Source organism: Astatotilapia calliptera, chromosome 14 (genome assembly GCF_964374335.1).
Source record: "Astatotilapia calliptera chromosome 14, fAstCal68.1, whole genome shotgun sequence".
In the NCBI taxonomy this organism is placed as follows: Eukaryota; Metazoa; Chordata; class Actinopteri; order Cichliformes; family Cichlidae; genus Astatotilapia; species Astatotilapia calliptera.
This window is the reverse complement of record NC_137435.1, coordinates 14,412,057-14,556,235: the sequence shown is the minus strand read 5'-3', so window position 1 is coordinate 14,556,235 and position 144,179 is coordinate 14,412,057. Positions and strand designations below refer to the sequence as shown.

The following is a 144,179-nucleotide window of genomic DNA, read 5'->3' as shown; positions in this document are numbered from 1 at the left end:
CTACTGAAATCCCCATAACTGACCACTTCCTCCTTTCATTTAACCTCACTCTCTGCTGCTCTTCTACCAAGCCAACCCGTCTCATCTCGTTCCGCAACATCAAGAACATTGATATGGACATTCTCACTACCAGTTTGGACAATGTTCAGATTCCGGACTTCTATTCTACTCCTGATGATTTGTTGTTATATTATAATAATTGTCTACGCACTGTCCTTGATTCTCTGGCTCCTGTAAAAACCCACTCTGTTTCCTTCACTCGCTCTGCTCCCTGGTTTACCTCTGACCTTCGAGCTCTGAAGGCCAAAGCTCGGCAGCTAGAGCGTCAATATAAGAAATCTGCTTTAACTGTTGATTCAGAAATCTATAAATACCATGTACTTCAGTATAAAGACTCCATTAACAAGGCCAAACAAAGCTTCTACTCTGGTATTATCAGTTCTTATGAGGGTAATGCTAGGACTCTGTTTTCAGTTTTCAACAAACTAATTCAACCCCCCAACGCTTTACCACCGCACTTCTATTCCTCTGAAACATGCAACTCCTTGATGCTGTTCTGGACTACGAAAATCGATAACATCCACCAGCAACTCAGATCAAATGTTGTGTCTACGCCCTCTCCAGAACCTTTTCTCCTTTTTGAGCCGTTTTCCACTTTTCATCTTCCTGATTTATCTGATATTTCCGAGTTAATATGTAAATCAAAACCTGCCACATGTCATCTTGACCCCATGCCCACGGGGCTTGTGAAATCCTGCCTCTCTTCTTTACTCCCACTCATCTGTGCTATCATTCACTCTTCTCTCACCACCGGTATCGTTCCCTCCTTATTGAAGACTGCTCTAGTCACTCCTATACTGAAAAAACCTTCTTTAGATCCTAACAACTTTAACAACCTCCGTCCGATTTCCAATCTACCCTTCATTTCTAAGATACTCGAAAAAGTGGTTGCAGCTCAACTACATTTACACCTGGTTAATAATAACATCTATGAGAGATTTCAATCTGGTTTTCGCTCATGTCACAGTACCGAAACTGCTCTACTTAAAGTCACTAACGATCTCTTAATCGGAGCTGACTCTGGTCTTCTCACCATTCTCGTCCTTTTAGATCTGAGCTCAGCCTTTGACACCATTTCTCACTCTGTCCTTCTAAGCAGACTTTCCTCTCTCGGCATCTCTGACACACCCCTCGCCTGGTTTCAATCATATCTCCTCGACCGTTCCCAGTTTATTCAACTAAGATCATTCCGCTCTCGTCTATTCCCTGTCACCTCTGGTGTACCCCAAGGCTCAGTTTTAGGCCCTCTTCTCTTTATAATATACATCCTCCCTCTAGGTACCATCTTCCGCAAATTTGATCTTCAGTTTCACTGTTTTGCTGATGACACCCAGTTATATCTCTCTTGCAAACCTGATTCCTCCCTCCCACCTTCTTCCCTTACAGAATGTCTATCCGAGTTAAAATCCTGGTTTACCTCTAATTTTCTAAAGCTCAATGAGGATAAAACTGAGATCCTCCTTATTGGCACCAAATCCAACCTTTTGAAGGCAAACCATTTCTCACTCACCATTGATAACTCCACGTTCTCCCTTCTCCTCAGGTTAAGAGCCTTGGTGTCATCCTAGACAGTACACTTTCTTATAAATCACACATCAATAACCTCACCCGTTCTGCCTACTTCCATCTACGTAACATTAACAGATTGCTTCCTTCTCTTTCCACCCAGTCTACGTCCATTCTTGTACATAGTCTTGTTACCTCCCATATTGACTACTGCAATTCTCTTCTGCATGGTCTCCCCCAAAAATCCCTCCATAAGCTTCAACTGGTTCAGAACTCTGCTGCTCGCATTATCACCAGAACCCCCTCCTACCAGCACATCACCCCTGTTCTTCAGGAACTTCACTGGCTCCCTGTGAAATTCCGGATAATTTTCAAACTTCTTCTGCTCACCTTCAAGGCCCTTCATAACCTCGCTCCTTCTTACCTTTCTGACCTGTTAACCACCACTTGTTCTGCCCGTTCACTTCGTTCTTCTTCTTCTGTCCAGCTTACTGTACCTCCCTTCCGCCTCACCACCATGGGAAGCAGAGCTTTCAGCTGCTCTGCTCCCAGGCTGTGGAATTCTCTGCCCCCTGAAATAAGAAATATTGGTTCTCTCCCCCAGTTTAAATCCCAACTCAAAACTCATCTGTTCAAATCTGCATATTCACTGTGAATACACTGTTTGTTCATTTTATCTTGTGCTTTATTTTATTGTTCTTATTCTGCCATTGTTTTACTAATTGTTTTATCCTATTGTAAAGTGTCCTTGGGTGACTTGAAAGGCGCTCATAAATAAAATTTATTATTATTATTATTATTATTATTTGTCTCTCAGAAACAGTTCATACCTTCTCTTCAACTCATTCATGTCACCTAAAAGGTAAACCTCTTTCTCCATCACAGCTCTGATGATTCAGTAAGGACATCTCCTGGTTTCATCTTCATGTTTCCCACTCACCACATATTCAAACCGATATCATGACCAGCAGGTTTACAGCTGTGGCTCCAGCAAACATCAGCTGATACTAGAAATTAATATTAAATAAATTCTAACAACAGCTGATCAAGCTTAAACGTGCTGCTGTTATTTACCGCAACATCCGCTGGTTTCCTCTTTCTGGCGCAAAGTGGGCGATAAATAAACAAGAGAGAAAAGCCGATCAGCTGATCATTGATCAGTTTCGTGATTAAAGTAGAAACAGGAGAGGGAGGGGAGAGAATGAGAGAAGAAGAGGCAGCTGTGCAGCAAAGACACAGAATAACTCCAGCTTTGTGTCTTTTTTATTGTAGCTGAAGTCCGGGACAAACTGTGTTCCTTTTCACCTCAATACGAAACGCGTAATATTTTCTCTGAATACGAGACGATTCCGTTTTTTACGGAACGGTTGGCAACTCTAATAATTAACCCTATGAACAAAATAAAGTTCATTTCTTTGTTTGTAATATGCAAAAAAAAACATGTTTTAAATTCTCGATGATACAATATACATTTAATATTAATTTAATGTGATCCTGGCTATAGTCTCAGTTCTGGTTATAGTAAAGTGAACAAAACCATGTCCCCCATCAAACCCCCAAATATGTTAGTATGTCTGTGAAGGTTCTCTGTCCAGGTCATTGTAGTCTAGGAGCTTGGAAAGAAAAGCGTCTGGACTTCTTTAAGTTGCTTTAAGACATTTCACTTCTCATCCAAGAAGCTTCTTCAGGTCTAAGGGGACGTGCCCTATGGGAGTGTCCCCAAAGATGGACATGAACCCCATGTTGATCCTCTACATAATCACATGAGCCAAGGTGTGAAAATGGGTGTGGATCACAATCAGCCAAGGTTTCGGGTGAACCCACTGTGAAACCTAGCCCCACCCTACCATGTGATTTCCTGATGTCCAAAGGACGTTAAGGCGTCTGGGAGGGAATCTCGAAAATGGATTAAAGATGGCAAACAGTGCATGCCGTAAACCACTGCCTCTGTTCAAAGATAGTCGTTTACAGTAGACATAGATGGCTTCTTTCACTCCTCTTTCAAACCATCTGTCTTCTCTGTCCAAAATGTGAAGATTGGCATCCTCGAAAGAGTGACCTTTGTCTTTAAGATGCAGATGACATCCCAGTCTTGTCCTGTTGACGTGGCTCTTCTATGTTGTGCCATGCATTTAATGTAGAGGGCTGAGCATTCCTTGCTACACTGTACAACATATGCTCCGTTGCTAAGTTTGTGTTTAGGACTTCTGTCTTCTCAAGCTTCTTGTGCTGCTTCTTCCTGATGTTGCTACACAGCAAATTCAAAAGTGTTAAATGTTTTGGTGTTAATAGTCTTCTTGCAAAAGTAGAGTTAATTTTACTCTAAGCAGAGTCACATTCTTTTAATGTAACTCTGAGGTGTAAAATGATAGTAGTTAAAATAGAGTGTTAAAAATGAGTGCTTCTATGTCAAATCTGGAGGTGTTACAATGGAAACATTAACTCTTGACCTCTTAACTCTGAACTCCTACAGGGGCTATGACACCAACAGAGTAAATTCACAGACTCTGGCCCCAGCACGGCTCCAATCGAAGCTGAAGTGAAGCCGTTTCAGAACATTTTGCTCTACATATTTGAGTTGTTTGCCATGCTTGGTAAGTCATTTTTTCAAAGATTGTTTCAATTATTATTATGAGCTTTTACTTCTGTGGCTCTTTGGAGTTGAGACAAAGCTGTGTGAAAGGCATTAGCCATGTTGCTCACTGATAGCATAATATTCTGTTTTAGCTAGCTGAAAGGTATTGTTTGCGGGCAAATACCACAGCCTTGAAAAAAAGCTTGCATGTGAATTTTCAGTCAAACTTTTGGTCAAATACACCTAAAACAATGTGTAGAATGTGAAATGTTGGTATAATGGTGCTACTTGAAGCCTGAAAATGATCTCCCATAAAAATAAAAAACACGAGCAAACAGCAGTAGCAGGCGTCCTGACTGGGTTCTACGTTAGCATAGATCCCTCCAGAGTTTTGTGCACACGGTTTAGGTAAAAATTAAAAAGGTTGAGGTTTTACATTTAGTTCAGTATTACCTGTTGCCTGTGTCCTTGTCTTTTGGGAAAATACTTTACACAAGTAATGGCTCAAAAAGGATTCCTTTTTTTTTTCTTTTTTTTTTTTACTGTGCTGCAATTGTTTACTGGATTATTTGTGCCATTAATTAGTGTCAACTAATTTTTATTCAATCTCCGCACAGGATATGCTTGTGAAGATGGAATATGGGGGAGAGCAGAAGTGCGTTGAAGTTCCACAAAGGGATGAATGAAGGACATGCATATTGTATTGAAGAAATAAGTGATGAGAATGCTGTTATTTGCATTTACCATGTCAGACCTTTTGATAAACAAAATTCTAATGAAAGTGAGAACATGTACACTGTTACATCTTTCAGAAAATGTTTTGAAATTGTGGTGCACAGTTCAGAATAAATGTTTTTCAAAAACCATTGCATCTTTTTAGTAAATGTTTATTTCCAAAAGAAATTTCTAGAAGTTCAGAACAGTAAAATTCCCGCTTTTTAGAATGAATTAGAAGATAACGCTTACGTAGTTAAACTAAAATACTCTTTGAGAGTTAATATATAAACTCTTAACACCAAGTGTTAAATTATCAACTCCAGACAGATTTGGTGTTTAACACTAAATCAGAGTTAACGTACCAACTCTCCAAAAAGAGTTAAATTAACACTCTCTGGTGTGGACCCATATAGACACTTTAATAGTGTTGAAATCAAATCCAACAGTGTTAATTTGGACATGCTGGATTTGCTGTGTATCATTCAGAACTGGTACATCTATCACTACGACCGTTTTCTTCTGTTTGTATACCACCTCTAGTTGCTTAGTCACCACCATTTTGTTCATCTGTATCTGGAAGTCCCACAGGACTTCTTACAGGACCCTTAGCATTGTCATTTTCCACCACCCTAGGGGGTGTCTTGCTTCGTAGTTTCCAAGTCCATACCTGGACAAGCAAGCTGTCCATACCTGGACAGCTTGCTGTACTTCTTAGGCACCTTCCTTGTCGCACCTTTCTGCAGCTCCAATAGCTGGCTAACCTCTCTCCATGCTACCTTGATCTTAGACTCTAATCTCCTTCTCCATTGAGGGTACTGCTCCTTGTAGCTGTTCAACTTATAACTCATTGATCACTGCTGCCGTGACGTAATGGTAATGGTGACGGTAGGTATTGTCCGTAGTGCTGCATTCAAATGAGACACGCCCATAAGATCTTGTGGGATTTCAAGATACAGACATTAACCCTTTAAGACCTACCATAGAACCAAGTCCGCCAGAGCTTACTTTATATTTTTACATGCTGTGGAGCCATTTTTGGGAGCATTTCAAGTTGCTATACAACCATTATAGCCCAAATTTTAATAATATGTATGCATTAAGTCCATAGTAACTACATAAATTGCAAAAAAGTGCAATAAACTACAAAAAATTTGAAAATCGTCTTTGTTTTTTTCTACATATGTTTCTACTTACAGAAATTTAAGAGGTTTATCCCTCAAAACTTTAAATACAAAAAAGTTGCAAAAAACAGTTTACAACAACAGGAAATTTATTTTGAGTGTCTTTATAGTTTTATTTTTGAGATACACCAATTTTTATATACTGCAGAAAAAACAATCCTATAATGTAAATTTGCAGAGAAAAAAACAGTTCTAAGCATCCCAGAAACTATTCAGAAAAGCATAAAATCAAACATGACTTTTAAAAACACCAGTAAAGGCTTATAAGGCCTACAAGTAAAAAACGACATTTTCCACAAAAATGACGTCACCTCCGATAGTTCACACTGATGTCTATTTCAATGTAGGAAGTGTTCCGAACAGCTGATTGGATCAGCAAAGTGTGTTTCTGGAATATTATGTTTTTGTTCCTGCAAGAGCTTTTTATGCAATTTTTGCAAAGCTTTATGTGGAAGGAAACCATGAACTAGGACAAGCTGATGGCATAAGATGTAAGTACAACTCATTTGGTTTCATATGCAAAAAAAATTATTGCACTAGCTTATGTGGTTCCAGTTCTACCAGGATTTAAAAATAGTTCCGCAAAACAGAGCGTGCCGCTCCAACCGGCTTTAAAGGGTTAATGCATGAAGGAGCATTTCCACAGGTCCTTCCACCCTGCAGCTGTCAGACTGTACAATCAAAACTGCTCCCAACAAACATGTTTACATCAGCGCTGTACTTTGCACTAATCAATCGAACAACTACAACTGTTAGAACTTGCAAATTACTTTTCTCAGTTTATATATACTAACTTATTGGAAGTGAAATGTCTACTTTTTAACGCACAGGGACAATACACAATCTGTACTTTTCTAATTATTCTTAACTATTTAAACATCTTTCAGTATCCTACTCTGTTTGCACACTACAACCTGGGTTTACCACTTATCTGTACTTTAATTTTAATAACTGTACAGTACTGTTTTGGTAACTATTGTCCATGATGTAAATATGTTTACTTTGTGTGTTTTCGTTCTATGTTCTGTGTCCTATTCTGTTTCTAGATGTGGTTTTTTGTGATGTTACAACCAAACTTCCCCCGTTGGACAAGGACTATTCTATTCTATTCTATTCTATACTAAATTATTAGTATAATAATTTATACTAATAAATAATTTCTTAATTATAAAATAATTAAGAAATCTAAAACAAGTATTATTTGACATAAAACAATTTCCCTGTTTTTGTTAAAAATGTCCCTTTTTTTGTTCACATTTCAATTAAATTCCTGTCATATTTCATTGAATGCAAACAAAGAAACAAACCAAAAACAATGAAACAAACAAACAAAAGCAAACAAACAGTGATGGGTCAGTATTTGCTATATAATGGTACTACAAAATGTTTCTGTTGTTTGACACACAGCACAGATAAACAGTAACAAAGATTTCATGTTTATATGAAATACTTTGAAATAAACCAACCCTTTTCTGTATCTATACAGCAGAGGACTGAACTGTACTTCGACCTTACCACAGTGACAAATTCAAACGCAGTCTAACTTTCGATCACTTTTCCTCATTTATGTTTAAATGACATATGTACACCTACCACTGTGGTTAAGTAGCCTTAGAAACAAATAACTTCAACATATACATGCATTTTGGGTTTGTGCATGACCAATGTACTCCAGCACTTAAACAAACATAGCTATACCTCTGCCTCTGGAACTCACTATATTTTAAACCCTGGTTAATACCCTAACTATATGCTGTGCTTGAGTGAACACTGATTTAGAGATTGGTTTAATGCCATGGCAGTCTTTTGTTTTGTAAATGTTGCTATGCAATTTTCTGGTAGGTGAATTTGTGGTAGGTACTGCTTTGCTTTGGGAAGCTACAGCCGTGCGCTTGCTTGTGCAACATTTAGATGTGTGGTAAATTTCAAAGTAGCATCCACATGCAAACACAGGGTTTCCCAGTGGCAACCAATGAATTCATTTTAATTAAATTCCAAGCATAAACATATAACATGGCAAACTTTACTCATTTCAAATTACATTTATGCTGGTAATTTTTCCCTTAGCTTTTGATACAAATGGAAATATTGTAAGCAATGGTATCTAACCACTGAGAAAAAACTCTGGACAAAATCATGTTTACATGGGATCATGAATTTATTTAGATTCTTAACTTTGGAATAATTATTTTTACATTAAGAAATACAGGTATAAATAATGTATAATTGAATAACATTATATGTATATTAAGAAATTATTCACAGAAAGAATTATAATTATTTAATTTAAATAACAACTAAAACTAAAGAATTTTATTATGTACTATTATGTAAACTGTGAAATGTCTGCTTGCAATAGTAACCATTTTTGAAACAAGGATATACTATGATTGGTTTTTGTTCATCAAATTTTTCTTGGTGTTCTGCTCAGGCTTAAACAAAATGATAAAACACTTGGGAGCAAATATACACATTATTAGTCCAAAGCTAGAGGCCAGAATGGCAAAAATCTCCACAACTACAGTGAATTTCCCAGGAGAGCTGACATATGCTGGGATAAAGGTGATCCACACTGCACAGAATATCAGCATGCTGAAAGTGATGAATTTGGCTTCATTGAAATTATCAGGTAATTTGCGGGCTAAGACAGCTAAAACAAAACAAAAGGAGGCAAGTAGGCCTATGTAGCCGAGAACAGCCCAGAAGCCAACAGGGGAGCCTAAATCGCATTCCAGTATGATTTTCTCCTTGTATGTGGTTAGATTTTTAATTGGGAATGGAGGGCTAAGTACCAACCAAATAGTACATATTAAAACTTGAATAAAGGTGAAAGACACAACAGTCATTCTTTGTTGTGGAGGACCAAACCATTTCATCACATTGCTACCTGGAAGTGTAGCTTTAAAAGCCATTAAAACCACTATAGTTTTCCCAAGTACGCAGGAGATACAGAGTACAAAGGTGATGCCAAACGCAGTGTGACGCAGCATGCAGGACCAATCAGATGGTGCTCCAATGAAAGTTAATGAACATAAGAAACACAGAGTCAGTGAGATGAGCAGCAGGAAGCTCAGCTCAGAGTTGTTGGCCCTGACAATTGGAGATGTCCTGTGATAAAAGAATACAGCCCCAGTTATGATGGCCAGACAAGCACCAAGAACTGAAAATGTAGCCAGGATAATCCCTAGGATGTCTTGAAATGAAAGAAATTCTACAGGCTTAGGGATACAAGTGTCTCTCTTTGCATTAGGCCAGAACTCTTTGTGACATGGTAAACAATCAGAAGAATCTAAATGGAAAGAATAAAGAAAATCAGAGAGGGCTTCTTGCAAAATATTCAGTGTTACAGACATTTGCCATAAAGGCATTTTAGGAAATATGGAAATAATTCTTTTCTACCTGTAGTATTACTAATCTCGCCCTCAGGACATGGTATACAATCATAGCAGCAGATGGGTTTTCCTTTCTGCAGCATTTTACGAGTTCCTGGAGGACAACTGGCACTGCACACTGACACCGGCACCTGTAAAAGACATAAAAACAGCAGAATAGATGTAATTATTACAGAGCTGTAATAATTCCATTCTTTAAAGTTTCATTCAGATTGTCATTACTTTTGTGGTACCCTCCATCCAGGTTATGTTTCTATTGATCCGGAACTCTTGGCCCACTGGCAGTGATGCATCGTACAGCCCTACAGATACCATTTTAACATCTCCACTTTTACTTTTTTGCCAGTTAACCAGCTCATAAATTGCTACAGGATCCCCATTATCATTAAATGACATGTCATTCCCGTTTTGAGAAAAATGCACTGTTTTCAGCTGATTTAAAACCTGAAAGGATCAGTTAAGACAGGATGAGAGGGGAGAGGGAAAAAAGAAAACAATACTCTGTAATAATTTTTACTTTTACTATTAATAATTAATTTACATTAGCATTTTACTATGGGTAATGAAGTCACCGGAACTGATTTTTGACTGACCTGTTTGGACTCTAACCTGGTCAGTTTGTCACACTGAGATGTGACGTTTTTTCTCTGACACACTGCATTATGAATGGCATGTGCTATTGCATACACGGCCTTGTACACCATGTTAGTAATTCTAAGCTGAGACGTGTCAGTATATGGGCTTTGGAGATTCAGTATGTCTTCTTTTCCATCACACACGTTATTCTTTGTAGCAGCAGCACCTACAGATACAGAAAGACAGGGCAGATGATTTCACCATTGAATGAAAAATATTAGATGCCTTCTTTCTGATACATTTAACCAATTATCTTAACATTCACAATCAGATTTGACAAAGGGTTAAAAAAAACATTGGAACTAAAATACTTGAACTTGACCTAAAAGTCTTTATATCAAGTGAGATTATTTTCACTGATGCATCCTTTTTCAAATTCATATTTCATTATTTTGTGGAAATGGATTTGCTCATGAAGCAGCAGCAGACTTTATAACACCATGAGTTTGTCAGAGTAATTTTAAAACTAAGAACACTTTATTACTTTTTTTCAGTGTGCAGTTGAATGCATCCTCCCAGAACTCTGTAAGCAATGCAGATGCTGCTACTTGAGAGGGAGACAGATTTAGCAGGAAATCTCTGAGACCTGGGATTAAAGACTTCTGAATCCCAAATCCAACGGCCCCAGCACAGAAACTGTACCTCATTAATTCTGGGCTGGTTACCCATGCCTCACTGCCTATCCACTGGCGCGGTGGGGAAGGATTATGTGAAAGCTCCTCCAACAGGATTGCCATATCCCCTATAGCTGCAAATGCCACAATAACCATAGCTGTAGACCTTGAGAGACAACATAACACATTAGAAGCTTTTTTGTTTTTAACTGTGTAAAATGCAAAGTATCAGTCTCAATAACTTACTGTGGAATATGTCACCACAAAACATTTATTTATAAGAATGTAAACTAATCTCCAAACAGTTAATATTAATGTGGAAACCTGCGAATAACATCTGCTACTCTCTGGATCCTGCTATGTGGGTGAGTCCGATAGAAAGATACAGAGTATTCCACACAGATCCCCTCTTTCTGTGCTGCTTGTAGAAAAGATGCCATGCCATTATTTCCATAATCCGAATCTGATCGAACAGCACCTATCCAAGTCCAGCCAAAGTGTTTTACCATCTTGGCTAGTGCACCAGCTTGGAACTTATCACTGGGAATTGTTCTGAAAAAATTCGGGTACTGCTGCTTGTCAGACAAGCATGCACATGTGGCAAAGTGGCTCACCTAAAGCAAAAGAGGAAACAAAACTCTTTCAATGACAGCACAATCAAAAATAATTCACATCCATATTTCCAATCTAAAGTTTCCAGAAATTCAAATATTTACCTGAGGAACCTTAAAGGAACTGATGACTCGTGACAAGCTGATGGATGGTGTAGACCCAGACTCACCAACAACAGCCATCACCATACCAGATTGGGAGCAGTTATTGCCAATGTAAAACACAGGGTCCAAGCTATTCAAAAACTGAAATGCCACATGCACCGCCACAAGCACAGATGCACATGAATCATAGATCTGATACCCGAGTTTGATTCCAGGTAGCAGGTCTGTGCTGTTGTTAATCTGTTCAATGGCAAAGATCATTGCACGTGAGAATCGCAGCTCTCGAGATTCCATGCTGGAGACACACAATTATGTTACTGTTAGAATTTAGCCTACAAAAACTTAGATCAGGTTAAATTTCAAGAAATCACCCTAACAAACAGGCTTTTTTGGACTATGGTCAGATGATCACTGTAATATATCTTTTGATTAAAGGCATGACAGGGTAACCCTGAGCCATTTATTATGAGAAACTAATGTAAAATACAAAGAGGAAGTCAAATTATTTTTTATATAAAAATATTAAGTAACACATTTATAAAGCAATTGCTTAACACACTATATAATTTCAGTTTTTAAAACAATAAGCAGAATGTCTATGGATTACTCAGTATTTTTACATATACTAAAATAAAAGCAAAGAATTTTCAGCCCAGTACAAAAGCAATGCAGCATCCTTTAACACCAATTTCTCTCTCTTACTGACCTCCCACTGCATCTTACTGGCTCAGGCATGGTGGTGTAGTTATTGTTAACTGTGTGCACATAGTTGTGAATAGAAAAAATACCACCAATAGTGAAGTCTCCATCCATTGAGAATACAGGTAGACGAGTGCTACCCTGCGGCTTACAATTCACAGATGAAACCACAGTACCAGCTAGAGCCCCTGTAAGTGGAGTCCTCTGATACAAATCATTTAGAGAAACACCCAAGGCAGCAGCTGAGTTCAGGTGAAACAAACATACAGCCAATACCAGACCAATGAAAGCCACCGCTTTCTCCATCCCTGCTTGATGTCAGGTGTTTCTATATAGCAAGCTTGTGTTCTCACTCATTTTTATAGCTTATCACACCCACTAGTTTTGGTATAACTTTTCAAAAGATCACGCCCTTACCTAGTAGCCTTTAATTAAGTCTATATGTTCTATGAACTATGGATATAGCAATATGATCATATCTCTGTTTTCCTCTTGTGAACCATTACCCAATTTGAATATCTTTTCTAATTTAAATTTAGATACACATCTAATTGATTGATTTTAACAATAAGATATTCTATGATTTATTATTTCACTACAAATATTTAAAAAAATATTCAGGAAATATATCATTCTAAAACTTGGCTCTAAGTTCAATTTAAAGTTCACTGCTATGTAATTTATATTCACAATTGTCATTGGCTGGGTCTCTCACATGCAGTGCCAGCATTTTGAATTTATTTCTCTATTATTGAGTTTCTTATGTTAGGTTTGTGATTATTAGTTCATGTTTTATTCGTATTTAGGGTTAAGCTGAGCTTTAGGTTAGCCATCATTTATCATCTGTCTCCTTGGTTTTTGTGTTTGGTTTCTTGTCTAGTCTAGTCTGTCAAACTTGTGTTGTCATGTCTATATCTCCATGTTTCCTCGTTTATTTTGAAGGAGTCTTGTCTTCTTTGTCATTGTGTTTAGTTTCACTTAACCTGTGACTGTCACGGCGAGTGAGATGAGCCGTGTGGAAGTAATTTCCTCTTGTACTTACCCACTGTAGTGTATATTTCAGTGTTTTTTCTGTAACGCTACCGATCTCCGACTTGTATCCCCATGTAATGTCTGTGTTGTGTGTGTAAGGTCGGGGGTCCCATTTCACTGCAGGGCAACCTGCATGTAGCGAATAAAGCTTTGATTGATTGATTGATTGATTGATTAATTGATAAAGGAGGATCCAAATGCAGGCACTTGTAAAGGTGTGAAGGTGGTTTATTAACCCTTTACAGCTGATCGGAGTGGGCACGCTCTGTTTTGCGTAACTATTTTTAAATCCCAGTAGCACTGCAACCTAGCGCAAAAAATTTTTTTGCATATGAAACCGGAGGAGTTGTACTTACATCTTATGCCATCAGCTTGTCCTAGGTCACGGTTTCCTTCCACATAAAGCTTTGCAAAAACTGCATAAAAAGCGCTTGCAGGAACAAAAACATAATATTCCAGAAACACGCTTTACCGATCCAATCAGCTGGTCATAACACTTCCTACGTTGGAATAGACGTCAGCGCGAACTTTTGCATTTCCGCCATTACCTGCCCGAAACCGGAAGTGACGTCATTTTCGCGGAAATGTAGTCTTTTTTACTATCAGGGCCTCAGGGCCTATACTCGTCTTTTTAAAAGTTATCTTTGACTTTATGACTTTCTGTGTCGTTTCTGGGATGCTTAGGACTCATATTGCACTGCTGGAAATAGTTTATTTTGATGCATATGCTGCTTTTTTGCAAATTTGCAGTATAATATTTATTTTCGTTTTTCCTGCAGTGTATAAAAATTGGTGTATTTCAAAAATAAAACTATGAAGACACTCAAAATAAATTTCCTGTGGTGGGAAACTATTTTGTGCAACTTTTTTGTAATTACAGTTTTGAGGGATACGCCTCTTAAATTTCTCTAACTACAAATATATGTTAAAAAAGCAAAAACGATTTTCAATTTTTTTGTAGTTTATTGCACTTTTTTGCAATTTATGTAATTACTATGCACTTAATGAATACATATTATTAAAATCTGGGCTATAATGGTTGTATTGATGTATAGCAACTTGAAATGCTCCCAAAAATGGCTCCACAGCATGTAAAAATATAATATAAGCTCTGGCGGACTTGGTTCTATGGTAGGTCTTAAAGGGTTAAACACAAAATAAAAATGGACAAATGGCAAACGGAGGAAGGACTAAACTATACTGGGAACAAACTAACTACTGGACACGAACCTGAACAAGAATGAGAGCAAGCTGAGGCAGACAATGGTTGACAGCAGGGAAAACACACGAGTGAGACATGGTGGATACACAGACGGACAAGCAACTACAATGACAGAAGACTTAAATACACTCAGAGAGACACAGGAAGATTACACACAGGTGGGGGACACAGTTGGGAGTAATTAACGAGACGAGACAAAAAAAAATCTAATAAGTAAATTTTAAGAGCGGACATTTATTGATATATAGTTGCATTTTCGAAACATGGGTTAAAAAATGGACACAGAGCATGTCTATGAGAATGGACAGATCATGTATAGCAGTATAGATGGGTTTGATTTGATTATACTGATGATAGTAAAGTCAAATCTAAAGCCAAAAAACCCTATATCTGATGCAGCTCCAGAGACGTGTCAAAATTTTCTAAATATTCTTCTATTGTGTTCTCGAGATTTTAAAAAAAATATTTTGTTTTCCTTGATTTGGTTTTAAGTGTATATTTTGAGATTTTCATGCCATAATCTAATTGGCTACACATTTCCAAACACAGGGTCAGAAGAAAAGAAAAGAAAAAAAAAGTCTTCGCTCCAAAAAATGGTAATAAAAACATTAAAAAGATTATTTAATTTTTTTTACTGTTTTTTTATGTTTAAAACTATATGATGATGACATAGAACAAGAATTTATGAACATGGGATGGGATATGAGAATTCCAATTGACAGCTGCTATAAATAGATTAGTGTATGATATGACTGACTGGACCATAATGCTGGAAATTTAAAGGCTTTAAAGACCCAGGCCATGGCCCTGGGTCTTTGACCCAGAGTTTTGGGTTTTGCACTAGTTTGTTTATTGGTTACTTTTGTTCCTTGCTGATTTTTCCCCATTATTGTAAATCTTCTGTGTTTAGGGTTTTGTTTTCGCTACCATTGTAATCTGATTTTCTTTTAGTGTTTCTTGTCCATATTTTGAATTCCTTGGGTTTAAGTCTAGCCTTCCTATCCTCTTGTATCTTGTCAAGTCTTTGTTAATGCATCTCTATTATTATTTTTGTTTTTTTGTTTTTTGTTTTTTTTTTTTTGGGGGGGGGGGTTATGTGGTCTTTTACATTTTGTGTCTTGTATTTAGTATTACTTCCTTTATTGTGCCTTCATTACTTTTGTCCGTCTTTTTCCATGGCGTGTCTAGCCTTCCTGTCATGTTCAAATCTGACCAGTTTACAACTTAAAACACTCATAAATATTGTGTTTTACATCTCATTGCCTCAAGGCCTTATTATATTCTCCACACATGCACTTGAACATATAAAAGTGATGATCACCTCTTCCATTGAATTGAGTGTTTTAATACTACTACTACTCTACACTCAGAAAAATTATGGTTCTTAAATGGTTCTTCAGATGTCTTCATGGTTCTTTAAAGAACCATCATACAGTGGGGCAAAAAAGTATTTAGTCAGCCACCGATTGTGCAAGTTCCCCCACCTAAAATGATGACAGAGGTCAGTAATTTGCACCAGAGGTACACTTCAACTGTGAGAGACAGAATGTGAAAAAAAATCCATGAATCCACATGGTAGGATTTGTAAAGAATTTATTCGTAACTCAGGGTGGAAAATAAGTATTTGGTCAATAACAAAAATACAACTCAATACTTTGTAACATAACCTTTGTTGGCAATAACAGAGGTCAAACGTTTACTATAGGTCTTTACCAGGTTTGCACACACAGTAGCTGGTATTTTGGCCCATTCCTCCATGCAGATCTTCTCGAGAGCAGTGATGTTTTGGGGCTGTCGCCGAGCAACACGGACTTTCAACTCCCGCCACAGATTTTCTATGGGGTTGAGGTCTGGAGACTGGCTAGGCCACTCCAGGACTTTCAAATGCTTCTTACGGAGCCACTCCTTTGTTGCCCGGGCGGTGTGTTTTGGATCATTGTCATGTTGGAAGACCCAGCCTCGTTTCATCTTCAAAGTTCTCACTGATGGAAGGAGGTTTTGGCTCAAAATCTCACGATACATGGCCCCATTCATTCTGTCCTTAACACGGATCAGTCGTCCTGTCCCCTTGGCAGAAAAACAGCCCCATAGCATGATGTTTCCACCCCCATGCTTCACAGCAGGTATGGTGTTCTTGGGATGCAACTCAGTATTCTTCTTCCTCCAAACACGACGAGTTGAGTTTATACCAAAAAGTTCTACTTTGGTTTCATCTGACCACATGACATTCTCCCAATCCTCTGCTGTATCATCCATGTGCTCTCTGGCAAACTTCAGACGGGCCTGGACATGCACTGGCTTCAGCTGCGGAACACGTCTGGCACTGTGGGATTTGATTCCCTGCCGTTGTAGTGTGTTACTGATGGTGACCTTTGTTACTTTGGTCCCAGCTCTCTGCAGGTCATTCACCAGGTCCCCCCGTGTGGTTGCGTAACTATTTTTAAATCCCAGTAGCACTGCAACCTAGCGCAAAAAATTTTTTTGCATATGAAACCGGAGGAGTTGTACTTACATCTTATGCCATCAGCTTGTCCTAGGTCACGGTTTCCTTCCACATAAAGCTTTGCAAAAACTGCATAAAAAGCGCTTGCAGGAACAAAAACATAATATTCCAGAAACACGCTTTACCGATCCAATCAGCTGGTCATAACACTTCCTACGTTGGAATAGACGTCAGCGCGAACTTTTGCATTTCCGCCATTACCTGCCCGAAACCGGAAGTGACGTCATTTTCGCGGAAATGTAGTCTTTTTTACTATCAGGGCCTCAGGGCCTATACTCGTCTTTTTAAAAGTTATCTTTGACTTTATGACTTTCTGTGTCGTTTCTGGGATGCTTAGGACTCATATTGCACTGCTGGAAATAGTTTATTTTGATGCATATGCTGCTTTTTTGCAAATTTGCAGTATAATATTTATTTTCGTTTTTCCTGCAGTGTATAAAAATTGGTGTATTTCAAAAATAAAACTATGAAGACACTCAAAATAAATTTCCTGTGGTGGGAAACTATTTTGTGCAACTTTTTTGTAATTACAGTTTTGAGGGATACGCCTCTTAAATTTCTCTAACTACAAATATATGTTAAAAAAGCAAAAACGATTTTCAATTTTTTTGTAGTTTATTGCACTTTTTTGCAATTTATGTAATTACTATGCACTTAATGAATACATATTATTAAAATCTGGGCTATAATGGTTGTATTGATGTATAGCAACTTGAAATGCTCCCAAAAATGGCTCCACAGCATGTAAAAATATAATATAAGCTCTGGCGGACTTGGTTCTATGGTAGGTCTTAAAGGGTTAAACACAAAATAAAAATGGACAAATGGCAAACGGAGGAAGGACTAAACTATACTGGGAACAAACTAACTACTGGACACGAACCTGAACAAGAATGAGAGCAAGCTGAGGCAGACAATGGTTGACAGCAGGGAAAACACACGAGTGAGACATGGTGGATACACAGACGGACAAGCAACTACAATGACAGAAGACTTAAATACACTCAGAGAGACACAGGAAGATTACACACAGGTGGGGGACACAGTTGGGAGTAATTAACGAGACGAGACAAAAAAAAATCTAATAAGTAAATTTTAAGAGCGGACATTTATTGATATATAGTTGCATTTTCGAAACATGGGTTAAAAAATGGACACAGAGCATGTCTATGAGAATGGACAGATCATGTATAGCAGTATAGATGGGTTTGATTTGATTATACTGATGATAGTAAAGTCAAATCTAAAGCCAAAAAACCCTATATCTGATGCAGCTCCAGAGACGTGTCAAAATTTTCTAAATATTCTTCTATTGTGTTCTCGAGATTTTAAAAAAAATATTTTGTTTTCCTTGATTTGGTTTTAAGTGTATATTTTGAGATTTTCATGCCATAATCTAATTGGCTACACATTTCCAAACACAGGGTCAGAAGAAAAGAAAAGAAAAAAAAAGTCTTCGCTCCAAAAAATGGTAATAAAAACATTAAAAAGATTATTTAATTTTTTTTACTGTTTTTTTATGTTTAAAACTATATGATGATGACATAGAACAAGAATTTATGAACATGGGATGGGATATGAGAATTCCAATTGACAGCTGCTATAAATAGATTAGTGTATGATATGACTGACTGGACCATAATGCTGGAAATTTAAAGGCTTTAAAGACCCAGGCCATGGCCCTGGGTCTTTGACCCAGAGTTTTGGGTTTTGCACTAGTTTGTTTATTGGTTACTTTTGTTCCTTGCTGATTTTTCCCCATTATTGTAAATCTTCTGTGTTTAGGGTTTTGTTTTCGCTACCATTGTAATCTGATTTTCTTTTAGTGTTTCTTGTCCATATTTTGAATTCCTTGGGTTTAAGTCTAGCCTTCCTATCCTCTTGTATCTTGTCAAGTCTTTGTTAATGCATCTCTATTATTATTTTTGTTTTTTTGTTTTTTGTTTTTTTTTTTTGGGGGGGGGGGGTTATGTGGTCTTTTACATTTTGTGTCTTGTATTTAGTATTACTTCCTTTATTGTGCCTTCATTACTTTTGTCCGTCTTTTTCCATGGCGTGTCTAGCCTTCCTGTCATGTTCAAATCTGACCAGTTTACAACTTAAAACACTCATAAATATTGTGTTTTACATCTCATTGCCTCAAGGCCTTATTATATTCTCCACACATGCACTTGAACATATAAAAGTGATGATCACCTCTTCCATTGAATTGAGTGTTTTAATACTACTACTACTCTACACTCAGAAAAATTATGGTTCTTAAATGGTTCTTCAGATGTCTTCATGGTTCTTTAAAGAACCATCATACAGTGGGGCAAAAAAGTATTTAGTCAGCCACCGATTGTGCAAGTTCCCCCACCTAAAATGATGACAGAGGTCAGTAATTTGCACCAGAGGTACACTTCAACTGTGAGAGACAGAATGTGAAAAAAAATCCATGAATCCACATGGTAGGATTTGTAAAGAATTTATTCGTAACTCAGGGTGGAAAATAAGTATTTGGTCAATAACAAAAATACAACTCAATACTTTGTAACATAACCTTTGTTGGCAATAACAGAGGTCAAACGTTTACTATAGGTCTTTACCAGGTTTGCACACACAGTAGCTGGTATTTTGGCCCATTCCTCCATGCAGATCTTCTCGAGAGCAGTGATGTTTTGGGGCTGTCGCCGAGCAACACGGACTTTCAACTCCCGCCACAGATTTTCTATGGGGTTGAGGTCTGGAGACTGGCTAGGCCACTCCAGGACTTTCAAATGCTTCTTACGGAGCCACTCCTTTGTTGCCCGGGCGGTGTGTTTTGGATCATTGTCATGTTGGAAGACCCAGCCTCGTTTCATCTTCAAAGTTCTCACTGATGGAAGGAGGTTTTGGCTCAAAATCTCACGATACATGGCCCCATTCATTCTGTCCTTAACACGGATCAGTCGTCCTGTCCCCTTGGCAGAAAAACAGCCCCATAGCATGATGTTTCCACCCCCATGCTTCACAGCAGGTATGGTGTTCTTGGGATGCAACTCAGTATTCTTCTTCCTCCAAACACGACGAGTTGAGTTTATACCAAAAAGTTCTACTTTGGTTTCATCTGACCACATGACATTCTCCCAATCCTCTGCTGTATCATCCATGTGCTCTCTGGCAAACTTCAGACGGGCCTGGACATGCACTGGCTTCAGCTGCGGAACACGTCTGGCACTGTGGGATTTGATTCCCTGCCGTTGTAGTGTGTTACTGATGGTGACCTTTGTTACTTTGGTCCCAGCTCTCTGCAGGTCATTCACCAGGTCCCCCCGTGTGGTTCTGGGATCTTTGCTCACCGTTCTCATGATCATTTTGACCCCACGGGATCAGATCTTGCGTGGAGCCCCAGATCAAGGGAGATTATCAGTGGTCTTGTATGTCTTCCATTTTCTGATGGTTGCTCCCACAGTTGATTTTTTCACACCAAGCTGCTTGCCTATTGTAGATTCACTCTTCCCAGTCTGGGGCAGGTCTACAATACTTTTCCTGGTGTCCTTCAAAAGCTCTTTGGTCTTGGCCATGGCGGAGTTTGGAGTCTGACTGTTTGAGGCTGTGGACAGGTGTCTTTTATACAGATGATGAGTTCAAACAGGTGCCATTCATACAGGTAACGAGTGGGGGACAGAAAAGCTTCTTACAGAAGACGTTACAGGTCTGTGAGAGCCAGAGATTTTCCTTGTTTGAGGTGACCAAATACTTATTTTCCACCCTAATTTACGAATAAATTCTTTACAAATCCTACCATGTGAATGAACAAAAGTATTTTACCAGAACAATATAATATGCAGTACAATCATTGCTTTAACAATGTAACTGATAGTTTTAAGATTGCCTTAAGAGGCTTATGCATACTGTTATCATATTAACCTTGTATTCCAGATGAAGTTATAACTATTTCATACATATTGCATATCTGTGCTTATTTTGAGTTGATGTTCGGTTCATTAAGGGTCTTAAGCTTCACTGGCGTGACTGTCCAGGTGATACATGCTGAGGGAAACTAGAACATAGAAGGAATTGCAATACATGCTTACAAAACACTTATGTCAGGTCATTTTTATTATCGTTTATAAGTTCATATTCTTGTATTATGCCTTTAGTAGAGGTTCTTGATTAAAACATTTATTTAGTAGATGACATATACATAGTTTCAGTTCGGTTATTACATATATGAGAGTGGCTTCTGTCTCTCTGTCTGGTGAGAGGTCAGGAGCTAGTCGGCGAGGTGAAATAGGGTGCAATTGTGGTTAGCACACAGACACACACACACACGTAGACACACACACACGTACACACACACACACTCAGTTAGAGAGAATCATTTATAGGTGAAAGTTTAATAATGTTTTGCTCGGGGTTGCAAAAAGAGCAGTTTGTATATCTAAAGAGGTAAGACACTACCTGTTGAATTATTTCCAAAGTGTGTCAAATTGGGCTGTGAAAATTAAAAGTCTACTCACTGAAATTACTGGTAAATGTCTGTTTGGATTTTGGTGAAAATCTTGTGACAGTACTGAGGATTTAATACGGTTGGACCATTCATTTAAAGCAGTTGAACTGCTGAATGATTTTAGTATATTAGGGAATTTGGTTATTGTTTGGGGTAGAGCCCCTATTAGTTATAAGGTTGGACCTACTACAGTCTAACACTTTTTGGGTGTTTTACTGTTGTTCCACAGTATTATAAATTACTCAATAACGCCTGTTGGACTGGTAGGAAGCGCATTTCTCGGAGGTAATGCTCCCTACTTGCCTTAGACGTAGGGCATTTTCCTGTGAGGAGAACAGGGGTAGTATAGTTGGCAACCGGGGAGAACTTGGCAAGGTTATTATCGTTAACGAAAACTAACGAAATAACGAAAACTACAAGTGAAAAAACATTTTTGTTAACGGAAATAAAAATAAAAACAAAAAAAGGAAAACTAACTAAAACTGTAATGAGTGTTCACAAAACTAACTAAAATAATTGAATTTATAGCAAAAATGTGTTTAGTTTTCGTAGATGTGTGTGTGTCATACAATAGTCAAGGGTGAAAATGAAGTTTAGTTTCCAGATTTATTTCTTGCTGTCTAATTATGCCAACAGGTGGCAAGTACGTTAGTCGAGTCGTCTGTGTTGCTGTTCCGTCCACGCGCAGAATCATGTCAGGAAAAGTCGAGAGAAAGCGCCAGAGTCCAGTTTGGGATTGCTTTGAATATGACTGTGTTTTGGATAAAGCAAGTGTCTTGTAGTGGAAAGAGATAAATTATGAGGGACATTTCTAAAAGGAAAAAAATCCCACGAACCTTAAAGTGCACTTGAAAAGCTGACACAAGAAGGCTAACCTAGCTTACCTTGAGAAGGTAAGGGAGCACACTCAACCCTCGTCCCCAGAAAACAAGCTAACCCCAGGCAAGGCGGTGTGATGCATCCCGAGACAACAGGACGGGGATATCTACATAACTGTGTGAGTCAATTGCCTTCAAAAAGTTTATCAATTCACTTGAACCAAAATTACGAACACCCGGTGCTGCAAGAGTTAATAGTCTCATTGGGGCCAAGATATACATTTTATAGTGTCCTGGTATCAATGGTTGTTTATCTGCCTTTATTTATTTATTTATTTAAAGAACCCATAGGTGGGAATGTGAGTTGTCTGTCTCTGCATGTTAGCCCTGCAACAGATAGACGACCTGTCCAGGGTGCAGGGTATGGTAGCTGGAATAGCAACATACCCAAGGATAAGCAGAAGAGAATGACTGATATGATGAAACTGGGATTTTGTTACACTTAATTATTGCAAACACAACTAAAACTATAACTGAAACTAATCAAAACTAAACTGAAACTAAGGATTTTCAAAAAAATAAAAATTAAACTAAACTAGCAAACAATTGGTAAAAACTAATTAAAACTGATATAAAATTGAAAATCTGAAGTCAAAACTAAATAAAAATAAAAACTAATGAAAATTGCAAAACTATTAAAACCCTGCTATGTATAAGATAATACAGATGCATAAAATAAACACTCCCAAAACAGAATAAATTATTACAAAATATTAATAAAAACTATAAAAATGGAGGCAACTTTGCTTGTGGTAGAATGTATACAATGTATGAAAAAATCTTTATTGCAGATACTAATTTCACTAATTTAATAATACTAATTTTGTATTGTAACATTTATGACTTTCATGCTTTCATAGTGGTACTTAGGAGAGCTTGACATTTTTATCAGGTGGTACACACTGTAAAAAGTTTGAGAAACACTGATAAGTGTATGTGTGCTTTTGGAAAACATTTGAAGCTGCTGTACAGAATCTTTAAAACAAGCTTAAAACATTTTTAGAATATAAACAGAGCACTCTGCTTCTCTTTACAGCTCCACACTCCACCAGGGCACCGTTTGGCATTTTCTGATAGTGTGCAAATGTGATCTACGTACTGCGTCAGGGTGCTCCACACTAGCGAAGACTAGAGCAGACTGGCCATCTTTTTTTTTTTTTTTTTTTTTGTTTGTTTTCTGTGTCCCGTTTGGATCTTTAGCCATCAGAATTGTTGTCTTAAGGCCAAGAAAGATGCCAAGCGGATTTATTTTACCAAGTGGATCATCATGGCCTTGCCATATTGGTCCATTTGATTGACCTTTATTGTAATCTATATCACTAAAGCACTTCTGGATTGATGCAAACTGCATTTCGTTGCCCTGTACCTGTGCATGTGCAATGACAATAAAGTTGAATTCTATTCTATTCTAATTCTATTCTAATTATGAATTTATTTTATTTTCAGTTGCTACAAATGGGACAGACATGACTGGGGGATAGGACAGGGAGAAAAAATGAAAGAAAGAGAGGGTGAGAAAGAAAACCAAAGGGGAGAAGAGACGGTGAGAAGGGGGGAAGAAAGAGAAAAAAGAAAAAAAAGAAAAGAAAAACAAACAAAACACCTGGATCACCTGTATAGATAAAAAAAACAGAAGAGAAAGCAAACAACAAAGAACAACATAATAAAATAAACAGCACCATCACAATAAACTAGCTAGCAGTAGATAACAGTAGATACTAAATAATAAACGATATTGTGCAGCACGCAAGATAGACAGCGCACAATGTGCTTTGAGGCAACAGCCAAGAAAGCTGTAGTCCGCGTCTGTGAACACCCGTGTGTACACCTGTGTGCATACCTGTGTGGATCAGCATGCTTGTATTCCAAAGGTTTCTCCATGTAACGATCTGCTAGGGAGTGTGGGGAGCCATAGCCCCGTCCACCAGGGTATGAAGCAGGTATGGAGGAGATCCAGGCCCCAGGTATCCAGAGGCCCCAGAGTACAAGGACCCGAGGAGGACCACCAAAGGGCGGGGAACCGTGCCACCCTCCTGGGAAGAGCTGAGTAGAGCCCCAAAGGAGAGGTCACCCCTTCCTATCAGAGAGCAGCACGGCTCTTCCCGAAAACCCTTAGTGTCTAAATGCATTTAAAATTGAGGGTAGGGCACCAGCACCAGAGGTGGGTTGGAGTACACCGACCATCCTCTGGATGCTGTAAAATGTGCCCACCCCCAAGGCCCTATATGTATGTGTTATGTGAGAGTGTGAGTAATGTGGATGTCTAGGTTGCAGAATAAAATTGAGGCACAGGCGGCCAGAAGGGGACAGAGGGGGAGTGCCTCCCCTTGCACCCTGGTGACATACCTGCACCCCAAGCCCTGCGTGTGTGGGTGGGTGTGGTAGAGCGGGAATAGGGAGGCAGCTGAGGATGGGGAGGGAAGAAAGGGAGGGGCAAGCGGTCCCTCCCAGAGACCCCAGACCGGGGGGCAGACCCCCAAGCCTCCACGCCCGTCCTGGCCCCTCCCAGGGGCAGCCAGGCTACCAGGCCAGTAACCAACTTCTGCCAACACAGACCCTCCCCCATCTCCGCTGTACGCAGCCACAAGGAAAACACCATCCAAGAGCCCCAGAGCTCCTAACCAGGTCATGGCCACATCCCCCAGGTTAGTCCCTCTAGGGAAACGTCCCTAGGGACTCCCCAGACGCCCTAAGGCCATCCCTACACCCATATCAACCACAATAGCGAAGGCAGGACCAAACCATGACCCCCCACCCCCACTAGGTGATGAAGCCGATCAAAGGAGCCCAAACGGATTGATCAAATGTGATGGCAGATGTTGTATCAAGACTAATGTGATCTATTAGATGGTTTCTATATTGGTTAGAATTAAGATTATTTTTATTTTTCCAGTTAATGAGGACCATTTTCTTGGCAATGCATAGGGCCATAAAAACAACGTGGGCTGTGTTTATTTCTGCAGTGACCTCATCCAAGTTGCCCAGCAAGCATACTAAAGGGGAGGCTGGAATGTTACATTTCAGACACTTTGATAAGTCTTCACATATCTCACGCCAAAATTTCTGAACTGGTGGACAGAACCAAAGAGCGTGGATGTAATTGTCCAGTGTATTCGCTGTGCAGTGTGAGCAGTTGTTGGAAGGCGTATAGCCCATCTTGAACATTCTATGACCAGTATAGTGCACTCTGTGTAATATTTTGTATTGTATTAACTGCAAACTGGGATTTCTGATCCATTGAAAGGTTTTTAAGCATATCTGAGACCAAAGGATTGGGTCTAAATTGATTGATAAATCTGCTTCCCATTTTGCAATAGGAAGGGATATTGATTCATCTATTTTAGAAAGTGTTCTGTATATTTTAGACAATAATTTGGGGGGTTTTAGACTAAAAAATTGTACCACACTTGGTGGTGTTTGTAATTCAGCTTCACTGGGATTAGATTTCTTTTTTACTGTGGATTTAATTTGTTGATATTCCAAAAATCGTTTCTTGTTGATCTCATATTGTGTAACTAGTCTGTCAAACGAAATAAAGTTTGTTCCTTCCCACATATGTTCCAAGTATTTAATTCCTTTGCAACTCCAATCTGGAAAGTTTATCATATTATTGTTTTGTAATATGTCCGGATTGTTCCAGATAGGTGTACGTTTGCATGGGATTAATGAAGACTGTCATTTTTAGAAACTCCCACCATGCTGTCAGAGAAGAGCTAATATTGATGCTTTTAAAGCATTCATGTCGTTTGATGTTTGAGCTGATAAATGGTAGGTCTGAAATTTCTAGGTTATTACATAGTGCCTGTTCTACATCTATCCAAGGTTCATCTAAGAGGGTGTGTTTAGACCATCTAGAGATTAACTGAAGCCTGTTGGCTAAAAAATAGTGATTAGTTAGGCAGATCTAATCCTCCTTTATCCTTGGTCCTTTGTAGTGTTTTTAAGCTGATACGTGGGGGTTTATCTTTCCAAAGGAATAAGAAATATACGAGTCTAGAGGTGCAGACTCGCCATCTTAAGTAGTGCAGTAATCAGCTGGTAATAACGGCCGGTGCGGTGATGAGCAGGTGTGTGGGCCAGCAGCGCGAGCCCGCAATGAGTGTCGCCGTGGCAAGAGAGAGAGCGAGAGAGAGCAAACAAACCACAAACATATTGCCCAATAGAGGGTCAACCAGCGGGGCACAGGGACCATGACACAATCATACACAAATAGATTCAATTAGATGAAAAATTACATTAATATGAAAAAAATTATATTAAGATCACTAACAAAAAGTCCTCTCTCAGTCTACTTTCAACCAAAAGGCAAATAACCAAACCACATGAACATCTAATAAAAGATATAAACATTGAAACATTGAACCAACATTATTCTTGATTGACGGATCATTTGATTTTACACTTTTACCTGAATGTGGCTCCTTTTTTTGAAAAAACTTCCTTATATCTATTATGAAACTGGCTGTCTCTCTGTACACAAACACACACACACACACACACACACAACAGGAGTTATAAGGTTAATGGGCATTCAGTCAGTTAGCTAGTTAGTATTCATTACAAACAGGACAGTGGTAACCAACAGTAGGCTGCGGACAATTTAAAGTTTTAGATTTTAAATAGGCTGTATAAGTTGTTTTATTATGTATGTTGTATTCTTGTACAGCACTTTGGTCAACGCTCCTGTTGTAATTAAATGTGCTATATAAATAATTTAAACTATTAAACTATTAAACTATAAATTTGAATGGAAGCAACAGGACGGTCAAATGTCGCTGAATTTACTACACAGCAGGACGGATTGTAGGGTAGCAAACATTGTCAGAAAACAAGTTTTCAACACAGCAGGTTACCTGGTGTAATGTTTTTCGGCTAAAAAGAAACATGGTCTGACTCCTACCTAACTATATAAAGAGTAACTGAAGGTTAAATGCAGCTAATATGTCCTGTTTTAAGCCAGGCACTTACACCTCCGGTCCGCTGCGTCTCAGCCACCATCGCTCTGGCAGCAACGGCGCTAGAGCCAGAGCAGAGGAGAGCCAAGTTGGAACAAACCATTTTGGGAGGGGGGTTATCTAAACTTGTTGTTAAAATGTTATGTCTCAAACAAGTACTGTATGCTTTTTATATTTTTAGTAGTGTGTCACACAAACAGCAAATATTGTCAAAAAAAAGTAAGAATCTTTGGGGGTGCTTTGATTCATTTTGGGGGTGATGAAGCACAGAAGGGGGACAGAAGACTGTGTTCCATCTTCGGAAGGTTCATGACTCATTGAGATCACCTGATGCAAGATCTGAATGGGGTTTGAGGCACCTGGAAAGAGATCTCAAAACTGCACTGTAGGTACCAACAATGCAGTTCACATCTTCGGTCATACGCTCTCAGTGGGTCACATAATAGGGCGAGGCACGGTCTCACAATGACTTCACCTGAAACATCTGCTCATAATGACCCATGCCTTTTTCACACATTGCTGCATGTGGTGAGGTACATGATCAATAGTGGATCAACAACCTTGTTAAGGGACAACTCCCACTAGGAATTTAATACCCGGGACTACACCATTTGGTTTAGAACTGGAGAAGCTTCTTGAGATATGAAACTTTTCTAGTCGCGATCACTAGTTGATCAAGTTATATTTTAACCATATGTTCATCCAGCACTTGGAGGACTTTGAGGAAACCTACTCAAGGTATTCTAGAGCAGTGGTCCTCAGCCTTTTTTGTTTATGTCCGACAATATTTTTAAGGTGTCGCGGATAAATACAGCAAAATAAAACCAGTACTGGTACCAAAATAAAGAAGATTTGTTCATAAGTCACATGATTAATAGTGGATCAACAACGTTGTTAAGGGACAACTCCCACTAGGAATTAAATATCTGGGACCATCTGGTTTAGGACTGAAGAAGCTTCTTGGATGAGAGATGAAACACCTTCAAAAAACTCAAAGAAGTCTAGTTACTTTCTTTCCAAGCGCCTTATATTACTGCATATAGACAATCATTATACCTCATGGCATTGATCAATCTGTTATTACTACAAAATAAAAAAGAAATGTGTAGTTTTCTTTATTATGCCTTCCTTATTTATGGTTTTTACATAGAAACTAAACATTGCTTCTGGGAAATAAGCCACAGCATCACTGAAAAAGATATTTAATAATCACATCATCATGTTCAAACAAAGGACCAGGATTATTATCAGCATAATAGTATAGAAAAAAGTATACTAAAATCTGAACTTATATTTAACATTAAGATCATTATATGGTACTAAACTCATGATAATAAGGTAATATGTTTTGTTTACCATACCATACCATACGTTATTGCCTCTTGGGGATTGTTAAATTTGGTTTCCACAGTATTATTCCTAGTTCTTCTTCTTTTGTCTACGCTGTTTAGGGGTCTCCACAGTAGATCATCAGCTTCCAACTCACCCTATCCCTGACATTCTCATGTGTCACACCACTCACTTTTCAGAACAGGAATTGATGAACATTAGCAAGTACTAGAAGCTCTATACTATAACTGATTTTTGTTGATTAAATATTTCTTAGTGTTCTTCTCAGGCTTAAACAATATGATAAAACACTTGGGAGCAAATATACACATTATTAGTCCAAAGCTGGAGGCCAGAATTGCAAAAATCTCCACAACTACAGTGAATTTCCCAGGAGAGCTGACATATGCTGGGATAAATGTGATCCAGACAGTACAAAATATCAACATGCTGATGGTGATAAGCTTGGCTTCATTGAAATTATCAGGTAATTTGCGGGCTAAGACTGCTAAAACAAAGCAAAAGGCAGCAAGTATGCCTAAGTATCCAAGCACAGCCCAGAAGCCAGCAGCAGAGCCTAATGCACATTCCAATATGATTTTCTCCTTGTACGTGGTTAGATTTTTTATTGGAAAGGGAGGGTTCACTACCAACCAAACAGTACAAATTAAAACTTGAATAAAGGTGAAAGACACAACAGTCATTCTTTGCTGTGGAGGACCAAACCATTTCATGACATTACTACCTGGAATTGTAGCTTTAAAAGCCATTAAAACCACTATAGTTTTCCCAAGTACACAGGAGATACAGAGTACAAAGGTGATCCCAAATGCAGTGTGACGCAGCATGCAGGACCACTCTGATGGTGCTCCAATGAAAGTTAATGAACATAAGAAACACAGAGTCAGTGAGATGAGCAGCAGGAAGCTCAGCTCAGAGTTGTTGGCTCGGACAATTGGAGTTTTCCTATGACAAAAGAATACAGCCGCAGTTACGATGGTCAGACAGGCACCAATGACTGAGAATGTAGCCAGGATAATTCCTAGGAGGTCTTGAAAGGAAAGATACTCTACAGGCTTAGGGATACAAGTGTCTCTCTTTTTGTTAGGCCAGAATTCCTTTTGACATGGTAAACAATCAGTCGAATCTGGATAAAAAACAAATAAATACAATTTTTTCTTGATTTTCATATATACACAATGAAACATTTTAAATGCATCGTAATCATTTCTCTTTACCTGTACTATTACTGATCTCCCCCTCAGGACATGCTGTACAGTCATAGCAGCAGATGGGTTTTCCTTTCTGCAACACTTTACGAGTTCCTGGAGGACAACTGTCCGTGCACACTGACACTGGCACCTGTGAAAGACATAAAGGTTTCAGAATAAACGTAAATATTTACTATGCAGCTGTGTGTTGTTGTTTACTAATCGATCGTGCGATCGTGGCTCAAGAGTTGGCAGTTCGTCTTGTAATCAGAAGGTTGCCGGTTTGAGCCCCAGCTCGGACAGTCTCGGTCGTTGTGTTCTTGCGCAAGACACTTCACCCGTTGCCTACCGGTGATGGCCAGAGGGGCCGATGGCGCGATATGGCAGCGTCGCTTCTGTCAGTCTGCCCCAGGGCAGCTGTGGCTACAACTGTAGCTAGCCTCCACCAGTGTGTAAATGCGAGAGTGAATGAACAGTAGAATTGTAAAAGCGCTATATAAATGCAATCCATTATTATTATTACTAAAGTTTGTCAAATTCTGACTGCTTACTTTCATGCTACCCTCCATCCAGGTAATGTTTTTGTCTATCTGGAATTCCTGGCCCACGGGCCATGATGCATCATACAGCCCTACAGCCACTATCTCAGTCACGCCGTTTTCACTTTTCTGCCAGTTAACCAGTTCATAAATAGCCACAGGATCCCCATTAGCGTCAAATGACACATCATAGCCATTTTGGGAAAAATTTACTTTCTTCAGCTCAATTAAAATCTGATAAAATTAGGGATAAAAAAAAAAGATGCAATATTTCAATAACAAATATTAATATTGCATATCAATTTATATTGCAGTTGGTGAAAGACACTGACATCAACATGTTTATTTCTTCTGACCTGTTTGGATTCTAACTTGGTTAACTTGTCACACTCTACAGTGCCATCTATTTCCTGGCACACTGCATTATGGATGGCATGTGCTACTGCATACACGGCCATGTACGCCATGTTAGTAACTCTGAGCTGTGATGTGTCAGTGTACTGGTTTTGCAGATTCTGTATGTCTTCATTTCCATCACATACTTTCTTCTTTGCAGTGGCATCTAAAAATCACAAAAAGACAGAGCAGATGTCAACATTAAACTAGATCTCAGATGTGTTCTCTTTATAAATGTTGCAAATCATGCTGGTACCATGAAACATATTTATTTTATAAAAAATAAAATAAAATAAAATAAAATAAAAAATGGAAAATAATCCTACCACGAATAATTAGTATAGGACATAACAGTAACAGTAAACGTCTTCAAGTAACTTAAAGAAGTCCAGACGCTTTTCTTTGCAAGCTCCTTTGACTACGATGACCTGGATGACTGAGAACCTTCACAGACATATAGGACATAACACTAACAGTAATCTAGCTAATTGCATTTTCTATCGTACAATCACATTGCCATTACTAACAAGGAAATGCGATGTGAATGCGTTGCTATTTTTCAGCACACAGATGATTGAAGCTGTCTTCATCTTACCGGGAGCTGGGGGAGGGGGGGCAAAGTCACACAAGTGCTGCTGATTGGCTGAGGAAGAATAAAGTAGTTTACCATGACTACTTTATTCAAAAACCTCTATATCATCATGGAGGTCTCTGATGTTGACTCAAACTACACATGACCAGTTTAAGATGACACAGCAACAAGATGTTATGTCAACCCTGGACAACCCTTAGTCTCCATTTCTTGTTATAACAGTGTGAACTTCAAAGTATGTACCAGTTTTTAAATTGTGTTGATAAGCCACGAAAAAAACAGAGTTTTGTTATGTTTACTGCAGTGTTTTCTAAGGAAAGGGCTCGAAAGCAGTCTCTTCTCAAAAGAAAAGAAAAAACACCTTTTTCCTAATGGTGGAAAAATGTGTCATGTCGACCAATCAAAAGATGATATGGCAACATAGCATTGGTTGCTTAGAAAGAGGGAGAAATTTTAGGAGTGATGGCAGCGAGAGAGCAAAAGAAAAAGAGCGAGTTTTGAGATGCAAGAGATTAGCGTGTTTGGAGTGTGTCATTAGTGTGTCGTACAGTCGATCGTTTTGTTTTGTGTGTCAGAACAATGAGGCAACTGCTAAATGTTGTAGTTGCTGCCAAAATGCCACCAAGGGCAGATTGCAATGTAAACTTTGCCTCCAGGTTGAAACACGAGGAGTGATAGACCTCCTGCTTTCAGGCCTGCAGCTATCAGGCTAGTGATGTTCTCCTTTATGTTAGAGTGGACAAAAATATTTTTTTGGAGTAGAAAAAATTATTTGTGTGTTATCTTCTTTAATGCAGAACACCTGATTGTTCTGTAAGTACTTTGAATTGGTTATATAAAAACTAGGAGTGGGAATTTAACGCGTTAATTGCGATTAATTAATTTGGAAAAAAACAATGAAATAAAAAATATATGCATTTAATTGCACTTTGCATTCCAGGCAAAAGCTAACTTTTGTCAATGCACAATTTCCTGGTATATCGATTACAGCGATGCACACATCAGAGCTACAAAGAATAAGAAGAAAGTGCGTTGCTAGGAATGATCGGAGGCAAATTTAATTTCAAAAGACTACCCAACCGATGGAAGGATTGATAATTGTGGTTTTGTGCAAACTGTGAAAAAAGGAGTTTGCATACCACTGAAACATTTCAACCTTATGGTACCATCTAAATGCAAATCACGTTGCAGTGAGCACAGAAACTGTTGGAGCTGTGGACTCTAGCAGTCAAAAGGTGTCAGCAGCCCAAACTTGATGAAATGACTGGCTTCAGGACCAAAATTAGCAATTCAACATTGGACAAAGTAACAAATTTCTCTCCGAAAATTGATTGCTCTGACTGTAAACCACTATCATTGGTAGAAGACAGGTGGTTAGAAAATGTACTACAGTTATCGTCAGGGGACCCAATTTTCCAACTGCCGTGCCGAAAGACTATTTTAAGTAAAATTCAACAGCTTTATGACACTGAAAAGGAAGAAAATTTAGATGCCTTAAAGACAGCCCTGCTAATATGGAGGAACTACAGTAGGAGCAAACACCACTGGGGCAACAGAAAGAGCCACTCATACAGGATGTTTCATCTACTAAAGAATCAAGAGGCAGTTTTGCTGCTTTAGACAAGCAAAAGCACAAGCTAGTAACTTTAACTCTTTTAGAGCTGGTAAAACTCCAAAAGGTGGCGACTGTCCTTAAACCATGCAAGTAAATTTTTAACTTTTTGTTACTGTTTCTTCAAAATAGGGTTAAAATAAAATAATTACTGAGGTGAGACATATGTCTCATGTTCAGGGGGTTATCTGTTTTCTGCCACCTGCATCATACCATGGAGGTCTCCGATGATGACTCAAACTATATGGTGATATTTAAGATTACCTTCACAACGTATAGCTACCCTCAAGTATCTGTTGCTCAAGATAGCTACTGTGCTTGGCCACACTTTAAGGATTTAAATTTTCTTGCATGGAGGAGAGCGAGAAGAGGTTTGGACCACCCTTGAGGCCCTGCTGCAGGAACAGTGTAAAAATAAAAGCCTCAGCACAGCCTCAGATGAAAAGATTTCCTCTCATCAGAAAAGCGGAACCACTGAGCAACAGACCAGTTCTTTTTTTCTTTAGCCCAGGTAAGACGCTTCTGACATCTGTTGTTCAGGAGCAGCTTGACAAGAGGAATACGACATTTGAAGGCCTTGAAGGCCCTGCTGCAGGAATATATTATATTAGTATATTAATATCATATATTGCTTTCACCTTTTAAGATGAATTACTGAAATAAATGAACTTTTGCACATTATTACAATTTTTGGAGTTTCACCTGTATTCTCACCTCACACTTGGTCACCATTCATAGCTTTTCAATGAAAGTAGGTCAGCCCATGAAGCAGCATTAGACTTTGTAACATCAGCAGTTGATCAGATAATTTAAACCAAGAAAAATGTCTTACTTTTGGTCAGTGTGCAGTTAAATGCATCCTCCCAGAACTCAGTAAGTATTTGAGAAGACGCCACTTGTGAGGGGGACAGATTCAGCAGGAAGTCTCTGAGGCCTGGGATTCTAGACTTTGGAATCCCAAATCCAATGGCCCCAGCACAGAAACTGAACCTCATTAATTCTGGGTTAGTTACCCAGAAACTGCCAATCCACTGGCGAGAAGGGGAAGGCTCATATGATAGCTCCTCCAACAGTGCCCTCATGTCCCCTAAAGATAGAAGTGCCACAACAACCATGGCTGTAGACCTTGACAGACAATATTGTGCATTAGAAGCATTTTAAAGTGTAACTGTAAAAATGTAATTTTGAAGACAGTAAATCTAATATTTGCGGAAATAATATCTGCGATGAGGACACCTGCGGATAACATCTGCTACTCTCTGAATTCTGCTATGTGGGTATGTTCGATGGAAAGAAAGAGAGTACTCCACACAGATCCCCTCTTTCTGTGCTGCTTTTAGAAATGAAGCCATGCCGTTATTTCCAAAATCCGAATCTGACCGAACAGCACCTATCCAAGTCCAGCCAAAGTGTTTTACCAGCTTGGCCATTGCTTCAGCTTGGAACTGGTCACTGGGAAATGTTCTGAAAAAATTGGGGTACTGCTGCTTGTCAGACAAGCATGAGCATGTTGAAAAGTGGCTAACCTAAACCAAATGAAATAAAACACCACACACCGCAAAATCAAATATCATGCACATACATATTTTAAATTCAAAAATTGACAGAAATTGAAAACATTTACTTGGGGAATGTTAAAGGACCTGATGACTTGGGACAAACTGATGGATGTCGTAGACCCAGAGCCACCAACAACAGCCATCACCATACCAGAATGTGAGCAATTGTTATCCATGGAAAACACAGGGTCGAAGCTATTTAGAAACTGAAATGCCATGTGCACTGCTACAGGCACTGATGCACATGAGTCATAGATCTGATACCCGAGCCTGATTCCGGGCAGCAGCTCTGTGCTGTTGTTAATCTCTTCTATGGCAAAAACCATTGCACGTGATGATTGCAGTTCACTGGTGTAAAGGCTGAAAATAGTTGTGTCAATGTTAGAATATAGACTGTAGATTTAGTTTAAGTTAAGTAGAACCAACAACAGGATCATTTGCTGGTTGTATCTGTTGATCAAATGTTAATCAAAATGTTGCCTGACCAGTTAAATTGAGCACAAAAGATTAGCATAAGAAATTAGTGGAAAATTATGGATTACTAATTAAAGTCTTTTCATTTCCTTTAAAATATAATACATTTAAATGCATTTCCTTTATCATTTCCTTTAAATCATTTCCTTTATAAAACTGTTATTTAACATATTGTATAATTTCTGTTTTTTAAAACACAACAAATTATTTTATAAAAAATAAATGACTTTTTTTTTATTTTTTAACACTACACAGAATCAATCTAGTTCCATTGATCATAACACACATGAAAACATTTCTCTCCTCATACAGTCCAACATGTTTTTACTTCTTCTTCTTCCCATTACTGACTTTCTTACTCACTAACCTTCCTTTGCATTTTGCAGGCTCAGGCATGCTGGTGTAGTCACTGTAAACTGTGTTCATGTAGACGTGAAGGGAAAAATCACCACCAATAACAAAGTCCCCATCCTTTGAAAATGCAGGTAGACGAGTGCTTCCCTGCAGCTTGCAGTTCAGAGAGGATGCCGTCGTACCATCTTGAGCTCCTATATGCCTAGTCATTTGTCTCATACCATCTAGACACACTGCAAAGGCAACAGCTGAGTTGAGGTGAAACAAACACACAGCCAATACCAGACCAATTACAAGAGCTGCAATCTCCATTTCCATCTAAAATTGTCTGTATATGGGCACACATTGTTTCCATTGGTTTATATAGGTCTTCAAACAAAGGGGTTTCGTCATCCTCTCATCTTCTTGAGAATATGTGGTCATGGATTAACCCTTACATAGTGTTGACATTCTAAGTCTTCACAGTATGGTTTTGATTGGGCCCAAGATTTCCCTCACAATAATTGGCAACAGCAAATAATACAATACAGCTTTATTTAATTTAGATTGGAACATCAAAAGATTTTTAATCCTTAACTAATATTTCATAGAGCAGAAAGAGTGTATATTTTTTGCTTTTGCACCAATTGTATTTGCAAAAAAACATATATAATCACACAAGATCTTATGTTGGTATACCTTTGACAGAAAAATATCATAGAGTATTAATAATTTAAATATGTTTTTTGGAAAGTGTAAATGGCAAGAAAATTCTGGAATTGTAGGGATTCATTATGACTGTACTGCATAATCATTACTACTTCTAACATTGACTTTTCTCTGTAACTACTATCTGTAGTAATACAAAGGAATTAAAATTTAGAGCACAAAAGTCATAATAGTATAAAAACAGTATCCTAAAATGTGAACTTATATTACCTTATTATCACGAGACAGTGATAATAAACTAAATTAGACAGGTGCATGAATTTGGGAACCCGAACAGACAAATTCCATCAATATTTAGTAGATCCTCCTTTTGCAGAAATAATGCCTCCAAACACTTCTTATAGCTTCTAATGAGAGTCTGGATTCTGGTTGAAGGTATTTTGGACCTTTCATCTTTACAAAACATCTCCAGTTCAGTAAGGTTTGATGGTTTCCAAGCATGGACAGCCCGTTTAATTCACACCATAGATTTTCTATAATATTCAGGTCTGGGGAGTGAGATGGCCATTCCAGAATGTTGTACTTGATCCTCTGCCTGAACGCCTTAGTAGATTTTGAACAGTGTTTAGGGTCATTGTCTTGTTGAAATATCCAGCCCTGGTGCAACTTCAATTTTGTTACTGATTCTTGAACATTATTTCCAAGAATTTGCTAATATGCACTGGCCACACAGCCTCACAGCATGATGAAACTACCACCACATTTTACTGTGGGTGGCAAGTGTTTGTTTTGAAATGCTGTGTTCTGTTTCTGCCATGCATACCACCTTTTGTTATGCCCAGATAACTCAATTTTAGTTTCATCAGCCTACAGCACCTTTGCTTTCAGGTCATTTGAGAGTTGTTTTGAGGCTCCTATGTAGCCACTCTCGAGAGAAGATGCAAAGAGGAGAAAAACTTTCAATTGGCCTGGCCAATCATTAAAAATACCCTTTCTCATGATTGGATTCACCTGTGTATGTAGGTGAAGGGTCAATGAGCTTACCAAACAAATTTTATGTTCCAATTATTAGTGCTAAAGGTATTCAAATCAATAAAACGACAAGGGTGACCAAATTTATGCACCTGCCTAATTTAGTTTAAGTCACTTTTGCACACTTTCTGTAAATCCTATAAACTTCATTTCACTTCTCAATTATCATTGTGTCTGTCTGCAATATGATATATTTAAATGAAATTGCTGATCCAAACAACCAATGATTTATGAAGGAAAAACATGATAATTATCAGGGGTGCCCAAACTTTTGCATACCACTGTATGTTTTGTTTGAAATGCCCCATAGATTTTACATTTTATTACTCATAATACTATATGTTATTGCCTCTTGGGAATTGTTAAATTCCTAGTTCTTCTTTTGTCTATGGCCTTCAGAGGTCTCCGCAGTAGATAATCAGCTTCCAACTCACCCTGTCCCTAATATCCTCCTGTGTCATACGACTATCACTTGTCAGAACAGGAAGTGGTGAACATTGTTGTAATACAGTTGGAAGCAGCTTTAAATTCCCCTCCGCGAACCGCTACCTTATCGTGGAGGGGGTTTGTGTGTCCCAGGGATCTCAGGGGCTATGTTGTTCAGGGGCTTTTGCCCCGTGGTAGGGTCTCCCATGGGAAATTGTGAGGGACCAGTCAAAGAGTAATTCAGAAGACCCTTAAGAGAATATCACAGAGGAAACAGTTTACCCTTCCCGGGATAGGGTTACCAGGGCCCCGCTCTGGACTGCATATCCAAGCATTTCACTGCATATCGTACTGTGTATGACTGTGTACGTGACAAATAAAATTTGAATTTGAAAATTTGAATTTGAGTCAGGCCCAGGGAGGGTGCCCGAGGGCGAACATTTGGCGGCCAGGCCTTAGTCCATGGGGCCCGGCTGGACACAACCCAAGAAGGGGACATGGGCCCATCCTCCTATAGGCCCACCACCGATAGGAGGTGCCGTAGGAGTTGTTTGCACTGTGTGCTGGGCGGTGGCCAGGCGCAGAGGCCCTTGCAACCCGATCCCCAGCTACCAAGTCTGTCAACTGGGACATGGGATGTCAACTCTCTGGTGGGGAAGGAGCCTGAGGTCGTGCATGAGGTTGAGAGGTACCAGCTTAACGCATGGCTTGGGCACACTGGCAGACCTTCAATGGCATTCCGAGGGAAACTGGGGACATTTAGGCCAAATGGACCATGTTCAGCATCTCCATTGCCGAAGCTGCTGCAATGAGCTGCAGCCGCAAGGTGGTTGGTGCCTGTGGTAACCCCCAAACTAAATGGTGGACACCAGAGGAGAAGGAAGCCACCAGGCTGAACAAGGAGTCTTATCGACCTTGGTTAGCCTGTGGGACTTCGGAGGCAGCTGATAGGTGCCAACCAGCCAAGCAGAATGTGGCTCGGGCAGTGGCTGAAGCAAAAACTCGGGTGGGTGGGTGGGTGGGTGGGTGAGAGGGTGAGACCTTAGAGATAGGGTGAGAAGTTCAACCATTGAGGAGGGGCTCAGAGAAGAGCCGTTGCTCCTTCACATCGAAAGGAGCCAGTTGAGGTGGATCAGGCGCCTGACAAGGATGCCTCCTGGGTGAGGTGTTCTGGGCATGTCCCACCGGGAGGAGGCCCCGAGGCAGACCCAGGACACATTGGAGAGATTATATCTCTCGGCTGGCCTGGGAACGCCTTGGTGTTTCTCCGGACAAGCTCAAGGAGGTGGCTAGGGAGAGGGAGATCATATTTCCATGTTTCCTGGTTCATTTTGAAGGAGTCTTGTCTTCTTTGTCATTGTGTTTAGTTTCACTTAACCTGTGACACCATTATGTTCATTCTAGTCAGCTGTTTTCCCATGCGTTTCCACTCCCCCGATCACCTATTGTGTGTATTTAAGTCCTCTGTCTCCGTCAGGTCATCTGTTTTACCTTCACGCCTTGTGGATTCATAGCCTTAATAGTGTCACAGTTTTCATAGTTGTTTCTAGTATCACAGTTAGCCCGCCCTGAAAAGAATCGAATAAGTAAATTTTAAGGGTGGACATTTATTGATATATAGTTGCATTTTCGAAATATGGGTTAAAAAATGGACACAGAGCATGTCCATGAGAATGGACAGATCATGTATAGCAGTATAGATGGGTTTGATTTGATTATACTGATGATAGTAAAGTCAAATCTAAAGCCAAAAAACCCTATATCTGATGCAGCTCCAGAGACGTGTCAAAATTTTCTAAATATTCTTCTATTGTGTTCTAGAGATTTAAAAAAATATATTTTGTTTTCCTTGATTTGGTATTAAGTGTATATTTTCAGATTTTAATGTCATGATCTAATTGGCTACACATTTCCAAACACAGGGTCAGGGAAAAAAAAGAGACAAGAGAAAAGAAAAAAGTCTTCGCTCCTAAAACTGGCAATAAACACATTAAAAAGATTATTTAATGTTTTTACTGTTTTTTTATGTATAAAACTATATGATGATGACATAGAACAAGAATTTATGAACATGGGATGGGATATGAGAATTCCAATTGACAGCTGCTATAAATAGATTAGTGTATGATATGACTGACTGGACCATAATGCTGGCCATGGCCCTGGGTCTTTGACCCAGAGTTTTGGGTTTTGCACTAGTTTGTTTATTGGTTACTTTTGTTCCTTGCTGATTTTTCCCCATTATTGTAAATCCTCTGTGTTTATGGTTTTGTTTTTGCTACCATTGTAATCTGGTTTTCTGTTAGTGTTTCTTGTCTATATTTTGAATTCCTTGGGTTTAAGTCTAGCCTTCCTATCCTCTTGTATCTTGTCAAGTCTTTGTTAATGCATTTCTGTTATTTCTTTTCTTTGTGTGTGTGTGTGTGTGGGGGGGGGGGGGGGTATGTAGTCTTTTTGTGTCTTGTATTTAGTATTACTTCCTTTATTGTGCCTTTATTACTTTCGTCCGTCTTTTTACCCTGGTGTGTCTAGCCTTCCTGTCATGTTCAGGTCAGATCTGACCAGTTTATGTCATGGTCCTGGGTCGTGTGACCCAGTGTGTTATGCTTAACCTATTTTGCTGTTTATTGTTTGCTTAGGTTCTTTAAGGTAGTCCAGTCCTTTTTGTAATTATGTTACCCTTGCATTACGTCTCCCTTGCCCTTCGTGTGTTTATGTCTGTGTGTCTTGTACTGTCAAGTTCATGCTGTCAGTTATGTCACCTCCCCCTGTACTACGTCTCCCCGGTTCATGTCTCATGTTTCCTGTTTTACTTTGAAGGCCTGCATTCACTGTCTGTGTATTCAGCTCACTCCTCCTGTCCTGTCGTTAAGTTCATGTGTGTCAGCTGCGTTCCCATGTGTGGCCACTTCCCCTGATCATCCCTCATGTGTATTTAGTCTCTGTGTTTCTTACAGTCTGTGTCGCGTCGTCTGTGTTCCCACCCTCCGTGTTTCCATGCCTGGTCTGTTGTCTTCCAAGGCATAGCCTCACCATAGTTTGTTCCCAGTTTAGGTTTTTGTTTAGCCACGCCATCCCTGCTGTATTTGCACACCTTGTTTTCAGCCATAATAAAGGCTCGCCTTCTGTTAAAGCTCACTCCCGTCTGTTCACTTGTGTACGCACCTGGGTCCATTACACGCATTCTCCACTCGGTCCGTCACAGCGGACCGTGACAGTTTACAACTTAACCCTTTAACACCTACCATAGAACCAAGTCCGCCAGAGCTTATATTATATTTTTACATGCTGTAGTGCCATTTTTGAGAGCATTTCAAGTTGCTATACATCAATACAACCATTATAGTCCAGATTTTAATAATATGTATGCATTAAGTGCATAGTAATTACATAAATTGCAAAAAAGTGCAATAAACTACATAAAAATTGAAAATCGTTTTTGATTTTTTAAACATATATTTCTAGTTAGAGAAATTTAAGAGGCTTATCCCTCAAAACTGTAAATTCAAAAAAGTTGCACAAAATATTTTCCTACCACAGGAAATTTATTTTGAGTGTCTTCATAGTTTTATTTTTGAAATACACCAATTTTTATATACTGCAGAAAAAACAAAAATAAATATTATACTGCAAATTTGCAAAAAAGCAGCATATGCATCAAAATAAACTATTTCCAACAGTGCAATATGAGTCCTAAGCATCCCAGAAAGAACACAGAAAGTCATAAAGTCAAAGATAACTTTTAAAAACACCAGTATAGGCTCATGAGCCCCTGATGGTAAAAAAAAAACTACATTTCCGCGAAAACTTCCTTATTTGGGCAGGTAATGGCAGACATGCAAAAGTTCGCGCTGACGTCTATTCCAACGTAGGAAGTGTTATGAACACACTAGGATTCACACGGAAGTGGAGGTAAGTGACGGACAAGGTAAGCGACTCATGTTGTAACTGACGTCAGACGCCGGAGATTTTGGCGGAAAATTAAAGCAAATGGTAGTTTAGATTTGAACAAATTCATTTAAGCTTCAGTATTACCAAATACACTTATCAATTGTCTTATAACTAACACTATTTGTCTAAATAATCTCCAACACCCTGGAGAACAACGAGGAGAGTTTAGAGGCTCTCAAAGATTATATTGATCAGTGCTTTCAGGATCTCGTGATGAAGAAGACCCCGTGTGCAGCTTCCCCGGCCAAACCTGAGACGCCGTCGTCGAAAAGACAACGCCAGGCAGATTCCCCCGGCTCAACATCGCCAGCCGGCAAAGATATTGCCGACATATTGGAGTCAATCGACAAGCGATTGTCCAGTTTCGACGCAAGGCTGTCCTTGGTGGAGATTCTTCACCGAGAATTTAAATGCTTGCGAGAATCCCTGGAGTACAGCCAGCAGCAGGTGGAAACGCTTGCTGCTGAAAATGCCACGCTAAGGGAGTCGGTGAAATGTCTCACAGATAATGTTACCCAGCTCAATAGAGAAAATAAAAAAATAAAAGAAACAGTTATCGATCTACAAGCTCGTAGCATGCGTGATAATCTGGTATTTTCTGGTATTCCAGAAGCCGCTGGAGAGGACGCGGAGACCACGGTAAAAAGCTTCATCAAAACCCACCTGAAGCTGCCGGAGGACACTGTGAAGAACATCGTCTTCGATCGGGTACATCGCCTCGGCCCCATTCGGGCTACGGCCGGGAGACCACGTCCTATCGTGGCCAAATTCGGCCACTTCAAACAAAAGCAACATGTGAAAAGCCGCGGCAGGGAATTAAAAGGAACGGACTTCAGCGTGAACTACCAGTTCCCCAAAGAGATCTTGGAACGACGCAGGGTCCTCTTCCCAATCCGACGCGGCTTCATCCAGAAGGGCTCCCGCGCTGTCATCGCTGTGGACCGGCTGTACGTGGACGGACAGCTCCACCGCGACCCCAACATCACTCCGTGGCTGTATTAACCTCACACCAGATAAGAATCAGCTGCACCCTTTCCCTATCCACTCATACTAACTTGCATTAACATCTGTTTAACTTACCAGCATCAAATCGCATCTTAAAGTGTGATTTCATAGCAGAATTAACACCGTCACTCTCCGTCAGTGATTTAATTGGAATGTTTACGTTTTGTTTTGGGTTTTTTTTCTTCTCGTTTTTTTTTTCCTCTCTCTCCCCCCCTCTTGGTTTTATGCTGCTCACCCCTGTCCTTGGTTTCTTTCTTTATTCCTTTCACTGCCTCGATCACCTGCTTCGACACTCATCCACAAACATCCTTTATTTCGACACATACATGCTCAACGGCAGCACATTTACTTCAGTCAGACAGTGTACACAGTCGTTTAGGATACACACACTTAAGCCAAGCCTACTCATATTAGTAATTATGCATACACAAAGTCAGACTCAGGGAGCATCTCGCCACACATTTTTTCTCTCTCTCCTTCTCTTTATTTATGAACAAGTGACGTATTCTCTCCACCTGTCTAAGCGACGCACACAGCATACATCCCTAGTTATACACAAACATCTATGGGTACACTGAGGTTCATTACATGGAATATAAATGGAGCTGGCTCCAGAGTAAAGAGGTTAAAAATATTTAACCAACTCAAAAAACTACAGGCAGATGTTGTCCTATTACAAGAGACCCACAGACCTCTTAGAGGTTCGAATGAACTTAAAACACCTGAGTTTCCCAATGTGTTCTCAGCTTGTTATAATTCTAGACAAAGGGGAGTAGCAATTTAAATACATAAAAATATTAATTTCACAGTACTCGATACAGTTATAGATCCAGAGGGCAGATTCTTAATCATTAAACTATCTATACTTGATAAAAAGCTATGTATTGCAAGTGTATATGGTCCAAATGTTGATGATCCCTCATTCTTTCACGGTTTTTTCAGTGCACTCTCTGAACACTTAGATGGCACACTTGTTCTTGGAGGCGACCTCAACCTTGGACTAAATGAAGACATGGACAGGCTCAATACAGCGGGAACTCAGCGTAATTGGCAGTCCACAAATATAATCAAACAGTATATGAGCGACTTTGGTCTTTGCGATGCATGGCGCTCCCTTCACCCCACCAGTAAGGAATATACTTTTTTCTCACATGTCCATCACTACTACTCTCGTCTGGATTATTTTTTGGTCAGCAGCTCACTGCTGAACGACATTTCAGACACTGAGATTCACCCTATAGCTGTCAGCGATCATGGTCCTGTATCTTTAACACTAATGCACAAGAATAATACCACGCCAAGAAAAAACTGGAGATTTAATATATCACTACTTAAAGATGAAGACTTTATTAAATATTTTAAAAAAGAGTGGACTTCATATTTGGACTATAATGACACTCCCGAAACATCAGCTTCTGTTCTATGGGAAGCAGGGAAAGCTGTGATGAGAGGTAAAATAATTTCTTTCTCATCACATAAAAAGAAAAAAGAAAACAAAAATATTCAGGAATTAGAAAAAAACATCAAATCACTAGAAGAAGCCTACGCGTCCCACCAAGATCAGGAAACATTGAACAAAATACGCAAAACAAAACTAGAATTAAATGAGATAATTGATAAAAAAACAAAATTCTTAGTACAAAGACTATGCCTACAAAATTATGAACATGGTAATAAATCCTGTCAATTTCTAGCAAACCAGCTAAAAATAAATAAAGAAAAAACAACTATATGTGCTGTTCAAGATTCATCTGGGAACACAATATATGAACCGATACAAATAAACAACATTTTTAGGGATTTCTATAAAACGTTGTATTCAACACAAATAAACCCATCTAAAAAAGATAATTGATCAGTTTTTGGACAACATAACTCTTCCAAAATTATTGGACACTCAAGCAATGGCACTGGATTCACCACTGACACCAGGTGAACTCCAGGAAGCCCTGATAAGTATGCCCAATAATAAGGCTCCAGGTCCAGACGGCTTTCCTGCAGAATTCTACAAAGAATTCTGGTCGATTCTAGCACCAGTTTTCTACAGAACGTTGCTGGAAATTAAAGAAAAGGGCAGACTTCCATCAGATATGAATTCTGCAAACATTAATCTCCTGCTAAAACCAGGCAAAGACCCTGTATATCCCTCAAGCTATCGTCCAATATCCCTTATAAATGTAGACCTTAAAATAATCTGCAAAGCTCTCTCAAAGAGACTGGAGAAAATAACCCCCCTCTTAATTCATCCTGACCAAACTGGTTTCATAAAAGGTAGGCACTCATCAACAAATACACGTAGATTACTTAATTTGATAGACTACTCATACAGTAAAAACCTAGAAACTACAATATTCTCTTTAGACGCAGAAAAAGCATTCGACAGAGTTAACTGGAAATTTCTATTTGCAACTTTACACAAATTTGGTTTTGGATCTTCTTTCATAAACTGGTTAAAAATATTATATAATTCCCCAACAGCTTGTGTTAGAACAAATGACCAGACATCCTCCAGCTTCTGTCTCTTGAGGGGCACCAGACAGGGATGCCCACTCTCCCCTTCACTGTTTGCAATTTTTATTGAACCACTAGCAGCAGCAATTAGACAGAATTCAGTAATTAAGGGCATAAAATGCAAGAACGTGGAACATAAAATCAGCCTTTATGCGGATGATGTGTTACTCTTTCTCCAAAATTCACAAACCAATATCTCTGGGGTGATTGAACTGATAAACTCTTTTGCAAGAATATCAGATTACTCAATTAACTGGTCAAAATCTACAGTCCTACCGATTAATTGCTCCTTCCATAATTCCTCTTCTACACCACTGCAATCGGGAAATATAAAATATTTAGGTATTAATGTTTCTCCCAAGCTTGCAGATCTAACTAAATTAAACCATATCCCACTTTTAAAGAAGGTAGAAGATGATCTGGCTAGATGGAAATGTCTACCCATATCACTCATGGGAAGGGTTGCCGCTATAAAAATGATGGTCTTACCAAAAATAAATTATTTATTCTCAATGATCCCAACTAAACCGCCACAAGATTGGTTCAGATCTCTAGATTCATGAATGTCCAAATTCCTTTGGAAAAATAAACCCCCACGTATAAGCTTAAAAACACTACAAAAGACCAAGGATAAAGGAGGACTAGAACTGCCTAACTTTCAGCACTACTTCTTAGCCAACAGGCTTCAGTTTATCTCAGGATGGCTAAAACATACCGTCTTAGATGAACCTTGGCTAGATGTAGAACAAGCACTCTGCAATAATCTAGAGATCTCAGACCTACCATTTATCAGCTCAAACATCCAACGACATAAATGCTTTAAAAGCATCAACATCAGCTCTTCTCTGACAGCATGGTGGGAGTTTCTAAAATTGACGGCGTCTTCATTAATCCCATGCAAACGTACACCTATCTGGAACAACCCTGACATATTACAAAACAATAATATGATAAACTTTTCAGATTGGAGTGGTAAAGGAATCAAATATTTAGAACATATACTAGAAGGAACAGAATTTATTTCATTTGACGGACTAGTTACAAAATATGGGATCAACAAGAAAAGATTTTTAGAATATCAACAAATTAAATCCATAGTAAAAAAGAAATTTAAACCGGGTCAAGTTGAACTACAAACACCACCAAGTGTGGTTCAATTTCTTACTCTTAAAACCCCCAAATTACTATCCAAAATATACAGAATGCTTTCTAAAACAGATGAATCAATATCACTTCCTATTGCAAAATGGGAAGCGGATTTATCAGTTAACTTAGACCTAAACTTCTGGTCTCAGATTTGCTTAAAAACCTTTCATCTAATTAGAAATCCCAGTCCCAATTAATTCAATACAAAATATTACATAGAGTGCACTATACAGGTCATCGGATGTTCAAGATGGGCTTTACGTCTACCAACAACTGCTCACACTGCCAAACCAATTCACCGGACAATTATATCCACGCTCTTTGGTTCTGTCCACCAGTTCAGAAGTTTTGGCGCGAGATATGTGAAGACTTATCGAAGTGTCTGAAATGTAACATTCCAACTTCTCCCTTAGTGTGTTTGTTGGGCAGCTTAGATAATGTCACTTCAGAAAAGAATATAGCCCATATGGTTTTCACTGCCCTATGCATAGCCAAGAAAACAGTCCTCATGAACTGGAAAAATAAAAATAATCTTAATTCTAACCAATATAGAAATTATCTATTAGATTACATTAGCCTTGATACAGCCTCTGCCACCACATCAGATCAATTGCTCTGGGCTCCTTTGATCAGCTCCATCACCTAGTGGGGGTGGGGGGTCATAGTTTGGTCCCGCCTTCACTGTTGTGATTGGTGTGGGGGTAGGGACAGGCTTAGGGCGTCGAGGGGTTCCCCGGAGGCATCTTCCTTGGGGGGCTCAACCCGGGGTAGCGGTCATGTCCGGTTAGGGGCTCTGTTGGCTCTCAGGTGACTGTTTAGGGGAGGGGTGGGTCTGTGCTGACGGACGTGGGTTACTGACCTGGTAGCCTGGCTGCCCCTGGGTGGGTCCGGGATGGGCGTGAGGTTCTGGGGGCGTGAGGTTCCCCCAGCGTGAGGTTCTGGGGGCGCTCCGTCTCTGGGCTGGGACCCGGACCGGGCCTCGGGGGCTTGGGTCCTGGTTGGTGTGTTGCCGGGGTTGTGGGCGGGTGGGTGCATGGGGGCCCAGCCCTGGAGCAGGGTGCCGCCGGTGCATCGAGCCACCTGGGGGGCTCTTCAACTGGTGGGGGAGATTGTCACATCTTGCAGGAGCTTTCCTCTCCTCAGGAGCTCCCTCTGCAGGAGGGGGAGATACAGGAGAGGTGGAGGAAGATCTCAGCCTGGGTGTTTATTGTCTTATGTAGCCTGGAAGATGAGTGGATGGTGGGGTGGGTGCAGTTTTCTCTGTGGTGGGGTTGGGTGGACTGTCCCGGGCTCTGTGGGGCCGGGAGGCGCTGCTGCACTGGGCCCCGGTCTGGATGGGCCTGGGCCCCCTTTCCCTGGCGGGTCGCGGAGTATGGGGGTGCCTACTGGGGTCAGCGGGGGAGCTGGCCCCAGGGAGGGGTCACTTGCCCCTCCCTTCCTTCCCTCCCCATCTCCAGCTGCCTCCCTCTTCCCGCTCCACCACAACCACCCACACATGCAGGGCCTTGGAGTAGGGGTATGTCACCAGGGTGCAGACGAGGCTACCCCCCCCCCCCCTGTCCCTTTCTGGCTGCCTCTGCCTCAATTTTATCCCACAACTTAGACATTCACATTACTCACACTCTCATTACACATACATATAGGATCTTGGGGGTGGGCACAATACACGGAATCCAAAGTACCATCAGGGTGTACACCCCACCCCTGGCGTCGTTGCCCACCTCTCAATTTTAAATACACGTAGACATTGAGGGCTAGCAGGAGGGACCATGCGCTTACCTGCTGCTCTCTGGCAGGTAGCTCCATGCCCTCCTGGGTTTTAAATGCACCTTAGAACACACATGCATCAACACTACAATGAGCGGGTGGAGGGAGGTTTGGAGTCTTCTCTCACCCCCGTTCTCTGCGACCTGCTGGAGTGGGGGGGCTAGGAGGAGGAGTTGGCCGTTCGACTGCGGTCTGGAGTGTGGGGCCTTCCTGCTGCTGCGGAGTCGGGGCGGTCTGCCTCCCCCCACCGCAGGGAAAAGGGTAACACCACCTGGGTCTGGGTGCAGTTCCCCCCTCCAGGGGCAAGGGTACCTAGACCCGGTTTGTAGAGTACGCTTGGGGAGTGTGATCGTGTGTACAGCGTCTCTTTATGTCTGTCTCCACGTTGGTTGAGTGTGGAGTAAGTGCATATGAGAGCATGAGGGTGGGAATGGATGTTTGTATCTGTGTGTGCCTGTATGTCTGTGTCTATATGTCAGGTTGGGTGTCAGGCGCCACCTCTCTGGGGACATCTCAGGCCCTCCAAGGTTTGGAGGCCTATCTCCCCCTACCACCACTTCCCCTGCCAGTGGCGGACCCCGTCAGACATCGGTGCGTTGGTGGTTCTCTGTGTCCGGGGATGGGCGTCCAGGTACACACCGGCTCACTCCTTGGCGGCCGCTTATCGGGGCCCGGAGCCTGGGGCTCGCTCGGGCCACTTCGGAGGTGGGGTGCCCCCGGCCTCTCGGCCGGGGGCTCGGTCACTCAGGCGCGGCTGGCTGCCGGCGGAGCTCACGGGCGCGTCACTGCAACTCCCCCTGGCTTCTGCTCCGCGGCTGCTGAGTGAGCCCTCATCTGGGACTCTCCTCAGCTCTTTCTGGGACAGTGGCGCGGCTGCCCCTCTGTTGGTCTTCCTTGGTCTCTTGTGTTCTGGGGGCCTCTGGATGTCTGGAGTTTTGATCTCCTCCATACCTGCTTCATGCCCTGGAGGACGGGGCTGTGGCCCCCCCACACCCTCTAGCAGATTATTACAAGAAGGAACCTTTTAAAAAACAAAAAACAAGCGCGTCCATGCTCACAGGTGTACACACGGGTGATCACACCCACAAACTGCACCCTTTTTGGCTCCTACCTCAGGGCACACTGTGTTCTGTTGGTCTTTTGTGCTGCACAGTGGTGTTTAGTGTTTGGTATTTGCTGTCGTATTCCCATGTATCATTGTGGTGTTGTTTGTTCTGTTGCTCTTGTTCTCTTCTGCTTGTTTTCTTTTTTCTTTCTCAGCAGGTGACCCAGGTGATTCATATATGCATTTTTTTCTTCTCTGCTCATTCTGTTGGTTTTTGTCTTTTGCCCTTCTCCCCCGTCCCTCTTCTCAGCTTTTTCTCTTTCCCTCTTTCTTTCTCCCCTTCTTTCCCCCAGTCAAGTCTGTCCCGTATTCAGTAAGTGAAAATAAAAGAAACAATAAAAGGTGAATCAAATGGACCATTACGGCAAGGCTGGGATGGTCAATTTGGTAAAGTAAATCCGTTGGGCATCTTTCTTTGCCTTTAGACAACAATTCTGATGGCAAAAGAGCCAAACGGGACAGGCAAAAAAAAAAAAAAAAAAAAAAAGGAAGTATTATGAACAGCTGATCGGATCGGCAAAGCGCGTTCCTGAAATATTATGTTTTTGTTGCTGCGAGCGCTTTTTTTTTTTTTTTTTTAACTTTTATTGCCAAAAATAACAAGGCAATTCACATCAACAACATGACCTGAGACCAAATCTGCTGCATATAATGGTGGGGGTTATTCAAAAACTTAATTTAAAAGAAAAAACATATATACACATATACATATACATACTTACATACCAATACCTAAGCACAGATGTAACAATGTTAAGGCTTGAGTGTCCTTTCAAGATATTTTATAATTAGTCTCCATTTTTTTCTCAAAGGTCGGCACTTTTAGTTGTAGTTGAGCTGTTATCCGTTCATGTCTAGTTTTCAGAAGCCACTGGGCAACTGTGGGTGTTTCTGGTTTGAGCCAGTGAATTGTTATCATTTTTCTTGCAGGCGTGAGGAGGAGATGGAGGATAAAGTGCTGCTCATAGGAGAAACCATCAGGAAAGATATCCAACAAAAAGATCAGGGAGGTTGACTGACAATATGTTTTGTATAATGTTCTTGACATCCATCCAGTACTGTTGTATGTAAACACAGTCCCAAAAAATATGCGTCTGGTCCCCCACAAACCCACACCCTCTCCAACACTTATCACTCACACTACTTTTGGATAGAAAGGTTTTCAGTGGAGTTCTAAAAAATCTTAATTTAACCTTCCAGTCAAATTCCTTCCACATTTGACTACCCACCCCTCTATGGCAGCCACAACAGACACTCTCCCATGTGACATCATCCAACATTATATTGAGCTCCATTTCCCATTGTTGTTTTATATGATAGGTATTATCAGACATGTCAATCAGCAGCTTCTGGTAGATCAAAGACACTTGGTTTTTCAATGTACCTGACTTTTCAAGCAGTTTTATAAAATGGTTTTCCAACCCGATTGGTTCTCTTCTAATATTGTCCCAGTCTTTATGCTTTTTAATGCAGTCCCTTAACTATAAGTATCTATAGTGGTCCCCTGGGGATAAAGCATATTTAGCCCTTAGCTGGGCAAAACTTTTAAGAGTATTCTTTTCAAACAGCTGATTGACTGTAATCAATCCTTTCTCCGCCCACCTTTCAAAACTCCGATCTGACAACGATGGAAGGAACTCAACATTTCCATTTATGGGAACCGCTCGAGACATGGTCAAATTCCCTTTTAACATTTTTAACACTTGGTTCCAAATCTTTACGGTATGCTTGACCCATGGGTTAGTTATTTTAATCTTTTTCCGTGATTGGGGGTTGAGAAATGGGAGACTCCGAAGGGAGATACCTGGTAATGAATACTCTTCCATAGATACCCACTGCATTTCTGAATCACGAATAATCCAGGCAGCCATTGATTTTAATTGAGCTGCCCAGTAGTACATTCTGAAGTTCCTTTCCAGACATTAACATTTTGAGTCTGACCCTTGGTCATTTATTCTGCCAGATAAATTTGGATGTAATGCGTTTTAATAATTTGAATGCAGACTGTGGGATCAAAATGGGTAGGTGCTGAAATAGGAATAATAGGCGTGGAAGAATATTCATCCTTATACATTCAATCCTCCCCATAAAAGTGAGTGGGAATAGGTTCCATCTGTCTAAGTCTCCCTTAATCTCCTTGAACAACCAATCATAATTGAGTGCAAGTAGCTGATTGGTTTTAGGAGTAATAATTACCCCCAAGTATCTGAAGCCCTGTTTGGAGTGTCTAAAAGATACAAGATGATCTAGCTGTGTGGGCCAGTTGCCAACAATCATTAACGCCTCAGATTTATTTGTATTTATTTTATAACCTGACACTGTACCATAATCTTTAAGGTTGCTCAGAAGGGTCGGGACAGAGGTGACTGGATTCTCTAAAAATAGCAGAATATCATCTGCGAAAAGTGACAGTTTATGTTGTGTATTGGCTTCATCTCTAATTCTTTGTATGAGAGGGTTGGATCTGATCAGTTCAGCTAACGGTTCAATACTAAGAGCAAATAAGGACGGCAATAACACTTCACCCTGTCTAGTGCCACGGCCTAGAGAGAAAAAGTTAGAGCAGTGACCATTAACCCTTACCCGAGACCTGGGGTTTTTATATAGTGTTTGGACCCATGAGATAAAAGTCTCATTAAAGCCCATATGCCTGAGAGTCTGTTGCAGGAAGTCCCAATCTACCCGGTCAAAGGCCTTTTCCGCATCCAGGCTCAAAAATATTGAAGAGGTATCCCTTTCCTGTGCCATAATCTGAAGATTGAGGGCCCTTCTAACATTATCTGAACCTTGTCTATGGGAAATAAAACCTGTTTGGTCAGGTTTCACTAGTTTTCTTATATGTTTTTGAATTCTATTTGCAATAATGGCTGTAAGAATTTTTAAATCAACACAAAGCAGGCTGATAGGGCGATAAGACATGCATAAAGTCGGGTCCTTACTTTCTTTATGGATGACACTAATAATAGCTTCAGACCATGACTGAGGGGGATCACTTTTAAATAATGCATAATTATAAACAATGGTGTTAGCTCTTTTTCAAAAAATTTGTAATACTCCCCAGGCAGTCCATCCACTCCGGGGGACTTGTTGTTTTTCAGTTTTCCAATGCTGTTTTTCATTTCTTCAATGGTGATTGGATTTGTTATTAGTTCAGCTTCTTCCTGAGACAGTTTACTAAGATTTATCGGGTTAAGAAATTGTTCAATCTTTTCAAATTTATTTGGGACATTTTCTTCTTTATACAATTCCTGATAATACAAAGGAAATGCTTTTGCAACTTCCTTAGGTTGGCACACAATTTTTCCAGAGTTTGGACATTTAATTTTATGAACAACCCTACTTGATTGCTCTTCACGCAGCTGAAATGCCAGCAGTCGGCTTGCCCGATTGCCGTATTGGTAGTACTTTTGATTAACAAAGCGTAGTTGTCCCTCCGCCTTATACGTTAGTAAATCATCCAACTTTTGCCTCTGCTCTTTCAATGAGTTCAAAGTTCCAGTGTCTTTAGTTACCTGATAGACTTTCTCTAATTTCTTAATTTTGTTTTCTAGTTCTGTTTGTTCTGCTAATCTCTCCTTTTTCAGTCTAGATGAAACTGCTATAATATTACCTCTCAAATAACTTTTGGCACTCTCCCACAAGATTGAAGGAGACACCTCATTATTATCATTGAATTGAATATATTCAGTCAGACTGTTTTGAAGTTCTTGTCAGGTTGTTTCATTATTCAAGATAGATACATTGGCTCTCCAATATTTAAAATTATTGTTTGGATTCAGTCTTAATGTCAGACAAACCGGGGCGTGATCAGAGATAGTGATTGCTTCTATGCTACACTGTCTAGTCCTATAAAGGTCCGTCCTAGGCATTAAAAACATGTCTATCCTTGAATGGCTGCGATGTACATGTGAATAAAAAGTAAAATCTTTTTCTTGGGGGTGGAACTGGCGTCACACATCCACTAGGCCCAATTCCTTAATCATTGTATTTAAACTACAAGATTTTTTGGATTTGGGGCCATTGTGTGTCGGGAGTCTGTCGACAGCTGCTTTCAAAGTACAATTGAAATCACCTCCCACCAAGATCATTCCTTCAGATTTGTCTGCTATTAATGATGCAATATTCTTGAAGAAATTTGGACAGTCCTCGTTTGGTGCATATAAATTTAGTAAAGTAATTTTAGACCCCCCTACAGAGCCAATCACCATTACGTAGCACCCTTCCCTATCCGCAAATGTTTTTTCATGGTGCAAATATGTTGACCGGTTAACAAGAATTGCAACTCCTCTTTTTCTCCCATCCTGATAAGTAGAGCTATATTGTTGTTCAACCCACTCTCTCCTCAACTTCCTATGTTCCTTTTCAGAGAGGTGAGTCTCCTGGAGCATTGCTATGGAGCACCCAAAGTTTTTCAGTTGGTTCAGTACCTTTTTCCTTTTAATTGGACTATTCAAACCCTTTACGTTATACGAAACACAAATTAGATCTTTCATATCTTAGACTCATATCCTATACAGACAAAACTAAATTATTATACTCAATGAAATAGTGGTCCACAATTGGTCTCAGGCCAAGATAAACAAAAACATTTAGAACTAAACAAACAAAGAACATTAAGAACAGTAGCTTCCACGTACCTGACTGGATTAATAGCAACCTGAGTAATCCAGTCCCCGGTGTACCCTGGGCGGAGGATGGTGACGATGGGGGGTATCCACTTGTGTGCGCACTTTCCATCCATTGTACAAGCAAATTTTATTTTTTTTTATCTCTTCCTAACATTTATGTCCAAGAAAAACTAAAATGAACTCGGCGGGAGTGACATCTCAGTCCTCCATAAAGAAAGTTTTTATTTCGGCAAGGGAGAGGGTCATACCTGCCCTAGTTCCCTCAGCGGACCATCGGCACCAGGATAGCTCCGTTTCCATGCGCTCCCTCTGGTCGACTCGCACTTGTATCCCCAGCTCTTGAAGCGTCGGCAGGGCTTCCGTCAAACTTGAGAACGTCTTCTCACCACCATCCTTGAACAATCTCAGTTTTGCTGGAAACACACACTTGGCTCTGATGTTTTTCAGCTTTAATTGCTTTACCACATCTCGTACCAGTGCCCTCCTCCTTTGCAGTTCATGGTCAAAATATATCTGCGTGCCCTTATATAAGACACGCTTCTGGTCCCAGGCTTGTCGTAGAATGGTCTCTTTCACGGAGAAGTCCCAGAATCTGACCACCAGTGAGCGCGGTGCTGCGTCGGGGTTCTTGGGTTTAGCAGCAATGGCTCTGTGTGCTCGCTCTATTCCAATGTTAAGATCAGCGGGAAGTTGAAGAGTTGATTTACACAGCTCTAGTACAAACAGCTTAACATCTCTCCCCTCACTCCCTTCTGGGACACGATAGATCCTCAGGTTGTTTCGCCTTAGTCTATTTTGCATGTCCTCGCATCGTGCTGTGAGATCCATTTCTCTATGTAACAAGTACCAGAGAGCTCGTTCATGGCGCCTGGTGGAGTCTTCGTTGTCGCCGATCCGCTCCTCCATCTCCGTTGTTCTGTTTTCCAGCTTTGTCATATCTTCTCTCAAAATCTTGAAAGACGCCTCCAGTCTCGTCAGAGCTTGCTGTGTTTCCATATGCCCATCTTTGTTATCTTTTCTTATCTTCTCCAGTTCTGCTAATATCCTCGTATCTGCATCACGAGTGCTAGCAGTAGCATTAGCATCTGCATTCGAGGACAAAGTTATTTGCTTCAAATGCTCGCCTTTATCTTTATTTTGATCCTGTTTGCTGGATCCCTTGCCTCTCAGGGACAATGCCATGCCGGTTGGAATGGAAATTGCCAACTTTTAAAATTTTAGTTAGGAGTAATGTATTCATCTGGACGGAGCTCGTTCCTTATGCTGCTTTACTAGATCATGGCATCACTGGAAAGCTCGCTGCAAGCGCTTTTTATGCAGTTTTTGCAAAGCTATATGTGGAAGGAAACTGTGACCTAGGACAAGCTGATGGCATAAGAAGTAAGTACAACTCCTCCGGTTTCATATGCAAAAAAATTATTGCGCTAGCTTACGTGGTTGCAGAGCTACCGGGATTTAAGAATAGTTACGCAAAACAGAGCGTGCCCGCTCCGACCGGCTTTAAAGTGATAAAACACTCATAAATATTGTGTTTTACATCTAATTGCCCCAAGGCCTTATTATATTCTCCACACATACACTTGAACATATAAAAGTGATGATCACCTCTTCCATTGAATTGAGTGTTTTAATACTACTACTACTCTACCTAGTAATTACCTCCTGTATTTATTTAAAGCTTCACTTTGGAATAGTTCCTTGTGAAGTCTGAACCTGTCAAGTGACAGTCTGCTTTGTTTGCACCTAGTCTGTTTCCCTGCAGTATTCTGGATGGATGAAGAAAAAAAGTCTATGAAGTAGCATGTCAATCATAAAACAGTGCTGAGTAAAGTGTAGGTGTGCAGCAGACTCAGTTCGCCATCCAAATAGGTTGGTTGGTTGAGTGGGGACGGGCCAGACAGTGTGTTAAAAAGTGATGACATGCTTGATGCTTGATGAAGACTTGTACTGGGTGATGCCTTGAATGCCCTGCCATAAACTGAGAATTTTTTGTATTGCTAAAGCGGAAGAGTTTGGCCCTGGTTGTTTTAAGATTAGCTTTATTCCTTGACCGAAACACACCATTCTTCTCTCTTCCCTATACATCTCTCTCACTAATGTATTGCTGAAAAAACAGGGCTTTTTTTAGTTCTTGTGGAAATGTGCTTGAAGATGGTGACATCCTCTGTGTGCTTTCCGATGAAGGAGGACACAGATTCAGTGTACTCATCCAAATTCACACAGCCATCATGAGTAGCTGCATCTTTAAACATGTGTAAGTCTGTGTACTCAAAACAATCCTGCAGTGCTGAGACAACTGGTGGTTCTTCTGGCAGGTCTGGTGCATTTCAGCAGTGATGTGTATGAAGGCCGCAACAACACTGTAGTCTTGTCTAAAGAAATGATGTGAGGGTGCACAGCTGCTTTGTAGACATCACACATTTTGGTGTACACTTTATTCAAGCAGTTCTCTCCTCTTGTAGCAAAGTCCACATGTTGGTACTGATTGGGTGGTACTGTCTCAACATTTTCAAGATTAAAGTCACCAGTCACAATGAAAAATCCATCTGTATGTACAGTCTGGAGTTTGATGATAGGTTTTTACAGTTCTGTTAGTGCTTTTCACCGTCGTTTGACCCAGTGTTTTGAGTTTTCTTATATTTTGATGTTTATTGTTCATGTTCAAGTCTCATTTCGTTATCTTAAGCTCACATCCATTTTATGTGTTTCAGTAATGTCTCTGTCTCCTGTCTTCTCATCTTGTTTACGTTTCCCTTCTTGTGTTTAATTCAGTCTCCTCTGTTTGTGATGTGTAGTCTCCTTGTCCATTTAGGTTCCCCTTGTGTCTCTGCCCTGTGTCCCTCTCTGTGTTTATATGTATATGTCCCTTTTCCGTTCCCATGTTCCCCTCATGTTCATTCCATTTCTCCTGCCTATCATGTTTATCGATGTTCCCATGCCCCCCCCCCCCCCCCCTCTCTCTCTCTCTCTCTCCCTCTCTCCTGTCCAGCTTGCATCCCAGGTTATTTCTCTCCATGTTTCCTGTTTTATTCAAATTCAAATTCAATTTCAAATTCAAATTCAACTTCAAATTTTATTTGTCACGTACACAGTCATACACAATACGATATGTAGTGAAATGCTTGGACAACTGCTCGTGACCTAAAGAAAACAAAAAAGGATAAGGCTATGAATAAGATAGGAAATAAATATGAAAAATTAAAAAGGGTAAATTTAACTAGGAAGGAATAAAATATAAATTAAGGTTAAAAATGAAATAACTGTACAACACAAATTAGAATGAAGGGTAAATTTAACTGGGAAAGAATAAGATAAAATATATAAATTAAAGTTGAAAATAAAATAACTGTACAACAAAATACACAATATAGAACTATATAAGAATGTATGAAGAAATATAAATAAATATATACACAATAACAGCAGCTGTACAAGTATTAACTGGAAATGAAGAATATAATGTAATGTCCAGTGGACACCAGAGAGTGTTAATTTAACTCTTTTTCGAGAGTTGGTACGTTAACTCTGATTTAGTGTTAAACACCAAATTTGTCTGGAGTTGATAATTTAACACTTGGTGTTAAGAGTTTATATATTAACTCTCAAAGAGTATTTTAGTTTAACTACGTAAAAGTTATCTTCTAATTCATTCTAAAAAGCGGGAATTTTACTGTTCTGAACTTCTAGAAATTTCTTTTGGAAATAAACATTTACTAAAAAGACGCAATGGTTTTTGAAAAACATTTATTCTGAACTGTGCACCACAATTTCAAAACATTTTCTGAAAGATGTAACAGTGTACATGTTCTCACTTTCATTAGAATTTTGTTTATCAAAAGGTCTGACATAGGTGAGCTGGTAAATGCAAATAACAGCATTCTCATCACTTATTTCTTCAATACAATATGCATGTCCTTCATTCATCACTTTGTGGAACTTCAACGCACTTCCGCTCTCCCCCATATTCCATCTTCACAAGCATATCCTGTGTGGAGATTGAATAAAAATTAGTTGACACTAATTAATGGCACAAATAATCCAGTAAACAATTGCAGCACAGTAAAACAAAAAGGAATCCTCTTTGAGCCATTACTTGTGTAAAGTATTTTCCCAAAAGACAAGGACACAGACAACAGGTAATACTGAACTAAATGTAAAACCTCAACCTTTTTAATTTTTACCTAAACTGTGTGCACAAAACTCAACCTTCGATCAGTAGGTGACCTGCTCTACCTCCTGAGCTACAGCCACCCAGGAGGCCACCTTTTCAGGAAAGATCCTTGGCCAACAGATCTGAAGGACGACGGTGGTGAAGGAGGGACTTTTCAGAAGCAGAGAAAGGAGATGACCGAAACGAAGAGCTTTAGGTGACTTGGATGGCGCCCGTCGTTGGTGCTGCTTGGGGGATGGTTGGCATCGGTGTGGCTTGGTTGATGGACGTGGACGTGTAGGCCGAACACCACATGGACATGTTGGCGTGCTGATCTCTGGCAGAGACCAGCTAGACCAGACGACCTGCAGACCAGACGACCTCTGGTAGAGACGGAACTGAAGCTGCGGTTGGCACCTGTGGTTGATCTGATGGCTGGCTGGACTTTGCAGAGCCCCCAGTGGAGACTGGCAAAAGCTGGGCAGACTCTCCAGAGCCCCCAGCAGAGACAGGCGTCGGCTGGGCGGACTCTCCAGAGCCCCCAGTGGAGATGAGAAAGTGCTGAAGTAGTTCACCTGAGCCTCCAGCGGACACAGACAGTGGCATGGAAGCTGTGGGGGGCTGGACCGGCTCTCCTGAGCCTCCACCTAAAATGAGGGAGTGCTGGACCGGCTTATCTGAACCTCCAGTGGAAACGAGGCAGTGCTGGACCAACTCTCCAGAGCCTCCAGAGGACACGAAGAGTACTGGACCAGTTCACTGCACCACGGCTCTCCTGCAGCTGGGCCCGGGACCACACCTCTGCCACACACAAATACTGGGTCACAGACCCAGTACTGTGACAGCCAAAGTATTTTACCAACTTGGCTAATGCCTTATCTTCGAACTGGGCACTCAGAGATGGAACTCTTGTCTAGATTCATAAGGTTTATTCACAGGCAATATTCAATGATATAAGATTTAGGTAAACGCACACTACCAGTCAAACATTTTAGAACACCCCATGACCTTAGCGCCCAGCGAGGAACTTCTCTTCAGATCCTGTCTGAAGGCTAGACACACTGTGGTGCATGGTCTGATACGATGTCATCCCGGATCCCACGCGAGTTGTGAGCAATTGCCTGGTTTCCAGGGCCAGTTTAGGGAAGTCAGAGGTTTAGGGAGGGCCACGAAGTAAGCTGTCTTGGAGAACCAAATGACAATGGTGAGTATGTGGTTGTTACCTCCAGAGGTGGATAATCCGGTGACAAAGTCCTGGGCTATGTGTGACCAGGGTTGGGACGGCATGGACAGAGGCTGCAACAACCCAGCGGTCAGCTGGAGAACTTGTTCTGGACGCAAACAGAGCAGACCAGGACATATTCACGTACGTTTCGAGACAGCTTTGGCCACCAGAAGTACTGCTGCAGGAAGGCAATGGTGCGGTGCACCCCAGAATGACAGGTAAATCAGGCCGTGTGTCCCCAATGCAGTACATGAGCGCAAATGGAAGCAGGCACAAAGAGCCGACCTGGGTGTCCATTCCCAGGATCTGGGTCGGTCCGCTGGGCCTGGTGGACTCAATCTCCCAAGTGACCCAATAGCGAAAGAAGCTGGCAGAACTGGTCTGGATCAACATTGCCTTCGGTGACTGCGAACTGGCGTGACAAGGCATCCTGTTTGACATTACGAGACCCAGGTGATGGAAAAATGGAAACGAGTAAAAAACAGAGCCCAGCTGGCTTGACGAGCATTTAAATGATTTGCTGACTGCAGGTATGCCAGGTTCTTGTGATAAGTCCAAACAATGAATGGTTGAGCTGTGCCCTCCAACCAGTGCCTGCACTCCTCCAATGCCAGCTTGATTCCTGCTCCCCGACATCGTAGTTTCTCTCTGGTGGGGTTAGACGGCGAGAGTAAAAAAGCACATAGATGAAGCTTACCATCCCTTTGTTGCAAGAGTACAGCCCCCACCACAGAGTCAGAGGCATCCACCTCCACCACGAATTGCAGGCTGAGGTCTGGTTGGGACAGGTGCAGCGACAAACTGCTCCTTAAGGCAAAGGAAGGTTGATTGGGCCTCAGGAGAGGTTTTACTCTGTTCAATTCAGTTCAATTCAATTTTATTTATATAGCACCAAATCACAACAACAGTCGCTTCAAGGTAGTATACAAAGTAATGAGACTGTATTGACATGAAACTGGCACGTTTCACCTATCACAAAGAGTCTGTTTTCCAGGAGATACTCAAGGACCTGTCTGACATGTTTCTCATACTCTGAAACTGACTTAGAGAAGATTAAGATACCATCAAGGTAGGAGAATATGAATGTAATCCCTTAGCACATCGTTCACCAGGGCCTGGAACATGGTTAGGCCGAATGGTATCACCAGGTACTCAAAGTGTCCAAGGTACGTATTGAACGCCGTCTTTCACTCATCATCTTCACGGATCCTTACCAAGTGATAGGCGTTCAACAGGTCAAGCTTGCTGAAAATAGTGGCTCCCTGGAGGAGCTTGAAAGCAGAGGAGAGCAGAGGTAATGGATACTTGTTTTATTACTGTTATGATGTTTAATCCGTGATAGTCTATGCATGCTCTCATAGGTTTCTCACCTTCATCACTTCCTTCACGCTACCAGAAATGTCTTGGCTTGGCAGTGCTCCCACTGCAGCTCGGCCCATAATGAACTGAGGGTTCGTAGCATGTCATCCACCTGAATACAGAAAGACATCATGGCACCTAGGGAAGAGGGCAACTCACACATGGTTAATTCATCCTTTAACTCGTCGTTTACATTTTTCAATAAGGCTGAGGGCTTCTTGACACCAACCAGTATTTTCGGCCAGAATCCAAAAGTCTATAGAGTAATCTGCCATAATTCTCACAGGAGCACTTCTGCAGGCGTAAGATAAGTGAACATTGGGTGAGGAATCCTGCACATTTGTCCAACAGGAGAACAGCTACGGTGTGGGTAAGTAACTTTCCATGGATGAAGGTGGAGTGAGAGGAAGAACGGGCCCCTTGGCTGAAGCAGAATCTTCCTGTGGAGGAGGGAAATAAGGTGGTAATGTGCTTACCAGCGGCATCTCCTGCGTGACTGCCTAAGGGGGAATGGCAATTTCACCATGCAGATGTGTGAACATTTGCTCGTGGCGGGACAGCAGCACTTCCTGTGCTGCGAGAGCCTGATGGACCGGATCCTGGTCATGCTGGCTGGATCGTTCTGTCATGGGACAGAACGGACTCAAGCACAGACCAGATCTAAGAATAAAAGTCAACAGTTTATTTACACAAAAACAGCAGGTGAAGCTATATACAAAGTGCGAGGGTTCCAGGGACCCAGGGAACAAGGGCAACAGGCTCGTTCACACAATCCAATCCAACACACTCCACACTCTGATCCAATGTTCATTCCATGCTCCTGTTCAGTCGGTCACGCTCTCACTCCATTCACACTACACCACACTGTCAGACTCGGGAACAGGAGAGGAAACTGGGACAGTTCCAGGGAATGGAGGTTACTCAATGAACTTCTGAGGATTTAAAGGACTGTTTTTCACCTGCTCCACTTCTGCTACAACCATCACTACAGTAAGCTGCTCAGGCTTCAGTTTAGGCAGCCACTCAGGCTTCTACTCAGTCACTCACTCAGGCTGTAGCGCAGCCTGTAGCTCTGTCGTTAGCTCAGTATGCTGCTCAGCCATTATCGCAGCCTGCAGCTCAGTCATCCATTTTGTTATCTGTTTAGTCATGAGCGCCGTCATTTGCTCAGTATGCAGTTCAATTTCCCGCTCAGTCATTAACTCAGTTACCTGCCAAGTCATTAACTCAACTACCTATTCAGCCACCACCTTCACCTGCTCTTTCTATACAACCTGTAAAACTCAAATTAGAATGTATAAGCACAGTCTGCTCAACAAAAAGCAACTCAGAAACAGAGTATCTGGTTTTGTGTTCCTGGACCAGGACCTTTAGGAAACAGTAAAGTTAAATAGTGTAAAGAAGGGAGCCCACCTGGCTTGCCGTGTAAGGCAGAGGTGTGGTTTCTGGCTCCGCTGCTGGGGAGGGGTGGTGCAGCGAGCTCAAGGGGCTGTGCCCGGCAGGCAGGGCAGCTGTGGGACATCTCCTAATCTAGGGTCTTCCATATTTCAGTGATGTCAGGACCAGAGAGGTGGGATAACTAGAGCGCGGTTGGTCTGGACCTCAGAAGATTAGGTCTCTCTTCCAAGTCTCTGTTAGTACACGAGTTAATAGTTGACCAACAAATCAATTTTCTCTGCCTTACAGAAACCTGGTTACAGCAGGATGATTATGTGCATGCCGAGGGCGCAGTGTGGCAGCATTTTCCCACACCAGCTCAATCAACCAAAGACCATGACAGAGTTTTAATTAATTTGAAAGCCTGATGCTTACCCTTGTCCAACCTAGCTGGAAAACTCAAAAAACAGTCTTTTTTGTTATCATCTATCATCCACACAGGCCTTACACAGAGTTTCTGTCTGATTTCTCAGAGTTGATCTGATTTAGTGGTCACCTCAGATAAGATAATTATTGTGGCTGATTTTAGCATCCATGTAGATGCCAAAAATGACAGCCTCAACACGGAATTTAATCTGTTATTAGAATCAATTGGCTTCTCTCAAATGTAAAAGAACCCACTCATCACTTTCATCGCGCTTTAGATCTTGTTTTAAAATATGGCATAGAAACTGAACATTTAACAGTGTTTCCTGAAAACCCTCTCCTGTCTAATCATTTCCTAATAACATTTAAATTTACAAAAAGTAATTACACAGGAATGAGGAATGGAATTAATCACAGTAGATGTCTTCCTAAAAGTGCTGTAACTGAGTTTAAGAATGTAATTCACCGACTGTTATCATCTTCAATGTCCTTTATTAACACAGAGCCAGGCAGCTACCTGAACTCTGCTCCAAGAGAGGTCGATTATCTTGTTAATAATTTTACCTGCTCACTACGTATGACTCTAGATACTGTAATTCCTATGAAAAGAGAGCCTCTAATCAGAAGCACTTGACTCCCTTGTATAACTCTCAAAGGTGCACCTTACATCAGATAACTCATAAGTTTGCTGCTTTATAAGAAAGTCCTCCAGAAATCTAGAACATCTTACTATTCATCACTGATTGAAGAAAATAAGAACACCCCTAGGTTTCTCTTCAGCACTGCAGCCAGGCTGACAAAAAGTCAGAGCGCTGTTGAGCCAACCATTCCTTTAACATTAGCTTGTAATGACTTTGTGAATTTCTTCACAAATAAAATTTTAACCATTAGAGAAAAAATGACTCATAATCATCTCAGAGAGGTAACATTATCTACAGCTACTTTCAGTACCGTTGATATTCATTTAGTCTTTTTCTCCAATTGATCTTTGAGTCAATTTTAGTAATTACTTCCTCCAAACCATCAATGTGTCTTTTAGACCCCATTGCTACAAGACTGCTCAAAGAAGTCCTGCCATTAATCAATGCTTGAGTCTTAAATATGATCAACCTATCTCTAATAATCGGCTATGTACCACAGGCCTTCAAGCTTGCAGCATTTAAGCCGATGATCAAAAAGCCATCTCTTTGCCCATCAGACTTAGCTATTATGGACCAATTTACAACCTTGTTTTTATATCAATTCTTGAAAGAGTGGTTGTCAAACAGCTAACAGATCATCTGCAGAGGAATGACTAATTTGAAGAGTTTCAGTCAGGTTTCAGAGCTCATCACAGTACAGAAACATCTTTAGTGAAGGTTACAAATCATCGTCTTATGGCCTCTGACAGTGGACTCATCTCTGTGCTTACCCTGCTTGACCTCAGTGCAGTGTTCAATACTGTTAACCATAATATCTTATTATAGCGATTGAAATATGCTGTAAGTATTACAGGTACTGTGCTGCAGTGGTTTGTATCATATCTATCTAATAGACTCCAATTTGTTCATGCAAATGGAGAGTCCTCTTCACACAGTAGGGTCAATTATGGAGTTCCACATGGTTCTGATTCCGTTTACATTACACGTTTCCCTTAGGCAGTATCATCAGAAACCATAGCTTACATTTTTACTGCTATGCTGATGACACTCAACTTTATCTATCCATGAAGTCAGATAACACACACCAATTAGTTAAACTGCAGGAATGTCTTAAAGACATAAAGACGTGGATGACCTTTCTACTTCTAAATTCAGATCAGTCTGAGGTTACTGCACTCGGCCATGAAAACCTAGAAATATTGCATCTAACCAGATTATTACTCTGGATGGCATAACCTTGGCATCCAGTAACACTATGAGGAACCTTGGAGTCATTTTTGACCAGCATATGTCCCTCAATGCAAATATTAAACAAATATGTAGGACTGCTTTCTTCCATTTACTCAATATCTCTAAAATTTGAAATATCCTGTCTGAAAAACTAGTTCATGCATTCATTACGTCTAGACTGGACTAATGTAATTCATTATTATCAGGTTGTCCTAAAACTCCCTGAAAAGCCTTCAGTTAATCCAAAATGCTGCAGCAAGAGTACTGACAAGGACTAGAAAGAGAGAGCATATTTCTCCTGTATTGGCTTCCCTTCATTGGCTCCCTGTTAAATTCAGAATTGAATTCACAATCCTGCTCTTCACATACAAGGTCTTGAATAATCAGGCCCTTATCTTGATGACCTTATAGTACCCTACCATCCCATTAGAGTACTTCGCTCTTCCACTGCAGGCTTACTTGTTGTTCCTAGAGTGTTTAAAAGTAGAATGGGATGCAGAGCCTTCAGTTTTCAGGCCCCTCTTCTATGGAACCAGCTTCCAGCTGAACGTATTTTAAAACACTATCCAGAATCACAAAGACATCTCACAAAGACATCTCTCATAGGGTATTTTATTTAGCTTCAAATTCAAATGTGAGCATTTTATTAGTTACCCTGAAAAACACTGAAAATATAAATGTTCATCTTTGATATTTTCCAATCATCCCTTTCTTAATATTCCTCTCAGGGTGCAGTAAAATAATATAACATTTGGGAACAAATATACATAGTAACAATCCAAAACTGGATGCTAAGATAGCAAATATTTCCACTGCCACAGAAAATTTTGCAGGAGAACTGACATAAGCTGGGATGAAAGAAATCCATACAGCCCAGAAAATTAGCATGCTGAAGGAGATGAACTTTGCTTCGTTGAATGTGTCCGGTAGCTTTCGTCCAAAGAATGCCAGGAGAAGACAGACAAAGGCCAGTAGGCCAATGTAACCAAGGAGCAGGTAGAATCCAGGAGGCCATGGCTCTTTACACTCCACAACAATCTAATGATGTTAAACAAGTATGAATACAGGGAGATTTTATATGAATTCTCTCAGAGCCTCTCTCTCGCTTTATATATATATATATATATATATATATATATATATATATATATATATATATATATATACATTCAAAAGATCATTCTATATATTCAAAAGATCATTCTATATATTCAAGTTTCATTCTATATATTCAAGCTTCATTCTATATATTCAAAAGATCATTCTATATATTCAAGCTTCATTCTATATATTCAAGTTTCATTCTATATATTCAAAAGATCATACTATATATTCAGACTTTGGTTGGAATATATATATAATATTTTCCTAAAGGGCATTCCATAATATATATATATATATATATATATATATATATATATATATATATATATATATATATATATATATATATATATGTGTGTATATATATGTATATATATATATATATATATATATATATATATATATATATATATATATATATATATATATGTACAGATATATATAGACAGATACATATATAGATCAATAACTCTAAAACCTAAACGCTGGATAACCAGACCCAGGACCGTGACAATATCTATCTATCTATCTATCTATCTATCTATCTATCTATCTATCTATCTATCTATCTATCTATCGGGAGATACATATATATATAGATAAATATTGTCACGGTCCTGGGTCTGGTGATCCAGTGTTTATGTTTTTGAGTTAGGTTATACTTTCTGGATTATGTATTTCTCTTTGTATTGTAATTATAGTTCTCTCTGTTATGTGTTCTTCTGTTATTCTTGGTCTCATCGGTGTGTGTTTTCTCATCATTTCCTGTTTTACTTTCACAGTCTTTATCCTATGTTAATGTTTCTGGTTTTGCGTCTCCCTGGTCCCGTCTGTTAATTAGTGACAGCTGTGTTGTTTTGCTTGGGTCCAGCAATAAAGCTGTGTTTAAGTTCAAGTTATTGTCTCTTTGAGTCTGCATTTGGGTCTTTTCCTGCCTGCCTGGACACAGTACCTGACAGATATAGATGTAGATATATAGATATTGATATAGATATGAAGATAAAGATAGGGACATTTTTTGATGGTTGATATGATATATCAGGTAAATACAGAAAATATACTCACTTTTCCAGTTAAAGCTTGGTAGTTTGGGTTCCTGAATGGAAAGGGAGGTGCTCCCAACACCCAGCCAGAACAGAGACAAATCTGAGGGGAGGATAGGATGATAGAAGAATACCAAAACACACGTTAAACTCATGTTTAAGTGACAGTGACTGTTCGTCCTACCTGAGGAGCTGTCGTACAGATGATCAGAATCCTCTGCTGAGATGTTCCAAACAGCTTCCAACCCCTGGAACCAGATATACTAGTCCGGAAAGCCAGGAGGACCACAATGGTCTTAACAAGTAAGCAAGAGAGACACAGAACAAAGCTGATCCCAAATGCTGCTTGGCGGAGCCTGCATGTCCACCAAGATGGCTGACCAATGAACACCAGAGAACACAGGAAACAGAGCTTGAGTGACAGGAGAAGCAAGAAACTTATTTCTGAGTTGTTGGCCTTGACAATGGGTGTATTGCGGAAACTGTGAAAAATAATTGTGATGATGGATGTCAGGATGAATCCAAGCAGGGTGAGTGCTACCAGGATGATACCCATGGTGTCGTAGAAAGAGAGGAATTCTTCTTCCCCTGCAACACATTTCACCTTGTCTTTGTCTGACCAGAAGTACTCAGGACATTTTGTGCACTCAGTAGAACCTTTCGTAACACAAAACATAGATATATGTGTATAAACATTCAGTAACTTCTAATTGCATATCAGCATGTTTTGATGGTTCTGGTTTAAACTGTGCAACTTTAAATTCAATGACCTTCTTTATTACACTACATAATAATTGATTAAAAAAAATAAATAAACATAATAAACATATATAGACTACCAGTCTTGTTACTGATCTCTCCATCTGCACAGGGCAAACAGTCAAAGCAGCATTTGGGTTCTCCTTGGCGTGTGGCCTGCCTGTTGCCGGGAGGACATGGAGCACTACACTGAGATACAGGAACCTGAACAAGGAACAGAGAAAAGTAAAATAACGGGCATAAATATGTTGTATCTGAGAATCTGAGATAGTGTATCAAATTTACTTTAGTTTAAAACATCTTTATTTTAGGTGTCATATCAAATACGTGCAAGATAACTATGACCTACCTGTAACTGTCCTTTTGTCCATACAATACTGTTCTTTATTATCTGCAACTGCTCTCTCTGTGGTGCTGAACCATCATAGGTTCCAACTTTGATAAATCTAGCATAAAGTAGCATAAAATATTTGAAAAAGCAATTAGGTTAATGTTAAATGTTACTACAGTTTATTGTTCACAATTACTTCAACATGCAGTTCATTTCCACCTTTATGTATATATAGCTCACCTGATTTCATCCTTGCTGTCCTTCTGCCAGTTAATAATGTCATAAAGAGGGACAGGCTCTCCATTGGTGTCAAAATACACTTTCTCATCAAACTGGTTGTGGAAATTTACCATTTTCAGATGATGAAGAAACTACAGGAAAAGAAAATTAGAAAAACAAAACAAAGAATGTCAAAAAACTACACATGAATCCCATGAATGTTGAATTACATAAATGTTGATTTTAAATATTTTATAATATTTTCAATTACCTGACCATTTGAAAATGAGCTGTGTTTCTCACACAATCCCCCGCTAGGTCCTGCTGAATCGCAGTTCAAAAAAGTGTGCAGAGCATGGGCAATGGCATACACAGCTTTATACACATTGTAGGATATTCGAACCTGAGATACATCACTATAACTGCTGTCAGTGTTTCTCAAATCCTCTGACCCTGTGCATACAGGCTTTTCAAAAGCATATTCACCGTCTTTATAAGCTGACATGTTAAATAAACTTTTTTGTCCCACATTAAATCCGACCATATAAAGAGAATTGTTTTGGAAACCTGGGTTGTAACGAAAACTATCATTATCATTAAAATCATCTGCTTCATAGTCTTTGGCTCTTTGGCTTTCAAACTCTAGCTTACAACCAAAATGTTCTTCCCAGAACATATTGAAAAATTCCATTCCTGGTTTGGGAGAGGGTCGGACATTCAAAAGAAACTCTTTCAAGCCTGGGATGCTGACTCCAGGGAAAGTGAAGCCCAGTGTTCCCTGTAGAATGTGGAGAAACTGGGGTGAGGCCAGTCGGCTCGAGGTCACCCAGGCTTCACTGGCTATCCATTGTATCCCTGTCACATTCCTTTGAGCTAGCTGGAAAATCATAGATAAAATAATGCAGCAATTTTCATGAAAACAATTATGAGCATAATAACACTATATATCACTACTTACTTCTAAGAACAGATTTAGGAGCTTCCCTTCTGTAGCAAACACCACCACAACCCGAGCAGTTGAACTCTCCAGCGTATCTGTCATTTCTTGTATTTCAGCCATTGTGGGCGATGTTGGGATGGTGAGATGAAATGCCACACATCCACCTTGCCTTCCAAACTGATTAGAGAATGCCTGGATGCCATAAAGGCTGTAGTCATCCTGAAATGTATATACAGAAAGCATTTATAAACCATGTTGCTGTCTAAAAATGTCTCATTGTAGCATTTAAAAAAGTTTTTATCTCACCGTAGTTCCTATTGTGCCCACCCAGAACCAGCCTAAAAATGTGACAAGCTTTACGAGACCTCTAACTTGAAAGAGATCACTTGGCACAGTTCTTAAGAATGATGGGTACAAATGCTTATCAGTAAGACAGGTACAGGTGGAAAAATAACTCACCTAGAGAGAAAGTGATTTCTTTCTGTATTATTGAGCTAAAACACAAATCAAATACACAACACTATTAAATAAAGTTGTACAGTATATTACCAGTGGTATGTTGAAAGGGCCAAGTGTGTGAGCGACAGCTCTTGTAGGGGAAGAGGATGCAAGACCAATCACAGCAGGCACCGGAGAATAATACAGACATGTGGAAGACTCTTTCGTCTTTATTTCTTCTCTTGTATTTTCATTTAGGTAATATCCAGTGTTTTTAACACTATTTGAAATTTCATTTCTATTTTTCAATGAGGTCATTATTTCTTTTGTAGTTAGTTTTACAGTCTTTAACCCTTCCCCGTTGATACCATTGTATTCAGTATCTTCTGATTTTTCAACTTTACTGTCGACAGTTTTAGAGTGTCTGAATAACGAAAAAAGAGCCTGCAGGCCGGTGGGGATATGGTCACAGCAGTCCATGATATGGTAGCCTAGTTTAACACCTGGTAACAAACTTGAATTATGGTTAATTTCCTCCACTGCAAACACCATAGTCATCATCCAGCGAAAGGCTCTTTGATAAAAGCTGTAGATAAGAAAAACTCCATAACGTATTTATTCATTTAATAAAATAATATCATTTAAACAGTCTTATAGAAACATGGCAATATGGTCAAAGCTTATGCTTTTTTGACTTTGTGTTACAAGGAAGAAGAAAAAAAAACACTATACTACACTCACCTGCTGCATGATGTAATTTGAGGTTTACTGTTGTAGCTGTGCTGTGGCTCAGTGACAACATAATGCAGAGGGAAAAACCCTCCAATCACAACATCCCCATCAGAGTGCAAGGCTGGGAGGTCACTGCCTCCCAGTTTTACACACTGAGATAAACTAGAATCAACACTTCTCATTCCCCTGATCTTTAAACCATGCATTGGCTCTGTCATCGCAGCTTCTTCTTTTTCCACAACACCTCCCTCCACACTTAGTGACTTAGTAATGTTAACATCAAAGAACACAATACAAATCGTATTAAAGAAGACATTAAAAAACACCCAAAGAAAATAACCAACAAGGGTTGAATGCATTATCCACAGTAAACTCATAAAAACTTTGTGCTTAAACCAGTGGTCCTCTAGCATAGTGTATGACACCACAGTGAAGTGTTTTAATATATCTGGTGCTTGTGTCATTTTATTGTTTCTTATGAGTCATCATTAGATCACCCAATCACAGCAAAGTGCAACAGGAGAGAGGATAACACTGCTTGAACAAATCATTAATTTCTTAAGTTGAACCACTGCTTTAAATTCAAGTTTGTTAAGCTGTTTTCCTAGAGTCACACACTTTTCATTACAAAACACAGAAAAGAATAATATTTTTTTCATTTCCTCTGATATATTATTATTCCCCTTTGTCTGGTGCTAAAAACCACCACAATCTCTCCTTATTGCATCTCCGGCAGATGCAGTCCAGCATTCCCACATTATAACTGTTCATCATATGTAGCTATCTCCAGTGTTTGGTCACTCTGCTTCCAGCACACTTATGTTTCTTGTTAGTCAGAAGCTACAATCACCTTACCTTTCCTGTGAATGTAGAGGGGACACTCTGGGGTAATTAAGTAAAACCAGATAACTACAGAATGCCCTGGGTCTGTTGAATTTGCTTTGCAGTACAGACCTCTGCTCACAAAATTTGAAATCCTTAATTATTTTATATTTTTCAGAAAATCCATGCGATGTTGTAGTGAAATATGAATTATTTATGCCTCAATACTAGCCATGCATGTTTTTTTTCTGCATTTACACAGTGTTTGAGAGTAACGGAATACATACCAGTGTTATGTATTTAAAATACAAAATATGAGTAATTGTATTCCGTTACAGTTACCGTTTAAAAAGATGATATTCAGAATACAATTACTTTGTTGAAATAAATGGATTACACTGCAGTCTTTTTCTGTTTCATATGTTGGGCTATGCCCTCTCTATTTTTGGTAATTCCACACCGGTAGAAACCCAAATAAAACACGCATTAAGAGGCTCTAATGCCTGTGTGTCAATCGCAGTCTCAGGCCATGTCACCCCTACTTGCGACCCGCATAATAAAGCGAATATTTTTTTTTTTAAATCATTGTTTGAAAAGTTTTTTAATATGAAGGCAATAGGCAGAGTATAGAATGTAGCTAAAGAATGTAGCCTCATGGGCAGTGTATTACGATTACATGCTGCAGGGAGAATGGACTGCCATACCCGTTACAGTATGTGCCTGTGAGCGTGAGGGAGGGGGAAAAAGGAGAGTCAAAAAGTACGAGTTGTCACCAACCATAATGGGAGATGGAAGCATGTAAATATAATAATTACCACTGCAGGCAAAGAGTGCCTGACGAGCCCAGTTGTAAGTAAGCTATTAAGACTCGACTGGACATTGTGTTCATTTTTTCCTCCAAAAAAAAAATACGTTTTGTTGAAGCAGCCTTTCAACTGCTCTCTCTGTCTCTCGCTAGCAAAGTTGACCCAGACAACAAAGTAGAGCTAGTTTTCAGCTACGAGCCCGTTTTATACGCACGGAATAGTTTTCTATACGAGATCGCTGCAAAAAGTGCAGCTTTACCTAATGTCCACCCTACTGTTACTCATTTTATACTAAGATTTAAAAATCTAGTTGGTATTGGTGTGGCAAGTAGCCTTCAGTAATAGTAATAAACAGCATTGGGTAAGTTACTTTAAATTAGTAACTTAGTTACATTACTAGTTACTTCTATCAAAAGTAACTCAGTTACTTCAAGGTACTCGTTACTTTCAAAGTAGCTAGTTACTAGGGAAAGTAACATTGGTTTTACTCAGAATTCTCTTATTAATGTGTTGCTTCCCTAACCGGATACCCAGCAAGGATGCCAGTCTTCTAGCTTGCTTACATGTTAGCACTATCCTGTCACAAGTGCACTGTGCCACCTAGCAACAGAAAGGAAAAAATTATGTGCATATTTCCATGAGAGAAATCACACACCTGGACCATCGTCGACTGCCGCTATGATTTTAGTCTACGTCACAGCGTCATATGCGCTTTTTAGGTCCAATACGGAAACTGCAGTCGTGGTGCTTTCAATTGTACTCGGAATTCGGAAATTCTGCCTTCCGAGTAGGAAGATGTAGGTAACTCCAGACTGCAGATGAGATGCATACAGGGCTGGACTGGGACAAAAAAATTGGCCTGGGCATTTTGACTAGAGACCAGCCCACCATTATAGGAAAAACCATAAATCCTTTGAATGAAAACAAACACTGTTGTGACAGTGATGTACACTGTCTTGTTGATATATATATATCAGTCTAATTGTCATGGTCCGCGGCCCGGCGTCCGGGGTGCTGTTGGGATGCCCACGCCCACGGGCGTGGCTGCTAACCCCACACCTGCATCCCATCCCAGGCGATCACCAGGTGGACTATTTAATCCTGCCCTACCTGCTGCTCCACGCCAGTCCGTAGTCGCTTCTCAGCGATCACAACTCGGCGTTTTTGCGAGCCACCTGCCTGTCCACCTGTCCGCCTGAGATTCGGAAGCACTATCAGCCTCGCCGTCTCGACCCTTTTGGAGCCCCCCCCTCTGGTTCACTCAGCCCGGCTACCTCCGTAAGACGTATACTCCACCTTCCCTCGTATGCTGCCTTTATTCCGCACCCCAGTAATCTGTTTCTCTTTTTTGTTTTGCAGCTTCTCACAGCCCCGCTCTCGGCGTTCCCTGCGCAGTTCACCTCCCCAGTCCCTCGGTTTCTTCTGGTTCCATACGTTGTTTTTTCGGCTACCCTCACGGGACATCTTTAGTTATAATAAATTTGCTTTCTTTATTCCCTCCTACCCTGGTGTGTGTGTTCTGCTTCTGGGTCCAGCTTGCGCACGGAACTTCGGTTCATGACACTAATAAACTTAAACCTACACAATCCTCCCTATTCTGGTATTCTAAACAGTACTTAGCCAAAACCCAAAGACTGCTTGGTTTTGTTAACCTCCTGAACTATCTACAACACATGGTGGAAACCTGAAATTAAGACAGAGAAGACTAGAGGTGAGACATGATCATTACTGAATATTAAAATAATAAATGACAGATTTAGTGATATTTTCATAAACTATTTATTTACCACATCAATAACAAGCATGGCAGGGCAAAACATTTTTTCTAACATAGCAACCTTTAAAAAGTGAAAGGAGACAGAAAGACAGGTGAGAAAGTGTTACAGCCAAGAGGGCCAGGCGGTGAGTGCAGACACAGAGGGAGGCAAAGCTGGCGTGAATACAGTGCTTTATTTACAGTGCTTAGTTTAATTACAGAGCAGGAAATAGTGTAAGCTATGAACTGTGACGGCTATGAACTGTGACGGCTATGAACTGTGAAAGCCATGAACTGTGAAGGCTAAGAGGCCAGACTATGGAACATAAAGCTTAGACTATGCGCTATGCAGGCACAATTCTAGGATCAGAGCTTTGGGGGTGCTGAGCGTCCAGAGAGCTGCCCAGCCAGGCAAGATAAACCTGTCTCTGTCAGTCCCTGCATCCTTAAATGTTGTCCCGAGTTCTCTCTGACTGTCACTTTGGTGCATTTAAACCCTGTTCCTCCCTGTCCTCATCGTCTGTTGTCTTCGTCTCCGTTATCAGTCATCATAATTTTACCATCTCTGTGCAAGTCTGCAAATTTCTTTATTAAATCATAAGATTCTTAAATTCATCAAGTCTCTCTGTGCCTGGGTTCTCGTCACAAAACATGACATCACTGTTTTGTACATTTTAACACAATTTAATCCCCACATTTGTGAAAGAAAAGCAAAACACTTTTTGAAAAGTCTGTAACAAAACCATCAAATCTGATCAAGGTTATTTAAATGCTGCAAAAGAAGAATGGATTAGAAAAAATACATATCCTAACCTTAATTACCGGGGGAGAATAATGAATGATGCTCATAGTGAGTAAAAAGTAAACTGAGTGCACTTTTTGGACAGAGATTCACTTTTAATGTGTATGTATAATATAATACAGATGCACAAAAAAACACTCCCAAAACAGAATAAATTATTACAAAATATTAATAAAAGCTATAAAAATGGAGGCAACTTTGCCTGTGGTAGAATGTATACAATGTATGAAAAAATCTTTATTGCAGATACTAATTTCACTAATTTAATAATAATAATTTTGTGTTGTAACATTTATGACTTTCATGTTTTCATAGTGGTACTTAGGAGAGCTTGACATTTTTATCAGGTGGTACACACTGTAAAAAGTTTGAGAAACACTGATAAGTGTATGTGTGCTTTTGGAAAACATTTGAAGCTGCTGTACAGAATCTTTAAAACAAGCTTAAAACATTTTTAGAATATAAACAGAGCACTCTGCTTCTCTTTACAGCTCCACACTCCACCAGGGCACCGTTTGGCATTTTCTGATAGTGTGCAAATGTGATCTACGTACTGCGTCAGTCATACAGACAACTGGACAGTCCAAAAGTTGGCCTACCTAAAACTGGCTGAGGTTTTAGTAGAGTTGTGGCTGAACCACATAAAAACATATCATTAATTTTAATCTCTCCAATCAATTACAATGTTATGTTGGAATGTTGTTAAAGAGGGTCAAAAATGTTTCAACCCAGTTTGTTTTGCAGAGTCTGTATAGCAGCTTTAATATAGGGAGGACACAACCTCCAGATTGTGTGAGTAAAATCAGGTTTTTTTTCTCTTTGTCAGTTTAACAGTTTCTGTTTTGCATGTCACTATTCCCTGTCTGTTTTCTTACCTGGTTCTTCCTGATCTTGCCCTTTCTCCTCACGTTCCCCTCTTTCCTCTCTCCCTCTTTGGACTGACAATCATACACAAATAGATTCAATTAGATGAAAAATTACATTAATATGAAAAAAATTCTATTAAGATCACTAACAAAAAGTCCTCTCTCAGTCTACTTTCAACCAAAAGGCAAATAACCAAACCACATGAACATCTAATAAAAGATAGACACACACACACACACACACACACACACACACACACACACACATGCACACACACAACAGGAGTTATAAGGTTAATGGGCATTCAGTCAGTTAGCTAGTTAGTATTCATTACAAACAGGCCAGTGGTAACCAAGAGTAGGCTGCGGACAATTTAAAGTTTTAGATTTTAAATAGGCTGTATGAATTTGAATAGGAGCAACAGGACGGTCAAATGTCGCTGAATTTACTACACAGCAGGACGGATTGTAGGGTAGCAAACATTGTCAGAAAACAAGTTTTCAACACAGCAGGTTACCTGGTGTAATGTTTTTCGGCTAAAAAGAAACATGGTCTGACTCCTACCTAACTATATAAAGAGTAACTGAAGGTTAAATGCAGCTAATATGTCCTGTTTTAAGCCAGGCACTTACACCTCCGGTCCGCTGCGTCTCAGCCACCATCGCTCTGGCAGCAACGGCGCTAGAGCCAGAGCAGAGGAGAGCCAAGTTGGAACAAACCATTTTGGGAGGGGGGTTATCTAAACTTGTTGTTAAAATGTTATGTCTCAAACAAGTACTGTATGCTTTTTATATTTTTAGTAGTGTGTCACACAAACAGCAAATATTGTCAAAAAAAAGTAAGAAATCTTTGGGGGTGCTTTGATTCATTTTGGGGGTGATGAAGCACAGAAGGGGGACAGAAGACTGTGTTCCATCTTCGGAAGGTTCATGACTCATTGAGATCACCTGATGCAAGATCTGAATGGGGTTTGAGGCACCTGGAAAGAGATCTCAAAACTGCACTGTAGGTACCAACAATGCAGTTCACATCTTCGGTCATACGCTCTCAGTGGGTCACATAATAGGGCGAGGCACGGTCTCACAATGACTTCACCTGAAACATCTGCTCATAATGACCCATGCCTTTTTCACACATTGCTGCATGTGGTGAGGTACATGATCAATAGTGGATCAACAACCTTGTTAAGGGACAACTCCCACTAGGAATTTAACTACACCATTTGGTTTAGAACTGGAGAAGCTTCTTGAGATATGAAACTTTTCTAGTCGCGATCACTAGTTGATCAAGTTATATTTTAACCATATGTTCATCCAGCACTTGGAGGACTTTGAGGAAACCTACTCAAGGTATTCTAGAGCAGTGGTCCTCAACCTTTTTTGCTTATGTCCGACAATATTTTTAAGGTGTCGCGGATAAATACAGCAAAATAAAACCAGTACTGGTACCAAAATAAAGAAGATTTGTTCATAAGTCACATGATTAATAGTGGATCAACAACGTTGTTAAGGGACAACTCCCACTAGGAATTAAATATCTGGGACCATCTGGTTTAGGACTGAAGAAGCTTCTTGGATGAGAGATGAAACACCTTCAAAAAACTCAAAGAAGTCTAGTTACTTTCTTTCCAAGCGCCTTATATTACTGCATATAGACAATCATTATACCTCATGGCATTGATCAATCTGTTATTACTACAAAATAAAAAAGAAATGTGTAGTTTTCTTTATTATGCCTTCCTTATTTATGGTTTTTACATAGAAACTAAACATTGCTTCTGGGAAATAAGCCACAGCATCACTGAAAAAGATATTTAATAATCACATCATCATGTTCAAACAAAGGACCAGGATTATTATCAGCATAATAGTATAGAAAAAAGTATACTAAAATCTGAACTTATATTTAACATTAAGATCATTATATGGTACTAAACTCATGATAATAAGGTAATATGTTTTGTTTACCATACCATACCATACGTTATTGCCTCTTGGGGATTGTTAAATTTGGTTTCCACAGTATTATTCCTAGTTCTTCTTCTTTTGTCTACGCTGTTTAGGGGTCTCCACAGTAGATCATCAGCTTCCAACTCACCCTATCCCTGACATTCTCATGTGTCACACCACTCACTTGTCAGAACAGGAATTGATGAACATTAGCAAGTACTAGAAGCTCTATACTATAACTGATTTTTGTTGATTAAATATTTCTTAGTGTTCTTCTCAGGCTTGAACAATATGATAAAACACTTGGGAGCAAATATACACATTATTAGCCCAAAGCTGGAGGCCAGAATTGCAAAAATCTCCACAACTACAGTGAATTTCCCAGGAGAGCTGACATATGCTGGGATAAATGTGATCCAGACAGTACAAAATATTAGCATGCTGAAGGTGATAAGCTTGGCTTCATTGAAATTATCAGGTAATTTGCGGGCTAAGACTGCTAAAACAAAGCAAAAGGCAGCAAGTATGCCTAAGTATCCAAGCACAGCCCAGAAGCCAGCAGCAGAGCCTAATGCACATTCCAATATGATTTTCTCCTTGTACGTGGTTAGATTTTTTATTGGAAAGGGAGGGTTCACTACCAACCAAACAGTACATATTAAAACTTGAATAAAGGTGAAAGACACAACAGTCATTCTTTGCTGTGGAGGACCAAACCATTTCATGACATTACTACCTGGAATTGTAGCTTTAAAAGCCATTAAGACCACTATAGTTTTCCCAAGTACACAGGAGATACAGAGTACAAAGGTGATCCCAAATGCAGTGTGACGCAGCATGCAGGACCACTCAGATGGTGCTCCAATGAAAGTTAATGAACATAAGAAACACAGAGTCAGTGAGATGAGCAGCAGGAAGCTCAGCTCAGAGTTGTTGGCTCGGACAATTGGAGTTTTCCTATGACAAAAGAATACAGCCGCAGTTACGATGGTCAGACAGGCACCAATGACTGAGAATGTAGCCAGGATAATTCCTAGGAGGTCTTGAAAGGAAAGATACTCTACAGGCTTAGGGATACAAGTGTCTCTCTTTTTGTTAGGCCAGAATTCCTTTTGACAAGGTAAACAATCAGTCGAATCTGGATAAAAAACAAATAAATACAATTTTTTCTTGATTTTTATATATACACAATGAAACATTTTAAATGCATCGTAATCATTTCTCTTTACCTGTACTATTACTGATCTCCCCCTCAGGACATGCTGTACAGTCATAGCAGCAGATGGGTTTTCCTTTCTGCAACACTTTACGAGTTCCTGGAGGACAACTGTCCGTGCACACTGACACTGGCACCTGTGAAAGACATAAAGGTTGCAGAATAAACGTAAATATTTACTATGCAGCTGTGTGTTGTTGTTTACTAATCGATCGTGCGATCGTGGCTCAAGAGTTGGCAGTTCGTCTTGTAATCAGAAGGTTGCCGGTTTGAGCCCCAGCTCGGACAGTCTCGTCGTTGTGTTCTTGCGCAAGACACTTCACCCGTTGCCTACCGGTGATGGCCAGAGGGGCCGATGGCGCGATATGGCAGCGTCGCTTCTGTCAGTCTTCCCCAGGGCAGCTGTGGCTACAACTGTAGCTTGCCTCCACCAGTGTGTAAATGTGTGAGTGAATGAATAGTGGAAATGTAAAAGCGCTTTGAGGGTCTCCAAAACCGCTATATAAATGCAATCGATTATTATTATTACTAAAGTTTGTCAAATTCTGACTGCTTACTTTCATGCTACCCTCCATCCAGGTAATGTTTTTGTCGATCTGGAATTCCTGGCCCACGTGCCGTGATGCATCGTACAGCCCTACAGCCACTATCTCAGTCACGCCGTTTTCACTTTTCTGCCAGTTAACCAGTTCATAAATAGCCACAGGATCCCCATTAGCGTCAAATGACACATCATAGCCATTTTGGGAGAAATTTGCTTTCTTCAGCTCAATTAAAATCTGATAAAATTAGGGATAAAAAAAAAGATGCAATATTTCAATAACAAATATTAATATTGCATATCAATTCATATTGCAGTTGATGAAAGACACTGACATCAACATATTTATTTCTTCTGACCTCTTTGGACTCTAACTTGGTTAACTTGTCACACTTTGCAGTGCCATTTATTTCCTGGCACACTGCATTATGGATGGCATGTGCTACTGCATACACGGCCTTGTACACCATGTTAGTAACTCTGAGCTGTGATGTGTCAGTGTACTGGTTTTGCAGATTCTGTATGTCTTCATTTCCATCACATACTTTCTTCTTTGCAGTGGCATCTAAAATCACAAAAAGACAGAGCAGATGTCAACATTAAACTAGATCTCAACTGTGTTCTCTTTATAAATGTTGCAAATTATGCTGGTACCATGAAACATATTTATTTTATAAAAAATAAAATAAAATATAATAAAAAATGGAAAATAATCCTACCACGAATAATTAGTATAGGACATAATGTCTGGACTTCTTTAAGTTACAAAGGGACAAAAGGACCCCCAGATCAGATTAGAGGATCATCAGGGGGTCCTTTTGTCCCTCTGTGGGGGGATACTCCCACTAGGTTTATATCTGGGACTCTCCACCATTTGACCTTAGAACTGAAGAAGCTTCTCGGATGAGAGGTGAAACGTCTTCAAGTAACTTAAAGAAGTCCAGACGCTTTTCTTTGCAAGCTCCTTTGACTACGATGACCTGGATGATTGAGAACCTTCACAGACATATAGGACATAACACTAACAGTAATCTAGCTAATTGCATTTTCTATCGTACAATCACATTGCCATTACTAACAAGGAAATGCGATGTGAATGCGTTGCTATTTTTCAGCACACAGATGATTGAAGCTGTCTTCATCTTACCGGGAGCTGGGGGAGGGGGGGCAAAGTCACACAAGTGCTGCTGATTGGCTGAGGAAGAATAAAGTAGTTTACCATGACTACTTTATTCAAAAAGCTCTATATCATCATGGAGGTCTCTGATGTTAACTCAAACTACACATGACCAGTTTAAGATGACACAGCAACAAGATGTTATGTCAACCCTGGACAACCCTTAGTCTCCATTTCTTGTTTTAACAGTGTGAATTTCAAAGTATGTACCAGTTTTTAAATTGTGTTGATAAGCCACGAAAAAAACAGAGTTTTGTTATGTTTACTGCAGTGTTTTCTAAGGAAAGGGCTCGAAAGCATTCTCTTCTCTTGTTGCGATCAAAAACGAAAGAAAAGAAAAAAAACACAGTTTTTCCTATTGGTGGAAAAATGTGTCATGTTGACCAATCAAAAGATGATATGAGAGAGCAAAAGAGAAAGAGAGGGAGCTTTGAGATGCAAGAGATTAGTGTGTCTGGAATGTGTCGTTAGTGTGTCGTAGAGTCGATAGTTTTATTTTGTGTGTCAGAACAATGAGGCAACTGCTAAATGTTGCAGTTGTAAGTGCGGACGTATTTTACCTCCACAAACAGCTGAGACGTGGTTTGCGATACATGTGGCAAAAAAGTACTCCAAGAGTGAGGTGTTGTGGCCATACTAGGGAGACATTCAAAAGGGCTGTTGGGGGGGGATAAATAAATTTTACAGGGTTTATTTATCGGATAAAATATGTCAATTCAGAGGCTGCTTCCACCTGAGGACCTGGCCTTCACGGTCTAAAGAAAGCCGGGTAGTACGTCACAAGCTCTCTCGGTGGAGGGAAACTCTGCCATCTGCTCCTTGCTATCTAAAATATAACCGGGCACTGACATAAACTCTCAACCGTCTCACACTTTGTTTAATCAGTTTTCTGTTTGACGTTTATTTAGCTGTGTGAAAACCCTGGAGGAACCCTCCCGAGGGATTAATAAAGTTAAATTTAATTTAATCTAATCTAATAACTTTAATCTCAGCCAAACCGATTTACTCACGAACAAATAAAACACTGAAAAAGCCAAACAATAACATTTTTAAGTTATCAATGTGACTTATATATCATGTTTAACACGAGTAGCGAAAGACCGCAGGGGTTTGAAGACGATGTGTCAGTCGGCTCAGATATTTGAAGACCCAGAAAGAGAAATAAGACTAATATTAAAACTAAGTAGCTGCATTGTTGGAAATTGAAATTGGCCATTCTACGATATGGTTTTTCAATTTTGTTGTCCGGGTGGAAAATCGGGAGAAATTTGGGAGAATGTTGGCTCCGGGAGATTTTCGGGAGGGGCACTGAAATTCGGTATTCTCCCGGAAAAATCGGGAGGGTTGGCATGTATGGTTGTGGCAACACCACTAACCTTGTCAAACACCTCAGAGTAAATCATATCACAGAATATGACGAGCGTATGTTGAGGCGAACTGAAGAGGAGGACAGGGACAGGTGCTGCAAGGGCGAGACAGACGTCGGCAAGGTGTTCAAATAGCGCACAACTTCAGTTTTTTTTTTTATTTCTATATGATGAACTCTGCATTATTAAGTGATAAGAACAAGGAATCTGATGTCCTGTAATCATTATGATGCTATAATTTGAGATACAATGAATAAAATAAGTTTTTGTACAAAGTATCGGTATCGGATCAGTATCATCGATACTACCCTGAATATTACTTGGTATTGGATCGGAAGGAAAATCAGTGGTATCGCACATCACTAGCCAAAATGCCACCAAGGGCAGATTGCAATGAAACGCTAACTCCAGGTCGAAGACACGAGGGGTGATACACCTCCTGCTTTCAGGCCTGCAGGTATCAGGCTTGTGATGTTCTCCTTTATGTTAGAGTGGACAAAAATATTTTTTTGGAGTAGCAAAAATTATTTGTGTTATCTTATTTAATGCAGAACACCTGATTGTTCTGTAAGTACTTTGAATTGGTTATATAAAAACAAGGAGTGGGAATTTAACGCGTTAATTGCGATTAATTAATTAGAAAAAAAACAACGTACTAAAAAATTACGCATTTAATTGAACTTTGCATTCCAGGCAAAAGCTAACTTTTGTCAATGCACAATTTCCTGGTATATTGATTACAGTGATGCACACATCAGAGCTACAAAGAGTAAGAAGAAAGTGCATTGCTAGGAATGATTGGAGGCAAATTTAATTTCAAAAGACTACCCAACCGATGGAAGGCTTGATAATTGTGGTTTTGTGCAAACTGTGAAAATAGGAATTTGCATACCACCGAAACACCTTATGGTACCATCTAAATGCAAATCATGTTGCAGTGAGCACAGAAACTGTGGGAGCTGTTGACTCTAGCAGTCAAAAGGTGTCGGCAGCCCAAACTTGATGAAATGACTGGCTTCAGGACCAAAATTAGCAATTCAACATTGGACAAAGTAATAAATTCTCTCCGAAAATTGATTGCTCTGACTGTAAACCACTATCATTGGTAGAAGACAGGTGGTTAGAAAATGTACTACAGTTATCGTCAGGGGACCCAATTTTCCAACTGCTGTGCCGAAAGACTATTTCAAGTAAAATTCAACAGCTTTATGACACTGGAAAGAAAGCAAATTTAGATGCCTTACAGACAGGCCTGCTAATATGGAGGAACTACAGTAGGAGCAAACACCACTGGGGCAACAGAAAGAGCCACTCATACAGGATGTTTCATCTACTAAAGAATAAAGAGGCCGTTTTGCCTCAGCCCATGAAGCAGCATTAGACTTTGTAACATCAGCAGTTGACAAGATAATTTAAACCAAGAAAAATGTCTTACTTTTGGTCAGTGTGCAGTTAAATGCATCCTCCCAGAACTCAGTAAGTATTTGAGAAGACGCCACTTGTGAGGGGGACAGATTCAGCAGGAAGTCTCTGAGGCCTGGGATTATAGACTTTGGAATCCCAAATCCAATGGCCCCAGCACAGAAACTGAACCTCATTAATTCTGAGTTGGTTACCCATGATTCACTGCCAATCCACTGGCGAGAAGGGGAAGGCTCATATGATAGCTCCTCCAACAGTGCCCTCATGTCCCCTAAAGATAGAAGTGCCACAACAACCATGGCTGTAGACCTTGACAGACAATATTGTGCATTAGAAGCATTTTAAAGTGTAACTGTAAAAATGTAATTTTGAAGACAGTAAATCTAATATTTGCGGAAATAATATCTGCGATGAGGACACCTGCGGATAACATCTGCTACTCTCTGAATTCTGCTATGTGGGTATGTTCGATGGAAAGAAAGAGAGTACTCCACACAGATCCCCTCTTTCTGTGCTGCTTTTAGAAATGAAGCCATGCCATTATTTCCATAATCCGAATCTGACCGAACAGCACCTATCCAAGTCCAGCCAAAGTGTTTTACCAGCTTGGCCATTGCTTCAGCTTGGAACTGGTCACTGGGAATTGTTCTGAAAAAATTGGGGTACTGCTGCTTGTCAGACAAGCATGCACATGTTGAAAAGTGGCTAACCTAAACCAAATGAAATAAAACACCACACACCGCAAAATCAAATATCATGCACATACATATTTTAAATACAAAAATTGACAGAAATTGAAAACATTTACTTGGGGAATGTTAAAGGACCTGATGACTTGGGACAAACTGATGGATGTCGTAGACCCCGAGCCACCAACAACAGCCATCACCATACCGGAATGTGAGCAATTGTTATCCATGGAAAACACAGGGTCGAAGCTATTTAGAATCTGAAATGCCATGTGCACTGCTACAGGCACTGATGCACATGAGTCATAGATCTGATACCCGAGCCTGATTCCGGGCAGCAGCTCTGTGCTGTTGTTAATCTCTTCTATGGCAAAAACCATTGCACGTGATGATTGCAGTTCACTGGTGTAAAGGCTGAAAATAGTTGTGTCAATGTTAGAATATAGACTGTAGATTTAGTTTAAATTAAATAGAACCAACAACAGGATAATTTGCTGGTTGTATCTGTTGATCAAATGTTCATCAAAATGTTGCCTGACCAGTTAAATTGAGCACAAAAGATTAGCATAAGAAATTAGTGGAAAATTATGGATTACTAATTAAAGTCTTTTCATTTCCTTTAAAATATAATACATTTAAATGCATTTCCTTTATCATTTCCTTTAAATCATTTCCTTTATAAAACTATTATTTAACATTTTGTATAATTTCTGTTTTTTAAAACACAACAAATTATTTTATAAAGAATAAATGACTTTTTTTTTAACACTACACAGAATCAATCTAGTTCCATTGATCATAACACACATGAAAACATTTCTCTCCTCATACAGTCCAACATGTTTTTACACCTTCTTCCCATTACTGACTTTCTTACTCACTAACCTTCCTTTGCATTTTGCAGGCTCAGGCATGCTGGTGTAGTCACTGTAAACTGTGTTCATGTAGACGTGAAGGGAAAAATCACCACCAATAACAAAGTCCCCATCCTTTGAAAATACAGGTAGACGAGTGCTTCCCTGCAGCTTGCAGTTCAGAGAGGATGCCGTCGTACCAGCTTGAGCTCCTATATGCCTAGTCATTTGTCTCATACCATCTAGACACACTGCAAAGGCAACAGCTGAGTTGAGGTGAAACAAACAAACAGGCAATACCAAACCAATTACAAGAGCTGCAATCTCCATTTCCATCTAAAATTGTCTGTATATGGGCACACATTGTTTCCATTGGTTTATATAGGTCTTCAAACAAAGGGGTTTTGTCATCTTCTCATCTTCTTGAGAATATGTGGTCATGGATTAACCCTTGCATAGTGTTGACATTCTAAGTCTTCACAGTATGGTTTTGATTGGGCCCAAGATTTCCCTCACAATAATTGGCTACGACAAATGATCCAATACAGCTTTATTTAATTTAGATTGGAACATCAAAAGATTTTTAATCCTTAACTAATATTTCATACAGCAGAAAGAGTGTATATTTTTGCTTTTGCACCAACTGTTTTTGCAAAAAAAACATATATAATCACACAAGATCTTATGTTGGTATACCTTTGACAGAAAAATATCATAGAGTATTAAAAATTTAAATCTATTTTTTGGAAAGTGTAAATGGCAAGAAATTCTGGAATTGTCGGGATTTATTATGACTGTACTGCATAACCATTACTACTTCTAACATTGACTTTTCTCTGTAACTACTATCTGTAGTAATACAAAGGAATTAAAATTTAGAGCACAAAAGTCATAATAGTATAAAAATAGTATCCTAAAATGTGAACTTATATTACCTTATTATCATGAGTTCAGTAGCACATAAAGATCTTAATGTTAAATACAGTGGTATGCAAATATTTGGGCACCGTTGATAATTTTCATGATTTTCCTTCATAAATCATTGGTTGTTTGGATCAGCAATTTCATTTAAATATATCATATGTCAGATGAGCACAATGATATTTGAGAAGTGAAATAAAGTTTACAGGATTTACAGAAAGTGAGCAAAAGTTACTTGGAACTGGGAACCCGAACAGACAAATTACATCAATATTTAGTAGATCCTCCTTTTGCAGAAATAATGCCTCCAAACACTTCTTATAGCTTCCAATGAGAGTCTGGATTCTGGTTGAAGGTATTTTGGACCTTTCTTCTTTACAAAACATCTCCAGTTCAGTAAGGTTTGATGGTTTCCGAGCATGGACAGCCCGTTTAATTCACACCATAGATTTTCTATAATATTCAGGTCTGGGGAGTGAGATGGCCATTCCAGAACGTTGTACTTGATCCTCTGCCTGAACGCTTTAGGAGATTTTGAACAGTGTTTAGGGTCATTGTCTTGTTGAAATATCCAGCCCTGATGCAACTTCAATTTTGTTACTGATTCTTGAACATTATTTTCAAGAATTTGCTAATATGCACTGGCCACACAGCCTCACAGCATGATGAAACTACCACCACATTTTACTGTGGGTGGCAAGTGTTTGTTTTGAAATGCTGTGTTCTGTTTCTGCCATGCATACCGCCTTTTATTATGCCCAGATAACTCAATTTTAGTTTTATCAGTCCACAGCACCTTATTCCATAATGGCTGGCTTGTCCAAATGTGCTTAAGCATACCTCAAACGAATCTGTATGTGGCATGCGCGCAGAAAAGGTTTCTTCTGCATTACTCTCCCATACAGCATCTCCTTGTGCAAAGTACGCTGAATAGTTGAACGATGCACAAGATGCAAGATGATGTTGCAGGTCTTTGGAACTGGTCTGTGGGTTGACTATGACTGTTCTTACCATCCTTTGCCTCTGCTTCTCTAAGATTTTTCTTGACCTGTAACTTCAAGGCATTTACTAGAACTGTCCCTGTGGTCTTCCATTTCCTCACTATGTTCTTCACAGTGGAAACGGACAGCTGAAATCTTTGAGATAGCTTTTTGTATACTTCCCCGAAATCATGATGTTGAACAATCTTTGTTTTCAGGTCATTTGAGAGTTGTTTTGAGGCTCCTATGTAGACACTCTCGAGAGAAGATGCAAAGAGGAGAAAAACTTTCAATTGGCCTGGCCACCCTAAATACCCTTTCTCTTGATTGGATTCACCTGTGTATGTAGGTGAAGGGTCAATGAGCTTACCAAACAAATTTCATGTTCCAATTATTAGTGCTAAAGGTATTCAAATCAATAAAACGACAAGGGTGCCCAAATTTATGCACCTGCCTAATTTAGTTTAAGTAACTTTTGCACACTTTCTGTAAATCCTATAAACTTCATTTCACTTCTCAATTATCATTGTGTTTGTCTTCTATATGATATATTTAAATGAAATTGCTGATCCAAACAACCAATGATTTATGAAGGAAAAACATGATAATTATTAGGGGTGCCCAAACTTTTGCATACCACTGTATGTTTTGTTCGAAATGCCCCATAGATTTTACATTTTATTACTCATAATACTATACGTTATTGCCTCTTGGGAATTGTTAAATTGTTAAATTCCTAGTTCTTCTTTTGAGACTGGTGAGAGGTGCAACTACATCTGCAAAATTCTTACAGAAGCCACAATAATAGCCGGCCATTCCAAGGAACCGGCGAAGTTCACGTCTAGTGCGAGGCACAGGGAAATCTAGGATAGCCTGGATTTTAGCCAAAAGGGGGCGCACCTGTTCCTGACCCACCTGCTTCCCTAAAAGCATTCTCGGACAGTCATGGGAACCTCACTTCTCCATTGGCTAGATCATTCCCCAGAATCATAGTAACCCCCTGCACGGGCAAGCGAGCGCGCACCCGGGCCCGAAACGAGAGGTGACTGTAGGAAGACTCTGTGTAGCGGAGCCCGTAACACACTCATTTTCACTCCCCACACGAGAGCATCAGCACCACAAAACGAGTTACTTGAAAAAGACAACGCGCTTTCCAAAATGAGAGACTGGGCAGCCCCAGTGTCGCGCAAAATTACAATCGGCACGCGATCCTCCTCTATTCCAGTCAGTGAGGCGACCCTTGTGAAATGAAAGGTCGGTAACTGCTGTCAAGACTGTCATTTCCTGGTTCATCACTGACGGGATTAGGAGTAGAAACCGACTGAACAAAACCAACACATTTTGGCTTTTTCAATGTGTGAGTTTGCTCTTTGCGACGGAGCGACGGACAATTGGCAATGAGATGGCCAGTATCATGGCAATAAAAGCATTCTCGGACAGTCATGGGAACCTGATCAGGGCGTGTTTGACGCTTAGGAGAAACCCTCAAACTCCTCGCAGGTTTAGGCAACGTAGCACATTCACGGCGCACAGCTGAAAACGTAGCGCGATGGGTCAACACAAACTCATCTACGAGAACAGCAGCTTTAGACAACGAATCCACCTTTTGCTCATTGAGATATACAACAACATTCTCTGGAAGACACGTTTTGAGGACCAATTCTCTTAGCTGAGCAAAGTCCTTCGCTTTACTTGCAGCTAACCACTTATCAAACAAGAGCGTCTTCTCCCAGGCAAACTCTACATGTGCAGGTGGGTCAGGGACAGGTGTGCCCCCTTCTGGCTAAAATCCAGGCTATCCTAGATTTCCCTGTGCCTCGCACTAGACGTGAACTTCGCCGGTTCCTTGGAATGGCCGGCTATTATCGTGGCTTCTGTAAGAATTTTGCAGATGTAATTAACCTCTCACCAGTCTCACAAGTGTGTCAAAACCATTCGTATGGTCGCCCACATGCCAGAATGCTTTTGAATCTGCCAAAGCTCTCCTCTGCAGCACACCAGTACTTGCCGCTCCTGTTTTCACACATCCGTTTATGTGACAGGTTGAATGACTATTGCATATAAAACTGTTCAGTTAATACTAATTCATATCAGTTGATATAAGGACGAAAATAATGTAAATATGGTAAGAAAATGGTTAAGAGTTTATTATTTTTCAACTGCAATCTATACATCAGTGATCGGCTAGTAAGCCTTTTCTGGGATCGATTAGTAGTGTCTCTATTCTCCACTAGGGGGCTTTCGTGCGATCTCCTCACTGCAATAAACTACTGCATGAGAGACGCAAGTCATAATCACTCTCGTGATTCTTTTCCCCCTGTTTTCAGGTAAAAGTGTTTAAAAGTTGATATATTTCCAATGTGTACACTGTTAAGATATTTAAGAGGTAATCCTTCATTGTTTTGTAAGCGTTAAAAGCATTACATTGCAGTTTTGTGCACATATACGTGGCGGTTTTGAGCTGTGTTTTGTACTGTGTAATGGCCATTAAGATAACGGCAGGAGCTAAAAACACCGCGATTGTCAGCCATTTTGTCAGGAAACCTGCTCAAGTATATGTATAGTAAGCACTTTAGTATTTCGGTTTATTATTTAGTGTTTTTCTTCCACCATGTGACATTTAGCAGTACAGAATGTGAAACGTTCCTGCTCATTTTCACTGCAATAAACTACTGCATGAGAGACGCAAGTCATAATCACTCTCGTGATTCTTTTCCCCCTGTTTTCAGGGGTGTAACATTTGGAGGTACCGCTGGGATAGCTGCTTAGATGTCCGGTGTCCACAATCTGCACATCGTAGTCCAAGCCAGCTAAATCCCCCCACTACAACCCAGGCAGACTGCAGTGAGGAAAGTGTTGCTGTCGAGGCGAACTGGTAGCTGTGTTTTAGCGCACGTTTCCTGAGGCCAGCCAGAGATCATCAGGGGCTGCAAAAGCGACTCAGCTCAGCGTCACCCGTACATGCAAAATTCTTCCAGCCTACTGCCACAATGTCTTCAGTGGAAGAGCTGCGAGAAGAGGTTGTGCGTGAAATGCACACTCTGTCCAAAGACCAACTAGTGTCAATCTGCGAGTTCCTTGGCATTGCAGAGAAAATAGATGTTAGCAGAAAAGCACGACTGTCACTGCTAACACACATCCAAATACACATTGAGAGAGAAGGTATAACAGTACTTGAGGATGAAGGAATGTCAGAACTGTTTTTGCTTAATGATAAGATTGCTGAAATAATGAAAGAGACAATTGTTGAGACTGAACCAAATGCAAATGAAGAGGGTGATTCAGGGCACAGAGAGCAACCAAATACTGCAACCTCACTGGTAACAGAGACAGCTAATGCAGTTAACACAGCGGTTATTTCTCACTCCCAAGGTAATCGCTTTGTCCCTAACTCATCTGTGTCAAGTACCCCCCAACGACCAAGCCCTTACTGGCAGAAAGATTTCAAAATATCAGGCCAGATTGGCGAACCAGGTCAAAAAGACAAACTGACATTTTCCAGTCTTGCTCACCAGATCAAAAATGGACTGAGCAGAGGCTACTCAGAGCTTGACATTGTAGATGCTGTCATCAGAGCTATCTTGCCAGGTCTACAACTACGCAGCTATTTGGAGGGAAAAGCTCAACTCACCCTTCCGACTCTACGCCGCATACTGCGCTCCCATTTCCAGGAGAAGAGCGCCACCAAACTGTATAAACAACTTGCCTCTGAGGTACAGACCCCAAAAGAGACTGCTCAAAGCTTCCTGATGAGAGTTTTAGATCTAAAGCAGAAAGTCTTATTTGCTTCCCAAGAATCTGAGTCAGGACTCAAATACGACCCAGCTTTAGTCCAGCGTATGTGTTTGCACACCATACTCACAGGCTTCCAGAGTGACAGTGTCAGGATAGATATGCAGCCACTCCTGTTAGACTCTAAGACACCTGATGAACTCCTGTTAGAGAGGTTAAATATGGCTTGTGCCAACGAGGCAGAAAGGAAAAACAAGAAGAGATGTTTAGCATCACAGACTGCTACAAGTGTGAGTGCAGTGCAGTCAGATGATGTGTCACCGGCTAAGAACCCTGTGAAAGAAGTTAAAGCTAAGATACCACCCGAGCTTTTAACTGAGTTAGCGGAGCTTAAGACAGGTGTAGCCTCCCTGAAAGGTCTCAGTGCAGAGATAGCTCAGATTAAAGAGACTCTACAGCAGCCGGTGGCTGGTCCTCAGTCATATGCCCCACCACCAGTTATGCAGTATGATAGGGACCAGCAGTATTATAGCTTCCAGGGCCCCCGTCAAAGGCCACCACCCCCTCAGTATCCTGTACAGCACTACACAGGTAGTCCAGCCCGCCGTTAGAGGAGGTGCCACATCTGCCAGCAGAATGGAGTCAACGAGCGCTGCACCCACTGCTACCTCTGTGGGAGTAGAGAACACTTTCAGGCTGGATGTAGAAGCAGAGGTATGAGACCATATAAAGAGAAACATTTAAACCAGCAATGGTTACCACCGAGGGACGAGTGTTAACCATGCCCATCATCCACAAGTCCCAACATTGCTCCAACTGTAAACAAGAAAAGTCAGGCATGAGACAGTGTTCAGCATGTAAAAACGCACTTTATTGTTCAAGAACATGCCAGAAACAACACTGGAGACAACATAAGAGACAATGCACTGGCTTAAAGACTAAGAAAGAAAATGAGACTGTCCAGGTACCACTGTCGCCAGCTCATGTAAATTCCCCTCACAAAGTCACATCTCTGGTGGGCAGGCAATGTCTGGTTGAGTGTTTCCTGGACGGCCACAGGCTTCAAGCTCTATGGGACTCAGGCTCACAGGTATCAATCATCGATGAGAAGTGGAAAAAGGACTATCTGCCACACACAGAGCTGAGAGATGTAGCAGATATTATGGACACATCTGAACTCACCCTGACCGCAGCAAATGGGACCAACATGCCATATCTTGGGTGGGTTGAGACAACCTTCCAACTTGTTTCCGGAACGGAACAAACTGAGAAATTGACCATCCCCATGTTGATAATGAAAGGTTTTCAGCTCACATGCCCAATTATAGGCTACAATGTAATTGAATACGTTGTGAATAAGACTGACCAAGCTAAACTGTACAGCACAGTGAGAAAAGCATTTCCCAGCCTCAAAAGACACAAGGTGAAAGCTTTTATACAGGCTGTTAGTGCAGATGCAGTTGACGAGTACAAAGTGATGACAAAGAAAAACTGTATTACTGTACCTAAAAAAAGCCACATGCATGTTGAGGGTCGTATAGCAGCAGGGCCATTTAAACAAGACATGGTCATGATATTTGAGCCAGACTTAAACCCCCAGTGGCCAGACGATCTTGAGTTTTTTGACACTTTGGTTAAAGTTAAGAAGGGTACTTTACCCGTCATAACACTAGGTGTCTCTAACCCAACTGACCATGAAATTGTCATTCCAGGCCGTACATTAGTTGGCTCGGTTCAGACTATTACAGCTGTTTTACCTGCCCAGGTGTTTGAAAAAGCCACATCTGTAGCTACTGTTAACCAGACAAATACACAAGCCCAGTGTAGCGCTAGTGAAGAGTGGGACCCACCTGTAGATCTTAGCCACCTGGGTGAAGAGCAGAGAGTATTAGCGAAACAGATGCTCAGAGAGGAATGCCAGTCTTTCTCTAAAACAGACAATGATATAGGGTGTATTGAAAAACTGAAAATGACCATATCACTCAAAGACTACGAACCAGTCAAACGCACATACCTGTCTGTGCCACGGCCGCTCTACCAAGAGATGAAAAGTTACCTGCATGATTTAATAGCACAAGGCTGGGTCAGGAAGTCAGACTCGTCATACTCCTCACCAGTTGTTTGTGTTAGAAAAAAAGATGGTACTTTAAGACTGTGCATAGACTACAGAGACCTGAATCGGAAAACCCATCCTGATCGCCAGCCCATCCCACGCGTCCAGGACATTATGGACAGTTTGGGTGGAAACTCCTCGTTTTCGCTTTTAGATCAGGGGAAAGCGTACCACCAGGGGTTCATGTCAGAAGGAAGTCGTCCACTCACTGCTTTTGTGACCCCCTGGGGATTATATGAGTGGATTCGCATCCCCTTTGGACTTATGAATGCCCCTGCAGCATTTCAGCGCTGTATGGAAGAGTGTCTGGATGGACTGCGCGACAACATCTGCATCCCCTATCTGGATGACACATTAGTTTACAGCAAAACGTTCAAAGATCACTTGGAGGACGTGAGAAAAGTGCTCCAGAGATTGAGAGGCTTTGGTATAAAGCTTAAGCCAAGTAAGTGTGACATGTTTAAGTCTGAGGTGCGCTATTTGGGCAGAATAGTGTCTGCAGAAGGCAGTAAAGTGGATCCTGCAGATTTTGAAGCAGTCAAAGCACTCAAAGGTATAAAACCACAAAATGTTGGTCAGCTCAGAAAAATGTTAGGCCTTCTCTCCTACTACAGACAATACATAAAAGACTTCTCCAGAAAAGCAGGTTGTTTGTATGAACTGTTAAAAGCTGACAAAACCACAGAGAACTCAGACACCACAAAAGGGACAAGGGCAAGACCAAAGAGAGCCAGTCAAGTTGTGCCCTCCTCAAAACAAATCGTGTGGACTGACCAGCATCAACGTGCGCTTGAGGAACTAATAGACTGTTTGCTCCACCCACCAGTGCTGGGGTTCCCAGATTTCACACAGCCGTTCATCGTACACACAGACGCCTCACACAAAGGGCTAGGCGCAGTGTTGTACCAGAGACAAGATGGTAAGCTGCGAGTTATTGCTTATGGCTCCCGTACTCTAACAGCGGCTGAAAAAAACTACCACTTCCATGCAGGAAAACTAGAATTTTTAGCATTGAAGTGGGCTATCACTGACAAATTTAGAGTCTATTTGTACTATGCCCCAACATTTACTGTCTATAGCGATAACAACCCGCTAACGTACATTCTGTCAACAGCCAAACTGAATGCCACCACATCAAGATGGGTCGCTGAGCTCGCTGATTTTCACTTCACCATTAAGTACAAACCAGGGAAGGAAAACAGTGATGCAGATGCTTTATCAAGAATGCCACTTGATGTCGAAACCTTGATGAGAGACTGCTCTGAGGAAGTGCCACCGGACACTATTGCAGCTGCTATCCAGGCCATTGAGGTACAGAAAGACACACCTGCCGCATGGACACTCTCAGCTGCAGCAATGTCAGTCACAGCAGAAGGTGAGCCAGCAGAAGCAACATTCACACCCATACCAAAAGAACAGCTTAATGAAGCGCAAAAGTCTGATCCTGTTATAAGCCCTGTATTACAGTGTAAACAGACAGATTCAAAACCACTGCCCAAAGAGCTAAGAACATTTGACCCTAAGACAAAATGCTTGTTCAGAGAGTGGGGCAAGTTAAGACTAGATAACAATGGCATCTTGTACAGACTCACTTCTGCCCGGAAACAGCTAGTCCTGCCAGATCAGTTCAAAAAGACTGTACTTGAAGAGCTGCACAATAATATGGGCCATCAAGGTGTTGATCGCACAGTGTCTTTGATACGTGAACGCTTCTTTTGGCCACACATGCAGTCAGACATCGAGCATTATGTGACCAACGTTTGCTCCTGTGTAAAGCAGAAAAAGCCCAGCCATGAAACAAGAGCTCCTTTAACAAACATCGTAACTACGCAGCCCTTTGAGCTGGTGTGTATAGACTTTCTCCTTCTTGAAAAATGCAAAGGCGGTTATGAATATATTCTAGTGATAACTGACCACTTCACACGTTTTGCCCAAGCCTATGCCACCACCTCAAAGTCAGGCAAAACTGCTGCAAACCTGATATTCAATGACTATGCCCTAAAGTTTGGCTTCCCCTGTCGCATTCACCATGACCAAGGAGGTGAATTTGAAAATCAGCTATTCAGTCAGCTCAAGAAACTGTGTGGCATGGCCGGTTCTAGGACAACACCCTATCACCCAATGGGGAACGGTCAAGTTGAACGTATGAACAGGACATTGTTGCAAATGCTTAGAACGCTAACTGAAACACAAAAGTCAAACTGGAAGGAATCTATCAACAAGTTAATGTATGCATATAATTGCACACGTTGTGAAGTCACTGGCTATTCCCCATTTTACCTACTGTTTGGACGGTCACCCAGGCTACCAGTAGATATGCTCTTTGGACTGTACTCAGAAACAGATTTTAGTGACCACAGAGACTATGTTGAAAAATGGAGAAAGGGCATGGAACAAGCCTACTCTATAGCAAATGAGAATGCAAAGAAAGCTGCTGACAAGGGCAAAAGACACTACGACACAAAAGTAAGGAGTTCTGTGTTACAACCTGGCGAGAGAGTTCTGGTCAAAAACCTGACACCTAGAGGAGGCCCAGGGAAACTGAGAGACTATTGGGAGGACACTGTTCACACAGTAGTCAGACAAATGGGGCCTGACCTCCCTATCTATGAGGTAAGACCGGAGAGAGGCAGAGGGCGCTCTAGAGTGCTTCACAGAAACTTGCTTATGTCATGTGACCACTTACCTTTTGAAAAAGTGCCTGAAAAAGATAATCGTACAAGACATGAACAGAAAAAGACTGATAAACCTGTCGCTGTTGTGCCAGACTCTGATGATGAGGGCAGTGTTGATGAATACCGCTGTCATTACGCACCACCTCAACCTGTGGCCCAGCCATCAGAACAAGAACTTCTCAAAGCAACGTCTCAGCCCGCAGCTTCAGTCCCTGCTCTTGCACCAACACCAGAGCCTCTTGCTGGAGACCATCTGGAGGCGCCTGACCCAGTTGCCGTGGAGACAACTTGTGAGGAGGCAGAGCCCACTGCAGGTGACATACCTGCCCCTCCTCCACCTGTTGTACTCGAGAGACTTGAGGAGGAGACACCTCAGCGGCCACAGCGAGAGAGACACCCGCCAAGACGGATGACGTATGACCAACTGGGCACCCCATCTTGCTACAGTGTTCAGCCAGCACCGCAACTGCTTCCTGTGTACCCGGGCCTGGTTCCATGGTTTCCAGCTGTGCAGTCATACTGCACCCAGCCCATTGATTTGTATGGACTCCAGCAAATGTAAGTTGACACTTTTCCACTGATGACTTGAGAACTGTACTTAAAGACTGTCATCAAGAAAAAGACATGAACTTTTCCCCATCTGTGGATTATAACCATAGACAATAGACTTTGTGAAGACTCACATATGGACTGGTTATAGACTTTGTCTTCAGTCACCAGTGATGGACTGTGGTGAAACAGGTGTTAAACCCACAGAATTAAGGACATTGGTTCACTCTACTGTTGATGTCCTGACTACAAGAGAATATAGACTGAAAAGCATCTTGTTGGTATAATGTCGGGACGACATTTTTTGAGTGGGGGAGAGTGTGACAGGTTGAATGACTATTGCATATAAAACTGTTCAGTTAATACTAATTCATATCAGTTGATATAAGGACGAAAATAATGTAAATATGGTAAGAAAATGGTTAAGAGTTTATTATTTTTCATGTTATATTAATGGCTTTCATGTTACTTAAGAGAACTGCAATCTATACATCAGTGATCGGCTAGTAAGCCTGATAGGTTTGTAGCATAAACCTATTCGCTGGAACGTTAAGACAATATAATTACACTGCAAGCAAGACACAAGTAGGCAAACTTCTTCATGGTACTCGTGCACGGGAGAGAACCGGACAGGCACCGTTCCTTCGCTTGACCCCAGTAGCTCTCGTCTGTCCTCCCGTAACACTGTCCTTTTATTGAGGTTACATGAATATGCATAGGTTCATTAACATACGACGTCTACATACAAACAAAGAGTACCTTGCCTGTGTGTGTGTGTGTGTGTGTGTGTGTGTGTTGCTGATCAAAGGGTCAAACATCCTTGGTCAGGAAGAGGGTAGCCTCCCCCTCACCCTAGATGGTTCATCCTAGATAACACGGTGAGGAAGTCCTGCAGTTCATCTAAACAAAGAGCACTTAGACTAGAACAGACGTAGCTACGTTAATCCTACCATAAAACAATAAGACACGGTATGACCTCTCATGCTCCCAAAGTGCTGTCTAATACACACAAAGTTTGCAGACTATCAAGGATCAAAACCTCTACCAATCTACAACTAATTACAAAACTCTAAGCATATATAAGTAAATATTTCTAAGCATAAATGACAATCAACAATACAAATCTAACATTTCCCCCCTTTTTGACCTTTATGCTTGAAAAGTTCCCAGGTATGAATACCTCATGTCTGACAGTTTCAATGCAAACCTTTTTATACTCAGCATATGTCAAATCACCCTAAATTACTGAAAGGTACACAGTTTAATAAATGTATTAGCAGTTACCCCATTCATTGAGCTCATCTCATGGCAAACTGCATCTTACGAGCAACCAAAGAAATTGTTAATTTAATAGTGAAACTAAAAAAGTAACATTTTCAAAAACATCTCAGCTTGGTGGTGCTTCCTCCGGGTGTGCACATCACATGTCTCTCTGCAGAGTGGTTTAAGCTCTGCAGGGCGTCATGAATGTCTCTTCCAGTTGTTTCCATCACTGTCCATAGGACCAGAGTCCAAATGTATGTAGAATAGACATTCAAACATACCAGTTGGTTTTGTTGTTCGTCAACATGGGTCTCAGCTATTTCCAAGCTGCAGACCTCTCAGCACTCTAGTTTTATGGCCTCTTACCAGCCCCCATCACCTGACTTCAGACCTTCGTCTTGTGAGGGGGATATTTATGACTCCTTAATTGTCCACGCTCTGCAGAAAAAGCTCTCTGTGGAAAGGGTGCTGGGTTCCGTCATCTTACTGCTGTTATGATCCCAGCAGCCTTCAGAGTGTCATCGTATGCACAGTATAGTGGCACAGCATTAGGTGATGTTCATAGGAAACTGCTGTCATCACCACCATAGCTTCTGGTTCCTGTGCTTTCACAGAATCATGATGTCATCCCCGAACTCCTTCTGCGCTGTCGATGGAGCTTGGCATGCTCCCCTCATCCCACGAGTTTTCATGTTCCAACGCTGCTGAAGGTTTAAGGCAGAGCACGTCGTACACCTTAGTTGTCTTCCTCAGCGTCAATATTGAATCTTTCATTTTATTTAAAATCTCCTGGAAACTCAGTAGCACAGCTCTCTGTGTGATGTCTGCTGTGCTGAAGATGATCTCTGATCCTCCTGAAGCCTCTCTCCTGGCCTCAGCTCCCATCTTGTGGACGATCCTCTCCTCTATTTTGCAGGCAGTTTCATGGTCCTTGCTGTGGCTCCAAGGTCTGATCTCATGATGGGCCCCAACCAGCTTGACCTTTGACCTCAACCACTGCCTGGCTGTCAGCTATGCCTGGAATGGTTCACGCTTCTCACTGGGCCTCTGAAGATTTCTCAGGAGATTACTGCTGCACCTGTATTTCCTTGCTAAGAAGAAAAACTTCTATTTGGAGAGCATGTCAACAATCATCAAACCACATTCTTTAGTTCAGTGAACTTCACTTATAGGCCATCAAAGCCTCATCTGAACATGGATGCACCACTTGCATAGGTTTAATATTTGTAAATAAAACGGCTAATCACACAAATCACTGCAACAATAATAGTAAACATTGTTTAATGTTAATCCTTGCACTCCACCTCTTGACGCATGGACATTCCCATGCGTCAACTCACCAAACCTGGATCCCTGTCTTAAAGAAAAAGATTAGCTAGATCATGTCCCAGGCAACATCAGGGCATCTCCTCTGGAGTAGCTCCGTAACCCTGCAATAAAAGATGTTAGCGTGTGTTGCATATTAAGTTTGCTTAACACCTGGCTCTCCCAGGAGCCTGCATACACACCATCACGGCCTGGAAAGCAAAATCTGGAAGTGAAATCAAACTTCATACCTGTAAACAATTGTATCATAAGAGTAATAAGCATTCAACATCAGCAAGACAAGTGTCATGTGCAGGTTTTCTCAAATCAGTAACTACAACTATTACCCTAATTCACCTCAGACATGGATTATCCCATGTACTCTGTTAACATTAATGTAATCAGTGACTTCTCTTAAGCAAAGTCACTCCACTCATATATTATTATTATGGGTTCAAAAGTGGCCAGCAAATGAGCCCATAATAAACTATTCCATAAATACCGTAATCTCTTATTTGTTTTACTCATGTCACTTGTTCGCTTCAGCTGAATCTACTACAGCATTCTCAAAGAAACAAACATTAGCAATACACATTGACTGTGGTCAGACGGAGGTCAGACACAGGTCAACAGATTCTAGAGGTGCCATAAAACACCATAAAGTTAACACTCGCTGTGGAAACAGTAACACTGGTCTCATCACAGTATGTCTCAAACTATATTAATTTCTCCATCAACATATGCCTGTAACTACAGTTTTCTTCACACATAAACCCAGAAATCTTGTAGTAGAGAAACATTAGCCAGTATTCCTATAAATCACATGATCAAACACATGAAGAACCGTAATGCTGTAAAAACGAAAATGCAAATGTTAGCGCTTGCGCAGGCGTATGCATACTTTGTCACAGATATCTCTGTGAGCACACAAGCTAGTGAATGACACACACATAGTAAATTCACAGACACAGAAAATGGCATTTAAAATGTTAAATCATCACGCAACCTCGAGTGTTGCTGTCATCTTTCTGCTTCTGTAAAGGGAAGCACACACAGACTCATCTGCACCCCTGCCAGGCGGGGGTCAACTTCACACAGTCGTGTTACATCAGTAAAGTCTTGTCAGCTTTTGTCAGCTTTTACCAGTCAGTCAGTTTGTTTTCCTTTCACTCACTCATTCATACATTCATTCTTTCTTTCTTTGCTGATAGTGGAACCTATCGTCGCATTTAGTTTCCACTCTCAGCAAAATGACGTCATTTCAAAAAGAAAAAGAAGAACTTTAGTTTGGATTACATCGCTGAATCCTTTTGGACTGGGACTGTCATTTAATAATTGTCCCAAATAAGTGGCTTTCTCCAGAGTCCATTTAAATGTGGAGAACTCACTTGGCACAATTTTCTCGACGACGTGTAGCGCTTTTAATTCCCGACGTGCAGATCTGCTTAAAGAACAGAGATTATCAAACAAAACTTTCAGTGCACTGTGAAAGTATCAAAATAAAAAGGCCTTGTTAAGTCATGACACAAGCTCCTCATCTCAGGAGGGTAAATCATACCATTAGCATGGTTTATCATACCATCATACTAATCGGCAGGCTCAACTTCACAACAAAAGAAAAATCATCAGCTAGATTCACTCCAAATCAACCATCAGCTGCACAACACACAACATAATCCTAATGTCTTATTAGCTATGAGTTTAATTACCAGGTCTGTGCTCTTCACTCATTTAGGCCACAGATCTATTTTATTCAATTTTCCTTTTCCCTTCATCATAAAACATGTGACATGCTGTCATGCACTTCACAAAACAGTCTGTTCTGACGTATTCAGAGTTGTGTATCTAAATACAGGATTCACTCGCACATCAAAGCAGGAAACTCAGTGTTTTAGAGTCTCCACTCAACACACAACAACTCCAACACATCTCATTCACTCATACTAGAATTCAGTCACCTTTCATTAATCTAAAACCGATCAACTAATTTGCATATCAGCTATTAACCCACTAAGTTGACAGGACGACAGAAAAGCATGTTCAAAATAGTATCACAAAAGACAATTTCCCTCATACAGTAAATTACATGTGCTGCCTCAATCAAGCAGGAAGCTTCTCCCAATTTACCATTTTAACAACTAAATTTATTGTCTGATCACTGGTTGGTCAAACCAGGATCTTTTTTCCCACAAAAGTTAAACTGTTGTCCTGCAACCTGGAGAGTCAATTTTTTGCATTGGATACATTCAGTATTTAATAACAAGTGTCTGCTAAATTGACACTAATTTAACACTGATGAAAGATAACAAGCTAATTTTCATTGCATGGGTGTTTGTGTTATTAGGCAGGTCTAATGCATGTCTGTGGAGCTGCATCTCCAGCAGAGCATGTTCTTAAAGCTGCCTTTCCTACACATTTCTCTGCTATTATTTAATCATTTCTTAACTAATGTGCTATGAGTCTTCATGAGTCATTTTGTGTTTGGAATTGTTAGTAGGGTTAATGCATGTTCTGCTTGTGTGTGTGTGATTTTGTATATGTTTCTATTTTCGCAATGTTTCAGACTCCGTCTCAATTTTCCAACTTAAGCAGTCAGTTTTGTTTTTCCCAGGTTTGCTAACCCAAATTTTGATTTCCCACATTAAATAATTCCTATGTGTTCTCACCTAGTCTTCTCACTCTGTTGTCCTCTCCCACTTCAACAGTCCAATAGCAGGCAGTTTCTCCTTCAGCTTTGTCCTGTCCCTCCTCTGATGCGGTTGATTTTGTGCTAGTGTCTGAAGTGCTGCCGCTGCCTTCTTGGGCGACTTCTTAGCAGCTGCTGCCGGTTTCTTGGCTTTGGCCGCGGCGGGCGTCTTAGCTTTGGTCTCAGTAACCCTGTTCATCTTGAAGGATCCGGAGGCCCCGGTGCCCTTGGTCTGCACCAGAGTGCCCTTCGCCACCAGACTCTTGATGGCGGTCTTGACACGGGCCTTGTTCTTGTCCACATCATAGCCTCCGGCAGCCAGAGCCTTCTTGAGGGCGGCCACGGACAGGCCGTTGCGCTCCTTGGAAGCGGCCACGGCTTTCACAATCAGCTCGCCCACGCTGAGGCTGACCTTCTTGGGCTTGGAAGTCATCGTCTTCTTCTTCTTGGCCTGAACCTCAGTGCAGGGCGTGTTTATGATGGAGCCTTTCCCACCACAGCGCTGGCACGTTGAACGCATCATGAAGGGTCCATTTCTTTCATGTCGCTAGCCAGCATGCTAGCTGCATGTGGCTTGCCCGAGTCACTCAGTCCTTTTTGAGCATTTCAACATGCTGCCACCGCCATCTTGCTCGCCCCTCCGTGGAATTCATCCAATCAGACAGGAAGATGGGTTTGCTTTCTTCTGCTGCTGCTGTTTATCCACATTGCTGCTGCTTTGCTGGGACTTTTTGTGCTCAGGACTTGCTGCTGTCTCTTTATCATGGAGCTGCATTCCTTATCTTCAGGGAGGAGTGAGCTCGCTTGTGAGGTTGAGAAACACATGGCACTGTAAATAAGTCAGCCAGAAACTTGGCCTGCATGTTTCCAATGATGTTAAACTATAACTTTCTTCCGACCGCTGCATGTGGAAAATTGATTCAGGTCTGCTTTTCACCTGAAAGTGACAAACTAAGACATTTCATTATTATCATCACTGCTTAATCAACACACATCTCTCTCTCTCTCTGTGTTTTTGTGAACAGTCTTTTCTTAAAAGCAGAAAATGAAATTGTAGATGTTTTTGGCTGATCAACACAAAACCTTTTTCCTATGATTTTTCTTTTTCATCTACAATACAAGTTCATTCTCTTTTTCACCCTTTTTTTTTCTTCTTCTTTACAATAGCTGGTGATCTGCAGAATCACCGCTCTCACTCACGATCAAAGGCAATTACTTTTACACAGCGCACAAAAACACTGTGACGTCAGACACATTCACACTCACTTTGTCATCTGCAAAAATAAATCACATGGCTGATGATATGTGCCATGGTGATCCGTAAATATGATCACCAGTTTATTTAACTATTTTTCAACCCAACAAACAAATAATCAAAAACATGATGCTGATGTTATGAACACTCTACACACAAGTCAAGATGCAGGAAAACTGCTCACGGAAACGCTGCACACTCCCTGTTTCCCCCTCTTTGAGTAGTTCCCAGACAGCTCTTGATCTGATAACGTGTAGCTTGCTCATCAGCTCAGAAAAAAAACTGCAACGCAACATCACACAGTAGTTGCTCTGCCCACAGCGGCAAAGTCTTACACTTTCATATTCAACACAGCTCCTCCATCATGTACTTTTAGATGTTTCATACAGGGTTCAGCATATTAGTTATTTTCACAGGTGTGCTCCATATCTCAACAATGGTTCATAACAAGACGACAGTCTTTCACACAGGTCAAGTGCCTCTATGCACTTCATTAGTTTAAATATTTACCTATATCACTTCACCTCACATGTCATTGTACTGAATTTAAGCAACCACAAGCTTAATGTAGATTACTTTTAACAACTATCCACCTCAATTAAATCTATGGTCTGGCACACAGGCTGCTGTCGATCAGGGCAAGCTAAAGAATAAACATTGTGTCAGCAAGGGGTGGGGGGAAAGCCATTCACCAGAGCATATCTTAAGTGCTGCTGATGTGGGCTGACCTTCTCCACAGCTCTCCAAGGCTGGTGTGTTTTCTGAAAACTTCTAACATTTGAATCTCTTCCATTTATAAGCCTGCGATTAACCGCACGGCTCAGGTCCGCGTGACCGCGCTCGCGTGAACCCGCGCAGCTGTGGAGCCGTCGCTCTCTCTCTTTTTTACATAAATACTTTGTGCTGCCAGGAGCAAAGTCCAGCACAAACGTCTGTCTCCCTCCAACTCACTCTTGGTTGCGTAGAAACCCATGATAACAACAACAGTCAGTGTCACAGACCACGTGTTCTGCTCCGCACACACCCACACAACAACAACAACGACGACAACAAAAACAACACAAAATAGGCCTATCGTCCAGCACAGTCTGGACCCCGCGGAACCTCTCAATGCCCCACAAAGTGGCGGAGAACTCACCTCTCGCCACACAAAGTAGCGAGGAACCTCTTGCTCCACAAAGTAGCAAGGAACCCGGGTATCGCTCCACAAAGTAGCGAACTTCTCAACGCCTCACACAGTGGCGGAGACTGCACAACCACACGGTTATAGAGTCGGGCTCTTCTCAACGCCTCACACAGTGGCGGAGACTGCACAACCACACGGTTATAGAGTCGGGCTCTTCTCAACGCCTCACACAGTGGCGGAGACTGCACAACGACACGGTTATAGAGTCGGCCTCTTTAAACTTACTTGGCATTGCTTAGAGTGTAATATCAGCCCGAATCCCGCCGACCGTCATTCATCGAGGAGAAAAGACAGACCGCGAATCCACAGGAACTTCCTGGCTGACGTCAGTCTTTCAGCGTGCCTCTCCTCCCCTCGGTGAATGCGATTCCAGGGCTCCGGCTCGAAGGACCAATTAATGATAGGTTTGTAGCATAAACCTATTCGCTGGAACGTTAAGACAATATAATTACACTGCAAGCAAGACACAAGTAGGCAAACTTCTTCATGGTACTCGTGCACGGGAGAGAACCGGACAGGCACCGTTCCTTCGCTTGACCCCAGTAGCTCTCGTCCGTCCTCCCGTAACACTGTCCTTTTATTGAGGTTACATGAATATGCATAGGTTCATTAACATATGACGTCTACATACAAACAAAGAGTACCTTGCCTGTGTGTGTGGGTGTGTATGTGTGTGTGTGTGTGTGTGTGTGTTGCTGATCAAAGGGTCAAACATCCTTGGTCAGGAAGAGGGTAGCCTCCCCCTCACCCTAGATGGTTCATCCTAGATAACACGGTGAGGAAGTCCTGCAGTTCATCTAAACAAAGAGCACTTAGACTAGAACAGACGTAGCTACGTTAATCCTACCATAAAACAATAAGACACGGTATGACCTCTCATGCTCCCAAAGTGCTGTCTAATACACACAAAGTTTGCAGACTATCAAGGATCAAAACCTCTACCAATCTACAACTAATTACAAAACTCTAAGCATATATAAGTAAATATTTCTAAGCATAAATGACAATCAACAATACAAATCTAACAAAGCCTTTTCTGGGATCGATTAGTAGTGTCTCTATTCTCCACTAGGGGGCTTTCGCGCGTTCTCCTCACTGCAATAAACTACTGCATGAGAGACGCAAGTCATAATCACTCTCGTGATTCTTTTCCCCCTGTTTTCAGGTAAAAGTGTTTAAAAGTTGATATATTTCCAATGTGTACACTGTTAAGATATTTAAGAGGTAATCCTTCATTGTTTTGTAAGCGTTAAAAGCATTACATTGCAGTTTTGTGCACATATACGTGGCGGTTTTGAGCTGTGTTTTGTACTGTGTAATGGCCATTAAGATAACGGCAGGAGCTAAAAACACCGCGATTGTCAGCCTTTTCAGGAAAAGAAAAACAGCGGGGAAGAGGAACGGTGATAAAGGGCAAAAAACAAAAACCAACAAAACAAACAGACAGAAAATACATATATCAATCACCTGGATCACCTGTTGAGAAAGAAAAAACAGAAAACAAGCAAACAAAAAGAGCAATATAATAAACAACATCATTGCAGTGATCTATGTGAATATAACAGTAAATACTAAATATTGAATATTATTGTGCAGCATGTAGGATTGACAGCGCACAGTGTGCTTTGAGGTAGGAGCCAAAAAGGGTGTAGTTTGTGTGTGTGAGCACCTGTGTGTACACCTGTGAGCATGAGCACGCTTGTATTTAAAAGGTTCCTTCATGTAATGATCTGCTAGAGGGTGTGGGGAGCCATAGCCCCGTCCTCCAGGGCATGGAGCAGGTATGAAGGAGATCCAGGCTCCAGACATCCAGAGGCCCTCAGAGATCAAGAGACCAAGGAAGACCAATGGAGGGGCAACCGTGCCACTCTCCCGGAAAGAGCTGAGGAGAGCCCCAGATGAGGGGTCACTCAGCAGCCGCGGAGCAGAAGCCCAGGGGGGTTGCAGTGATGTGCCCGTGAGCTCCGCTGACAGAGCCCCAGGCTCCAGGCCACGTCAGGCAGCCACCAGGAGTGAGCCGGTGCATACCTGGATGCCCATCCCTGGACACAAAGAACCACCAATGCACCGATGTCTGAGTGCGTCTGCCACTGGCAGGGGGAGTGGTGGGGGGAGATAGGCCTCCATACCTTGGAGGGCCTGAGATGTCCCTAGAGAGGTGGCGTCTGATACCCGACCTGACATATAGACACAGACATAGAGGCGCACACAGAGACAAACATCCATTCCCACCCTCATGCTCTCATATGCAATTACTCAGCACTCACCCAATTTGGAGGCAGACCTAAATAGACACTGTACACACAATCACACTCCCCAAGCGTACTCTATATTCCAGGTTTAGGTACCCTTGCCCCTGGAGGGGGAAAGTGCACCCAGACCCAGGTGGTGTTACCCTTTTCCCTGGGGTGGGGAGAAGCAGACCGCCCCGACTCCGCAGCAGCAGGGAGGCCCAACATTCCAGAGCCCAATCGGACGGCCAACTCCTCCTCCCAGCCCCCCCCGTCCCAACAGGCAACAGAGACTCCAAACCTCCCTCCGCCTGCTCATATGTAGTGTTGATGAATGTGTTTTCTAAGGTGCATTTAAAACACAGGAGTGCATGGAGCTACCTGCCAGTGAGCAGCAGATAAACGCATAGCCCCTTCTGATAGCCCTCAATGTATACGTGTATGTAAAATTGAGAGGTGGGCAACGGCGCCAGGGGTCAGGCTATACACCCTGATGGTGTTCTGGATGCCATGTAGCGTGCCCACCAAGGTCCTATATGTACAGTGGGGCAAAAAAGTATTTAGTCAGCCACCGATTGTGCAAGTTCCCCCACTTAAAATGATGACAGAGGTCAGTAATTTGCACCAGAGGTACACTTCAACTGTGAGAGACAGAATATGAAAAAAAAATCCATGAATCCACATGGTAGGATTTGTAAAGAATTTATTCGTAAATTAGGGTGGAAAATAAGTATTTGGTCACCTCAAACAAGGAAAATCTCTGGCTCTCACAGACCTGTAACGTCTTCTGTAAGAAGCTTTTCTGTCCCCCACTCGTTACCTGTATGAATGGCACCTGTTTGAACTCATCATCTGTATAAAAGACACCTGTCCACAGCCTCAAACAGTCAGACTCCAAACTCCGCCATGGCCAAGACCAAAGAGCTTTCGAAGGACACCAGGAAAAGTATTGTAGACCTGCACCAGACTGGGAAGAGTGAATCTACAATAGGCAAGCAGCTTGGTGTGAAAAAATCAACTGTGGGAGCAATCATCAGAAAATGGAAGACATACAAGACCACTGATAATCTCCCTCGATCTGGGGCTCCACGCAAGATCTCATCCCGTGGGGTCAAAATGATCATGAGAACGGTGAGCAAAGATCCCAGAACCACACGGGACCTGGTGAATGACCTGCAGAGAGCTGGGACCAAAGTAACAAAGGTCACCATCAGTAACACACTACAACGGCAGGGAATCAAATCCCGCAGTGCCAGACGTGTTCCGCTGCTGAAGCCAGTGCATGTCCAGGCCCGTCTGAAGTTTGCCAGAGAGCACATGGATGATACAGCAGAGGATTGGGAGAATGTCATGTGGTCAGATGAAACCAAAGTAGAACTTTTTGGTATAAACTCAACTCGTCGTGTTTGGAGGAAGAAGAATACTGAGTTGCATCCCAAGAACACCATACACCATACCTTGCTGCCTACTTCCATCTACGTAACATTAACAGATTGCTTCCTTCTCTTTCCACCCAGTCTACGTCCATTCTTGTACACAGTCTTGTTACCTCCCGTATTGACTACTGCAATTCTCTTCTGCATGGTCTCCCCCAAAAATCCCTCCATAAGCTTCAACTGGTTCAGAACTCTGCTGCTCGCATTATCACCAGAACCCCCTCCTACCAGCACATCACCCCTGTTCTTCAGGAACTTCACTGGCTCCCTGTGAAATTCCGGATAATTTTCAAACTTCTTCTGCTCACCTTCAAGGCCATTCATAACCTCGCTCCTTCTTACCTTTCTGACCTGTTAACCACCACTTGTTCTGCCCGTTCACTTCGTTCTTCTTCTTCTATCCAGCTTACTGTACCTTCCTTCCGCCTCACCACCATGGGAAGCAGAGCTTTCAGCTGTTCTGCTCCCAGGCTGTGGAGCTCTCTGTCCCCTGAAATAAGAAATACTGGTTCTCTCCCCCAGTTTAAATCCCAACTCAAAACTCATCTGTTCAAATCTGCATATTCACTGTGAGTCCACTGTTTGTTCATTTTATCTTGTGCTTGTATTTTATTGTTCTTATTCTCCCATTGTTTTACTAAGTGTTTTATTCTATTGTAAAGTGTCCTTGGGTGACTTGAAAGGCGCTCATGAATAAAATTTATTATTATTATTACCTACTGTGAAGCATGGGGGTGGAAACATCATGCTATGGGGCTGTTTTTCTGCCAAGGGGACAGGACGACTGATCCGTGTTAAGGACAGAATGAATGGGGCCATGTATCGTGAGATTTTGAGCCAAAACCTCCTTCCATCAGTGAGAACTTTGAAGATGAAACGAGGCTGGGTCTTCCAACATGACAATGATCCAAAACACACCGCCCGGGCAACAAAGGAGTGGCTCCGTAAGAAGCATTTGAAAGTCCTGGAGTGGCCTAGCCAGTCTCCAGACCTCAACCCCATAGAAAATCTGTGGCGGGAATTGAAAGTCTGTGTTGCTCGGCGACAGCCCCAAAACATCACTGCTCTCAAGAAGATCTGCATGGAGGAATGGGCCAAAATACCAGCTACTGTGTGTGCAAACCTGGTAAAGACTTATAGTAAACGTTTGACCTTTGTTATTGCTAACAAAGGTTATGTTACAAAGTATTGAGTTGTATTTTTGTTATTGACCAAATACTTATTTTCCACCCTGATTTACGAATAAATTCTTTACAAATCCTACCATGTGAATTCATGGATTTTTTTTTCACATTCTGTCTCTCACAGTTGAAGTGTACCTCTGGTGCAAATTACTGACCTCTGTCATCATTTTAGGTGGGGGAACTTGCACAATCGGTGGCTGACTAAATACTTTTTTGCCCCACTGTATGTGTTATGAGAGTGTGAGTAATGTGAATGTCTAAGTTGTGGGATAAAATTGAGGCACAGGTAGCCAGAAGGGGAGAGGGGCGGTGCCTCCCCTGCACCCTTGTGACACACCTTTACCCCAAGGCCCTGCATGTGTGGGTGATTGTTGTGGAGCGGGAAGAAGGAAGCAGCTGGAGATGGGGAGGGAAGGAAGGGAGGGGCAAGTGCCCCCTCAGGAGCGCCGCCTGGCCCCACAGAGCCCGGGAAAGCCCACCCAACCCCACCACAGAGAAAACTGCACCCACCCCGTCATCCACTCATCTTCCAGACTACACAAGACAATAGACACTAAGCTGAGTTCTTCCTCCACCTCTCCTATATCTCCCCCACCAGCAGAGTGAGTTCCTGGAGAGAGGAGACCTCCTGCAAGATGTGACAGCCTCCCCCACCAGTTGAAGAGCCCCTCAGGTGGCTCGATGCACTGGCGGCACCCTGCGCCAGGGCTGAGCCCCCATACACCCACCCACCCAAAACCCTGGCGACACACCAACCAGGACCCAAGGCCCAGCCAGGGCAGCCTGGTGACGTAGCACCCCCAGAAAGTAGTAGTATTTTGTATTGAATTAATTGAAGACTGGGATTTCTAATTAAATGAAAGCTTTGTATGCATATCTGAGACAAGAAGTTTTGGTCTAAGTTAACTAATAAATCCGCTTCCCATTTTGCAATAGGAAGTGATATTGATTCATCTGTTTTAGAAAGCATTCTGTACAGTTTGGAGAGTAATTTTGGGGTTTTAAGAGTAAGAAATTATGCCACACTTGATGGTGTTTGTAGTTCAACCTGACCGGGTTTAAATTTCTTTTTTACTATGGACTTAATTTGTTGATATTCTAAAAATCTTTTCTTGTTGATCCCATATTGTGTAACTAGTCTGTCAAATGGAATAAATTCTGTTCCTTCTAATATATGTTCTAAGCATGTGATTCCTTTACAACTCTGGAAAGTTTATCATATTATTGTTTTGTAACACATCAGGGTTGTTTCAGATAGGTGTACGTTTCCATGGGATTAATGAAGACTCCGTCAATTTTAGAAACTCCCACTATGCTGTCAGAGAAGAGCTAATGTTGACGCTTTTAACCCTTTAAGACATACCATAGAACCAAGTCTGCCAGAGCTTATATTATATTTTTACATGCTGTAGTGCCATTTTTGGGAGCATTTCAAGTTGATATACATCATTACAACCATTATAGCCCAAATTTTAATAATATGAATAAATAACAATAACATTAATTAATAACAGAAAAAAGTTGTAAATAAAGAGATTTTTGAAATTAAAAAAAATTTGAAAACTTTTCTTTTTGCATTGAATTTGTACAATTCCAGCTTAATGTTGCAATAATTGCAAGTACTAGAAGCTCTGATATACTATGATTGATTTTTGTTCATTAAATATTTTTTGGTGTTCTTCTCAGGCTTGAACAATATGATAAAACACTTGGGAGCAAATATACACATTATTAGACCAAAGCTGGAGGCCAGAATTGCAAAAATCTCCACAACTACAGTAAATTTCCCAGGGGAGCTGACATATGCTGGGATAAATGTGATCCAGACAGTACAGAATATCAACATACTGAAGGTGATAAACTTGCCTTCATTGAAATTATCAGGTAATTTGCGGGCTAAGACTGCTAAAACAAAGCAAAAGGCAGCAAGTATGCCTAAGTATCCAAGCACAGCCCAGAAGCCAGCAGCAGAGCCTAATGCACATTCCAATATGATTTTCTCCTTGTACGTGGTTAGATTTTTTATTGGAAAGGGAGGGCTCACTACTATCCAAACAGTACATATTAAAACTTGAAGAAAGGTGAAAGACACAACAGTCATTCTTTGCTGTGGAGGACCAAACCATTTCATCACATTACTACCTGGAAGTGTCGATTTAAAAGCCATTAAGACCACTATAGTTTTCCCAAGTACACAGGAGATAGAGAGTACAACGGTGATCCCAAATGCAGTGTGACGCAGCATGCAGGACCACTCAGATGGTGCTCCAATGAAAGTTAATGAACATAAGAAACACAGAGTCAGTGAGATGAGCAGCAGGAAGCTCAGCTCAGAGTTGTTGGCCCTGACAATTGGAGTTTTCCTGTGACAAAAGAATACAGCTGCAATTACGATGGTCAGACAGGCACCAAGAACTGAGAATGTAGCCAGGATAATTCCTAGGAGGTCTTGAAAGGAAAGATACTCTACAGGCTTAGGGATGCAAGTGTCTCTCTTTGCGTTAGGCCAGAATTCTTTTTGACAAGGTAAACAATCAGTTGAATCTGGATAAAAAACACATAAATACAAAATTTTCTTGATTTTCATATATACACAATGAAAGATTTTAAATGCATGGCAATCATTTCTCTTTACCTGTGCTATTACTGATCTCCCCCTCAGGACATGCTGTACAGTCATAGCAGCAGATGGGTTTTCCTTTCTGCAACACTTTACGAGTTCCTGGAGGACAACTGTCCGTGCACACTGACACTGGCACCTGTCAAAGACATAAATGTTGGAGAATACATGTAAATATTTAATATGCAGCTGTAATCATTGTTTACTAAAGTTTGACTGCTTACTTTCATGCTACCCTCCATCCAGGTAATGTTTTTGTCGATCTGGAATTCCTGGCCCACGGGCCGTGATGCATCGTACAGCCCTACAGCCACTATCTCAGTCGCACCGTTTTCACTTTTCTGCCAGTTAGCCAGTTCATAAATAGCCACAGGATCCCCATTAGCATCAAATGACACTTCATAGCCATTTCGGGAAAAATTTACTTTCTTCAGCTCAATTAAAATCTGAAAAGACGAAATTAGGTATAATGGGAGGGGAAAGGAAAAAAAATAATTATGCAATATTTCAATAACAAATATTAATATTACATATCAACTCATATTGCAGTTGATGAAAGACACTGGCATCAACATATTTATTTCTTCTGACCTGTTTGGACTCTAACTTGGTTAACTTGTCACACTTTGCAGTGCCATTTATTTCCTGGCACACTGCATTATGGATGGCATGTGCTACTGCATACACGGCCTTGTACACCATGTTAGTAACTCTTAGCTGTGATTTGTCAGTGGACTGGTTTTGCAGATTCTGTATGTCTTCATTTCCATCACATACTTTCTTCTTTGCAGTGGCATCTAAAAATTACAAAAAGGGCAAACAATCACACGAGTGCTTCTGATTGGTTGAGGAAGAATAAAGTAGTTTATCATGGCCCTTTCTCAATTCTCAAGTACACGAGTCCGTACTCATGTTCTCTGCAAGTCCGGACTTGCCAAGAACACGAGAATGCAAGCACGGACTCGCGATTTGTACAGTTGGAACACCACACTTGATGATATCACGGGTCCGGAGTTTTTACTGCCGTCCCCTCTTAATTTAACTGTGATTAACCCTCTGGGGTCGATGAACGCGCCGGTGCGTCAAAATCACATGACCAATTTAAGACGACACAGCAACAAGATGCAGCGACCCAGAGTCTCCATTTCAATGTGGGTCTAAAGTGCGGACTTCAAACTATATACCAGTGTTACGTTCTGGTCCCGGCAAGCAATCAAACGCAACAAAAGTTTTCCCCCACTCACTTCCCACCCACGCACAAACCCCAACAAAGACACCTTTGTCAAGTATTTAAGCAGCCATTTATTTTCATCGGCAGTGAGCAATGCCAAAACAATAAACAAAACCCCCTAAAACCCACTCCCTACACTTCCCTAGAAAAAAAGAAAAACAAAAACAAAAGACAAGTCTCTTACCTAATTACCTAACGAAAAACAGGAGAAAACTTGTTCAACAAAAGAAACGGCTTCTCACGCCTACTAGGCTGCGACAGTGAAAGTTATACAGCAAAGGTACAAAAAAAAAGTGACCGCCACTTGTTAACCTATTTACAATTATTTACATGGCAAGGCTAGAGGTACACGTGAATACTCCAGCCTGCACTACAATAACAACACACACAACTCCGTGATCGAGTCAACGGGGTTCCCCAAAAGCACTGCCAGGTGTCTGTCATCCGGACGTTAAGTACTGGAGGTGGTCCATCAATTATCCAGTCCGAGGATAGGTAAAGACTCCACCCGGATACTTAGCAGCCACGCCTAGGTGTCCACCTTCTAGGAGAGGGAAAAAGAAAGAAAAGGGAAAATACCACCAACCATCCTCCGGTGGGATGCACAATACCAACAAACACATCACTGGGTCATAACACCAGTTTTTAAATGGCTACGTAAAACCAGAGTTGTGATAACAAATACACACTATTGTTTTTTCTAAACAAAACAGTGGTGTTTACAGCGGGAAGAAACAGTAAAAACTGTTTTCTACAGACAGCGCCTGCAATCACTCCCCGCTTGCAAGTGAAAAAAGAAACAACACCCATTTCCTATTGGTGTTAAATTGTGCCATATCAACCAATCAAAAGATGATATGGCAACATGTGGTATTTTGTTGTGTATGAAGAGGGGGAAGTTTTAGGAGTGACACTGGTGACAGAAAGCGGGCGAGCAAAGAGAGAGCGTGTTTTCATATGTGAGACATTAGTGACGTTGAGTGTGTTTGGAGGCTATATTTAGTGTGTAGTGTAGTCACTGTTTTGTGTGTTAGTTATACTAGTCAATGTCACATTTGCTCCAGAAAAAGCCACCAAAGGCAGATTCCAGTGTAAACGCTATCCCCACATGGAAAACAGGACTGGTAGAACTACTGTTGTCAGAACTGCAGGGTTTAGGCCTGTGGTGTTCTCCTATAATAATAATAATAATAATAATGGATTGGATTTATATAGCGCTTTTCAAGGCACCCAAAGCGCTTTACAATGCCACTATTCATTCACTCTCGCATTCACACAGTGGTGGAGGCAAGCTACGGTTGTAGCCACAGCTGCCCTGGGGCAGACTGACAGAAGCGAGGCTGCCATATTGCGCCATCGCGCCATAGCCACTTTACCCTACCGCCTACTGGTGTTGGCCCTCTGGCCAACACCAGTAGGCGGTTGAAATTTTTTTCTGAGTTTAGATCAATTGTGCTAATATAGTATGCCAAAATGAAAAATTAACTCCATTTTCAGATATTTGAGGTTGTGCTGAAAATAATGAAAGCAAACAAGGCAAGACAAACAGTTTTTAAAGGTAAGATATAGATGTAAAATCAAAAGTAGACAAAAACGGCCAATTACACCCTGGACCCCAGAGGGTTAATATGTTATGAAGCTTAACACTAATCTCAGCTAAACCGATTTACTCAGGAACAAATAAAACACTGAAATAAACCAAACATTAACATTTCGAAGTTATCTAAGAGATTTATATATCATATTTAACCTGAGTAGCGAAACACCGCGGGGGGGTCAAAACGATGTGCCAGGAGTCCATTGTTCTTGCCAACTCTAGTGATCCTCGACCTCCCGGTCTGCTATGGAGCTGGTGGGTAACAGGCATCTCTGAAAACGTCGGAGCACGTTTGGAAATATTTGATATCTTGATAAGTCGAGCAGATATTCGAAGCTTACACAGCTACATTCTCTCTTGAAAATAAATTAAAAGTTTGTTTTGTGACCCAGAAAGAGTAATATTTAAACGTTTTTAGCCACGCTCTGCCATTGCTGCGTTTGGGTTTTCAGTGAAATGCATTCTGGGATATTTAGCTATACCAAGTACACACAAGTCACCACCAATGCATGCTCAATAAAAAAGGCGGAGCGAGAACACATCCGCAATCACAATCTTGGCTTGATGCGTACGTTGAATTGGAACAGTATTTGGTCTCCCACTGGTAACGTATCATGACTACACGAGAACGCCTCATGACTACTTTATTCAAAAAGCTCTATATCATCATGGAGGTATCTGGTGATGAATCAAACTACACATGACCAATGTAAGATGACACAGCAACAAGCTGCTATGTCAACCCTGAGCCTCCAATTTTTGTTTTAAAAGTGTGAACTTCAAAGTATGTACCAGTTTTTAAATTGTGTTGATAGGCCACGTAAATCCAGAGTTACGATAACAAATACACACAATGTTTTTTTTTTTCCTGAATATTGTTGTTATGTTTACTGCAGAAAAAAAACCGGTGTTTTCTAAGGAAAGCGCTTGGAAGCAGACTCTTCTTGCGATCAAAAAAAGAAAAAAGAAAAGAAAAAAAAACACCTCTTTCCTGTTGGTGGAAAAATGTGCCATGTCGACCACTCAGAAGATGATATGGCAAAATGGCTTTGGTTGTTTAGGAAGAGGGGGAAAACGGCAGCGAGAAAGCGAGAGGCAGCAAGTTTTGAGATGCAAGACATTAGCATGTTAGGAGTGTGTAGTAAGTGTGTCGTGCAGTCAAACATTTTGTTTTGTGTGTCAGAACAATGAGGCAACTGCTAAATGTTGCAGTTGCTGCCAAAATGCCACCAAAGGCAGCTTGCAATGTAAACGCTGGTCGAAGACACGAGGGGTGATACACCTCCTGCTTTCAGGCCTGCAGATATCAGGCTTGTGATGTTCTCCTTTATGTTAGAGTGGACAGAAAAATTTTTTAGGAGTAGCAAAAATAATTTGCACGTTATCTTATTTAATGCAGAACACCTGATTGTTCTGTAAGTACTTTGAATTGGTTATTTAAAAACTAGGAGTCGGAATTTGCCTCTATGTCCTTGTCTTGTCTTGTGTGCATTACTTTCCCTGGAATAGCCTCCCACTGTCGTTCTCTAAAACCTAAAAGAGAATTATGGATTTGATCAGCTGGTCTCTGAATGCTATTGACACCCTTTTCTCAACGAGAAATCTGGGCTCGGGAGAGCCTGAGTGCCCTGGAGCGACTTTCCCTGCCGGATACACGATGGACGGGTGGCAGAACTGGAGGATCATGTGCCTGGCGGGACTGTCGATCGAGGACGCTGAAGATATCTATCTATTCGGAACCATGATAACAGGGTTCATGCTGATCGGAGTTGGCTTAGCCCTGGTTTATCGGAGAAATAAGAGAGCGGAACCGGCTGTTCAAACCCCCCCAAGGCTGCCCGCTGGAATCGAAATGGAACGAGGCGCAACCTCTCACAACGAACGTAATATGGTCAACACCTTGGAGACGCTTGCAGCTGCTGTGAAGGCTCAAAACAACACCATTGAGCGTATGAGGGGAAACATCAGAGAGAGGCCTGCTCAAAATGAGACCCTTGAGCGACAGTTGGAAAACATCGCGGAACGGATCACTGCAGTTGTGAGGTCTCAGAATCAAAAGAACGATAACACCATGGAACAGAAGTTTGATACCATCATGGGGAGGCTCGTGACTCTCCAACGGGAGATCGAGAGGCCAGTGTCGGAGTGTTAAAGAGCAGCCTGAAAAATTCTCCTGGGCTGCTTGCATGGAAATTAACAAAACGAACATAAACATTGCGGATCCCCATCACGGCACCAGCTGCAGGCCCAAGGCTGGAGCCAAACAATCACTCCCTGATAACAACTGTGTTACGGCTATTCTTCCCATCCCATGCAAGGACACCTGGATTGGCTGGAGGACTGTTTACTTAGCCTGATAGGCCGAAGGACACTGTCTCAGCTAAACTATGGACACGCACACACACACACTTACACTGATAAGCACTCACTCATTCCCCCTCCCTTTCCAACGCCTTCGATGCTTGTGCCCTACCGGGGAAGATAGCAGTCAACTGGACCAGCACAGATGCTGCAGGACCGGATGCGCTGTCTACACTGGCTCTCTCTTACCCTTTACCCGCCCCTGTTGCTTGTCTTGTGTTTCTATGGTGTATTGATAGTCATGTGCTTTTGTGCTGAGGTGTTTTTTCTGTTATCAAACTGTTCTCCCACTAGGAGCTCAGTCTGAGTGGAGGTTTTTTTTCTCCTCCTCTTACCTCATGTAGTGTATTTTCGTTGTTTTTTCCTATCAGCCTACCTTTCTGACATGTCTGCCAAATGTGATGTTTGTGTAAAGTTGGTCAGAAGGTTCCTTTGTAAGTGCGCATGCGCCATTAGCGTGCTGCCTGCTGTAACCCTAATTTCCCTCGGGATGAATAAAGTATTCTGATTCTGATTCTGATTAACGTGTTAATTGCGATTAATTAATTTGAAAAAAACAACAACGTACTAAAAAAATTACACATTTAATTGCAGTTTGCATTCCAGGCAAAAGCTAACTTTTGTCAATGCACAATTTCCTGGTATATCGATTACACTGATGCACACATCAGAGCTACAAAGAATCAGAAGAAAGTGCATTGCTAGGAATGATCCTAGCAATGGATGGATGAAAGGCAAATTTAATTTCAAAAGACTACCCAACTGAAGGCTTGATGACAGTGTGGTTTTGTGCAAACTGTGAAAAAGGAGTTTGAATAGATTCCTTAATATACATCAGAGTTAAAGGGAATATAGTTTTGGATTTCTTGTAATATTACATTATGGCGGTTAATGGGTATACAAAATAGGAAATAGGCCTGGAATGGGAACAAAGAATTGAGGTGCAGGGCAGGAGGACAATCAACACCCACCCCCAGGGCAGGAAGCAAAAGCTACTGAGGGTGAGGGGCAGACAAAGGGCAAATGGACACTACCTTAAAAGGAGATGGGGGTCAGGGCGTCAACACCTCTGGCAACTGTACCACTTTTTTTTCTATTGTGGGCGTGTTTACTGTAGGGGGAAGGAGACCAGAGGTTATAACTGTAACTGCTGTGTTACTCTTTAGATCACCCTTCAGAATAGGACTGCATAGGATGCAGTGTGCTGATCTCCAGATGCATCTGTAAGAATAATGGGTAATAAAAGGATTGTGTAAAACATGGAAACGTGATCACTACCAGGACCAAAAGAATCGCAGAGACTGGCGTTGTCTCAACACATAACACCGAAGCACTTCATGTTACCATCTAAATGCAAAACATGTTGCTAGCAGTCTGAGTACCAACAAAAGGTGATGGCAGCCCATACTTGATGAAATGACTAACTTAAGGACCAAAATTAGTAAGACAACATTGGACAAACTTACAAATTCTCTCGCAAAATTGATTGCTCTGGACTGTAAACCACTATCAGTGGTAAAAGATAGGGGGTTAGAAAATGTACTACACTTAGCGTCAGGTGATCCAACTTCCAACTGCTCTGCCAAAAGACTATTTCAAGTAAAATTCAACAGCTTTATGACACTGAAAAGAAAGAAAAATTAGACACCTTAAGGACAGCCCTGCTAATATGGAGGAACTACACCAGGAGCAAACAAGACTTTGGTTACAGCCAAACAAAAGCACAAGCTAGTCGTTTTAACTCCAAAAGCTGGCGACTGTCCTTGAGCCATGCAAGTAAATCAAACTATTTTTTAACTTTTTGTTACTGTTTCTTCAAAAAGCTCTATCCGTTCTTTAAGTCTGACGTTATTAGCCTTGTCTGGGCCCAAACTCCGCTGCATGTCCATAAGCCAAATGATCACTGCAGCATCACCGAGAGCTAAAAACTGTCTAAATTCTTTCATCTGTAATAAAAAGATCAGTGTGGCTGCTCTACCAGGTGTAGCAATTAAGTTAAACATCCAGGCATCCATGAAAACGGAATTTATTAAACTTAATGGAGTTAGAAGTTAGCAAGGAGTTAGCTCGCTAGCTTCCATCTAAATATAATATAGCCTGTCCTGACTGAGAGATTTCTGAAACAAATTAAGATGTACAGCTCTGCTATCACTTCTGACATAAATGAAGACAGAAAAGTAAACTGCAGTGGCATTTGTAGGGTTACTTTAGTTTGGCTAGCTGATATATAACTGATATATAATAATGAGCTAAGTGATCGCTAGCGACACAGCTATGTTAGCATAATATAAACAGTGAAGGTGGAGGATGAACGCTAACTTCTTTCCACTCGATAAAGGTTGCCGTGAGGATTCTCAATGGTTAGAGACAAATGCAGTCGCATGGCAGGATGCTGTAAACGGACCAAACTTAAGTCAAGAGAACAACTGAGATAATTCATCCACAATCCGAGGTTAGTCATTAATATACTGCTGCATGGGCTGGGCTGTAGTTGCATTGTAAAGTTTTAAAAACTGAGCTTTAGCGTTAATAAAAACCGAGAGAGGGCGACAGTGATCACTGACTGTTTTTAGGGGCTGTTTGAGAATAAATAGAACTAGATACAAAGCATTAAAATGTTAAAAACACAAAAGCAGGGTAGTTTGGGCCTGGAAGCAGGATTCATCACGTCATCACTTAAAGACCGGATATTTGACAGTTATTGTGTAGATTAATATTTACTTTCTTGAACTGTCTACTACAGGTGTGTGACTGAGCTTCTTGGAGGTGAGACATATGTCTCATGTTCAGGGGTTTATCTGTTTTCTGCCACCTGCATCACACCATGGAGGTCTTCGATGATGACTCAAACTACATGGTGAAATTTAAAACCACCTTCACAACGTGTAGCTACCCTCAACCATCTGTGGCCCAAGATAGCTACTGTGCTTGGCCACACTTTAAGGATTTAAAGTGTCTTGCAAGGAGGAGAGCGAGAAGAGTTTTGGACCAGCCTTGAGGCCCTGCTGCAGGAACAGTGTAAAGATAAAAGCCTCAGCACAACCTCAGATGCAAAATGTACTCTCGTCAGAAAAGAGGTCTTGGGACCACTGAGCAATAGACCAGTTCTTTTTTTTCTTTAGCCCAGGTAAGACGCTTCTGACATCTGTTGTTCAGGAGCAGCTTGACAAGAGGAATACGACATTTGAAGCCCATGTCCAGGCTCTTGATGCACTAACTCTTACTAACTAACTAACACTTTTGAATGGCCTTTTTCCTAACTATCCTCTCCAGGCTGTGGTCATCCATGCTGCACCATTTTCTTCCATGCTTTTCCCTTACACATAACTTTCTATTAATGTGTTTTGATACAGCTCTTTGGGAACATTCAAGTTCTTTTGTAATGACTTTTTGAGGCTTTCCCCTCCTTATGAAGGGTGTGGATGATGATTTTCTGCACAACTGTAGGTCAGCAGTCTTCCCCATAAATGGGATTCCTACTGAACCAGACTGAGAGATAAAGGCTCAGGAACCATTTGCAGCTGTTTTGAATTAATTAGCTGATTAGACATTAACACTTTGAGCCTACAATATTGAACCTTTTCACCATATCCTAATTTTCTGAGCTTTTGAATTTTGGGTTTTCATAAGGTGTAAGTCATAATAATCAAACTTAAAACAAATAAAGGTGTGAAATTTTTCACTTTGCATGCAGTAAGTCTAATCTTATATTACGTTCACCTTTTAAGTTGAATTACTGAAATAGATGAACTTTTTCATGATATTCAAATTTTTCAAGTTACACCTGTATTTTCTCCTCACACTTGGTCATGATTAATAACTTTTCAATTAAAATAGGTCAACCAATGAAGCTACATCCGACATCAGCAGTTGATCAGATAATTTAAACCAAGAAAAATGTCTTACTTTTGGTCAGTGTGCAGTTAAATGCATCCTCCCAGAACTCAGTAAGTATTTGAGAAGAAGCCACTTGTGAGGGGGACAGCTTCAGCAGGAAGTCTCTGAGGCCTGGGATTATAGACTTCGGAATCCCAAATCCAATGGCCCCAGCACAGAAACTGAACCTCGTTAATTCTGGGTTGGTTACCCATGATTCACTGCCTATCCACTGGCGGGGTGGGGAAGGCTCATGTGATGTGAGCTCCTTCAACAGGATCTTCATGTCTCCAAAAGATGCAAATGCCACAACAACTACAGCTTTAGACCTGGAGAGACAATGTAATGCATTAGAAAAATGTTTTTTAAATGTCTTCACATGATCAAACATTTATTTTACAAATAATTAAACAAGTCAATGCACAATAATTATCTCTGATGAGGAAACCTGCGGATAACATCTGCCACTCTCTGAATTCTGCTCTGTGGGTCTGTCCGATAGAAAGATACAGAGTATTCCACACAGATCCCCTCTTTATGTGCTGCTTTTAGAAATGAAGCCATGCCATTATTTCCATAATCCGAATCTGACCGAACAGCACCTATCCAAGTCCAGCCAAAGTGTTTCACTAGCTTGGCTAGTGCTTCAGCTTGAATCTGATCACTGGGGACTGTTCTGAAAAAACTTGGGTACTGCTGCTTGTCAGACAAGCATGCACATGTCGAAAAGTGGCTCACCTAAACCAAAAGAAATAAAACAGTGTAGCTCAGAAAATACCGCAAACACAAATATCACATAGCATATTTTAAATACGAAAATTGACAGAAATTGGAAATTGGCATTTACCTGGGGAATGTTAAAAGAACTGATGACTTGGGACAAACTGATGGATGTCGTAGACCCCGAGCCACCAACAACAGCCATCACCATACCAGAATGTGAGCAATTGTTATCCGTGGAAAACACAGGGTCGAAGCTATTTAGAAACTGAAATGCCATATGCACTGCTACAGGCACTGATGCACATGAGTCATAGATCTGATACCCGAGCCTGATTCCGGGCAGCAGCTCTGTGCTGTTGTTAATCTCTTCTATGGCAAAAACCATTGTACGCGATGATTGCAGTTCACTGGTGATAATACTGCAAATAGTTGTGTCACTGTTATAATATACACTGTAGATTTAGTTTAAGTTAAATGTTAAAAAATAAAATAAAGAAAAAATCAACAACAGGATAATTTAAACAAATTAAAGTCTTTTCATTTCCTTTTAAATATAATTCCTTTCCTGTGTTTCCTTTATAAAACTGTTATTTAACATATTGTATAATTTGTTTTTTAAAATACAACATTTTTTTTTATAAAGAATAAAAGACCATTGTTTACATTTTTTAACACTATACTGAATCAATGTAGTTCCGTAGATCATAACACACATGAAAACATTTCTCTCCTCATACAGTCCAACATGTTTTTACTTCTTCTTCTTCCCATTACTGAACTTCTTACTTACTAACCTTCCTTTGCATTTTACAGGCTCAGGCATGCTGGTGTAGTCACTGTAAACTGTGTTCATGTAGACGTGAAGGGAAAAATCACCACCAATAACAAAGTCCCCATCCTTTGAAAATGCTGGTAGACGAGTGCTTCCCTGCAGCTTGCAGTTCAGAGAGGATGCCGTCGTACCATCTTGAGCTCCTATATGCCTAGTCATTTGTCTCATACCATCTAGACACACTGCAAAGGCAACAGCTGAGTTGAGGTGAAACAAACAAACAGGCAATACCAAACCAATTACAAGAGCTGCAATCTCCATTTCCATCTAAAATTGTCTGTATATGGGCACACATTGTTTCCATTGGTTTATATAGGTCTTCAAACAAAGGGGTTTTGTCATCTTCTCACCTTCTTGAGAATATGTGGTCATGGATTAACCCTTACATGGTGTTGAATTTCTAAGTCTTCACAGTATGGTTTTGATTGGGCCCAAGATTTCCCTCACAATAATTGGCAACAGCAAATGATACAATACAGCTTTATTTAATTTAGATTGGAACATCAACAGATTTTTAATCCTTAAGTAATGTTTCATAGAGTAGAAAGAGTGTATATTTTTGTTTTTGCACCAATTTTGGGGGGAGAAAAACATATATTATCACACACAATCTTATGCTGGTATACCTAAGACAGAAAAATATCATAGTATTAATAATTTAAATCTATTTTTTGGAAAGTGTAAATTGCAAGAAAATTCTGGAATTGTCGGGATTTATTATATGACTGTACTACATAACCATTACTACTACTAACATTGTCTTTACTCTGTAACTACTATCTGTAGTAATACAAAGGAATTAAAAAAGGGTAAATGGCCTTTATTTGTATAGCGCTTTACTAGTCCCTAAGGACCCCAAAGCGCTTGACACTTCCAGTCATCCACCAATTCACACACTGGTGATGGCAAGCTACATTGTAGCCACCCTGGGGCGCACTGACAGAGGCGAAGCTGCCGGACACTGGCGCCACCGGGCCCTCTGACCACCACCAGTAGGCAACGGGTGTGTCTTGCCCAAGGACACAACAAGCAAGACTGTCCAAGCCGGTGCTCGAACTGGCAACCTTCCGTTTACAAGGCGAACTCCCAACTCTTGAGCCACGATCGCCCCTAAACAAGTTAAAATTTTGAGCACAAAAGTCATTCATTAGTCTGCATTCAAAGCATTGGGAGGAAATGTTGCATATTTGGGATTTTTATGTGTTTCTTAACCTCACTAAAATAGTAGCTCAGGTGCTTCTCTGTTCTCACGACATTCCACTCCATCTTTGATAGCTGTTTTAATCTTAGTTAGCTCATAATAAACGGATTTCACTTTAGTTAATGTTGCATTTTTTTTTCTTTTTTCTTTTGCCTGTCCCGTTTGGCTCTTTTGCCATCAGAATTGTTGTCTAAAGGCAAAGAAAGATGCCCAACGGATTTACTTTACCAAATTGACCATCCCAGCCTTGCCGTAATGGTCCATTTGATTAACCATTTATTGTTCATTTTATTTTCATTTACTGAATACGGGACAGACTTGACTGGGGGAAAGAAGGGGAGAAAGAAAGAGGGAAAGAGAAACAGCTGAGAAGAGGGACGGGTTCCTTCATGTAATGATCTGCTAGAGGGTGTGGGGGGGGGCACAGCCCCGTCCTCCAGGGCATGAAGCAGGTATGGAGGAGATCAAAACTCCAGACATCCAGAGGCCCCCAGAACACAAGAGACCAAGGAAGACCAACAGAGGGGCAGCCGCGCCACTGTCCCAGAAAGAGCTGAGGAGAGTCCCAGATGAGGGCTCACTCAGCAGCCGCGGAGCAGAAGCCAGGGGGAGTTGCAGTGACGCGCCCGTGAGCTCCGCCGGCAGCCAGCCGTGCCTGAGTGACCGAGCCCCAGGCCGAGAGGCCGGGGGCACCCCACCTCCGAAGTGGCCCGGGCGAGCCCCAGGCTCCAGGCCCCGATAAGCGGCCGCCAAGGAGTGAGCCGGTGTGTACCTGGACGCCCATCCCCGGACACAAAGAACCACCAACGCACCGATGTCTGAGGGAGTCCGCCACTGGCAGGGAAGTGGTGGTAGGGGGAGATAGGCCTCCAAACCTTGGAGGGCCTAAGATGTCCCCAGAGAGGTGGCGCCTGACACCCAACCTGACATATAGACACAGAAATACAGGCACACACATAAACAAACATCCATTCCCACCCTCATGCTCTCATATGCACTTACTCCACACTCAACCAACGTGGAGACAGACATAAAGAGACGCTGTACACACGATTGCACTCCCCAAGCGTACTCTACACACCGGGTCTAGGTACCCTTGCCCCTGGAGGGGGAAACTGCACCCAGACCCAGGTGGTGTTACCCTTTTCCCTGCGGTGGGGGGAGGCAGACCGCAGCAGCAGGAAGGCCCCACACTCCAGACCGCAGTCGGACGGCCAACTCCTCCTCCTAGCCCCCCCACTCCAGCAGGTCGCAGAGAACGGGGGTGAGAGAAGATTCCAAACCTCCCTCCACCCGCTCATTGTAGTGTTGATGCATGTGTGTTCTAAGGTGCATTTAAAACCCAGGAGGGCATGGAGCTACCTGCCAGAGAGCAGCAGGTAAGCGCATGGTCCCTCCTGCTAGCCCTCAATGTCTACGTGTATTTAACATTGAGAGGTGGGCAACGACGCCAGGGGTGGGGTGTACACCCTGATGGTACTTTGGATTCCGTGTATCGTGCCCACCCCCAAGATCCTATATGTATGTGTAATGAGAGTGTGAGTAATGTGAATGTCTAAGTTGTGGGATAAAATTGAGGCAGAGGCAGCCAGAAGGGGACAGGGGGGGTGGCCTCCTCTGCACCCTGGTGACATACCCCTACTCCAAGGTCCTGCATGTGTGGGTGGTTGTGGTGGAGCGGGAAGAGGGAGGCAGCTGGAGATGGGGAGGGAAGGAAGGGAGGGGCAAGTGACCCCTCCCTGGGGCCAGCACCCCCGCTGACCCCAGTAGGCACCCCCATACTCCGCGACCCGCCAGGGAAAGGGGGCCCAGGCCCATCCAGACCGGGGCCCAGCGCAGCAGCGCCTCCCGGCCCCACAGAGTCCGGGACAGTCCACCCAACCCCACCACAGAGAAGACTGCACCCACCCCACCATCCACTCATCTTCCAGACTACATAAGACAATAAACACCCAGGCTGAGATCTTCTTCCACCTCTCCTGTATCTCCCCCTCCTGCAGAGAGAGCCCCTGAGGAGAGGAAAGCTCCTGCAAGATGTGACAATCTTCCCCACCAGTTGAAGAGCCTCCCAGGTGGCTCGATGCACCGGCGGCACCCCGCTCCAGGGCTGGGCCCCCATGCACCCACCCGCCCACAACCCCGGCAACACACCAACCAGGACCCAAGCCCCCGAGGCCCGGCCCGGGCCCCAGCCCAGAGACGGAGCGCCCCCAGAACCTCACGCCCATCCCGGACCCACCCAGGGGCAGCCAGGCTACCAGGTCAGTAACCCACGTCCGTCAGCACAGACCCTCCCCTAGCCCCGCTGCACGCAGCCGCGAGGAAACAGTCATCTGAGAGCCAACAGAGCCCCTAACCGGACGTGACCGCTACCCCGGGTTGAGCCCCCCAAGGAAGATGCCTCCGGGGAACCCCCCGACGCCCTAAGCCTGTCCCTACCCCCACACCAATCACAACAGTGAAGGCGGGACCAAACTATGACCCCCCACCCCCACTAGGTGATGGAGCTGATCAAAGGAGCCCAGAGCAATTGATCTGATGTGGTGGCAGAGGCTGTATCAAGACTAATGTAATCTAATAGATAATTTCTATATTGGTTAGAATTAAGATTATTTTTATTTTTCCAGTTCATGAGGACTGTTTTCTTGGCTATGCATAGGGCAGTGAAAACCATATGGGCGATATTCTTTTCTGAAGTGACATTATCTAAGCTGCCTAACAAACACACTAAGGGGGAAGTTGGAATGTTACATTTCAGACACTTCGATAAGTCTTCACATATCTCGCGCCAAAACTTCTGAACTGGTGGACAGAACCAAAGAGCGTGGATATAATTGTCCGGTGAATTGGTTTGGCAGTGTGAGCAGTTGTTGGTAGACGTAAAGCCCATCTTGAACATCCGATGACCTGTATAGTGCACTCTATGTAATATTTTGTATTGAATTAATTGAAGACTGGGATTTCTAATTAGATGAAAGGTTTTTAAGCAAATCTGAGACCAGAAGTTTAGGTCTAAGTTAAGTGATAAATCCGCTTCCCATTTTGCAATAGGAAGTGATATTGATTCATCTGTTTTAGAAAGCATTCTGTATATTTTGGATAGTAATTTGGGGGTTTTAAGAGTAAGAAATTGAACCACACTTGGTGGTGTTTGTAGTTCAACTTGACCCGGTTTAAATTTCTTTTTTACTATGGATTTAATTTGTTGATATTCTAAAAATCTTTTCTTGTTGATCCTATATTGTGTAACTACCCATATGGAAAAGAAATAGTAAAAACTTATATGTGATTACTCATGAAAGTGGCCACTTTCATGAGTAAATCATATAAGGCTTACATGATTTACTCATGAAAGTGGCCACTTTCTCATTACTTTCATACATTGTTTTAGTAAGTATCCAAAACATACAAGTTTCATTATATAATTTTTTCAAGTGATCTTATATCTATTTTCACTCGTATATGCTTTTCATACAAGTTTCACACAAGACAGATACAAACTTTATAAGATTTATAAATAGCTTTTCCATATGGGTAGTCCGTCAAATGAAATAAATTCTGTTCCTTCTAGTATATGTTCTAAATATTTGATTCCTTTACCACTCCAATCTGAAAAGTTTATCATATTATTGTTTTGTAATATGTCAGGGTTGTTCCAGATAGGTGTACGTTTGCATGGGATTAATGAAGACGCCGTCAATTTTAGAAACTCCCACCATGCTGTCAGAGAAGAGCTGATGTTGATGCTTTTAAAGCATTCATGTCGTTGGATGTTTGAGCTGATAAATGGTAGGTCTGAGATCTCTAGATTATTGCAAAGTGCTTGTTCTACATCTAGCCAAGGTTCATCTAAGAGGGTATGTTTTAGCCATCCTGAGATAAACTGAAGCCTGTTGGCTAAGAAGTAGTGCTGAAAGTTAGGCAGTTCTAGTCCTCCTTTATCCTTGGTCTTTTGTAGTGTTTTTAAGCTTATACGTGGGGGTTTATTTTTCCAAAGGAATTTGGACATACATGAATCTAGAGATCTGAACCAATCTTGTGGCGGTTTAGTTGGGATCATTGAGAATAAATAATTTATTTTTGGTAAGACCATCATTTTTATAGCGGCAACCCTTCCCATGAGTGATATGGGTAGACATTTCCATCTAGCCAGATGCATTATTTTCTTACATTGTGGATGCTAGTCCTTGCACAAGTACCAGCAGACAGACACGTAAGGTAATAGCATTTCCATAGCACATTTGTAGTCGTGATTACTAGTTGACCAAGTTATATTTTAAACATATGTTCATCCAGCACTTGGAGGACTTTGAGGAAACCCACTCAAGGTATTCTAGAGCAGTGGTCCCTAACCTTTTTTGTGCCACGCACCGGTTTATGTCCAACAATATTTTTAAGGTGTCGCCGATGAATAGCAAAATAAAACCAGCACTGGTGCCAAAATAAAGAAGATTTATTCATAACGCATATGAAAAGACCCAGGGAGACAGAGTTAACAATACAAAAAATACAAAAATAATTATCAAAACCCTGAAAGCCATAAATGTCACAACCGAGCCTCAAATCTTGCGCCCCGGTAACCAAATGACTCACGGACGGGCCCGGTGGCTGAGCACCGCTGTTCTAGAGTAATGTTTTAAAACACAACTAAACAGTGGGGAAGACTGAGATAAAGTGAGCTATATTTAAATGTGTGGTCCTCACGATAATTGAAAATGAGGCAGCATTACAATCAAAATGTGCAAACTAGGTTACTTACTTTTCTAGGTTATTTAGTTTAAATAATGCTTTCAGATCAATTGTATGCTCCATCAAATGCCATCTTATCATGGTGGATGGGGTTGAACACCTAAGAGTGTGCATCTGATGGCTGACCTTGCGTGAATGTGTGACGTAGGTTTTGATGCACTGTGGACTGGATGTTTATGGGGCATGGAATACCCAGGGGATAAGACTGACATTAGGTATGTAGCCCTGGCTATATAAATAGTTCATTTATTTTGATGGTTAAATACAAATGTTCACTGTGTTCAAGAATGTATATAAAGGCCTGTAAGGTATGTGATGTGTGTTAGTGGTGGGTAGATCGATCCAAAAATCGATTGTATCAATACCAAGTCAGCATCGGTATCGGATCGATACTAGCTTGATGAGATTGATTCTTTGCTTTAAGTTCTGCTCTTGTTTGCAATGCTGTGGTTTCGGCAAAGACGAAACAGCCAGGTCACCAGACTCGCCGCTCCTGTGTAAGGAGAGCAGGCACACTTTGCTACCCCTCCCACCTCTTGTGTTTAGATGTTGCACTGTCACATGACGTGACCTAGATGCTTTGGGGGTTGTTAAGTTGTTTACGTATTATTTATATTTTCACCAGTTGTTGTTTTTGTTTGAGATGTGAAACTTAAAAGATGAATATCAGTTTGTACATGCTCCAGATAGCTTTTCTTCAAATTCTTTAATTCTCACTCACTTTTGCGCATGCGCAGGACTGAGACGTAAGCGTTTTCATCCATTTCAATGTGGAAGCACACCTCTGTGAAATAGACTGAAGCCGCTAGCTTAACCAAGGATGTTTGGTAAAAATGGTAAATGGCCTGTATTTGTATAGCGCTTTACTTAGTCCCTAAGGACCCCAAAGCACTTTACACTACATTCAGTCATCCACCAATTCACACACACACACACTGGTGATGGCAAGCTACATTGTAGCCACAGCTGCCCTGGGGCGCACTGACAGAGGCGAGGCTGCCGGACACTGGCACCACCAGGCCCTCTGACCACCACCAGTAGGAAACAGGTGAAGTGTCTTGCCCATGGACCAAGACTGTTGGAGCTCGAACCGGCAATCTTCCAATTACAAGACAAACTGTCCTGCTCTCTTCTTATGTATTAAGCTAATGCTAATATTGCTAAGACTGAATGTAATAGCATGTGAACTGGCATTTAGCTGAGTTATCTGATTCGGTAGGAGGACACGGACATCTTGCTGGCGTGCCAGAGAGGTCTCTTCTGCTTATGTGTTAACGTGGGAACACGTAGATACAGCACCTGTGAGTGCTGCTGCTGCCGTGCCCTGCTGGTGGCCTTGACCCAGTTTCCCCAACTATCCCCTTGAACTCCCTGGAGGCGGGAGTACTGTTGTGTATACATGCTTTTTATTTTACTGCTTGGCAACAAGTGAAGCGGCCATGTTGTTTTAGATCCCAATACACCCGAGCCACGACTCAGGTCAGCAACAAAGTGTTTGTTAACAGAGAAACACTGTTGCACTTAAGTTAAGGTGTGTGTGTGTTGGTGAGAGTGTATGTAGGTCCACAATATTGTTTAATTACTTGGTTTCAGTTGATGTTAAATACTTTATTATTGCTCAACAAACTTTTGGAACTAATCAGCAGTGTTGGGGAGTAACGGAATACATGTACCGCCGTTATGTATTTAAAATACAAAATATGAGTAACTGTATTCTGTTACAGTTACCGTTTAAAAAGGTGATATTCAAAATACAGTTACTTTGCTGAAATAAAGGGATTACACTGCGGTATTTTCCTATTTCATGTGTTCGGCTATGCCCTCACCATTTTTGGTTTCCACGCCCCAAACAAAACACGCGTTAAGAGTCTCTAATACCTGTGTCTCAATCTCGCAGCCCATGTCACCCCTACTTGCGGCCGCATATAGACATGAAGAAACATTTTTAAAAATTATTCACAAAAATGATTTAATATGAAGGCAATAGGCAGAGTGTTACAGGCATAGCCCTAAAGAATGTAGCTTCATAGGCAGTGTAGTCCGTTTTGTGAGCACGAGGGAGGGAGAAAAAGGAGAGTCGAAAAGTACGAGTTGTCACCGACCAGAAACGGGAGCTGGAAGAATGCAAATATAATAATAACCACTGCAGCCAAAAAGAGTGCCTGACGAGCCCAGTTGTAAGTAAGCTATTAAGACTCGGCTGTAAGTTCTGTTGAAACAACCTTTCAACGCCTCACTCTGTCTCTCGCTAGCAAAGTTGACCCAGACAACAAAGTAAAGCTAGTTTTTGGCTACGAGCCCCACACGGAACCCGACTTATTAGCCAGAGGTCTCTTTACTACGGTTCAGAGCCGCGGACCTGTTTTATATACGTGTGAAATAGTTTTCTATACAAGATCGCTGCAAAAAGTGCAGCCTTACCTAATGTCCACACTACTGTTACTAATTTGATATTAAGATTTAAACATCTAGTTGGTATTGGTATGGCGAGTAACCTTCAGTAAAAGTAATAATTCACACAGCAATAGTACATTCATGTAGTTGTAAAAAGCATGATAATATAATAGGTAATCCAAAGTATTGAGAATACGTTACTTTCATTGAGTAACGTAACGGAATACGTTATAAAATTGATTTTGGGGCATGTATTCTGTAATCTGTAGTGGAATACATTTTAAAAGTAACCTTCCCAACATTGCTAATGAGTCACTAAAGTGGACTGCTTGCGTGTGGTTTATTGTAATTAGGGATGGGTATCGTTTAGGTTTTATCCGATACCGGTGCCAAATCGGTACTTTTGAAACGGTGCCGGTGCTTAAACGGTGCTCAAACCGGTGCTTAAAGAATGGAGAACACAAAATTGGTCCAAAAACCTCTCATGTTCAGCTGTTTTTTTGTAAAAAGATAACAATGTTAGCCTTTTCTGCAGCTATGGGTCATATATGGCATCACTCTTGGCTGGAAGCAGTGCTTAAACAATGGAAAAAACACAAACTTTGTCCAAAAACCTCTCATGTTTAGCTGTTTTCCACTTTTTCTTTGGTCATTTTAGCCTTTTTGGCCAGGGTGAAGGGAGCATCTGCCATCAAACAAGAAGACAGCCGCATGTAGCTATGATGATGTTTGCTAGTTCACCTTACATGCATTAATGTAATAACGTGGTTAGCCTACTCAACGTAAATTACACACGAACAACAACATTAAGCTACTCACGCAGAGAAGAACGGCTGCTGCTGCCATCATCATCCGTCATCATTTCTGCTACACTGGCAGGGCTAGGGGCCAGGACTCTCCTCTTCGGGTTTTTGGGGGATATTGCTCCGGGTCCGATAACAGGCAACCCACCTGCAGTAGATGTGCACGGTGTGAGGTCTCGCAGCAAGCTATCAAATACGGCGCATTTCTTGGCTTTAAAAAAAAAACAAAAAAAACCCACTATGCGTCGCCAGGTGTTTCATCGGATTTGAGGAGTTACCTCCTTTGACAGTATCACAGTATCAGCTTAAACCATTGTTGCAGGCTGCTGAGTTTGCATATTTTGCTGTGAAGTACAGCCAGACTTTTGACCGCTTTGCCTTGGACATTTTTAATCTGTAGCTCTGCTCTAAAAGAACGTACGTACCTGGACCCGCCTACTATCCTCGGAAACGTAAAATGATTGGCTAGAATCTAAAGTGTATCACAGCTCAGGAAAAAAAAAGCACCGAAATAAAGCACCGAAATGTGCGCTGCTTTTCGGTCTGGTTACTACCGTTTATGTCAGAACCGGTACCCATCCCTAATTGTAATATAGTCTATTTTAATGCACATTTCATATTACAAGCAAAAAACGGAGTATCAGTAGTAAGTGACAACAGGAACTCAGGGCCCCTCTCAATAGAATGTGGGACGGATTTTACACTATTATGAAGGCACTGCTAGGATACTCCCATGCTAAACCTTTCTAGTTTGTTCTTTGCTGTTTCTATTTATCCTTATTATACAGAACTTACCACAGGTGTTTCCAGGTTATAGTCACACATTTTTTTAAGCTTTAATAGGTTAACAATATGCTATTAATTAGAAACAGATAGTTTTGCATTTACAATTAGGCCATCCGGAGCGCAGAATGGACAAACTTTGTACAAACTGCGCAAAATGTGTTGACAATCACAGTTCAGGGATTTGAGTCATTCTGTGCTCCAGATGAAAATATTAATCACGTTAATCGTGGTGATGACAGATTAATGCGCGTTACTGCGTTAATGTTGACAGCCCCACTATTTTCTCAATACAAATATTCTAATCATAAATCAACCATAAATAGCTCATAAGTAGCTATACAGTCTGAATGATGATCTAACTCACAGTTTTCAAATGACATATTCATGAGCAAAAAAGAAGATTCTGTGTCACAATAAACACACTCTGAATGCAAAATGAGATGTATTAATGCAAAAAAAAATTTTAAATCAAGGATTAAAATACAAACAAACATCCTTCTAAAATCTATTTAACTTTACAATATTACAATTTTAGAATTGTTTAATGGTTTGATGATTTTTAGAAAGTCTACTCAACTTAAAAATAAAGAAAAGGAGGACAGATCTTCAGAAGGTCCATCACTCATTGAGATCTAAATGGGGTTTGAGGCGCCTGAAAAGAAATCTCAAAACTGCACTGTAGGTACCAACAATGCAGTTCACATCTGGTTTTGAACTGAAGAAGCTTCTTGGATGAGAGTTGAAACACCTTCAAAAAACTCAAAGAAGTCTAGTTACTTTCTTTCCAAGCGCCTTATATTACCGCATATAGACAATCATTATACCTCATGACATTAATCAATCTGTTATTACTACAAAATAAAAAAGAAATGTGTAGTTTTCTTTATTATGCCTTCCTGATTTATGGTTTTTACATAGAAACTAAAAATTGTTTCTGGGAAATAAGCCACAGCATCATTGAAAAAGACATTTAATAATCACATCATTACATTCAAACAAAGGACCAGGATTATTATCAGGATAATAGTATGAAAAGTATCCTAAAATGTGAACTTATATTACCTTATGATCATGAGTTTAGTACCACATAAAGATCTTAATGTTAAATATGTTTTGTTTGAAATGCCCCATAGAAACTTACATTTTATTACTTACCATACTATATGTTATTGCTTCTTGGGAAAAATTTTCTTCCACAGTATTATTCCTAGTTCTTGTTCTTTTGTCTACGCTGTTTAGGGGTCTCCGCAGTAGATCATCAGCTTCCAACTTACCCTATCCCTAACATTCTCCTGTGTCACACGCTGATCACTTGTCAGAACAGGAAGTGGTGAACATTGTTGTAATACAGCTGAAAGAAGCATTAAATTCCCCTTCACGAACCACTACCTTATCGTGGAGGGGTTTGTGTGTCCCAGGGATCTCAGGGCTACAGTATGTTGTTCAAGTGCTTTTGTCCCGTGGTAGGGTCTCCCATGGGAAATTGGTCCTGGGTGAGGGACCAGACAAAGAGTGATTCAGAAGACCCTTGAGAGAATAAGGGGATATGGGCCCATCTTCCTGCAGGCCCACCACCGATAGGAGATGCCATAGGAGTTGTTTGCACTGTGTGCCAAGCGGTCGCCAGGCGCAGAGGCCCTGGCGGACCGATCCCCGCCTACCAAGACTGGCAATTGGGACATGGAATGTCACCTCTCTGGTGGGGAAGGAGCCTGAGGTCGTGCTTGAGGTTGAGAGGTACCAGCTTAACGCAGGGCTTGGGCTCTGGAAACAGTCTCTGCTAGGCTGGGAATGCCTAGCAAAGGCCCCAGTCCGCGAGATATTAAACGCACACCGGCAGACCTTCAACAGCATTCCGAGGGAAACTGGGGACATTGAGGCCGAATGAACCATGTTCAGCATCTCCATTGCCGAAGCTGCTGCAATGAGCTGCGGCTGCAAAGTGGTTGGTGCCTGTCGTGGTGGTAACCCCCGAACCAAATGGTGGACACCAGAGGAGAAGGGAGCCCCCAGTCTTATCGACCTTGGTTAGCCTGTGGGACTTTGGAGGCAGCTGATAGGTACCAACCAGCCAAGCGGAATGCGGCTCGGACAGTGGCTGAAGCAAAAACTCGGGTGTGGGAGGAGTTCGGAGAGCCCATGAAAAAATAAATTTTTTCTGGTGACTTCATCGGGTGATGGACTCCAGCTCACACTGACACAGTTCGCAGCCGAATGTGAAGCAGCGGGAATGAGGATCAGCACCTCCAAATCTGAGACCATGGTTTTCAGCCGGAAAAGGGTGGAGTGCCCACTCTGGGTTGGAGACAAGTTCCTGCTCCAAGTGGAGGATTTTAAGTATCTTGGGGTCTTGTTCACGGGTCATGGGAGAAGGGAGCCAGAGATCGACAGACAGATTGGTGGTGTGGCTGTAGTGATGCTGACACTGCACCAGTCCATCATGGTGAAGAGAGAGCTGAGCGTAAAAGCGGTTTACCGGTCGATCTACATCCCTACCCTCACCTATGGTCACAAGCTGTGGGTAGTGACCGAAAGAACGAGATTGTGGATACAAGCGGCGGAAATGAGCTTCCTCCGAAGGGTGGCTGGCCTCTCCCTTAGAGATAGGGTGAGAAGTTCAGCCATTGAGGAGGGGCTTAGAGAAGAGCCCTTGCTCCTTCACATCGAAAGGAGCCAGTTGAGGTGGTTCAGGCGCCTGACAAGGATGACTCCTGGGTGAGGTGTTCCGGGCATGTCCCACCGGGAGGAGGCCCCGGGGCAGACCCAGGATATGCTGGATATATCTCTCGGCTGGCCTGGGAACGCCTTGGTGTTCCCCTGGACAAGCTCAAGGAGGTGGCTAGGGAGAGGGAAATCTGGGCTTCTCTACTTCGGCTGCTGCCCCCACAGCCCCAGATACAGCGGAAGAAAATGGATTGATGGTGGATGTTTTTTTTATTACTGAGTATAATGGAATGCTGAAATTTTGAAGGCCGGTTCTTTTTGTTGAGTTCCAATTCTCTGGTGGGGGCTTGGGGGAATTGAAAACTATTGAAAAATAACTCGGAATCATGTAGTGTTATTGTGAAAGGTGATTTTCTGTTTATTTACTTTACTCCAAATTAAATATTATTGGATTAAAATAAACCAAAAAATAAATAAAAAATAATAACTTTAAAAAGTTTATCTTTAAAAGTAAAATTTGAAGCTATTTAACAGAAAAAAGTTATAAATAAAGAGATTTTTGAAATAAAAAAAAATTGAAAAGTTTTGTTTTTGCATTGAATTTGTACAATAATTGCAAGTACTAGAAGCTCTGATATACTATGATTGATTTTTGTTCATTAAATATTTCTTAGTGTTCTTCTCAGGCTTGAACAATATGATAAAACACTTGGGAGCAAATATACACATTATTAGCCCAAAGCTGGAGGCCAGAATTGCAAAAATCTCCACAACTACAGTGAATTTCCCAGGGGAGCTGACATATGCTGGGATAAATGTGATCCAGACAGTACAAAATATCAACATGCTGAAGGTGATAAGCTTGGCTTCATTGAAATTATCAGGTAATTTGCGGGCTAAGACTGCTAAAACAAAGCAAAAGGCAGCAAGTATGCCTAAGTATCCAAGCACAGCCCAGAAGCCAGCAGCAGAGCCTAATGCACATTCCAATATGATTTTCTCCTTGTACGTGGTTAGATTTTTTATTGGAAAGGGAGGGCTCACTACCAACCAAACAGTACATATTAAAACTTGAAGAAAGGTGAAAGACACAACAGTCATTCTTTGTTGTGGAGGGCCAAACCATTTCATCACATTACTACCTGGAAGTGTCGATTTAAAAGCCATTAAAACCACTATAGTCTTCCCAAGTACACAGGAGATACAGAGCACAAAGGTGATCCCAAATGCAGTGTGACGCAGCATGCAGGACCACTCAGATGGTGCTCCAATGAAAGTTAATGAACATAAGAAACACAGAGCCAGTGAGATGAGCAGCAGGAAGCTCAGCTCAGAGTTGTTGGCCCTGACAATTGGAGTTTTCCTGTGACAAAAGAATACAGCTGCAATTACGATGGTCAGACAGGCACCCACAACTGAGAATGTAGCCAGGATAATTCCTAGGAGGTCTTGAAAGGAAAGATACTCTACAGGCTTAGGGATGCAAGTGTCTCTCTTTGCGTTAGGCCAGAATTCTTTTTGACAAGGTAAACAATCAGTCGAATCTGGATAAAAAACACATAAATACAAAATTTTCTTGATTTTCATATATACACAATGAAACATTTTAAATGCATGGCAATCATTTCTCTTTACCTGTGCTATTACTGATCTCCCCCTCAGGACATGCTGTACAGTCATAGCAGCAGATGGGTTTTCCTTTCTGCAACACTTTACGAGTTCCTGGAGGACAACTGTCCGTGCACACTGACACTGGCACCTGTCAAAGACATAAATGTTGGAGAATACATGTAAATATTTACTATGCAGCTGTAATCATTGTTTAGTAAAGTTTGAATGCTTACTTTCATGCTACCCTCCATCCAGGTAATGTTTTTGTCGATCTGGAATTCCTGGCCCACGGGCCGTGATGCATCATACAGCCCTACAGTCACCATGTCAGTTGCGCCCTTTTCATTTTTCTGCCAGTTAACCAGTTCATAAATAGCCACAGGATCCCCATTAGCGTCAAATGACACATCATAGCCATTTCGGGAAAAATTTACTTTCTTCAGCTCAATTAAAATCTGAAAAGATGAAATTAGGTATAATGGGAGGGGAAAGGAAAAAAAATGCACTATTTCAATAACAAATATTAATATTACATACAATGTTCCCTCTAATCTTTCATGTGTCTGAGCGAACACGCAAACTCCCTGAGCGGTCCCTTGGACCACTGTGAGCAACAGTAGACGTGAGCACTGTGGCCACGCCATCATCGAATCCATCCAAGTTACATGGTTTATTAAAATAATCCAATAACAGCATTTATATTTATGTTAGACTACTTTTAATTAAGTGCTTTAGCCCACTTACATTGAAATTTTAAAAAATCTTGTTCATGACCTGTGTAGTATGTTAACACTATTGGAAGTAAAAATAACTTGAACTCCAATTTATAAACACAACTTTCTTTCTTTTTTTTTAAATAGAGCTCTGACTTTTATTATGAGTCTGTGGTCTGGGAGAGATTCCTGTAACTCTCTGTCTGCAATATACAGTATATAAAGACCAATGTTGGGCAATTAATTATATAGTTACTTCTTCAAAAAAGTTACTGAGTTTTGCAAACAACAAAGTTTTTTGCAGCTGTTTACCTAAACATGCAGCCAAGGCATTTTTTTAGACAAACATTTCAAAATATTTACAGAACAATCAGCTGTTCTGCAACAAATTTGATGCCACACAAATTATTTGTGCCACTCCAAAAAATTATTTCTGTCCACTATGAGATAAAGGAGAACAACAGCCTGATACCTGCAGACCTGACAACAGGAGATGTATCACTGCTGTAACACCTGTAACATTCAGCAGTCGCCTCATTGTTCTGACACACACAACAAAACTATTGACTACACTACACACTAACTACACAAGATTTGCGTCCCAACGTTGCAAATCTCTCACTTCTCAAAACACCGCCGTCACTCCTAAAACTTCCTCCCGTTTCTTAACACTACATGCCATGATTTGATTGGTCGACATGGTACATTTTTCCACCAATAGGAAAGGGTGGGGGGTGTTTTGGTTTCATCTTTGCTCACAGGTGGAGAGTGCTTTCGATCGTTTTCCTTATAAAACGCTGTTTGTACCGTTTCTTCCTGCAGTAAATATAAACAACGATAATATTCAGGAAGAAAACCAAACATTGCATATATTTTTATCATAACTGGCCTATCAACACAATTTAAAACTGGTATATACTGGTATATAAGTCCACACTTTTTCCGTTAATTGTTCCGTCTGTCCCGCTCACATCTCCAATGGTTGTACACGTTGTCATTAACGTGGATTCACTCCACACTGTCAGCCACACCGTTTTGCTAGCTAAAACACCGGCACATAAGGACGCTGTCATAGCCTGTCAACGACTTTGATTAGCTGCGTATATACGAATGTGAGTCGCGTGATTAGCTGCGCTATGGGATAAGGTGGCATCGTTCTAATCCCATACAGGAGCAGCCAGTCACTTACTGACTAACACTGCAAAACAGAATTGTTAAAGTATTTACTTTAATTTCAATTCAGGTTAGAATTGTTTACGCAATGCAGATTTTTTCTGCGCAGAGACCGTGCCAGCAGTGCACAATTGCGCACGTGCGCAGCTTAGAGGGAACACTGATTACATATCAACTCATATTGCAGTTGATGAAAGACACTGGCATCAACATATTTATTTCTTCTGACCTGTTTGGACTCTAACTTGGTTAACTTGTCACACTTTGCAGTGCCATTTATTTCCTTGCACACTGCATTATGGATGGCATGTGCTACTGCATACATGGCCTTGTACACCATGTTAGTAACTCTGAGCTGTGATGTGTCAGTGTACTGGTTTTGAAGATTCTGTATGTCTTCATTTCCATCACATACTTTCTTCTTTGCAGTGGCATCTAAAAATCACAAAAAGACAGAGCAGATGTCAACGTTGAACTAGATCTCAACTGTGTTCTCTTTATAAATGTTGCAAATTATGTTGGTAACATGAAACATATTTCTAAAAGGTTAAAATAAATAAAATAAAAAATGGAAAATAATCCTAGTTTACCATGGCCCTTTCTCAATTCTCAAGTACGCAAGTCCATACTCGCTTGCCGAGAATGTGAGCACGGACTGAGGAACAAATAAAACACTGAAATAAACCAAAGATTAACATTTCAAAGTTATCTAAGAGTCTTAGATATATATATATATATATATATATATATATATATATATATATATATATATATATATATATTTATATATATATATATATCCCACAGTTGTTCATGTTTTTAAACCCATTTTGCACAGAGAGGCATATTTTGAAAAATGTATTGATAGCAATGTTGAATATTATTACACAGAAAAAAAAAACAACTACATGTAACATAATTACACCGTGACGCCTCTGCCTTTCTAAATAGAGGGACAGTAACTGCATGTGTAAATGTAAGTGTGTAAAGCCTGAAGATAGAGACAAAATACTGTTAATCTGACTATCTGCCGTTCTGCAATTTATCTCCTGTAAACAATAACGTGGCGCACAGCGTGACGTGGAAAAAGGCACATACCTTTAACGTTGTGTGACGAACTCTGTATTCCTCGTCCACACATAAACCCAAAAAAGGAGTTTTTAAAAATCTCCGTTTTCGGTGATTCCAAACGCCGTTTACGTGTGGACGAAACAGCTGCGTTTTCAAAATCACCCGTGTACGTGCGGACGCAGCGTAAAAGAGTTAGTAGTTTATTTTCTTACTACCTGCAGATTACTTGTATTTGCTTAATTGTTTACTAAATGTTTGAGGTGTGAAATAAACCGCAATGGAGCAAAATATGGGTGTGTGTGGTTGGAGGATGTGATTGTGCGTGGGCGCGCGGGAGTGGGGCGAATATTTTTTTTGTAAAACAAAGGGGGGCCCAGCAAAAAAAGTTTGGGAACCACTGCTCTATATCATCATGAAGGTATCCGATGATGAATCAAACTACACATGACCAATTTAAGATGACACAGCAACAAGATGCTATGTCAACCCTGAGCCTCCAATTTTTGTTTTAAAAGTGTGAACTTCAAAGTATGTACCAGTTTTTAAATTGTGTTAATAGGCCACATAAAACCAGAGTTACAATAACAAATACACACAATGTCTTTTTCCTGAATATTGTTGTCATGTTTACTGCAGAAAGAAATGGTAAAAACAGTGTTTTCTAAGGAAAGTGCTCAAAAGCAGTCTCTTCTTGCGATCAAAAAAAGAAAGAAAAGAAAAAACACCTTTTTCATATAGATGGAAAAATGTGCCATATCGACCACTCAGAAGATGATATGGCAAAATGGCTTTGGTTGTTTAGGAAGAGGGGGAAAACAGCTGAAAGAAAGAGAGAGAGAGAGAGAGAGAGCGAGTTTTGAGATGTAAGAGATTGGCATGTTAGGAATGTGTAGTAAGTGTGTTGTGCAGTGTGTTGAACAATGAGGCAACTGCTGAATATTGCAGTTACTGCCAAAACGCCACCAAAGGCCGCTTGCAATGTAAACGTTGCCTCCAGGTCGAAGAGGCAACATATTTGCACATATTCAACTCTGTATATTTTATATATTTTATTATTATTATTATTATTATTATTATTATTATTTTTTTTTTTTTACTATTTAATTTGTAAAAATGTGTACACACACACACACACGTAGGAAAATATTTAGTATACACATCCAGAAATGCATACACTATTATATATTGTACATATATTTATTAGTTTCAGGTTGGCCATTCTTGTATTTTGCTCGTTTGTGTTGTTGTGTTTGCACATCTCTGTTGCTTGTGGGGCTCGCACACAAGAATTTCACTCGCATGTGCTGTGCCAGTGTGCCTGCACATGTGATGTGACAATAAAAGTGATTTGATTTGATTTGATTTGAAGACATGAGGGGTGATACACCTCCTGCTTTCAGGCCTGCAGGTATCAGGCTTGTGATGTTCTCCTTTATGTTAGAGTGGACAGAAATATTTTTTTGGAGTAGCAAAAATAATTTGTGTGTTATCTTATTACCTGATTGTTCTATAAGTACTTTGAATTGGTTATATAAAAACTAGGAGCATTAATTGCAATTAATTAATTTGAAAAAAACAATGTACTAAAAAAATTATGTATTTAATTGCAGTTTGCATTCCAGGCAAAGGCTAACTTTTGTCAATGCACAATTTTCTGGTATATCGATTACACTGATGCACACATCAGAATCAGAAGAAAGTGCATTGCTAGGAATGATTGGAGGCAAGTTTAATTTCAAAAGACTACCCAATGGAAGGCTTGATGAAAGTGTGGCTTTGTGCAAACTGTGAAAAATGGAGTTTGCATACCACAGAAGCACTTCAACTTTCCATTACCATCTAAATGCAAAACATGTTGCTAGCAGTCTGAGTACCAACAAAAGGTAATGGCAGCCCAAACTTGATGAAATGACTAACTTAAGGACTAAAATTAGTAAGTCAACATTTGACAAATTTACAAATTCTCTTGCAAAATTGATTGCTCTGGACTGTAACCCACTATCAGTGGTAGAAGATAGGGGGTTAGAAAATGTACTACACTTAGCGTCAGGTGATCCAACTTCCAACTGCTCTGCCAAAAGACTATTTCAAGTAAAATTCAACAGCTTTATGACACTGAAAAGCAAGAAAAATTAGACGCCTTATAGACAGCCCTGCTAATATGGAGGAACTACACCAAGAGCAAACAAGACTGGGGCAACAGCCAAACAAAAGCACAAGCTAGTCATTATAACTCCATCAGCGCTGGTAAAACTCCAAAAGCTAGCGACTGTCCTTGAGCCATGCAAGTAAATTAAACTATTTTTTAACTTTTTGTTACTGTTTCTTCAAAAAGCTCTATTCGTTCTTTAAGTCTGACCTCATTAGCCGTGTCTGGTCCCAAACTCTGCTGCATGTCCATAAGCCTGCGGCATCACTGAGAGTTAAAAAGTGTCTAAATTCTTTCATCTGTAATAAAAAGATCAGTGTGGCTGCTCTACCAGGTGTAGCAATTAAGTTAAACATCCAGGCATCCATGAAAACGGAATTTATTAAACTTAATGGAGTTAGAAGTTAGCAAGGAGTTAGCTCGCTAGCTTCCATCTAAATATAATATAGCCTGTCCTGACTGAGAGATTTCTGAAACAAATTAAGATGTACAGCTCTGCTATCACTTCTGACATAAATGAAGACAGAAAAGTAAACAGCAGTGGCGTTTGTAGGGTTACTTTAGTTTGGCTAGCTGATATATAACTGATATATAACAATGAGCTAAGTGATAGCTAGCGACACAGCTATGTTAGCATAATATAAACAGTGAAGGTGGAGGATGAACGCTAACTTCTTTCCACTCGATAAAAGTTGCCGTGAGGATTCTCGATTGTTCATTAATTCATTAGTCATTAATATACTGCTGCATGGGCTGGGCTGTAGTTGCATCATAAGTGTTATAACCTCAGGATAAAAATGCTCAAAAACTCAGGTGCCACTTTTAGGACGTTTACTGACCACTTTTAGAAACAACCACAGGTAGTCACAACACTCACAACACATATAGGAAACTGTTTCTCACATAACATTCCGATAGGGAAAACCCTGAAAAACCTCTGAAGGTTCCGGCGTGCAACGCCCCCAAACATACATTAACAATAACACTGTCTACAACAGTAAGGTTTTAAAAACTGAGCTTTAAAATGAATAGCGCTAATAAAAACCGAGAGAAGGCGACTGGCTGTCGCCCTCGCTGATTTTAGGGGCTTTTTGAGAATGAATAGAACCAGACACAAAGCATTAAAACATGTTAAAAACACAAAAGCCTTATTAAACGCAGGGTAGTTTGGGCCCGGAAGGAGGATTCATCACATCATCACTTAAAGACCGGATATTTGACAGTTATTGTGTAGATTAATAATTACTTTCTTGAACTGTCTACTACAGGTTTGTGACTGAGCTTCTTAGAGCAGAGACATATGTCTCATGTTCAGGGGTTTATCTGTTTTCTGCCACCTGCATCACACCATGGAGGTCTCCGATGATGACTCAAACTACATGGTGAAATTCAAGGCTACCTGCACAATGTGTAGCTACCCTCAACCACCTGTGGCTCAAGATAGCTACTGTGCTTGGCCACACTTTAAGGATTTAAAGTGTCTTGCAAGGAGGAGAGCGAGAAGAGGTTTGGACCACCCTTGAGGCCCTGCTGCAGGAACAGTGTAAAAATAAAAGCCTCAGCACAGCCTCAGATGAAAAGATTTCCTCTCATCAGAAAAGAGGAACCACTGAGCAACAGACCAGTTCTTTTTTTCTTTAGCCCAGGTAAGACGCTTCTGACATCTGTTGTTCAGGAGCAGCTTGACAAGAGGAATACGACATTTGAAGCCCATGTCCAGGCTCTTGATGCACTAACTCTTACTAACTAACTAACACTTTTGAATGGCCTTTTTCCTGACAATCCTCTCCAGGCTGTGGTCATCCCTGTTGTTTGTGCACCATTTTCTTCCATGCTTTTCCCTTACACATAACTTTCTATTAATGTGTTTTGATACAGCTCTTTGGGAACATTCAAGTAGGTCAGCAGTCTTCCCCATAAATGGGATTCCTACTGAACCAGACTGAGAGATAAAGGCTCAGGAACCCTTTGCAGCTGTTTTGAATTAATTAGCTGATTAGACATTAACACTTTGAGCCTACAATATTGAACCTTTTTCACCATATCCTAATTTTCTGAGCTTTTGAATTTTGGGTTTTCATAAGGTGTAAGTCATAATAATCAAACTTAAAACAAATAAAGGTGTGAAATTTTTCACTTTGCATGCAGTAAGTCTAAATCTTATATTACGTTCACCTTTTAAGTTGAATTACTGATATAAATAAACTTTTGCATAATATTCTTATTTTTCGAGTTACACCTGTATTTTCTCCTCACACTTGGTCATGATTAATAACTTTTCAATGAAAGTAGGTCAGCCCATGAAGCAACATCAGACTTTGTAACATCAGCAGTTGATCAGATAATTTAAACCAAGAAAAATGTCTTACTTTTGGTCAGTGTGCAGTTAAATGCATCCTCCCAGAACTCAGTAAGTATTTGAGAAGAAGCCACTTGTGAGGGGGACAGATTCAGCAGGAAGTCTCTGAGACCTAGGATTCTAGACTTCGGAATCCCAAATCCAATGGCCCCAGCACAGAAACTAAACCTCGTTAATTCTGGGTTGGTTACCCATGATTCACTGCCTATCCACTGGCGGGGTGGGGAATGCTGATGTGATAGCTCCTCCAAAAGTGCCCTCATGTCCCCCAAAGAGAGAAGTGCCACAACAACCATGGCTGTAGACCTTGACAGACAATATTGTGCATTAGAAGCATTTTAAAATGTAAATGTATGAAAATTTTTAATTTAGACAGTAAAACTAATATTTGCAGAATAAATATCTGTGATGAGGACACCTGCGGATAACATCTGCTACTTTCTGAATTCTGCTATGTGGGTATGTTCGATGGAAAGAAAGAGAGTATTCCACACAGATCCCCTCTTTCTTTGCTGCTTTTAGAAATGAAGCCATGCCATTATTTCCATAATCCGAATCTGATCGAACAGCACCTATCCAAGTCCAGCCAAAGTGTTTTACCAGCTTGGCCATTGCTTCAGCTTGGAACTGGTCACTGGGAATTGTTCTGAAGAAATTTGGGTACTGCTGCTTGTCAGACAAGCATGCGCATGTTGAAAAGTGGCTAACCTAAACCAAATTAAATAAAACATCACACACCGCAAAATCAAATATCATGCACATACATATTTTAAATACAAAAATTGACAGAAATTGAAAACATTTACCTGGGGAATGTTAAAGGACCTGATGACTTTTGACAAACTGATGGATTCTGTAGACCCCGAGCCACCAACAACAGCCATCACCATACCAGAATGTGAGCAATTGTTATCCATGGAAAACACAGGGTCGAAGCTATTTAGAAACTGAAATGCCATGTGCACTGCTACAGGCACTGATCCACATGAGTCATATATCTGATACCCGAGCCTGATTCCGGGCAGCAGCTCTGTACTGTTGTTAATCTCTTCTATGGCAAAAACCATTGCACGCGATGATTGCAGTTCACTGGTGAAAAGGCTGCAAATAGTTGTGTCACTGTTAGCATATACACTGTAGATTTAGTTTAAGTTAAATGTTACAAAAATAAAATAAAGAAAAAATCAACAACAGGATAATTTAAACAAATTAAAGTCTTTTTATTTCCTTTTAAATATAATTCCTTTCCTATATTTCCTGTATAAAACTGTTATTTAACATATTGTATAATTTCTGTTTTGAAAATACAACAATTTTTTTATAAAGAATAAATGACCTTTTTTTTTTTTTTTTTTTTACATTTTTTAACACTACACAGAATCAATGTAGTTCCATAGAACATAACACACATGAAAACATTTCTCTCCTCATACAGTCCAACATGTTTTTAGCACCTTCTTCTTCCCATTACTGAACTTCTTACTTACTAACCTTCCTTTGCATTTTGCAGGCTCAGGCATGCTGGTGTAGTCACTGTAAACTGTGTTCATGTAGACGTGAAGGGAAAAATCACCACCAATAACAAAGTCCCCATCCTTTGAAAATGCAGGTAGACGAGTGCTTCCCTGCAGCTTGCAGTTCAGAGAGGATGTCGACGTACCAGCTTGAGCTCCTATATGCCTAGTCATTTGTCTCATACCATCTAGACACACTGCAAAGGCAACAGCTGAGTTGAGGTGAAACAAACACACAGCCAATGCCAGACCAATTTTAACAGCTGCTATCTCCATTTCCATCTAAAATTGTCTGTATATGGGCACACATTGTTTCCATTGGCTATATAAGTCTTCAGACAAAGGGGTTTGGTCATCTTTTTAAGGACATGTGGTCGTGGATTAACCCTTACATAGTGTTGACATTCTAAGTCTTCACAGTATGGTTCATGTACATTTTGATTGGGACCAAGATTTCCCTCATAACTATCGGCTATGATAAATTATGAACTTCAGATTAATTTAGAATGGATAATCAACAGAATTTTAATCCTTAACTAATGTTTCATA

General features: G+C 41.0%; 6 protein-coding genes, 1 long non-coding RNA gene and 1 pseudogene across 8 annotated transcripts; 1 reads left to right on the top strand and 7 right to left on the bottom strand.

The window, feature by feature from the left end:
• The first annotated feature begins 3,820 nt into the window (after nt 1-3,820).
• Nucleotides 3,821-5,007, top strand: LOC145420146 (uncharacterized). The gene is made up of 2 exons (XR_013901440.1): nt 3,821-4,160; nt 4,759-5,007. It is a non-coding gene; the product is annotated as an uncharacterized LOC145420146 (long non-coding RNA).
• Nucleotides 5,008-8,311: 3,304 nt separating this feature from the next.
• Nucleotides 8,312-12,225, bottom strand: LOC113037012 (extracellular calcium-sensing receptor-like). Its single transcript, XM_026193706.2, has 8 exons — nt 12,104-12,225; nt 11,398-11,692; nt 11,006-11,295; nt 10,552-10,847; nt 10,025-10,233; nt 9,654-9,875; nt 9,439-9,562; nt 8,312-9,328 (listed from the first exon to the last, which is right to left on the bottom strand). Exons 1-8 carry the CDS (start codon nt 12,208-12,210, stop codon nt 8,424-8,426), a joined length of 2,448 nt encoding a protein of 815 aa, XP_026049491.2. The 5' UTR covers nt 12,211-12,225; the 3' UTR covers nt 8,312-8,423.
• Nucleotides 12,226-28,402: 16,177 nt separating this feature from the next.
• LOC113037011 (extracellular calcium-sensing receptor-like) lies at nt 28,403-35,491 on the bottom strand. Its single transcript, XM_026193705.2, has 8 exons — nt 35,240-35,491; nt 34,464-34,758; nt 34,076-34,365; nt 33,672-33,964; nt 30,596-30,801; nt 30,252-30,473; nt 29,728-29,851; nt 28,403-29,636 (listed from the first exon to the last, which is right to left on the bottom strand). Exons 1-8 carry the CDS (start codon nt 35,443-35,445, stop codon nt 28,732-28,734), a joined length of 2,541 nt encoding a protein of 846 aa, XP_026049490.2. The 5' UTR covers nt 35,446-35,491; the 3' UTR covers nt 28,403-28,731.
• Nucleotides 35,492-64,455: 28,964 nt separating this feature from the next.
• Nucleotides 64,456-69,489, bottom strand: LOC113037010 (extracellular calcium-sensing receptor-like). Its single transcript, XM_080289109.1, has 12 exons — nt 69,429-69,489; nt 68,799-69,289; nt 68,556-68,708; nt 68,268-68,468; nt 67,943-68,186; nt 67,581-67,807; nt 67,331-67,461; nt 67,109-67,205; nt 66,840-66,963; nt 66,185-66,657; nt 66,023-66,103; nt 64,456-64,891 (listed from the first exon to the last, which is right to left on the bottom strand). The coding sequence occupies exons 1-12, from the start codon at nt 69,487-69,489 to the stop codon at nt 64,535-64,537; spliced, it is 2,640 nt and encodes an 879-aa protein (XP_080145235.1). The 3' UTR covers nt 64,456-64,534.
• A 7,165-nt stretch (nt 69,490-76,654) lies between these two features.
• On the bottom strand, nt 76,655-83,792 carry LOC113036618 (extracellular calcium-sensing receptor-like). Its single transcript, XM_026193032.2, has 8 exons — nt 83,719-83,792; nt 82,953-83,247; nt 82,565-82,854; nt 82,158-82,453; nt 78,538-78,743; nt 78,195-78,416; nt 77,651-77,774; nt 76,655-77,559 (listed from the first exon to the last, which is right to left on the bottom strand). Exons 1-8 carry the CDS (start codon nt 83,775-83,777, stop codon nt 76,655-76,657), a joined length of 2,397 nt encoding a protein of 798 aa, XP_026048817.2. The 5' UTR covers nt 83,778-83,792.
• Nucleotides 83,793-95,247: 11,455 nt separating this feature from the next.
• On the bottom strand, nt 95,248-101,009 carry LOC113037017 (histone H1 pseudogene; annotated as a pseudogene). The gene has a single exon (XR_013901439.1). The product of XR_013901439.1 is annotated as a histone H1 pseudogene (transcript).
• Nucleotides 101,010-108,842: 7,833 nt separating this feature from the next.
• Nucleotides 108,843-120,503, bottom strand: LOC113037016 (extracellular calcium-sensing receptor-like). Its single transcript, XM_080289108.1, has 8 exons — nt 120,406-120,503; nt 119,736-120,030; nt 119,337-119,626; nt 118,919-119,217; nt 110,415-110,620; nt 110,048-110,269; nt 109,839-109,962; nt 108,843-109,747 (listed from the first exon to the last, which is right to left on the bottom strand). Exons 1-8 carry the CDS (start codon nt 120,462-120,464, stop codon nt 108,843-108,845), a joined length of 2,400 nt encoding a protein of 799 aa, XP_080145234.1. The 5' UTR covers nt 120,465-120,503.
• A 12,889-nt stretch (nt 120,504-133,392) lies between these two features.
• On the bottom strand, nt 133,393-143,705 carry LOC113037015 (extracellular calcium-sensing receptor-like). Its single transcript, XM_080288956.1, has 8 exons — nt 143,608-143,705; nt 142,923-143,217; nt 142,535-142,824; nt 142,127-142,422; nt 136,767-136,972; nt 134,885-135,106; nt 134,676-134,799; nt 133,393-134,584 (listed from the first exon to the last, which is right to left on the bottom strand). Exons 1-8 carry the CDS (start codon nt 143,664-143,666, stop codon nt 133,680-133,682), a joined length of 2,397 nt encoding a protein of 798 aa, XP_080145082.1. The 5' UTR covers nt 143,667-143,705; the 3' UTR covers nt 133,393-133,679.
• Nucleotides 143,706-144,179: the final 474 nt, after the last annotated feature.

Bases quoted from the DNA above. Each gene is read 5' to 3' on its own strand.
- LOC113037012 (XM_026193706.2), bottom strand. From the start codon at position 12,210: ATGGATGGAGACTTCACTATTGGTGGTATTTTTTCTATTCACAACTAT. The intron at 11,296-11,397 runs GTAAATATTTGA...CTTTTGCTTTAG, and splicing joins GTTCCTTTAAGGTTCCTCAG to GTGAGCCACTTTGCCACATG. The intron at 10,848-11,005 runs GTTTCCACATTA...TTGTCTCTCAAG, and splicing joins GTAGCAGATGTTATTCGCAG to GTCTACAGCTATGGTTATTG.
- LOC113037011 (XM_026193705.2), bottom strand. From the start codon at position 35,445: ATGAGACAAATGACTAGGCATATAGGAGCTCAAGATGGTACGACGGCA. The intron at 33,965-34,075 runs GTGTCCTCATCG...TTGTCTGTCAAG, and splicing joins GTAGCAGATGTTATCCGCAG to GTCTACAGCCATGGTTGTTG. The intron at 29,637-29,727 runs GTAAAGAGAAAT...TTTTTTATCCAG, and splicing joins GGAGATCAGTAATAGTACAG to ATTCGACTGATTGTTTACCA.
- LOC113037010 (XM_080289109.1), bottom strand. From the start codon at position 69,489: ATGTTGTCACTGAGCCACAGCACAGCTACAACAGTAAACCTCAAATTA. The intron at 67,206-67,330 runs GTGAGCTATATA...ACTTTATGCTAG, and splicing joins GACAGCAAGGATGAAATCAG to ATTTATCAAAGTTGGAACCT. The intron at 66,104-66,184 runs GTAGGACGAACA...TCCTCCCCTCAG, and splicing joins TCTGTACGACAGCTCCTCAG to ATTTGTCTCTGTTCTGGCTG.
- LOC113036618 (XM_026193032.2), bottom strand. From the start codon at position 83,777: ATGAACACAGTTTACAGTGACTACACCAGCATGCCTGAGCCTGCAAAA. The intron at 83,248-83,718 runs GTTAGTGAGTAA...AACTATTTTCAG, and splicing joins CCTGCAAAATGCAAAGGAAG to CCTTTACACCAGTGAACTGC. The intron at 78,744-82,157 runs GTAAGACATTTT...TTGTGATTTTAG, and splicing joins TAACTGCACACTGACCAAAA to ATGCCACTGCAAAGAAGAAA.
- LOC113037016 (XM_080289108.1), bottom strand. From the start codon at position 120,464: ATGAACACAGTTTACAGTGACTACACCAGCATGCCTGAGCCTGTAAAA. The intron at 119,218-119,336 runs GTTTCCTCATCA...TTGTCTCTCCAG, and splicing joins GTGGCAGATGTTATCCGCAG to GTCTAAAGCTGTAGTTGTTG. The intron at 109,963-110,047 runs GTAAGCAGTCAA...TGTCTTTGACAG, and splicing joins GGATGGAGGGTAGCATGAAA to GTGCCAGTGTCAGTGTGCAC.
- LOC113037015 (XM_080288956.1), bottom strand. From the start codon at position 143,666: ATGAACACAGTTTACAGTGACTACACCAGCATGCCTGAGCCTGCAAAA. The intron at 143,218-143,607 runs GTTAGTAAGTAA...AACTATTTGCAG, and splicing joins CCTGCAAAATGCAAAGGAAG to CCTTTTCACCAGTGAACTGC. The intron at 142,825-142,922 runs GTAAATGTTTTC...AATTTGGTTTAG, and splicing joins GGTCCTTTAACATTCCCCAG to GTTAGCCACTTTTCAACATG.